The sequence below is a fragment of the Ascaphus truei genome, chromosome 2 (genome assembly GCF_040206685.1).
Source record: "Ascaphus truei isolate aAscTru1 chromosome 2, aAscTru1.hap1, whole genome shotgun sequence".
NCBI classification, from domain to species: Eukaryota; Metazoa; Chordata; class Amphibia; order Anura; family Ascaphidae; genus Ascaphus; species Ascaphus truei.
In genome coordinates, this window is record NC_134484.1 from 112,101,493 (window position 1) to 112,245,671 (window position 144,179).

Sequence of the window (144,179 nt, forward strand, 5' to 3'; positions counted from 1 at the left end):
ACCACCAACATACATGTAGCCAGCCCTCACTACACCCTAGATATGGCATCTGTGTCTGGGGGGGGGGAGGGGAACATGGGTTACATATAAATAAAAGGTCCATATTTCGGTATATGTAGATCAGTGTTTCCCAAATGGGGTTCCATGGAGCAGTCCCAGGGGTTCCACCATGGCTCTCCTCCACCCCCCTCTCCACCTACTCCCTCATAGTGGCTGTGAAGAGGGTGAGCAGCCACGAAGAGACAGGCTGTTTGCTTCACTGAGGCTCGTGCGGTAAGCCCCGGCTCTGCACGCTGCTCGTTCGGGGAAGATGCCGCTAGCGCAGCTGGCTGATCCGTGGCAAAAGCTGCCGGTGAAGAAAGTGTAGAGCGAGGTGCATGAGAAGGGAGCGCGGATGGGGAGGGTGGCGGTTACAGCTCGCGCCGGAGCAGAAGAGCAGTGACAGGAGAGAAGGGCACATGGGATATCTACTTATAAGGAAAGTGTATGGCAGTATAGAAAGTATAGAGTGAGGGAAAGTGTATGGGAGAGTATAGGAGGGAGTGAGGGGAAGTGTATGGGAGAGTATAGGAAGGAGTGAGGGGAAGTGTATGGGAGAGTATAGGAAGGAGTGAGGGGAAGTGTATGGGAGAGTATAGGAAGGAGTGAGGGGAAGTGTATAGGAAGGAGTGAGTGGAAGTGTATGGGAGAGTATAGGAAGGAGTGAGGGGAAGTCTATAGGGGGAAGTGTATAGGAAGGGTGAGGTGTGTGTGTGTATATGTGTATGTATATAGTATATATAGTATATATATTATATACTGTATGTATGTATATATAAATGTGTGTGTGGTGTATAGCAAAGGAGTAACACGTGTATTGTAGAGCAGCATTTCCCAAATGGGGTTCCGCGGAACCCTGAGGCTTTTTAAAAATGTATTGGGACAGTGGGGGACTTTAAAAAAAAAACCCTGGCGTTCCGTGAGGCAAAACAATTTTGCGAAAAAATAAAACATTTAAAAATTGCAGCCGGCAGGAGGGACGGAGACACCAACACCACTGCGGGCTCCCTTCCCCCCCTACACCATAATAATAAACAAAGAATCTGATGCTATAATTATCATATAAGTAAGAGTAAAACCATATCATTTTTTCCCCCTGACGGGCACGTATACAAGGCGGCTGCATTTATTTATGGGACATGAAAGAGGACAAAACATGTAGTTGCCTTCCCCCTGGAAAAATGTAACTTTCAATTTAAAGGTATTTGATCTTGAACCAAGAAAATTTTTCGCCTGTGGCGGATTTCTTTTTTTTTCCATATGCTACGCTAAAAATATTTAAGGGGTTCCATTTTGTTGTACAAAATAAAAAAGGGTTCCACGACTAAATTTAATTGGGACACAGTGATGTAGATTAAACAAGACTATAACCTTGACACCTGTCATACATGGGTGTGTGTGTGTCTGTGTGTGTGTGTCTGTGTGTGTGTGTGTCACTCACTTGGTATAAAAAAAAAGGGAATACATTTATTCCGTCATAATACAAAAATGGGCGACGTTTCGGAGGAACACGGCACTTTATCAGCTCCGTCCAAAACGTCACCCATTTTTACTCCTATTTATATAATGATGGAATAAATGTATTTCAATGGCTTTTCCTTTTCCTATATGGCATATTGTGGGCTGGAGTGGTAATCCTGGCTCATCTGCATACACCCTACTAAGATATCTTTAAGCTTAACAAGGGGGGGGGTCTTCTGGTAGTGCAGTATGTGTACTGTATATATATTTTATTTATTTATATATGTATAAATGTATGTCCCTCCCCTCTAACCTTGCACTTGTGTGCATGCCCCTCCCCTGTACCAGCGCAGTGTATATAGCAGCGGGCTGTGCAGCAGGTGCACCCCCGCATCATGCCTTCCCCTATCCCGGTAGAGCGCTTCCTGCCTCGGGACCTGTCCCCGTCCGTAGACCTGCGCCCGTGCAGCAGCCCCCTGGAGCTGAGCCGCTGCAAGCCCGGCGCCTTCTCCCGCGGGCCCGCGCCTCCCCGCACCCGCCTGCTCCCTCCCCGCCTGGCCTGGTGCAGCATCGACTGGGAGCAGGTCCGACTGCTGGAGCTGCTGGGCTCGGGGGGGTTCGGTTCCGTCTACCGGGCCACGTACCGGGGGGACGTCGTGGCGCTGAAGAAGGTGAAACGCTCCACCAAGAACCGCCTGGCCTCCCGGCAGAGCTTCTGGGCCGAGCTGAACGCCGCCCGCCTCCGGCACCGGCACGTGGTGCGGGTCCTGGCCGCCAGCGCCTCGTGCCCCGGGGAGCAGGACAGCCCCGGCACCATCATCATGGAGTACACCGGCACCACCACCCTGCACCGCCGCATCTACGGGCGCGGCCCGCCGCTGGGGAAGCGCCTCTGCCTGCGCTACGCCCGTCACGTGGCGGACGGGCTGCGCTTCCTGCACCGGGGCAAGGTGGTGCACCTGGACCTCAAGCCGGCCAACGTGCTGCTCGCCCCGGGCGACCTGTGCAAGATCGGGGACTTCGGCTGCTCGCAGAGGCTGGCGGAGGGGGAGGGCTGCACCCAGCTGCGGCACCTGGGGGGCACCTACACCCACCGGGCCCCCGAGCTGCTGAGGGGGGAGCCCGTCACCGCCAAGGCGGACATCTACTCGTTCGCCGTCACCCTGTGGCAGATGGTGACCCGGGAGGCGCCGTACAGCGGGGAGCGGCAGTGCGTGCTGTACGCGGTGGTGGCGTATGACCTGCGGCCGGAGGTGGGGCGGGCCTTCAGCAGCACGGAGGAGGGCAGGGCGGTGAGGGGCATGGTGGAGAGCTGCTGGGCGGCGCAACCCGAGGGGAGGCCCACTGCCGAGCAAGTGCTGGAGGAGCTGGACTCGGTGCAGGGGCCCTGCTGTATGGACTCGGTGCAGGGGCCCGGCGGCATGGACTCGGTGCAGGGGCCCTGCGGCATGGACTCGGTGCAGGGACCCGACTGCATGGACTCTCTCCAGGGACCCGACTGCATGGATGCCGTGGAAGGCGCTGCACCAGGTTGCATGGTTTTACTGCAAGGACCTGGCGGCGTGGATGAGCATCCTCTGCAGGGATTTGCACCAAGTTGCATGGACTTCACTGCGGGGATCTGCTCGGACTCGCCACAGGACATCTGAGAAGGTCACAGAGTGAGGAGGTCGGTTGTTGAGCCCCCTTTGTCTATTCGAACACTTCGGTTCCCAGCTCCATCTCCGCTCGTAGAGCGATGTCCTCCTGAGCGGACATCTCCTCCCAGTCCAGGGCATCTTTTCGGAACGGATGAGCAGCTCTGTACACCTGCCTGGCTAACGTGAATGGGAAGTCGCCTTTTAGCTAGAGCATCTACTGTACATTCACCATCTAGAGATGCAGCGAAGAGATAAAAAGAGGGTACCCACTGAGCTAGTGATACAAAATTACCATAGGAGATATCGATCTTAATCTCCTTATGAAATATTGTTTTGAGTGCACTTTATTTTCTGCTGCTATTTATTTAAATGTGTTTTTATGTTTGTATTACTGTCGTTTTTTGAGGCACTTACCTCGTACACTAATACCCAAGTTTTCTGTGTTATTTAGGGTTGTATGGTTCTCACCACCATAAAGCCACAATTACATGGTCCATTCTTGCTTTTCAATCTGTCTATACATATTTAGTACCAACTTTTGATGGAGTTGATAAATGGATGTTTTTCTTCAACTGTCAGTGATTTTTTTTTTTAATTCATGTAATTCACTGCCTTTTGAAAGCATACATGTCAAGTGCTACCATTGCTGCAAAGTTTTTACCTGTTAACTATACTTTTTTTTTTTTTTTGTTTGTTTTTTGGGGTCTCTACACATCAAATCCCAGCTACTTTTTGATGCAGTCCTACAGAAATAATTTGAAGAAGCAGCAAATCGCAGAAGATGAATGTAAAACTTCAAAGAGAGGTTTAATTGGTAAGTCTTAGGCTACACTTATAGTGCCGGCGACGGTCGCTGTAAAATCAAATAGAGATGACTTCCAGCGATCGCGACCAATCCATCGCGCTTACTATAAGCGCACGCGGCGGCAATGCATTTGTTTTGCCGCGATGTCACCGGCACTATAAGCGCAGCCTTAGGCCCCTGCTTAGTATGTGGTTAAGCTTTGTAGCACAGTGGGTCACTACAAGGGAGAATTTGGCTGTTCCACATTTGTCATGAACCTCTGCTTCCAGAGCGGCCTGCAGTGTGTTTCTGCCCCCAATGCCAGTGACCAGCATATAAGGAAATTATAAATGTCGCATTAACTGATTTACCATACATAAAAAAAAAAATTAAGCTGGTAGGATGGACTGCTGATTTTAAATAACTAATGGTACATGCAATGGTAGAGGACATGTTGGCTTTATGCTAAAAAGCCCCTTTGTGCTTTGAAATGGTAAAGAAAGTAACAGCGGGTAACATGAGTCAGTGAAGCAAGAAATTTGTGCGATAATCTTAAGGAATTCCAATAAAAATGTGTAAAATCAACCTGTCATATCTGTGGATTAGAAATGTACGTAGTGCATCTGTGGAATATAGATTAGCAATCGTGCAATATGTAGAGCGGTTAAGTAGTTTACCCAAATTTTCTCATGATGTAAAATGAAACTGACTCCGTAGTAGATCTTTAAAAATATATTACAATAAGCTGAAAACCTACAAATACTAAATAGTACAACATTTTAGTAACTTTATAGGTCACTCTTTAATAAATAGTGCAAAGAATAATGTACTTATTTTGTCTTGTATATCATTATTGAGATGCTGTAAAAAATAATTTAAATGTAAGACCATTTGATATATTTATTTGTATATCACTTTTTTGGTGTTGCACAGACTTGTAAGGCCATATTTACCAAGCGCTGCTAAGCCGTAAAGTGCCCATAAGGAACCAGATTCTCTAAAGACTGTGTAAAGGTTTGCTAATGCTTAACACCCTTTAGCTAATGTGGGCCAAAGTGCCTTATGGCTTGGCACCACTTAATAAATATAGCCTTTAATGCATTGCTTTGCAATACCCCTTTGACCCTTTAATTTTAAAAGGCCCAATAGAGTGTCTTATTTCTCCCCCCCCCCCCCATCTTTTATTTATATAGAAATGCCAGTCTTGTGTCTCACTTGTCTGTATACAACTGAAAATACCAGCAAGGGTTCAAATAATTTATTTTTAACGTGCAAAGTTGGATTGTTTTCTGAAAGTTTAAATTACACGTGCATATGTATATTCTTTTATATGAATAAATACATTGTTTTGTTACAGCAAGTATCTCACTTGTATATTTCCGTGATTAACACTAGCTCACTAAAACTAATTAGACTTGTTTGTATAGTACTGGGGAGCGCAAGTAATATTTTTTTTGGGGGGGGGGGTGAGCTCCGGGGGAGGGAAGGCAGGGGGGCGCAGTAACAAAAGTAGATGTGGTTGAAAAAAAGACTTCTGTCCATGTTTAACCTATGCTAAATGTAGATGATACTTATCCTATATTTGTATTTACAGTACCTTGATCCAGAGTAAGGCCTCGCTCAGACAGGCTGCTACACGGACGTACATTCGCGCGTCGCGTTTCCGAGCCCCTCTCTGCTGGGCGATGTGTGAACATCCCCAGCAGACAGAATGATGCGATTTGGGGGTGTAACTTAAGAATAAAAGTGTGTGTGTTTCTGATTGGCTGGAGAAGTGCACGTGATGCGGCTGTTGCTTGACATTTCAACTTCAGTTGAAAGCTTCAGCTACAGCCGCGTCAACGCTGCACTTCGCCGCCTGGGGTCGTTTTCTGTTTGAAAACTCCCACAGAACATGGCGAATGAGTGGCGCACGTCGCATCGCGTTCTGTCTGAGCTCAGCCTAAGGCAAACAAAACCCAGTGAAACATTCTCCGATGGTGTCTCCTAAGGAGAAAATATTACATTCCTGACTCCAAATAATGGGAATTGGATTTCTCCCTGGATCAACAGCCTGCCCATATTTACTTATTTGGTATATCCCTGTATATCCCTGTATATCCCTGTATATCCCTGTATACCTTTCCTTTCTTAAAAAAAAAAAAAAAAAAAATCTTTTTTTTTTTTTTTTTTTGTTATCTGCCATCAGTCTCCATATGTAATGAGTTCCACATTTTAACTGCCCTTGCTGTAAAGAACCCTTTTCCTCTTGTTGCTTGTGTCATCTCCTTTTCTCCAACCTTTAAGGGCTGACCCTGTGTTTATTGTACTGCCTTTGGGATGAATAGTTCTTTTGAAAGCTCCTTCTATGGACACTGCATACTGTATATTTGTATGTAATTAGCAGATGCCTCTTTTTCTAATGTAAACAGATCTAAATTAGCTAGCCTCTCATAAATCAGATTTTTCATCCCTCTTTATTTGGAGGCTCTTCTCTGCACTCTAGTTCTATAATGTCAGTGGGGTTTTTTTTTTTTTTGAGTGGTGCCCAAAACTGTACTGCATATTCAAGGTGTTGTCTCACTAATGCTTTATACAGTGACAATTATACTTCGATTCCATTCATTCCTAGTTTAATGCAAGGTAAGTTCTTCTTTGCCTTTGCAGCTACTGCAGGACATTGGGTACTATTATATGTATATCTTTATTTATATAGCGCCATTAATGTACATAGCGCTTCACAGCTGTAATACACGACATTATCCTATAAATAACACAATGGGAAGAAATGCTTAGGACATAAAAGGAGTCCTTGCCAGAAGAGCTTACAATCTAATTTGTCAGTAGGGGGAAAGTACAGAGACTGTAGGAAGGTGTTCTTGGCCCCTTGCAGACGCATTTACCAGGTCGATGTATGAGGTATAGTATCAGCTATGGAGCTACTTATGCTTCGTTAAGGAGGTGGGTTTTAAGATGGGTCTTAAAGGTGGATAGAGAGGGAGCTAGTCGGATATTGAGAAGGGTATTCCAGAGGTGTGAGACAGGTTTAAGGCTATGGCCACAATGTTAGCTGCGGCGGGAACAAGATCTGCCCCTCTATGGGGCCGGGCCCAGTAGCTGCCTGCACGCGCATGGAGATCGCGATGTGCTACCAAATTTTGTAAAGACGAGATTTTTTTTGTCTTTGCTAGTGGTGATGGAGCACTGGCCACGTGGCGGTTCAGCCAATGAGGGCGAACCAGCCGTGTGATGTTCTGGCCATGTCCCCTTCACCCCCCACCCCCGTTGCGATCTGCAGCTTGATCACAGACCGCAGATTGTGGCTTTCACACGTGCACTCGCTGCCAGGCGTGCATGCAGCCGCTGACACTGGGGCAATAGCCTAAGGTAGAAGAGGGCTTTTAGATACAAAAGGGATAGAGAGAAGACATCCTTGAGCATAATGGAAGAGTCGGGATGGTGCATAGCGAGAAATTAGGGTTGAGATGTAACAAGGGGAGAAGAGTATAAAGTGGAGAGACATTCAGAACCTTTGGTCTGTACAGCAGATGTAAGGTCGGGTTGAAAAGTAAATGTCTGTAATCAGCATAGAGGGGATTTTTTAACCCAAGAGATGTGATTAGATTACCTAGAGAGTGTGTATAAAAAGAAGAGGTCTCAGGACAGAGCCCTGGGGTACCCCCTCAGAGAGATCAATAGAAGGAGCTGTTGGCAAAAGAGGCACTGAAAGTATGATGGAGCGGTGAGAGGAGATCCAGGATAGAGCTTTGTTACAGATACAAAGAGTATGGCGAATGTGAAGGAGAAGAGGTTGGTTCACAGTATCCAATGCTGCAGAAGTTAAGTAATATGAGCAGAGTGTAGTGACCTTTGTCTTTGGCAGCATGGAGGTAATTCGATATTTTAGTGAGGGCTGTTTCAGTGGAGTGAGCAGTCCGGAAGCCGGATTGTAGAGGGTCTAAGAGAGAATAGGTAGTGAGAGAATACAAGACATTCAAGGAGTTTAGAGGCAAAAGGCAGGAGGGAGACAGGACGATAGTTAGACCAGGTAGGGTCAAGCTTGCTGTTTTTGAGTAATGGTATAACTGTTGCATGTTTTGAAGGAGGAGGGAAAGGTACCAGAGTAGAGGGAGGAGTTAAAATATATTAAAAATATATTGCTACGCCTGTTGTCTACATGCACTCCTAAATCCTTCTCCATCAAGGATTGACTTAATTCTGCCCCATTTAATTTAAGTCACCACCTGTTTTTGTTCTTGTTTCCCAAATGTATATTGTTACATATATCTGTATTACACCTCATTTGCCATTTACTTGCCTAACTTTCCAGTCTATCCAAGTCCTTCTGGAGAGAAATTACACCCTGCTCTGATTACACTAAATTGTGTAAGGTAGTAAAATCAGCAAAGATGGAGACTTTGCTCTCTATGCCAAGCTCAAGGTCATTAATAAACAAGTTAAAAAGCAGGGGTTCCATTACTGATCCTTGAAGTACTCCACTGGTTGCAATACTGTAACTTAAATTTCAAATACAATTATCAACTAGCATAGTACATTTTTAAAACCAAACCAAAATCCAGTCAAATATAAAACTCACTACAAATATTTAAGATTACGTTAAGAGTAAACTTACTATCTGGCTGTTCTACACTACTCTCCTTCCCTTTCAATACGTGCAGCAATACAATTCACAAAATGATGAGTAATTAACTAAGTTGCCGATCGATCCGTTCTCCTGTGATTGATCGGCGAAGATAGAGCCTGTTTCAAAAGAGGAAAGGGGATGTGACTTTGTAAATAGTAGCTATAGAACCAAAAAATGCTTGTTACATTAAAAATGTCATTTACAGTTGTTTAAAAAAATGCTACAAGAATCTTCATATAGTACAGAACTGATTTATATATAAAATAAATAAACGTAGGATGTTGTTTGATCTGCAGCTTTAACTGAGCTACGAAGTGCCACCAGCCCCAAAATGGGAGGAGAGACAAGATCCACCCACAGACAAGAAATGCAAATAAGGTCACAACCTTAGATTTTGTGATTTTAAGTAAGGGAATTTAATTTTGTATTAAAATATCGATCTGTGAACACATTCTTATAAGTCAATCTTACTGCATTTTCATACACAATAACTAGATTTGCCAATACACTTACTGTGCATACAGTTATCGAAAATGTTCCCATATAATATTGGTAAACCAGTAAGTGCTGCATCCATCCTGAATACAATCTCAAAATTTAGCATACTGAATTGCTGTGTAAGCTTTTGCTATGTCTGTGAATAATAGTTAATCTGGTCTCCTGGCCAGTCAGAACTTGCTAATGTAGAACTGGTGACATGTGGGATTGGTGATTTGTGGAACTTTCTTGATTCAGCCAGCTAGCACAGTCCGCACGGGACAAAGGCATGGCATCCACAATGGAGTAATCCTGTGGAACGTTCTGACTCCACCAGATCTGGACTTCTGGTGACTACATCAGTAGCCTGTCATGTAAATGTACTGGTACATTTGTGGTCTCTGACTGTCTAGCTATATATCGACACCTTTATCTACCTATCTGTGTATTTAACTATATACCAATATACTATATCTTTCTATTTTTTCCCTTCATCTATCTGACTATTAAATATCAATATGCCCATTCTTTCTTTTAATCTTATCTTATTTTTTTCTCAGTTTTTCTCTCGCTCTCGTACACTTTCTCATTTACCCTGTCTTTCCTATTATCAATCTGTGTATGTATATCTATCTCTAACAATATTTGGATTTATTACTTATCTAATTCCTTCTTCTCTTTATCTATATAAATACTGACCCCTCTTGTCTACTTTTTCCATTTAACTCTATGCATGTATGAGTACTTATGTAGCGCATGTTCCCCCTGGGAGAGATGGCTGCTACCGTGTGTGTGCACTGCGTTTCCTGTGGCTCACAGGAGGCCAGAGCCTCCGCTGCTGGGAGCCTCGGGTGTGCATGATCTGTCAGGTGCAAGTGCCTCCACCTGTAGCGGGCTCCTACTATGTGGGATGTCCACGTTACAGGACCCAAATAGCAATATACATGTGGTGATATATAACAGTTTTACTATAGGCAACCAACAGAGTAACAGTACCACACCAATGTATGCCTTGCACGGCCATTTCCTACAGTGCCCACCAACCCAACTCTCACACCACGATTGAATGTCCCCTCAAAGTACTGAGGTGCTCCTGGGCACCTAACCTCCCCAATGTCCACAAGAGCTAACCCACCCAAATGTGTGAGACAGCACTGCCCACTAGAACTGAAGGTGTACAGTTGGTGCACTTAGTGAGGTGAGGTACCAGCCGGGTGCTTCAACACCCGGTAGCGTTGATACGGTAAGGTAGGATCCACTGATCCAGTGATGTAATACGTGAAGCCTCCACCTCTATGTTGGTTGGTGTCCCACGTGGATGGTTCCACCATGAAGAGTGTCTCTGTACTTATGATGATGATGATGCGGTCCCAGATCACCAAGAGCCCAGGTCGCAGTCTCGTCCTGGCTTTTTCTCACACTAGTGCTACAGGACAGGGTCCCTATCTATGGGAGTCCCTGCAGCAGCCACAAGCTATCACAGTGAGTCAGGGCCTAGGAGGTCTGTGGCCTATTGCAGTGGTCATCGACGCCCTGCACCTACACAACCTACCCTAACCTTGACCCAGCTCCGACTGGCGTGCTCCTCTGCACGCGAAATGTATCCTTTCTCTGAGCAGGGGATCCGGCCAGCCCTATTGGCTGTGTAGCGTCACATGGCTCCTGCAGCCCCTGTGCATGATGGGGCTTGTAGCCTCCGCAGAGCCTTTCTGAATAATGATCGTCCTGCGCATGTACGACTGCACTGCGCATGCGCGACCATACTCGAAATAGCGGCACCCTGCATAGGGAGCCGCCGGGAGTCTCGGGCGATCCGATCGCTTCTGCTAGCTGACACCTGCCTCCGCTGCCTAGCGCACCCGCGCCGGGAGGTAAGGGGCTTACAGGGGACCAGGGGGACTCGGGCTATACTCTCCCCCTGGTGAAAATCCCAACTACTCCGCTTGGGCACAGAGTATAACATAACAATACTATAACCATACAAGGCGTTATATAATAAAAATGCAGTATCATGGTTACAACTTATCACATGAATCGGCTTTACATCAAGTTGTACATTTCGGTAAACATGACTATAACTGACTTGATCTTACTACGAGACCACTGCTGAGCCTCAAAGTGGGGTGCCCCAATTGTATCATAGGCCATCCGATTTGAAGGATGCCTAACACTTTGGTTTCGCCTAAGCCCTTCTTCAACTCCCTCTGGGGAGTAATGTTCATAGTCTTGAGGCTCAGCCTCTCCCATTGCGTGTACAAATGTCTCTGTAATGTATCTTTGTGGTATGAAACATGGACTTCTTGGGTCCAGAGGTTGGCTTATTGGAGCCACCGGAGTAGGCGCTTGTCATCTGGGCCCTTTACCAGTAGCTCCTTTGGGAGGTGTCCCTTGATTCCTGGGGGCCCTTTGGGAGGGCCCCTCCATAGGATCCTCTGCTGTTTCGTTGACTGTTTCTTCACTGTCCATAGGATCCTGGGTGGCCTCATTTATGGTTTCCTTGTGATCTTCTGATCTTTCCGACTCACCGTCCAGTGGTGTAGTCTGTATTTCTGGCTCGTCATCTCCCACTTGTGGGATAGGGAGGAGATAATTCCGGTGCCAGACCCTTACCCGGCCATCCGTGTCTTTTATACGGTAGACCGGGAGGCCCGGCATCTGCGACTCACCTTCGAACACTCCGTCTCGCCAACGGCCGGCCAATTTATGTTTCCCAGGGATTTCGAGGTTACGGAGGAGCACAGCGTCTCCAGGATGAATCTCCCGATGTCTGACCTTATGGTCATAGCACCTTTTATTGCTAGCATTCAACTGAGACGACAACTTTTTGGCTAGCTTGTAAGCCTGCTGCAGGCTTTCATGGAGCCGTTGCACATATTGTAAGTTGTGTCAAATTGTGTATCCCATCCGTCGTTACCCTTAGACGCACATCTACAGGCAGGCGGGCTTCTCCTCCAAACATGAGGAAGTACAGAGAGAATCCCGTGGACTCGTGGCGGGTACAGTTGTAAGCATGTACCAATGCTTCCCCATGCTTGTTCCACTCACTTTTCTGAGCGCCTTTCAGGGTACCGAGCATATCGAGGAGGGTCCTGTTAAACCACTCTGGCAGAGGGGTCGTTCAGGACTTGGTGATGTTGAGAAGCTTTAGTAGTTCTCTGATGAGTTTATTCTCAAAGTCTCGGCCTTGATCTGAATGTAGGCGGTTTGGTAGGCCATAGTGTACAAAGTATCTTTCTCACAGAATCTTCGCCACCGTGATGGCCTTCTGGTCTTTGATGGGGAAGGCTTGAGCATAGCGGTGTAATGGTTGGTAATAATTAACACGTTGCCGATGCCTCGAGCGTCTGGTTCTGTACACAGGAAATCCATGCATACCAGGTCCATGGGACCCGAGCATCGGCGGCAGTGTCGCTCTACTGACTTTTGCATCCGTGGCCAAAAGAATTAGTCTCGTATCAACCCAAAGGTTTTCTCTATGACGAGATGGCCATGTTCATCATGCAGTGATTTCAGGACCATATGTTGCAGGTTCCTGGGCAGGACCAGTTGCCTTCTATCCGGGTGGTTATGGTACTGTACCACCCAATAGAGTAGACTATGTTTCAGAAGCTCAGGCTTGTTTTTCTGGACAGCCTGGTGGATGATGCCGGCCACCAGATCCCGTATTTGATATTGTACAATATCCTTCCACACAATGATCTTGTCTGGGGTAATGGTCATTCTCTCTGGGTCACAGTTGGCGGCAGGAATGACCTTGGATTGGCATCCCAAGGAATCCGCGAACCTCAGTTTGGAGAAGGCCACTTTATTTTTCATGATTACCGCTGTTGAACACATAGCTCGCATCCCTTGTCCAGGGTTCTCCTACCAGAGAAAATCACAAAATAGGGGAGCACAGGGTGAAGAATAAAATATCAGATTCCTTCTCAGGAAATCTACATACAGTACAGTATAGTGAATAACACAGTGGAAACTTATCCAGAGTATTGCTGTTTTACCAAGATCAGTGCTCAAGGGGTAAAATACCCCAGTCAAAGCACTAATGCTGGTAGCTGAAACCGGACAATAATCTATAGATATACATAGGAAGTTTTATATATATATAAATATATTAATATAATATATATATTCATGTAGAGGTATTAGTACCGTGTTAGCCGAGCTTCAATAATCAAAAAATAAATAGATGATACCGTTCTGTGGCTAACGAAATGCTTTTATTTATTTTATTTTATTTATAATATATATATATATGTGTGTTACACAGCCCTGTGTGAGTTCTAGGTCTGTCAAAGGTATGTTTTCTTGGTCCCCTCTGTGTGGTGCCGTTGATGTGGTCAAGGTCCTCCCTCGGTGTCCACGTCTTAATCTGTGTTCTTCCTCTCGGTGTTGGTAGGTGCAGAGATAACCAATTTCAGTGAAAATTATTCAATTTATTACATGAAAAATACTAACTCTACACTTACATAAAGTAACAGCCGCATCGGCGCCAGCAGGATCCGTGTTGGCGTTCGAATCAAGTTTTAGTCCCCGCTTCCGCGTCCGGATCCAGGGTTGTGACATAAGCTGGACGGATACCTATGGTGACCGCTTGCGGTCAAACAAAGAGCAACGCATTTCACCTTTTACTAGGCTTCGTCAGGCTAATTACCTCAATACTATTGACCACAGATTAAGACGTGGACACTGAGGGGGCACTTTTTTGGACACTTTTTATTGGACTAACAATTTATGTCATAGGACAAGCTTTCGAGAGTTATCCTCTCTTCTTCAGGTCAGCAATACCTTTATTTATTCTGCACTATCGCAACTGGACTAACACGGCTATTTTCTGCTTTATTTATCTATATATACAGTGGTTGACAAATCACCAAAAAATCTACTCGCCACACAAAAAAAATCTACTCGCCACCTAGTACCAAACGTGTGCTGCTTGGGCCAATATTTACTCGCCCGGAGGTTAAATCCACTCGTCCGGGGCGAGCAAATGTATAGGTTTGTCGAACACTGTATATATATATATATATATATATATATATATATATATATATATATATACTGTCGTCCCCCTCCTGTCCACTGTCTCCCCCCTCCTGTCCACGGTCCCCCCTCCTGTCCACTGTCCCCCCCCTCCTGTCCACTGTCCCCCCTCCTGTCCACTGTGTCCCCCCCCTCCTGTTCACTGTCCCCCCCCCCTAGCGGAAAATTTAACTCACGGGCAACGCCGGGTCTCTCAGCTAGTATATATATAACGTGACAAAGAAAGCTGAACAAAAAAAAAAAATATCTTTTATTTATCTTTCAAGATATATAGTATTAATATTTATATAGAATCTAAGAATATATACTAGCTGAGAGACCCGCTAGGAGGATGGGGGGACAGTGAACAGGAGGGGGGGGACACAGTGGACGAGGGGGGGACAGTGGACAGGAGGGGGGGGACCATGGACAGGAGGGGGGGGGACAGTGGACAGGGGGGGGGACAGTGGACAGGGGGGGGGGGGACAGTGGACAGGAGGGGGGGCAGTGGACAGGAGGGGGGGGCAGTGGACAGGAGGGGGGGCAGTGGACAGGAGGGGGGGACAGTGGACAGGAGGGGGGGGCAGTTGACAGGTGGGGGGGGACAGTAGTGACAAAGTGAGAATATGACGTAAGGGGGAGGTCTGACATAACAGCACTGGGATCTATGCAACCATTTTAAGTCAGCATCCATCTTAGGTTTTGTCTGAGTGAACGGGTTATGAGATGGACGTTTTTGAATGAGGTTTTTGCTTTCAACTTTCAAGTGAGAATAAACCAAGCAGCTAACTGACAAAACCTTGAGAATGAGGGCTAAGAGCCAATGTTATGAAAATACGAGACAGATAGGCACTGTCCGAGGGGGGGGCAATGTGTTCTGTATGTAGAGTAAAAGTCACCGGCTTGTATAAGGAATATTAGCTGAATCATTTAATTTCTAATATGCATCCCATAATAATGCTTTAACTCGATGTGTTCGTGTGCATAAGTTTGTTTACCTTTTACGCTTACGTAGTGACGACACGCAACCTTGTAGAGGGGGCGTGGGTTTAGTATTTTGTGTATAAATAATGCCTGTATGCTACCATGTTTTTGGGAGGGTTTTATTTTGAAACTCTCCTCTGCGTGTGCACCGCACAAGCAATAAACTTATCTGTCATTCTGCAAAATATATCCTCAGACTTGTGTTTTTATTCACAAACTTTTAACAGTGGACAGGAGGGGGGGCAGTGGACAGGAGGGGGGGGACAGTGGACAGGGGGGGGGCAGTGGACAGGAGGGGGGGCAGTGGACAGGAGGGGGGGGACAGTGGACAGGGGGGGGGCAGTGGACAGGAGGGGGGGCAGTGGACAGGAGGGGGGGCAGTGGACAGAAGGGGGGTTGCTTAAAATATTCCGGGTCCCTCCTCTCCACTCCCCCTGTATGTTTCTCCGCTCCCCCCTCTCTCTCCGCTCCTCCACCCCCCATGCACAGCTCCGGTCCCACCCTAAAGTGTCTGAGACACACACAGTGTCCCCCACTCACACACACAGTGTCACACACACACAGTGACACACAAACACACACAGTGACACACACACACACACACACACAGTGTCACACACACACACAGTGACACACACACACACACACACACACACACACACACACACACACACACACACACACACACACACAGTGACACACACACACACAGTGTCACACACACAGTGACACACACACACACAGTGTCACACACACAGTGACACACACACACACACACACAGTGTCACACACACACACACAGTGTCACACACACACACACACACACACACACACACACAGTGTCCCACACACACTCACACACACACAGATATGTCACCTCTCCTTCCGGGCGCCGCCATCTTAGGCACTCGGCGCCATGAGGGAGGAAGGGGGTCCTTCCGGGTGCCACCATCTTAGGCACTTGGCGCCGCAAGGCAGCTGCAGGCTGCCTGCCCACTGCCTGTCCCCCTGCCGGGGAGGGAGGGAAGTGAGCGCCAGGGAGGGAGGTGAGTGAGCGCCGGGGAGGGAGGTGAGTGAGTGCCGGGGAGGGAGGTGACTGAGCGCCGGGGAGGGAGGTGAGTGAGCGCCGGGGAGGGAGGTGAGTGAGCACCGGGGAGGGAGGTGAGTGAGCACCGGGGAGGGAGGTGAGTGTGATGGGGGGAGAGGAGACACACAGAGAGTGTGTGTGTGTGTGTGTGTGTGTGTGTGTCCCCGAGGGGAAAGAGAGTGGCAGTTGGGTGATGTCAGAGCCACCAATCTGATTGGCCAGAGGCTGAGGACCAATCAGATTCACCGCAGCTAGTACCAACCTTTCGATTTTATATATTAAGATATATATATATCTATATGTGATTTTGTATTTGTCACTTTATAGGATTGGTGACTATTGTGCTAGTTCACCCTCCTTATACATTAGTTGACTGCAGTACCCGTGTCAGGGGTCCATGCCATATTTTAATCATTCTGTACTGTTTCTTTTTTATGTCTAAGTGTCAGCCTAATAAATTGTTATTCTTCATGTGTGTCCGGACACGCTGGTTTTTTTTACTATATGACATTGTCCTGACATTATGTGTTTAATTGGAAGGTATTGCACCTCATATATGCTTTCATTGAACATGATATATAAATATCGGGGCACGTTGATAGGAGTATATGTCATGTGTTGATTTTGTAAAGGTGTTTGCTGTTCACCCGCGGCGTCCGGGTGCGTGACACTCCCCCTCTAGAAGAGATCAGGTATGCATCAGCTGTTGTAGTAATGAGAGAGGGGGGAGGTGCTACGCACCTGCGCGCAGGGGAGAGGGGCTATATATAGCGAGTTCCGGCTACCATAGATCACTCTTTGATAAAGTCCCTCTGCGGACGAAACGCGTCAGAGGATCCTCCTCATGTAATTTTATCCTTGGCTTTTATGCCGTAATAAAGTTTTTTTTTTGAATAGCACTTTGCCTCCAGCCTGTTCCTGATTGCGGTGCTCATTTCCCACTGCTTTACCTATGATCTATCGATTGGGACGGATGCACGCCACGGAGCAGGGTCCACCCCCAATAAGAAACACACCAGAGGCTTAGCCGGTAGTGTAAGTATACACTTTTTACACAGGATGTTCTAAAGTGTGGAGGATACGTGGAGCCACGGGAGAATTTGGAAACCCGCCCAGAGAGGGACCGCCGGACAGAGTAGAAGCTCACCGGACAGGTTAGAAGGTTTTTTCCGCGATATGTTGGAGCTCGCTACCACACATCATCTTTATTTATAAGTGTTGGGACACCTGAATTGTTTAAGACTGTCTATTATACTCATTAGGGGACTGGAACCCTGCTCATATTATGAGGACATTGATTGCTCCATAGCACCACTAGTATTAGGAGCACCCAATAAGGGAGTTTCCCTTACCTACCTCCCCTATTTTTTGTTTTTATTTGCATGTATTGAGGATCCTGAATAGATCCTGTTGGGGTTGAGCCTCAGGACGAGACTCCGGTTTTAGGGGTATTCCACGAACCCCTAAGAAGGTAGTATCATTCAGAATCAATTTCATTTGTCTCCACATCTACAGTGAGGTAGCGCCCAGGTACTCTGCTTCTTGGTCTATAACATCTCCCAGAGGTCTTCATCCAGAGTAGTATCCAGTCCAGATCTTCTGGACAGAGCATCGGCCCCAATGTTCAGGGGGCCAGGTTTATACTTCAGTGTGAACCTGTAGTTTGAGAGGGCCGCCAGCCATCGTGGCCGGTAGAGTCCAGTTTGGCGGACGTTAGATGTACGTTAATAGATTGTTATCTGTCCACTCTTCGAAGGTGACACCATAAAAGTAATCATGGAGTTTGTCCATGATTGCCCATTTGAGAGCGAAGAATTCCAACTTATGGACTGGGTAATTCTGCTCACTGGAAGTCAGGCTGCGGCTGACGTAGGCCACTGGTCGGAGACCAGCTGGGTATTTCTGGTACAAGACTGCACCTAGGCAGCTGAGGCTCACATCTACACGAAGAACAATGTAGGACTGCTCAGGGTCAGTGTACGCCAAAACGGGCGCCTCTGTCAAGCTCTTCTTCAGGCCTTTGAAGGCTGTTTCACAAGCGGCCGTCCACTTGTCGCCAAATGGTGTTTATGCGGAGGTATCCTCTGGGTATATTTTGAGGAGGTTAAGGGCCTTTGCTTGGCTGGAATACACTTCCACAAAGCGGCGGTAGTAGCCTCAGAAGCCTAGGAACGAGCGTAGCTCCACAACATTCTCGGGCCTGGGCCACTTCACTACGGCTTCTATTTTGGCAGGATCAGTAGCTATACCATCCACGGACACTGTGTCCCACGTAGGTCACGGATGTGCGACAAAATCGGCATTTGTCTAAGAATGGCTTCAGGCCTTCCTGGCCCAGCCGATCCAGGACCTTCAGCAGGTGGGCCTCATGCTCCTCTAGAGCAGTGTTTCCCAACTCCAGTCCTCAGGGAACCCCAACAAGTCAGGTCTTAAGGATATCCCTGCTCCACCACAGGTGGCTCAGTCAAAATGACTGAGTCGCTGATTGACCCACCTGTGCTGGAGCAGGGATACCCTTAAGACCTGACCTGTTAGGGTTCCCTGAGGACTGGAGTTGGGAGTCACTGCTCTAGAGTCTGACCAAAGGCGATGATATCGTCCAGGTATACTAAGCATTCCCGTGGATTCATATCGCTGATTGTTTTCTCCATTAGGTGCTGAAACATTGCTGGAGCACCACAAATGCCTGGTGGCACACGGGTGAACTGATAAAAGCCCAGAGGACACATGAACGCTGTCTTTTCCTGGTCCTCAACACTCATCTGTACCTGGTAGTACCAAGATCTCAGGTCCAGTACGCTGAACCATTGGCTCCCTGTCAGCGCGTTAAGGAGTTCTTCGATCCGCGGATGGGTATATTGGTCAGGTACAGTGCGATTATTCAGCGTCCGATTATCCACACACAGGTGAATCGACCCATTCTTCTTTCTCGCCACCACGATTGGTGACAAGTATGGGCTGCGGGACTCTGTCACAATACCTGCCGTCTCCATTTCATGTAGGGCATCTCTCACGTCGTCCACATCTCGAGGGGCGATGCAACAGGACTGTTGCAGCGTATATGCAACTACACACGCAGGTTCTTTGGATAAGGCTTATTTATTTAGCCTTAAATTATACAGCACACAAAACAAAAATAGCTTTTCTTCAGCAGACAAAACAAAATTCCTTGTCTTCAAGATGACAAACAAAATAGCTTCGCTTCAGCATAGTAAACACAACAGTCCATAAAACATGTACTTTGCAAAACAGACTTTAAATCAATCTGTTCTCTCTCCAGAGTTTCGGGGGATTTCCCTGCTTCAGACAGCATACAAAAAGACAGACCTTTTATCAGTAATCTCCTCTCTCCTGAACAGCTACAGCCTGGGGTTTTTAACACACCTTGATTAGGCAGCTGGGATCCAACTAATTGTCCTGAGGTTCCCAGCTGAAGTTAACCTAGTCACTGCTGCACTGCAGACTAAACATATGTCTGCCAGGCATATAGCTGGTGGCTTTTATTTACCCTGTCACAAGGACCGTTCTCAGAAGGGAGTGGTATCACTTAACCGTATGGTGTGCTGGGCGTTTCGGCTGCAGCCCACATCCATTTCGTTAGTGGAGAATACTTCCCTTCATTCCTCTAACTTGGCCGTCAACTGCTTCCTCCACTCAGTGGGCAGGGTTGAGTCCCCGAAGTCGAAAGCCAGCCCGGCCGACGGGTCTTGTACAGCGGTGGTGATTGCTTGTGCAGCCATAGTTTTGATGGGAGCAACAGGATATATTTGCCCAAATTTCTGACCGTGATCAATGGCCGTGTGGTACGGGGAAAGGTTCTGAATGAAAACCTTGATCCTTCCCGGTAGCTTGGATGTCCATTCCCGCACTTCGGGCACCAGCTTGTAGCCTTTGTGTGCATCTTCCTTAGACATACTCTCAAGAGAGAAAAGGTGGTCATTCTCATCTCGGCCTGGATAACAGCACACTGCGGCCATGTGCTTCACTCCCCCTTGTGGAATCTGGGTTACCCCCGCTCGGAGGTTGTAGATAACCCCATGCCCATCTTGGGCCGATACCTTGCAGCACTCTTCTAGTAGCACTGGGTGGATCTGTAGGACAAACAGGGGTAGCTCACCGGCGTCTTATAAGTAGGCTCTGATTACTGCACGTATGACGTCGGTGTTGGTCCCCAATATGATCGGAGAACTTGGGTATTCCCGAGGCTCAGGGCATATTAGCGCCTCCACATCCATAGTGTTGGACTTGCCATTGTTCAACTGGGGTATTTCCAGCTAAACTTGCACCATGCCGTCGATGGGGTAATCCTTATTACTGAGGCCCCACTGCTTAATTTTGTCGGCTGATTGCAAGTGCAGATGATGTAGGTGTTGATCATAGAACGGCCGGTACACAATGGTCACCTGGGACCCAGTGTCCAGCAAGGCCGATGCGTATATGCCGTCCACGAGGACACGGATGATGGCAGCCAGTCCTATGCGCTGGTAAGCGTCTGATGATGAGGGTTCATCGGTTTTGGGCGCTAGTGCACTGTCTGAGGGCGGAGAGGTTGTTTTGGCGGTCTGAACCTTGCATATCATTGACTGTGAATGAAACGTTCGAGTTTTTTTTTTCCCTCAGGGCAGTACCGTGAGAAATGGTCCTTCTGGCCACAGCTGAAGCTGATGATGCCACTCGAGTCCGTGCAGGCCTTGTAAGTAGGGGATACTCTCCCAGACGTCTTGGACTTGGCTGTAGGCGACTTGGAAGGAGGATCCTCCTCAGTGCTGTATGCCTCCTTGACCTTCACGGCAGCCGGGCCCTTGGACTCGTCCTTGCAAGGGGAGTATGTAGACGAGTGTGAACTTTGTGTACCTTTACATGGTTTAAGAGTCCAATAAAGGTAGCGGGGTCACCCCCACAGGATAGCCAGAGAAAACACACAAACACACACAAAACAGTACAAGTACAAATACACACACACCAGGACAAAACAGAACAAATACACACAGGACACAGGCAGGACACATAGGAGACACGGGACACAGGACACAGCCTCACCTCTCTCTGCTCCATGCTTTTCCTCCGCTCTTTGGCCCCACCCCCAGGCTCCTGCCACCTCCTCCTGATTGGCTGCATTACATTTATCCTTTCTCAGGGCAAATCCAAAGATTCAAGCCACCATACCGTCAGGTTACTAAGTCTGGAGAGATAATACCGGTACATACACGTCCGGTATTATCTCTCATTTTTTACCGGACAGAGTAACCAAATACCGGACACCTGGCAACCCTACACACAGGCATGAGAGAGGCCTAGCGTGGGACAGTGTAGGAGGCAGGCCAGCAGCTGGGCAGCGGCAACCTGGATGGAGGAGAGCTGCATTTAAGTGTGGAAAGAGACACATGCAGGTTGCCGACCCCTGGCCTAGTGGGTAAAGTTCAACTCATTGGAGACATTAGCCCCCTTTCAGATATTTTTGAGTTACGAAATCGTGCTTCAAGTCCCCTTTAATCAATAATAAAACAAATCTATTGTATCTGCGATCACAGTCTCCATGGGTAATGAGTTCCAAATTTTTACTGCCCTTACTGTACAGAATACACTTGTTAGATACCCCCGCTACAGCTAGTGATGTAGGGAATGGTGCTTACAGGGGCAGGAATAATACTAACACTGAAGGTGGACAGAACCCCTATGTAGCACTCTGTTCCTATGTGAGATGGTGGGTTAAATTAAAACATATTTATTGATAAACTCGTTAAAACAATGGGGTTTAAAACATTTATTAAATAGTACCAAGTGTTCAGTAGACTCTTGGGGTAGTTTACTCCAAAAGAGTATTATATGGATGTTAAAGTCCAGTGTTAGTGAATTCACTGGCCCTAGTAATCCTCAATAGCAGTGATTATCTAGGGATTGGTTTGGAGTGGAAATGAAAGTAGTGACCATATATGTAGCGCCACAGTATTGAGTACTTGTTGGTGCACTTTTATCAGGGACCTTCTACTGTGCTGCTAAGGTGTGCAGCCAGTATTGTGATATGGTTGTGTGTTACAATCATAGGTAACTGTGCACCAAAACGTGATCACTCACGTCAATTAAAGAGTAATTGTACGTGAGCGCTGGAGAATAAAATATTATATCGTGTAAACCTGGGATCTGAAGTATGCAGATCTAGAGTTTGTACTAGTACTCAAAGGGTTAATACTGATATAACATAGGCACTGCAGAAACTCCTATATTTGTTAGATAAGGAGTGTCTGCTAAGTATTGCACCTTATAGGATCAAATGCAGGTTAATAAAATAGAGCCTTATCCTAGATGGTATTATACTGCTCCATATATGGTATGGAACTGTCACTCCAGATGTTAATAGCTGGAATGGACACTAGTTGCTTGCAAGGTTAGTATAATCCTATAATTTAATGTTGTGGTAGGATGTTAGCAATATACTAGTCCCTGGTAGTATAGATATTTGTAATGTGCCAGATAAATATAATCATTCCCTATTGAGATTGACTCATAAGACCGTCAGGTCTACTGTGAGCCCGTAGCTGTGCAGGCAGCCGAGCCACGCTGACTCTCCTAGTCGGATGGCGTCAGTGTAAATGAACGAGGACTCGGCACGTGCACGTGACTGCGTGAACCCTTTCCTTTGTTGCTGGTGAAATCTCCTATATCATGAATAAAATCATTGTTTACATTTTTTTTCAACACACAATACAACAGGCCGGCGGGTCTCCCTGGGTGTTGGCGTGAATAACTGTGTGGCCCCCGGGGTCCCCAGTTGTTGGCGTGAATAACTGTGTGGCCACCGGGTGTTGGCGTGAATAATTGTGTGACCCCCGGGGTCCCCAGGTGTTGGTGTGAATAACTGTGTGGCCCCCAGGGTCCCCAGGTGTTGGCGTGAATAATTGAGTGGCCCCCGGGGTCCCCAGGTGTTGGCGGGAAGAACTGTGTGGCCCCCGGGGTTTATGGAGCTGATTCACATTCATTGAATCTAAGGAGAACCCGTTATTGAATCCAAATTAATAACAATTGAATGACATCCATCTTCATAATTTGATAGTCTAACCGCAAACGTTAGGAGGGGGTAAATTTAAAGGGCAATACTCCTGTGATCAGAAAACAACCACCCTGACACCAATCAAACCTTCTGCCACACCTCTACTCTACACAAGTACTTCTTGTGATTTAACATCTTTATGACTCAACATGTTACATACAAATATCATGATTGTATGATTTTTAACAACAATTCTTCATATTGGGTCGCATCATTGCTTTGACTGTGGATTAATGAATGGAGTTTATTTCGGATTACATCATTTTATATTATGTGTGTAATACATCTCATTCAAACTATAATGACTGCTTGGATTTATACAATCCAAATGTTCTACATACTATATAACACATGTGCTATCGTTTACATTAATGTGACTTATTAGGCTGCCTATTTAAAGGATACACACAAACACTTACCTTCTAGGGTGAAATGGATGTCAATGCGAATTGTGGTTTGATGGAGAACTTTGTGAGGAGGATGTGGGAGATTCTATTACAATTAAGGATGAGGAGAGAGAGGAGAAAGAGGATAGAGAGAGAGAGGGGGGGAGAGAAAGGAGAGAGAGAGGAGGGTGAGGGCGTTACAATTCCCTGTAAGGCATGAATTGGAGCCATGGGCGTCCGCAGAAATTTTTTCAGGGGGGGGGGCATAATTTTAACGGTCAGTGCCCGGCATAAAAGTGGTGGTGAGTGCACTGTGACGAGCGAGCCCGACCAGCATAAGGGGGTTTCTCCCCCCAGAGAAAATTTTGAAAAAAAGAGAGGGCAAATGGTGCATTTTCAAGCAAATTTGAGAAAGCTTGAAAACTAATAAAGCAATTGTGAAAGTGTAGTAATGACATCAAAAAAGAGCAGCTACTCAGGGTTGCAGGATCTGGTGGGTGCCTGGAGAACTTGCAACTTGCCATGTCACTCATAAACGCCAAAAACAGTCCGGGACTGCGAGTGATCCAGGGGGAGGCAAGCACCACCCCTTGCCGCCTCCTGCGGACGCCCATGATTGGAGCCCTGACATTTCCGAGCAAGATGCTCCCTAGAGGGGTTGAGTGAGGCCGACATCATCAGGCTCTATCGATTGAGCTCAGTGGCTATCTTTGAACTCTATGAGGAGTTAAGAGAAGATTTAGAGCCATCAACAGACAGGAGTCATGCAGTGCCTGGCCTTGTTAAATTGCTGAGCTCATTACATTTTCTTGCTTCTGCGTCTTTTCAGACAGCTGTAGGCATAGTAGGCATTCTCGCAGGTCCTTAGCCAGTTTCTAGGTGCACTGACTAGACACGCTAGGAATTATATACATTTTCTAAGGGAGCAGACAGAGTGGCAGGCACTGAAAACTGCATTTTATAATATAGAAGGGCTACCCAATGTGATGGGTGCTACAGATTGCACACATGTTGCACTGACCCCGCTACGTGAAGGCGAGAGGCGTTTCCGTAACAGGAAACATTACCACTCGCTTAATGTACAGGTCGTATGTGACACACACATGAAAATTCTGAGTGTGGTAGGCCTATTCCCAGGTGCCTGCCACGATTCCGATATCCTGCAGAACTCATCAGTCTTCCGTGCATTTGAGCGGGGGAATTCGAGGATGGTTGGTTATTGGGTCAGTCAATGTTATACAAACTGCACTTATATCTAAATTTCATGTACAGGTTAATGTTTAATTTTGTTTTGCTAATATATAATGTAACCACAAATTATTTGTTACATTTGCAATTTGTTATGTTACATTTAAAAAATATAATCCATTTTATGCATGTTTAAATAGTCTTCAATTATTAATCACACAACAATAGGGAATTAGTGGCCAATACACACAGTCATTGCTTCTACATTGCAGGATTATACTATAGCCATCAGAAGTGTCATTTTATGTATTTAATGTTCAATGGAAGTCATGATTACAGTATGCCTACGCTAATTATTCAAGAATATTGTATTGTAATGACATATGTGTAGTATATTCTTCACTCTGTTTTATGTACTAGGACATGGCAATAGGCAATGTTTGGAATATATGTTACATATTAGCTTAACATTCATGTGTTTTAACTCTCTTATAGGTGACTCAGGATATGGAAGCCGGCCATGGCTTCTGACCCCACTGGGTAATACTCAAACCCCTGCAGAGGAACAATATAATGCGGCCCACGTATCCACCCATTCGGTGATTGAGAGGACATTTGGACTGTTGTAAATTCGTTTCAGATGTCTTGATAGATCTGGTGGGGCCCTACAGTATTCGCCACAGAAGTTTGCTGACATAGTGATTTCTTGTTGCATTCTGCACAACATTGCACTAAATCACAATCTTCAAGGCAACATATGGGAGGATATAGAGGATATCCTCCTGTGCGTCCTGCAGGGGTTAGGGAGCATACAGCCAGTGAGGTGGAGACCCACCGAACTTTAATGGACAATTATTTCACATGTAAGATTTTCATTTACATATAAGATAATCTAGACTCATCTCATGATGTGTCACATTTCATTGTGTGTATCTAATCATAGGATCCTGCTCTCTTGAAATTCGAGTGCACATTTTGTACTGAATTAGCACAAGTTCACCTGACAACGGTATGTTAGTGTTTAACACATTTGTCTTTCTCTAAAGCATGTTTCCCCCCCCCCCTCTACAATGTGTGCATCATACAATGCTGAATGTTGTGCATTAAGCAAAGAGATATTGGTGTATTGATGAATATTCATAGAATGCGTTATATTTATACTTACCAACTACTGTACATTAAAACATATGTAATGGTTTTTTTTTACATTTACACTTCATTATAACAATTATATACGTCATTACAATTATTTATGAGGAGTTGTGCTAGCAAATAGTTCAACAAATGTGATTGTTCACATTCATTACTTAATTGTATAATTGACACTTAATTAACAATTACAATATACATTATTTTACTATGCCTGCAGGAAGTATGAGCTGCTGATATGTGGATATCTTGTATCAGTAACCTGGTATGTGTCCCTAACAACAGTTACATTAGTTGTATGGAAACATGACACACTGCAATAGTCATATTTCATGTCAATGCTTCATACTCATGTTGAAGTTTGATGAATACATAACATTTCTACAAGAACACAATTTTACTGTTTCTTCACACAACGTAGTAAAACCTTATTCGTCGGATTTATATGACTCATGTAAAGGGTCATGAATATGATCTATCAGAAATGGCGCACCAATACAATGTATATATTGTATATTGTCAAATTTAATTGTCATGTTCCCAACCGTATTTTTTTCTTTTAGAATTATTTTTAAATCACGTTAATACATTTAATCTATATAACATTTAGAACATTGTGAATATAAGAATTGCTTTGACATATAACATAAATTTATCATGTACAGTATACTGTGTCAAGCCACAAGTGACAACGTTCTGTAGCAAAGTGTCAAAACCATGTTGACAGCATGTGTTGAGTATGTAAAAGGTGTAACTTGTTGTGTGTTTGGATACTTCTATTCACATGATCTTCTGTCTGTGGAATGGAGATGTCAACAGCTTTGAAAGAAGTAGATATGTAATGTTACTTATAAATGTACACGTTTTTATATTGTAATAGTTGGCTAGTACACGTTAACGTTTGCGTATTGAAATATTTTGTGACATCTTAAAAATATTTGATTTCCAAGTGATTTTTTATTATGCATGAATACATTATCTAACAACTATATATGAATTGGCAACGAGTGAAAATGCACAAACTGACTGTACTGCAGACATTTCTTGTGCTACACATGCTATCATTGCAGCAATGTTATCTACCCCATGCTACATAACATGAAATACCCATCAGAATGTTACATATTAGCTGTAAATCTGCAGCATTCCCTGCCATTTATCTAAGTGACTAACACAGAATGAGCGTATCAAACACATCATAATGTATCCATAGGCAAAGTACAGAAATAATTATGAACATATGTACTGCATGGCTGCACATATTACATATTTGTTAAACTCCAAAAACACAAAATGGAGAGCTTGTTTCAAACCGAGTGGTGTAAACGTTGTGGAATGACATTTAAGGGATGCGCAGGAAGTGGTCTGATTTACAGCGGCATTGTACAGAACATTGAACAATATTGCCACGATCTTGTTAACTGGCTCTTACCTTCTTTCAGGCGTCTGTTCCGGCATCTGGTGCTATTCACACCGTGATCTCTGTAATATTAACCGATAACGGCGTAGGGGTAAAAGGGGCATGGAAAAGTTTATAAACTGAACTTTTTTCCTATGGTACGCGCATGCGTAATGAATTGTACACATAAGAGTGTCATTTGGGAATAAGCGATTCACAGATTGTATAAAGTACATTTGTTGTAGTTACCTACAATATGTTGCATTCATATTCTGTGCAGTCTTGCAAGGGGTGTTGCGGAGGTAGCTGCTGTAGTCAATCAATTGGTTGTTCTGTGTGTTGAGCTCGTTCGGGTTGTAGCTTGCTCCATAATAGTTTGGATATTGTGTCATGTACTTAGGTGAATCCAGATAGTTACTTTGTGCCATTTCATCTGCTGAAGCCAGGTCGTTATTATGCCTGTTCTCGTAATTGTAGGTCCATCATGGTTCTGGTATAGGTTGAAGCACTACGGTTGAAAAGAATAATAATTCTGCTGAACATTTAAGGCACTGCTGCGGGCACCTATATAATGGTAGTTGTGGCCGAAAATTCACTCTCTTCTTAAATTTCCATGAGCAAACATACACATCCATGATTCATGCACTGACCAACAGCCAACCCTCTTTTCGGGAGACGGTGGGTTTCGAATAAAACAATCATTGCTTGATAAAGTCCATCGGATCGAATTTTGCCATACATCAGGCTTTGGATTATTTTGATAAAATGGGTATTTGTCAGTGATATATTCATATATCTCTGATACAGTAGCTCTTTTCTCAGTTTGGTATTGAATAGCGCTATATATTAGATATGCATAACAGAACGGAGGTTTCTTGTTTGAAGACATTTCTAACAGCATCTGTTCTCATGAAATGGAGGAAAGTTACATATTCAACATCATTCATTAACCAAACTACAAAACACACATTAATTGAACACATTATTGTGTCTAAAGAACATTTGAAAATGTTCACAAGAATTAATTCGTATGTTTCTCTGTGTACTAAATAACTAGATCTTTCTCAGGTCAACATGATAATGATCTTTCAACAGACATGATAATTGCAGTGCTGTTTAGTTCACATATGTATGCACATTAAATATTTTCTCATACATACTTACTAATTTCACATTTTTCAGGATGTGGCTATAGCATTACTGAAGTATAGTACGTTTATATGAAATGTGTAAAATATGTATTCTCATGTCACATTTCACTGTGTATACCATTATAATAAAGATATCCCTCATACTGTCTCTGTACGTTCTCCCTACCTACCAATTAGACTGTAAGCTCCTCGGAGCAGGGACTCCTCTTCCTTAATGTCTAAAGCACTTATTCCCATGATCTGTTATTTATATTATCTGTTATTTATTGGATTACCACATGTATTACTGCTGTGAAGCGCTATGTACATTAATGTACATTAATGGCACTATATAAATAAAAACATACAATACAATACATGTACTATATAGAATTCAATGCAGCACATATATTTGTACATACACTAAACATGAACAGGACATGTTCAAATCATGAAAGATGAATTGCTGATTGTTATCAGAACATGCACTCCCTTATCCATAATTTTTGACTACTTTGAACTAACTACAAACCCAGGTAAGCAGACTTATTTTGTATATGCTTAGTGTATAATTTATGGGTCCAACATGGAGATGTATATACTATGGTCCAAATAAATAGTTAGTTTCACTTTTTTAAAGATGTTATGTGATGGGCTAATGTTTTTTTTTTACTTAAGCTTTTCTTTGAAGACCGGGTGGTAGGTCTTGAGCTGGTAGATGTCGAAGATACTGTTATTGAAGTGCTAGGTGGTGCACAAATAGGTGGTACATATTCTGGTATTGCTGGGGTATTGCTGGGGCCACAACAGGACTGTGAGTTTGGTTTGTACTTTCCAGTGCCAGTGCTTGTGCCAGTGGCTGGGCCTGTGCTTGTGCCAGTGGCTGGGCCTGTGCTTGTACCATTGGCTGAGCCTGTGCCATTGACTGGGCCTGTGCCAGTGCTTGTACTATTAGCTGGGCCTGTGCCTGTGACATATTTTGTGCAATAATAGTTAGACTATTACAAATCGCCTTTAGAGTCTCCAGTTGTTCCTTTAAAAGGACTTGCATGTTCTTCAGTTCTTGACAAATGGTGTCATTGGTTTGCTGCTGATTGGCTGCCACAGCCAAATGCTTGAAAAACATTTCCTCTGCTGTTTTTAATGAAGACAATGCAGATGCACATGTATTATCCCCTTGGCCTGGTTATACAGGGTCACTGTCCTCTAACTCTTTTGTTACACGATCTTCAATATCCTGTTCTTCCCGATTGTCACATCAAAGTAACTCTTGTTCTGTGTAGAATCATCGGGGTCAGGGACATCAAGTTCTCTGAGTGCCTTAGCATATTAATGTTCTACGGTCTCTTCTCCAGATTCTCTATCTTGGCTCTCATCAACAAATTCCTCCTCACTTACTAATGCTTCCAGATTGGGGGTGGCAGACATATCTGACTCGGTTTCCTCATCCCTAATTATATAATTAAATATTATAATTTGTTATGAATATAATGACAAAGTAATTATGTGCTACTGTTATGATTTTACATGTACATTTAGATTGTTATGCATTGTATTATCTGCTTATCAATAAATACATATGATTTTTTAACATCCATGTTATTTTTTTATGTGCCTATGCCATTCACATCACCTAATCCATAAATAATATATTTGCGTAGAAATCTATGATAATTAAATAGAGTTATAAAAATACACTTTAAATTCACACATGAAGCTTACATACAAAGTTGTGGTGGTATCCAATTTCTTGAAAACACAAGAGTAAAACGTCAACTGGCCTATTGAGACTACATTATAGTGGACACAAATCTACTTACAATTCCGAGGTCAGTTGGTTTCTTTTCATATCAAGGAATATTAGGGTTAACAATCTGAGTTTTCTCCAGAACATTACCCACCTGATAGATAATTTACAATATAGAAGAATTGGGTATTATTAAAATAGATATAAAATGTGTAGATAAAATATAATAATAATGGCATGTTCTTGTATAGCGCTGCTAATTGTACGCAGCGCTTTACAGAGACATTTTGCAGGCACAGGTCCCTGCCCCGTAGAGCTTACAATCTATGTTTTTGTTGCCTGAGGCACAGGGAGATAAAGTGACTTGCCCAAGGTCACAAGGAGCTGGGCCTGAAATGACGCTGCGGGTCATGTGACGTCACATCATGTGACCTCGCGGCATAATTGGACGCTGCGTTGCCATGGCACCGCACCGCCCAAAGCCGGCTGAATCAAGGCAAGTGAGTTACAGAGGCCTCACGCTGTCCACGGCATTTAATTTAAATGCCTTGGGGAAGAGCGTGGGGTCTCTGTAACTGCCGCAACCCCCCTAAACAATCTCATGCCCCCCAGTTTGCGCACCTCTGCTCTAAGGGATATAAAAGTTGCACATTTTCAGCAGATCTTAGAGCAGTCTTTTTCAACAGGGGTTCCTAGTAAGCCTTTGGTTGCCCGGGCATTCCTAGAGGGGTCCTTGCAATATTTAGGTAATTTGACAATTGTACCTAATACAGAAGAATTTACAATGCTTCTGATCTCAGACACACTATTAGAGAGGGTTGGGGTTCCTTACAATGCATCTGATCTCAGATACATTATTAGAGAGGGTTGGGGTTCTTTACAATGCATCTGATCTCAGATGAGCTATTAGAGAGGGTTGGGGTTCTTTACAATGCATCTGATCTCAGATACATTATTAGAGAGGTTGGGGTTCTTTACAATGCATCTGATCTCAGATGAGCTATTAGAGAGAGTTGGTGTGCCTTACAATGCATCTAATCTCTGACACACTATTAGAGAGGGTTGGGGTTCTGCAGAATTTCACAATTTAATTATAGGGTTCCTTAACCCCAAAAAAGGTTGAAAACCACTGTCATGTATGGTACAGCAAAGTGCTTGGTAGGGCTGAAGGGCTGGCTCAGTGAGTAACGGTAACAGTGAGTAACAGCACTGACTCTGAGAACAATGGCACTGAGTTTGAAGCACAGTGTTAGCTCCTTGTGACCTTGAGCAAGTCACTTTATTGCCCTGTTTTTCAGGCACCAAAAAATAGATTATCTCCCTTTCTTTCCTCTGACGAGGGCAGGATGGCCAAAGGGGGAACAAACACTTCCACATTCAGAGGTCCCAAAGAAATTCAATTTGTAATTATATTCCAGAGAAGCAAAAGCATTTAAAGCATCTTTGCTTTTTGGCATGGCTACATTTGTTTAACCCTTTTGATGACAGAGGGACCAGCAGTGCATTGCAAAGTGAAAGGTGTGTAAGGAAGCCGTTCTGGAGTGAGGGGTGGCATTGCAGGTTCCGATTGGCCAATGGAACCTGCAAGATTTGGTGACCATAGTGAGCTCCCTTCAGGGAGCTTTAACACCAATAACTAACATGGTAAGTATCTCAGGAACTGATCCCTCAGAGCTGGAAATAACATGGTCCAGTTCTGAAGGATCCCCGCTTCCAATCCTATAAAATAATCGACATAAAAAGACATCTGATCAGGTGGGATTGCTACTTTAACTCTATCAGATTGGCATATACTGTAGTACATTGCTGATATTGTATTTAGTCTGATGAAGCAGTCTGGAGTGAAAGATGTTCCCAGAACATTTGCTTGTACCGTACCCTTGTAATCCTGGATGCTGATTATAATCAGTATGTACAGTATGTAACTTCATTGTCAGTTCACATCATATTGATGTTGTTCTGTTGGCACTTGGGGTTGCTGCCTCCCTTGATACTCACCATAAAGGGGGCAGCCTATACCACAACAAACCAGCACTCTAATCAGATTGTAGTAAGTGGAAGCCCCATGGTTTCGAATGGCATGGATACACACAACTAACACGTCCAGAGCTGACCCCCTGAGGTTTTCCTATAAGATGTACAACTCACCCCAACAAAATATACAGCATACAGTTCCCTGCAGGATGCTGCATGGGACAATAACTGAGTCTCTCAAATCTTTTGTCAAGGAATGGTGTTTCTCCCTATATTAAGTCCTCAGCTGTTTTGCACTTGTGGTGTAAAATACTGCTTCTAATCTTCTCTAATCAAACCAATCACGCACAGACTATACTATACCTACTGTATCTTGCAGGGCTGATGCATAGGTATTGGCAGCATATATGCCATTTATGGACATTTAAGTCCATATTACTAAACCGAAGGCACCTTACAGGCCTTTCACTCGAATAGGCCGCAAATTGCCTTATGGCTCCTACTCCTACCACTGAGTAACAAATGGTCATTACCTTCCCATTTATATTGTGTATTTAATTAAAAATAAGACACTACTTGGTTTCTGGAGATAAATGTTCATTATTTGTAATCATGCGTTTCAATCTCCAGGATTCTTTTATGTCTACAAGTTCACATTTATTTTTTACGATGATGACGTGAGATTCTAAACATTTTTGTCCAACAAAGGTGGCATAGGGGAGGCTGATGATTAACATCTGGCAGTTTCATATAGGCAGTCAGTCATATGTACTGGCTTACAAACTTGTAATGTATCTCTCATCATCCATTCATTTTTACATCATGGTAGAACCATTTCATTTTCAATACATGCTAATTGTTTACTTTGGTAGATTCCTGTTTTCTTCACATCTTTGTTTTCCATGAGGGGATACAACATATTTAGCTGCATTCTTATCATCTATTATTAATTAATCATCACCTTTACCGACAGGGCATTCCATGCATGCACAAATCTGTCATTCCTCCCCATGTCTATCTATCCTCCTAAAGTTTTATAGCTGATCTCCTGTGATGGCTTTTACACATTTTATGTTTATAAGCCTCTTTAATGTACCTGATAATTTATTTATGGCTGCATTTTGTAGAGTTGTACTATATGTTCTCAAAAGCTTTCTGATTCAAACTGCGCATTATTTTAGTTTCTTGGGTTTTTGTCCCCCTCTGTTTTAGCCTTAGTGGACATGTGTCCTCCAGAACTGCATGCTATGCTGTAGTATACGTGAGATGATACTAAATATAGGGGGGTAAGGGAGGTGGTTGCCAATGATGTGTGGGAGATTTTTCTGGGGGGGCGCTGTGGTGGCAGAGGCCCTGCGCTCTTCCCCAAGATATTTAAATTAAATGTGGTACAAGGTGAAAGGAAGTGCGCAACTACATTCAATCACACAAGGTGAAGTGTTAAAGTGATGTTTAAATAAATCAATACGTGACTTGTGGACACTGATATAGGAGCGTCTGCAGCCGTGAGACCAGGGATGGCTCAAAACACCCCCTACACGTTTAGACAAAATACACAAAAACACAGCGCACAACGCTCATAGTGCATTAAAAGATCTGTACAAAGCAAAATGTAAAAAGTAAAAGCAAATGGAAAGAATTGTTAAAAAACATTGGGCAATCTTGGCTAACGACCCGATTTTGGGGGCTCACATTTCAAAATTTCCAAAGTTTATATACACGAAAGCCAAAAATCTTAAAAGTACTTTAGCCCCTAGTGATATTAAGATCAGAGATGATGTGGGGGGGGGGGGGGGGAAAGATGGCTTAATAATAAACCGGTTGGAAATTTTCAGTGTGGAAAGTGCTCAGTGTGCAAATACCTCCATCCAAATAGAAAATCATTCACGTGTAATTCCACTGGAGAGGTTTTTGAGGTCTTGGACTTCATTTACTGTAACTCAGACCGTATTGTTTATGTAATAGTGTGCCCTTGCGGCCTACAGTATGTGGGGCGTACTAAGCGTCCCCTAAAGGTGCGCATTCAAGAACACATTCGCAATATAAAAATTGGCTTTGTTAAACATAGTCTTTCCAAACATTATGCCATGCATCATAATGGGGATCCATCCTCTTTGCTCTTTAGGGGTATTAAGTATGTCCCGAGGAATAGGGGGGGCGGCGATAGGATAAAAGAATTGTCTATACAGGAAACCTTCTGGATACATAAGTAAAAAACTTTATATCCAGGTGGTTTAAATGAGGACATTGACATTTGGTCCCTTTACTAGGGATTGGTTTGTAATTTTCTGTCCAAAGGAGGGATTTCAGTCCCTCTGTACTCCATTTGTGTCTATTCCAATATTCTAAGACTGTCCTGTCTGTTTTTTATACAATTGTATTTTACTAAGATTAGTGATTTATGCTTTTTTCTCAGGATTTAACTATTCCCTATCTTTCTTTTAATATTGGTTTTTCGTAAGCAGTCTAGTTCTGTTTATTGTATTTTATATGTTGCATATTTTAATCTCTTTTTCTTTTCCATTCTAGAGCCGTTTTTGTGCTTTTATTATATTAATATGTTGTTTGTTTTTGAATAAAGTTGCGTTTGTTTGTTTTTGAATAAAGTTGCATTTGTTGTCAATGTTGCCGCGAGCAACAGTATACTGTTTACATGGGGTAATTGACTCCTCCCCGCTCCCGTTGTATTGGCTGGAGGACCCGAGTAGCGGGCCAATCGGACGAGAGCGTGGGGTATTTCAATGCATATGATTCAATCATTTATTATCCCTGATGAAGAAACCGTGAGGTTTCGAAACGCGTTGGAAAGGTTTTTAGGTACTACATTAATTGTAAATAAAAAAGAAAATAGTGCGCTCAGGACCGTGACAATAGTGATAGATATTATAAACACCAGTGAAAAAATCAAACCACACGTGCTAAATGAAACAAAAAAGAAAAGAAACAGCGCAAAACCTAATAGTTTAGTATTAAAAATATAGTATATATTATTGAGCAGCAGGTGAGTATCTCACGTACATCAATTCAAGGATATATAAGCATGGCATGTTATGGACATGTTACCAAACTGCTACCGCAACCGCACACGGTCATCCAATCGATCGAGGGAGTGGATCCTTCTCTCTCACACGATTTCGTCTCAGATCCTGAGACAGTGGAAAGGGGAAATAGGGAGTTGTCCTTTTCAAGTGATTTTTTTCTGCATCAGCACCTCACATTCTTGGTATTGTCCTGATTCCGACCATCCATGGAAATGGCCATTGCTAATCATAGGGACTATATTAATTGAACTGTTCATCTCACTACGACGGACCCGGTTTCCTCTATTGGAGAGGAGATCGTAGCGCGAGTTGCAGTGTCGCTGTCCAGTGACGTCAGAGGTCCGGAAGTCAAGGATCGGAGGGCTGCGAGTGTGTATCCAACTACCGCAGGAGATCAACCCCTACAGCGGTTCTTTCCCTCGCTCACCATTAGTTCGCTCGACTTTCTATCTCAAGGAGTGGGACTATCCAGGATTTGTCTATCTTGACTCGTGACTGAGAGATCCAGAGACGGGAAGCTGCACTTACCTAGATGACATCCTATCTGGAGATCTGTCTGGCGCATGGGTAACATTAACCCCTGACATGCTGATTTTTTTCTACCCTGATGTACGCATAAAACGTACCTGTACTGTTTGATTTGAATAATATTTCTTTTAATACACCATGAGCGTTGTGCGCTGTGTTTTTGTGTATTTTATTTAAATTAAATGCCTGGGGATAGCGTGAGGCCTCTGCAACACTCAACTTACCGTGATTCAGATGGCTGTGTGACACGTCGCCATGGCAACGTGGCATCAAATGACATCACATGACCCCGCAGTGTCATTTGACGCAGCTGCAAGATAATGCATGGTTCCCAATACTGTGCACCCAGCAGGGCTGAACTTTGACCTTCTGAGGCCCTAAGCTATATCAAGTTTAAGATGCCTGAAAATTAGAAATACATTTATTATTCTGGCTGAAGGGACCATTGAAAATATAAAAAGGAAACTGAAATGAATGAAAGCATTATAATAGCATTGTTATATACAAAGGTGATGGTGTAAAGCTAAAATGAACAGTGTTTGCACATCATTCATTTTAATGTTAAAATATTGTCTTTCATGATTTTTAGAGAGCAAAGTCATTGATGATTTCTTCAAATGATAAGCTGTGAAGTTTGTCACTTTTGGTGCACATGATGCTTAGGGTCATATTTGAATGAAAATGTCCATATTTATAGAGAATCTTCTTTTTCCCATATCTTCTTTATTTATCATCCGATGTTAAAACTTGAAATGTATTCAAAAAATAATCAATTTTTGTGGCCCCCCCTAAGCTGTAGCTTAGTTATCTTATGCGTACGTCCGGCTTTGGCACATAGGATCGTCAATGCCCGCTGTTTATTCTTTAAATATGGATTCATGGTGTATTCTACCAAAAGTGAGCCACGTCAGAAACTGCTATCGACAATCACAGAAAAAATCCCTCAAAACAAGATTTATGTGATGATGCATGGCAAAACAAAACAAAAATAGAGAGAGATGTGTTATTAGTTTATAGGATAAAAATCCATATTTTTATCCACTTCATTTTGAGTGGTAATTATATATTCTGCCCCTGGGTTTACTGTGCGTTGACCAAATGTATGCTTTTTAACTTTATACCATTACATTGTAGTATTCACACTCGAGCTCTTTCTGTCAATTAGTTTCTAGCTGGAAATTACGTGTACTTGAACTCTGTATTTTCCCCATACTGTAAGGAACTTTCTTGCGCTTCTTTAATTAACCCGCCATTGTATTCCTTAATAATACATCCCTGAATAAATGAGTCTACTTGTATACTAAGTACAGCTCAACCCCGTTATAACACGATCCGTTACAACGCGAATCCGCTTATAACGCGATGCAAGCGCGGCTCCCAATTTTCATATTTATGAATACTTTACAACACGACTATAGGTATTTTAAATACTTTATTGCAAAATGCACACAATTGTACATTATTTCTAACGCGATCCGCTTATAATGTGATGTGATTCTTTGGACCCCAGGCATAGCGTTATAAGGGGGTTGAGCTTATTTGTTAGTTTCATCCCAGCTTTCTTCAACAAGTTTGAGCTAGAACTTTATTTAAACATATGCCTGTGTGTCATGCCTATTTTAACTTGTTATTAAATAAAACTGCTCTATATACAGTGTATACTGTAGTTGCCTAAATTACTGAGGCCACAGCATATGAAACATTTTCAAACATAGAAGTGGATATTTTCATGAAAAAGGATATAATTCCTCATTGGAGCATTTGTTTCATGGTGACAATGAGGAATGCGACACAGGATAGGGGTTCACATGAAGGTTACAGACAGTTGACAAATTATAAGGATAAATTCATAAAGAAACGCAAGAAGGCCAAGAAAAAATGGAATGTCAAAATAGTTCAGAAGTGATCAAAGTGTGCAGAGTAGAAAAGAAAGGACTCACGGTGACTGAAGTTCACTCACTCAAATCAAGAAAGGAAAATACATATTATCACTGAAGTGACCCTGACAGAGTCAGAGACCGCACTATTGTGCAGGAATGGGCCTTTTCCGGCATTGAAGGGTTATTAATCAAAGTATACCATTGGTTTTAAAAAATAACAAATACGTACGGTATGTGAAGAGAACACTGAACAATTCATAACATATTCATTGATACTTTGGGGGGGGGGATTTTTCTTTTCTTCAATATAGTCTAGCTTTAAATGATTTCCTTGCATAAAAAATAGTCTTAGAATAGTTGGATTCATTACTGCACACCATTACTAAGATGCCTTTTGGGCACTTTCAATTTAACCGCCCCTTACGAATATGGTATCAATTACATATTCAGAAAGATCAGAGGGCAATGGGAAGTCAGATCATGAGAACATTTCTGCTTTTTTGGATGGTTTACAATGTGCTTTGCAATACAATAGTCACAAGTAGAGAACCACAGACTTTTTACAAGGCTGTAAAGTGCTGTTATTCTTGGATACAGCTATCTTAAGCCCCAATTGTGGATCTGCATGCAATATCTTATTTGCAGTGTTACATTTTGAACGCCTAACTATATTCCTTTGCCCCTTTAGCTGTTTGTTTTTTTTGTTGCAAAGGTTTGGCATCATCTGGAGTGAACCATAGGATGTATCGGTTCCAGAAACTGACATTCCTAATTTATGCACAGGCCACTACACACTTCCTCATGGTACCCTTCCACTGACCTTAGCCCTGACCTATTGAAACATTATCCCCTCTTGGGAAACAAATCATTTACAAACCCCTCTTACCTTAAGTTATGTCCTTTCCTGAGTTAAAATGCTCAACTTCAGTTAACGTTTGCTTAGTTATTGAAGTTACATATATTTATGGAATCTGGACAGTGCCGTTTTTCTCAACAACAAAGGGATTAGAGCAGCATTGGGTATGGGATTGCACTGAACATAATAATACTGTAGCAAAAAGTATGCCTGGGTATGGTTATATGCTTCGAACCATCTAGAGGTCGTACTATTTAGTAATGTGAGACCCCCATGGTTGTATCTAATTCCTACTCTCCAATAAACAAACTACTTCCATGAGGAAGAACTATCCTATTTTGTTATTATTGCTTGTTAGAGGCCAGCGGTAACAATCACCAGGCAAGATCAACACAACAGACTTCGACAAATGTTTGACTTTTAAAGCTATTTCATCCCCTGCTCTAATAAACGTGACTGTGTTCCTTCTGGCAGTGGAGGGCTTAAATACACAGACAAGCCATTTATTGTATAGGCACTTTCACTGATATTCTGGTTTGGGCTCCAACATTTTTCAGAGTGTTTGGAATGTGATTTTGGCTCTAAATATTTTTAGGTGTTTTGATTTGACACGATTTTGGTTCTACCAAATATATTTTGGTATTGCTCTCGATTGGGTTTTCGTTTAGAATTGTTTTTTTTTAATATGGAAAATGCTAAAATAACAAACCAAGGCACATGCTTAAAATATTTATTTATTTATCAAATAGGTCTGATTCCTGAATACATCTAGGCACATGTCCCGGCAATATCTCCCCTTGAAAACGCTTTCGCGACTCACCATTAGGGGTTCCCTGCATGAGCACAGACCAGAAGGGTAAAAGGGGCATAGCGATGTGAGGTGTCCCTGAAACAGTCAACGGGCCCATAGGTTAATGGGGATACCCAGTAAATGCCCAGGTCACCCAGAACCGGTATAGGGGTTCTGAGTTGCCCCAACCATACATACAAGGTTGTGAGGGGATTCTAAGAATCCATACTAAGTCAATGCAATATTGTGTGGGGAATATGGCTAGTGAAAAGTAAAGTGCAGCTTTTTATTCTATTTCCCATACCAGAAAGACTTAGGTTTTTAAAGTGTATATTTTATTAACAAAGTGTGTTAAGTACATATATGTTTTGTGCACAGTAAAATGAGGCACAGGGATAAACAGGTATGGTATAGCCCTGTAGCCTTGTAGCTGATGGAATCCCTAGGTTAAGGGTGTACCCCAGTTAGTGCCAAGGTGTCCCAGAACCTGTATTGTGTTTGTGGGTGCCCCAACCGAATATGAGGTACCCCAAAATGTATGCTGCAATAAAGTATGACTTATGGTGTTTTTTTACATTTACCATAAGGCTCTATGCAGTCAGCGTGGGCATATGATTAAGGTGCCAGCTAGTCTGCATAGAAGCCATAGATGAAAGAGCAGACGGCATGTTGAGAGGTGTCCGGGTGCTAAGTGGGCAGGGCAGAGTACTGGGTCCGGAGAAGAGAGGCCCCCTGTGGGGGGGACCCTCTCGTCTACTAGATTCAGTGGCGCCTGCCCAGCGGGAGGGAATGGGCTGGCTAAGGAAAAGATGGCGATCGTAGGACTTTTTCATATTGGCCAGAACATATGTCCTGCCCACAGGGCGCCCCGAGCTGGCTCAACACGCCCCCTGACTCTGATATGATCAGCCAGATGAGCCCCGCTCTGATTGGCTGGTGGGACATGTTCCCACGCCCGGATTGGCTGCAGGGTTCTGTGAATGAAACTCAGAAGTATTATAAACCCCTGACCCAATCAGACATGTAGATTCTAAGCAAGATTCAAAGCAAGATTCTGAACAAGATTCTAAGCACCAAAATCCAGACCTCTGAAGAGAGGGGAGGGGTGGCATCTGGAACTGCAGGCTGATTTCAGTTCCAAGACATGGCAGGCTAAGTCTCAGTCAGGGGAAAATCCTTATGTATGATTCCCTGCACCTACAGAGTATAGTTTTGTACACAGTTCCCAAGTAATTGTGTCTTTTCTTATGTAGTTTGTGTAACATTGTGTGTTTGGCTTTTCCTGTGAACAAATTTACAATTTATTTAATTTACCTGTTTTGCTCAATGTATGATCCTAGTAAAAAAGGTGTAAATGCCTGGTCTCCTATGACACCCCCCCTCGCTGTCTTGCCTACCTATATTCCCCTTCCCCTCTCACTCCCCCTGTCTCCCTGTCTTACCCTCTTCCTCTCACTCCCTCACCTCCCTTCTCTCTTCTCTCACTCCCTCTCTCTCTTCCTCCCTTCTTTCTTTCACTCCCTACCTTCTCTCTCTCTATCTCTCTCTCACTCCTCTCTTTCTCTCTCACTCCCTTCTCTGTCTCACTCCCTTCTTTCTCTGTCTCACTCCCTTCTTTCTCTCTTTCACACTCCCTTTTTTCTCTCTCTCACTCCCTTCTTTTTCTCTCTCACTGACCCTTCTTCTCTCTCACTGCCCCCACTACACTGGCTACACACACACACACACACACACACACACACACACACACACACACATACACACAGAATTTCACACACACAATTCCACCCCCACCACAACACCCACCACACCACCCCCCCCCCCACACCATAATATCCACACAATACCCCACACCACAATGCTCCCCCCCCACACCACAATACCCACACGATAGATACCCCCCTCCCCCACAACCACAATACATACCCAATATACATATACACACCAAAATGTACTTTTGGACTGGGAGGCCTCTGCTAGCATGCCAACCTTGCACGCAGATGTGGCCCGACTTCCGTATGGGTCCAAAGTTTGGCGAGGGATGGGGGACCAGATATGTGGCAGGGGAGGCAAGTCCATCGCACCTGGGGAGCACTGGTTCCCGGCAGCCAGACGCAGAAGTTGGGCACAAACTCTGGCCGGGTGCAACTTCCAGCACTGGCCAGCCGGGCCACCCCAGTCACCAGACCCGGGACAGCTGTCCTGGCTTTCCCCACCTGTTGGCAGCCCTTGTGGTATTAGTATGGTCGTTCCCTTTGTCCCATTGTGGTGTGCATGCCTCAGAAGACTCCTGCTCTACCATTTAACCAATCGTAGAGGAACAGGGATTGATTGGGTGGTTCTTCCACCTCCACTAACCTAACATATTGGAAGCAGCTTTGTTTAAGAGGGAGCAGATCAATTTGAAGATCAGCCTTCTTTCCTTATACTGGAGACCGACTATGCTGGGTCACCAGTGGTAGCAGCACGCTCTAGATCTCGCAAGTTGTGGAACCCTATGATAGGCTTTGAATCAGTGTCCCTGTCTCTTGCATCACATGTACCACCCAGCACCACTATTGCCACTGCTGCTTCTGCTCTGTCTGAGCGTGACGAAACAACAGGAGATTTAGAAAGTTTAGGAGGGGAGGGGGATTGTGTGGGACAGGCACTCACAGCAGTGACGTGACAACTGGAAGCCAAACTAGGCTATGTGCTCCAAACAGTGAGCCTACCAAGGTGCATTCTGGAGAAAGGGATATGGAGGAGTGTAGCTGTGTCATGACAGACGTGGTGGTTGTAGGCCTCCGGCTGGTATCAAAGCCTTCACCTCAAGCATGTTAGCATAACATGGGGATGGCCATTCACCTAGAGGAATCACCTCCTTGGTGTGGCAATTTTTTGAATTATCCTCCAATGGCACAGTGGGGGAGTCTGTGTTGGTCTACTCAATCCTATGTGATGCAGCAGTGTAAGCAGGAATTAATGCTGCCTGGGTACAACTGTACTGCAGCATGCACAGCAATCACTGTGATGGTGCCATCAGCAGCCCACTGCATCACCTTCTTCCTCAAGGTGTTAGGAAACCTGTCCATGTCACTGGAGCATACCCACCATCTCTACTACCCCTGACTTAGAAGGGTGGATCACACTAACATTAATGCCAAAGCAGCACAATAGGCTCCATTGTCCAACCCTCCTAGGAGTTTATCTCTTAGGAGTCTTCCTGTGGCAGGAAGACCTATTTCCCCCCCCCCCCCCCCTGTGGAATCTCCTCCTCCTGAACCACACGTACCACAACCCCAGAGACAACGGGGCCTAGGAGTGGGACCAAAGACCGAGCAGGCAGCAGAGTGGGGCAGGGCCAGGTGCCCCTGAGCAGAATATGTTTCCCTTTGTGTGACATGATGCAGGGGTGTATTGCACTTAGATTGTAACATCTCTGGGGCAGGGAATCCTTTTCCCATTGTTGCTTTCATGTCTGAAGCAATTATTTCAATTATGTGTTATAATCAGGGCCAGCTTGGTCTTTTTCGCGGCTCTGTGCAGGGTCTTTCGCGGGGCCTCTTTCCTGGTCAGGCGCGGCATTTCCTCCTCACATGACGCGGCGTGATGGCCTTGCGGTGTCACATGAAGTCATGGCGCCATGCAACGTCACGTTGTCATGGCAAAGCAGCACCATGCGGTGTCATGTTGTCATGTTCGCCGACAGCTTACAGTTGGAATATCCCCCTCAGAGCAAACAGATATATAAACAAATATATTAGGGAAAATACATGTGGTAGTGATAAGTCTCAGACTGTGATAAATAAATAAAAAGCAGCAAAAACTGCAGTCACTCACACGGGCAAGTGTGAGTGCAATCCTGGGGAAAGGTGTCTTTTCTTACATATATGGTCTCAATGTTTTGTGTCCTTGAGACATGGAGAGATGGTAGGGGTGGAAATGAAAAAGAAGGTTTTAGGGTAATACTCACACGGCCTCGTGTGAGCAAGCACACATAAAATATCTTTGTATTCTTCTTAGGACTTCAGTGCTAGCTTCCAAGTATAAGAAGAATAGCAGGTAGCCCCTCTTTGATGGTGGTGCAAAACAAGGTAAAGTCTTAGATGAAATAGACTGCAAGTAGCTTTATTATGCCTTTAAAAACACTTAAAAACACTAAAATACACTTATTAAAGGTGTAAAAACGAAGAAAGATACAGCCATTCCTTAGGATATTAAACGTAGGGCGCATGGTGCGCAGCTAACTGAGTCCGCGTCCGGGTATAGTGCTGCGCTCCTGTAGACCTACTCCTCGACGGTGGCTGTGTTAGTCCAAACTTGCTTAAAGGTAAGAGCAACGCATTTCGCCCATTTTGGGCTTCCGCAGGCTCCGCAAAAAAAATTCCTCAACCTGTGCTCCCCCTTTCTTTCTGTATCCCTGTACCAACAAGGATTCTGGATAGATCCTATTGGGGTCACAGGAAGGGACGACGAAACAGAGGGGACCCTTGTCCATGTTTTCAAGGTTGTAAACATCTTGTGATATTTCCCCTGTTATACATTTTGGAGGGAGCACCCGAGTTTTTCCTTGTTCCTTAGTGTCGGGAACCGGGCACTGCTTCTACAGAGAGCATAGAATCAGTATGAGGACAATGACAAAGATGTGTAGCTACTGTCAATGGTTACATCATGGCCTTTTTAGTGTTTTGGTTTGTTGTCAGTCTTTTATTTATTTCTTTAAAGTGGATGATGGTGTTCGGATGGTTCACAGTCTCATCCTCAAGTCTCCATCATACCAATCCCTGTGTGATTTGCTTCTGCTGACTTCTCCATAGCCTCTTTTTCTGATATTGACTGCTACTTTTTGCTATTGTGCAGTGTCACTAACTCCACCCGCCTCATTTTGTTTGAGTAGTTTGAAGAGAGATTATTGGGTGCTGCACTCAGTATACACTGCAAAAACAACATTTAGAAGAAAAAAATGTTATTACTAGCCAGGGTTTAACTTTTACACTTACAGTACAACAAGTGACATAACAGTATGTGCTATTATAGTAGTATTCAGCACTAGTTTTGTTTTCATCACAATTAAAGCAACTCAGGGCTCTGATATTCCTTTTTATTATTTAATAAGCCATTACAAGTAAAGCTTAGCATGATAATGCTGGCACGTGTGTGAAACAGCACTCATTAGGGAAGAAGCATTGATGTACAAATCCTGTAATGTCACCAGTTTATTTGTGATTTTTTTAAAAAGGATTGAACCCATTTTGTCCCATTTAATTTGTAAATCGCCTGTTTATTCCTGTACCCCATATGCATAACCTTCCATGTATCTGTATTACTCCTCATCTGCCATTTACCTGCCCAAGTTTACCGTCTATCCAAGTCTTTCTGATGAAAAATTACATCCTGCTCTGATTTAAACTACCTTACACAATTTAGTATCATCACTATCCCAACCTCAAGGTCATTAATAAACAAGTTAAAAGCAGTGGTCCCAGTACCGATACTTGAGGTACTCCACTCACGACTTTAGCCCAAGCTGAAAAGGTTCCATTTATGCCAACTCTCTGTTGTCTCTTCTTCAACCAGTTTTCAATCCAATTTCCTTTATTTTGGCATGCTCCATCCGTGCACAAGTTTTGCTGGAAGTCCTATATCAATATTCTAGGATATAACTACCTATATAAAGACTTTTTAGGATAACAGCCTTTATATCTAGGTGATGATAAAAGTAGACCACTGAAACTCTAAGGTTTCGGACAGGGGTACCATTATTGACAGAAGATTTTCTTGGTATTTATATACAGGCATACCCCGCATTAACGTACGCAATGGGTCCAGAGCATTTATGTAAAGTGAAAATGTACTTAAAGTGAAGCACTCCCTTTTTCCCACTTATCGATGCATGTACTGTACTGCAATTATCATATACGTATAACTGATGTAAATAACACATTTGTAACAGGCTCTATAGTCTCCCCGCTTGCGCACAACTTCAGTACAGGTAGGGAGCCGGTATTGCTGTTCAGGACGTGCTGACACGCGCATGCGTGAGTGTGCCGTTTGCCTATTGGGCGATATGTCCTTACTCGCGAGTGTACTTAAAGTGAGTGTCCTTATGCTGGGGTATGCCTGTATGTTGATTTATGCTCCCTGATTCTCCCCCTCTTGCCCCTTTTCACCCTTCCCATGCTATGTTAAACTGGATATGCGCTCTTTGGAAAACCTTAAAATGTTATATAGTTTGCTAAAATTGATAGTTTAAAGTCCTCTCCCTGGGCAAATTGAATCCAACTTAATTTAATCAATGAATGTAAAGATGATTAGTGACTCGATCGTTTTGTATGATATTAATGTACTAAGATGTGTAATTATTCTCTATCTTAAACTAATGGAAAAGGCGGTGTGGACGAAACCATGGCCTGGAGGTTTTGGATGCGCTTCCTCCTATTTTATGCAGTATTACGAATCGGCAGGTACGAATTAAACATGTCCAACTAGAAGATACAGAGAAGGCTGTGAAATAGCCAAAGCAGATGTATTATAATAAGGGTAATAATGCGAACCAAATCTTGGTAAGCAAATTTAAGAGTGATACAAATCTCAGGTCTCGGCCATCAGACTAAGAGATTACGTACAACTCTTATTTCATTGGTGGGGAAATTCACCATTTTTACTGCAAATTGTGCAACCTAAGTCAAGAAACATCACATCCTACTCCCATTCAACCTGTAACTAAAGAATACTTAGAGAAATGTAACCTACTCAAGCTATCAAGAGAGGATTTACTTATACTGAACCCCAAATAACAAAAGTAGAACTAGATGCAGTAATCAAGGCTCTGAAATCCAATAAGGACCAGATGGGTTTTCAAAGAGCTTTTATTAAAAAAAATCTCTCTCTCTTTTTTTTTTTTATGGCTACTTGGGCCATCTGTGTGCAACTGTGCACATGCACCACACCTTACCATGCAAACACTAGTATATGCATATGGAATACACTAGCATACATTTTGCCTAGAGGCTCCTAAAATTTAAAAAAACACTTCAACAGTATTATGTCAAATTAAAAAATTGGGCACTTACATTGGGGAGGGCCCTTTTTTAATTTGCAGTGTTTGGGAAACAAAATTACAATTGTAATCCCTTTTTTATTTTTTGCTTCAATGTAAAAAAAAGTAACCTTTAGTACATAAGTTTAATTTAATTCGCATGTCAAAAAGTTTGACCAGTTTATTAAAAATAAATAAAGAGAGGATGATTTATTTTGCATTTTGGCTCGTACTTTGATCGGATTCAAAAATGCATTTCAAAGCTCCACCAAACTCTTGCCTAGTAGTTCAATTAGAAAAGCTCATTCTCAAACTGCTACAGTATACAGTACCTGGAGTTTGAAAGGAGCTCTAATCTTAGACCTGCGGACGTGCCCACCTTTATTTAATAATGCAGCATCTTATTTCCTATGTAGGCGACTTCCAACTATAGCCCTGGTAGGTTTGGGCTATTATTCTGTCCTCCTTCTGCCTTCTGTGCAATAATCCCTGGTAAGGGCAGGTTTGCCAGGAGTTAAGATGTGTTCTCCCCACTCACTGCAGATCAGTGAGGCAGAGAAAGCAGTGCAGTCAGGCCTGTGTCCAATAAGGGACAAGGGCGGGCTCTTGTTGTATCTGTCTTAATGATCTGCATTTCCTGTATTGAGTCAGTTGCTCCTACCCTGAGAGGAGCTGAATCTTACCTAACTGAGCTGTCAGGGACCTGGCAGGCTTGAGGCCCTCCCCCTGGGAGAGGCTGGTAGACTTTTCCCACTACTCTGATAGGGGGTAGTGGAAGAGCTAGGCCTGCTTCCAGGGCCCTGACTGGGAGTGTAAGGTCAGGGTCATCCTGAGGGAGAAATCCTGAGAAGTACTTCTGTGACTGTGTATGCTGTACAGTGTGCTGCAGAGGAAATAAAGTGTTCCTGATTATAAAGAAGCGGTTGTGAGACTGGAATCTCTCATCCCTGAGTGGGACGTTCTATTCCAGGGATTCCACCCCATATCCTGGGGCCTGCAATAGATGGAGGCACTGTCACCGTGAGTACGTACTGGGTATGTCCCCAAAAGCCTGTCCTGACCTTCCCCATAATACCATCAAGCGGGAGACTCATGAGTCCTGTAAGCCAGCAGGTGCGCCACACTATTATGCCTTGTAACCAGAGTAGCATTTCCCCTAGGAGACCCTATTTGCGATTGGGTGGGGGAATACCCGTTACACAATGAAATAACTTGCAATGTAACATGACTGAGCAAAGAAATCGCTCACATAAAGTGCTGGTACTATACAAGATGTACGCTCTCTTTTACATGAATTGAAAGATTGAAGGATTTTTCCCATGCAACACAGGCCCCCCAGTGGCAATATCTAATACTGCAGATTTATATCTGTTGGCATAATGAGTTGCCATACTTCCTACTGTTAAAAAGATTCTCTTACAACAAAATTAGTGTACACACATCTATACTTACTATAACAACACATAGATTAAACAAATCTCGTAGATTCTGTCCACCAAGACACGTAGAAACAGTTGCTCTTGTGAATTAGTCAATCAGCCATTGGTCTGCCCATTAATAACATTACAATCTTGCTCATACATAATTTAACCATTAAAAAGGAATGGTAAATTACTTGTAACAGGGTATGTCTTTTCTACCTGTCTTTACACTCCCTGTTATGTAACTCCTGCTAGCTGCAGGCTCTAAGAGATTAATTCTGTGGGCTTGTGACCTCCCTTCATGCTCCTCTCTGATGGACAGAAGTAAGGTGGTAACTCATGGCCTATGTAAGCCTATCAGGGATACGTATAGACCATGAGCCCGACCCTTCTGCTTCCTGATTAAGGGAGTGCCAAATTTACTCAGTCCTGCTCTGGATGCCTGGAGCCTCTGAGACCCTGCACCGCTGTATGAAGAAGATCTGCAGTGATTGCCAATAAAGACACTTGTTCATCATACTCCTGTCTAAGGCCTCGGACATGGTCAGCGCTTATGCGCTGACCCGTGCTGAGGCGCGCTGCTGCTCGGCACTGAGCCCCTGCAGCCGCAATGAGAGCGGCTTTAGCAGGGGCTCGCGCACGCGTCCGCACGCTTGGGGAAGCGTGTGTCTCACGGAGGTTTCAAATTTGGGCCGGTCACGTGAGCGGTTCGCCCAATCAGGGAGAACCAGCTCCGTGATGTCACTGGCCCGCCCCCAGACCCGCCCCCAACACGCCCACGGACGGCGTGCTGTGTAAGGCCAGGGAAAGGCACTGCTTTCCCTGAGCCTCAGCGCGCCTCCGCACTGATTAAACCACTATGTCCCAGGCCTAAGTGTCAGTCCCTGGGCAGGAGGGAAGCATGCATGGTGGGGGCTGATCTCTGGACCCCACTACTGCTGGAGGCGCTAAGCACCCTGAGAAGAAAGTCAGAGAATGGAACCTACGCCTGTCATGATCTCCACTACACAGCAGATCAGCTCAGCTCTCCTGACCCTAACAGGTACTCGCACCAGCACAAGGTAGCAGAAGCTGTGTATCTCCCACTGGGGGTGGGGAGGAAACTGTGCTACATACTGTATTTCACTCATATAAAATCAAAACATATACTCATGTTACTACTTTATTTAAAAGTATGTTATGTATGATAGACATAATATAGACAAAAGGGATCTATTTATCAAGAAACACAGTAATATTTTGTCGTTAACCTGACAGTAAGAGTGGGATTTGGCACATGTATCCCAAATGTTAGTCTGAAAAAAAGGATGGTGTGTTTTAGCGCTAAAAAATAAAAATAAATAAAAAAGTGTGTACAATTGCAATACAAATAATTACAGTACGAATAATAACAACAACGTGGTAGAGAATATTAAAGTGAACAATGTGAACAGGCTGCCAGGAAAAACTAACCCAAACACAGTTAGTGAAAACAAAGAAAACAATACAGACCGGCGCCTTAAAGTCCAAATGGGAGATATAAAGTTCAATTGATGATTGGAATGATCAATGGATGTAGATCTGGTCAAGTGGACAGCTGGTTCCTCGGTATCAGAGGTGTTAGGACATGCAGGGGAGACAAGAAGATATGATCATAGTGTAACACTGTATATAACAGACATGTAACACATACACTTAAACAAACAGACACACACAACACTGAACAACACTAAACAATAGGCTGACTAATATAACGATAGTTTAATAATCACAATAAAATAGCAGGTGACTGGTGACGAGCAGGTCAGGGATCCAGTGTGTAAAAACTGGAATCCTACTTACAGCAGGTCCCTAGGATTTGCGCAGGTAAGGATAGTCTGAGTGTCCGACAACGATGTTGGTGGTCGCGTGCCACGTGCAGGTGCCTGCAGGGGCTGCCTTGGCTGGCTGCCAAAGATGGCGCCGTTCCCTTCTCCTCGTGGCGTCCTTCGTTTGCGCCCGGAAGTATGTCACAGCGGGCGGGACGGGACACCAGGTAACACTTGCCGATACCAGCTCCTGAACACTGCGGGCGGGACGGGACACCAGGTGCCACTTGCCGGTAACTCCTGAACACTGCGGCTCCAGGGACTGATAGAATGGTCTGCTCCTCTACCAGTGCTGCTAATAAATGATTTCTCAATGGCCCAACGCGTTTCGTGCGCATGCGCACTTCAGGGGATTGAAGAAGTGCGCATGCGCACGAAACGCGTTGGGCCATTGAGAAATCATTTATTAGCAGCACTGGTAGAGGAGCAGACCATTCTATCAGTCCCTGGAGCCGCAGTGTTCAGGAGTTACCGGCAAGTGGCACCTGGTGTCCCGTCCCGCCCGCAGTGTTCAGGAGCTGGTATCGGCAAGTGTTACCTGGTGTCCCGTCCCGCCCGCTGTGACGTACTTCCGGGCGCAAATGAAGGACGCCACGAGGAGGAGAAGGGAACGGCGCCATCTTTGGCAGCCAGCCAAGGCAGCCCCTGCAGGCACCTGCACGTGGCACGCGACCACCAACATCGTTGTCGGACACTCAGACTATCCTTACCTGCGCAAATCCTAGGGACCTGCTGTAAGTAGGATTCCAGTTTTTACACACTGGATCCCTGATCTGCTCGTCACCAGTCATCTGCTATTTTATTGTGATTATTAAACTATCGTTATATTAGTCAGCCTATTGTTTAGTGTTGTTCAGTGTTGTGTGTGTCTGTTTGTTTAAGTGTATGTGTTACATGTCTGTTATATACAGTGTTACACTATGATCATATCTTCTTGTCTCCCCTGCATGTCCTAACACCTCTGATACCGAGGAACCAGCTGTCCACTTGACCAGATCTACATCCATTGATCATTCCAATCATCAATTGAACTTTATATCTCCCATTTGGACTTTAAGGCGCCGGTCTGTATTGTTTTCCAAATGTTAGTCTGTCATCTTTTACCTATCTCTTTGCTTAAAAAGAATTACCATACGAATGCACATTTTTCTTTACTACATCATTGTTATACTAGACCCCAAGGTCCCCGTCACTACTGTCTTTGAATTGTAATATACTATTACAATAATGGGATTAACTTTCTGTTTTGGCACATATGTATGGCCAATCCTTTCACCAGCAGCATGCTCCTTACATGGAGAAGCGCAGTGAATATATATTTGTTTTACATTTTCTGTTGGGTCAAATGAAATCCTTAGCAGCACGCTCCTAGAGGGCACCACTATTAGGGCGTGAATAATGTATTTAGCCAATCCACCTGTAACTGCTTATTGAGCAGCTTGTGGGAGGCCAGTCCCTTCTTTTTCAAGGTATATAATCTCCCAGTAAGGACCCTGTAAATTCACTTTACTTACATACATGTAAGTATCTTCACTGGTATATACCCGTTTTTAACTGCACATAGCTTGAAAAGTCTCCTTTGTCTTATAGATTTAGTTTTCACTATGTATATTTATTTCCCCATTTATTGCTATCCCTATGGGAGACGCGCAGGGATTAACTTTCTATTTTTGCACATATGTATGGCCAATCCTTTCACCAGCAGCCTGCTCCTTACATGTAGAAGCGCGGTGAACATATATATTTGTTTTACATACTATTACATATGTAGATCACAGGAACATCCATAATTGAAGTCAGTTTCGGACAATATTAAGTCTCATTGCTGGTGGATATTTCTGATGAGAGATCTGCAAAACATTGCTTTGAAGGCCACGTGTATTTTGCCAATGTTTGTCTTCTGTGATGTCACTGGGTCAAGGATCACCTAGAGCAAAGAATCAAGTATGACCCTAACTTAAATTAAGGGTACAAAATAAAAAAAATACCTTCTCATCGAAATGATTTTTAAAATCTCAGATAAGACTGCTCAAATTCTTGTGTGTCCTCCATAAACCAAGTATTGATTGCTGCCAACCAAAAAAATCATTTCATTCAAGCAAAAATATATATTTATTACTAAGGGGAATAACATTTAGTTACATAAATAAGATTTTCAATGTATGTCTTTTTAACCTAAGGAAAAAAAATAAAACTTCAAATATCAAAGAAAAAAAAATGAAAAACAGACCTCTGACATTTGAGAAGTTAGGATCCAGAGCACCTTGTGACATGTACATTTATCAAATGTACTGTGTGTATACATCTCATGTACACACATAATACGTATTTCACTAACTGTATAAGTCATATATCAATAATCCCTGCTCTAATTAGCTGAAGGCTCTGACCTTCTACCCATATGATTCTGAACATATTAAAGGAGAGAAAACTCCTCTCACACAGCAGCAGAATTTGGTACAATTAGGCAGCTGTTCTTTAAGTTGTAGCCTCATGCAGCAGCACAGAGACCTTTCACACAGTTTCACTATGGAGACTGGTAAACAAGCTAAGCAGTCAGGGAGTAGGTCCTAAAGTAGTCAGGTGGATGACAAACAAAAGTGTAGGCAACACAGAGTTGTAGTAAATATAGTTCACTCCAAGGAAGGGAAGGTAACCATTGGACGGACTGTGCTTTCGCCGGTCCTATTCAATGCTTTATAACAGCAATATGGTTTATATTATAGACAGGACCGCCAACAGGGGGGAGAGCTGGGACTTGTGTCCCGGGCCCGGTAGCTACAGGGGGGCCGGGTGTCCCAGCTCTCCCCTCCTGCAACGGGCCTCTCTCTCCCCCTGCAGCAGGCCTGGCCTTCTGTGCAGGCCCCATCCCCACATGCCAGAAGTCGAGCCCAACTGTTCACCTCTTTGGAGAAGGAAGGTGTGTGTGTATTGATGGGTGGGGGAGGGGGGTTTATGTGTATTGGGGAAGGGGTTAGATGTATTGGAGGAGAGAGAAGTGGGGCATCTCTCCCAATCTCTCAGAGTATGAGAGAGGAGTGGGAGAGATGTCGGGGAGAGTGGGGGCATGGGGAAGAAAGAGGTGGAGGCATGTGTGAGAGAGAGGTGGGGGCATGGGAGAGAGCTGGAGGGAGAGAGAGGTGGGGTGTGGGAAAGAGAGAGGTGGGAGAGGATGAGAGTGAGGGGATAGATGAGGGTATGAGAGATAGAGGACTGGTCTTGCAAGGCCACCGACACTGGGAGTGGGGGAGAGCCGGGACTAATGTCCTGGTGCTTATGGGGGGACCTGGCGCCCAGCTCTCCCCTCCTGCAGTGGGCCTCTCACTCCCCCTGTAGCAGGCACGGCATTCTATGCATGCCCCAACCCCACGTGCCGGAAGTCGTGCCCAACTTTTTGGCACGGCACCGCAGGCCTCCCTCTAAGGTGAAGGAAGGTGTGTGCATGTGTGTGTATATTGGTGGGAGGGGGGTTATGTGTATTGGGGGAGGGGTTATGTGTGTAGCGCAGTTTCCCCCACCCTATAGGAGATATGGTGGCAACTGTGTGTGTGGTGCTTTACCTGTGGCTCAAAGGAGGCCAGAACCTCCGCTGCTGGGAGCCTGGGGTGTACCTGGATCGTATGGTGACAGGCTCCCTCGGGGGTGGAGGCACTATCAGTGTTGGATAACCCCGTCACAGGACACAATGTAAGAAATACACACTGGTATGGTTAAACAAGTTTACTGAACACATAAGAATAACAATAACAGAACCACTCAGGCCTCACAGGGCCGTACCTCCACACAGTGCCCCCAATCACTGTGTCCACACTCTGGTGGGGTTTACCCCAAATTATTGAGGTGCCCTGGGCACCTAACCATCCGGTGTCCACAGAAGCCAACCCACCCAATGTATGTGTGACAGCGCTGTCCACAAGAAGTGTTACTTTTGGTGCACTTGTTGATGGGGATACCTGCCAGGTGCTCCAGCACCTGGTATCACCGACAGAAGAAAACAGTCTGTCCCACGCCATCTCCATCAGGGAAGGCGTCTGCCTCCACATGGGGTGGTATCCGGCTGGAGTGTCCCACCGCGATGATTCTCTAGCCTTGCGGTGGTGGTCCAGACCCAGACCACAGGCCGCAACTGTTGCGCTGCGTTCTGCTGTGTCCCTTACACTAATGATGCTAAGTGGGGCAGTGTTCCTGTCTAAGGGGCCTGCCCCTATAGCAGCCACAAGCTAATTGGGGCTAAGGGCCTACCTTGGGCCTATGAGCATAAGCTAGGCCTAGTCCAGAGAAGCACAGCTCTGTTTTATTCGTAAATATTCTTCTCCAGCCAGTACAGGTTTCTTCTTTGTGAAGAAAAAGGATGGATCACTACAACCCTGTAATGACTACAGAGGTCTTAACAAGATCACCATTAAAAACTGCTATCCCTTACCATTGATTTCAGAACAATTCGATCGCCTCCAAGGAGCCAATATCTTTACTAAATTGGATCTTCTTGGGGCCTACAATTTGGTAAGCATTCGCTAAGGCGATGAATGGAAAATGGCTTTCAACACCCGTGACGGCCACTATGAATACCTCGTCATGCCCTTCAGTCTCTGTAACGCCCCTGCCGTCTTCCAAGACTTTGTGAATGAGATTTTCAGAGATCTGCTCAATCAATTTGTGGTCATTTATCTGGACGACATAATGATCTTTTCTAAATCCCCAAAGGAACATGTCAGTCATGTTAAAAAAAACGAAAAAAAGGGGATGACCGGCACCAAAAAAGGTTAAATACCAAACCAATAAAGGTGTGACAGTCCAAATGCAGTCCTTGAGATGATGAAATTTGATGATTATCACCTCAGCAGGATATATGTGGAATAAAAAAGAAAAGAAAAACAGATAATGGTGCAGTAAATCAACACTAGGGGGGTGGACAAGGGCTGAACAATATGAGACATACAAGACATACAAACGTAAAACACTAGCACAGCCTATATATTAATAAAAAGCAAATTTATTATGGTGTGGAAGGTGCATAAACCGCATCCGGAGGGGTAAAATTACAACCCTACTCACAAGATGCTGGAAAGGTTAAGGCAACGAACTGGATGCATGCAGCTTGGCTCTCAAGATGGCGACCGGAGCACTTTGCCTGGCGTCCACACGTGACCGGGATGGAAGACAGATGACTCAGATGACGGGGCCTCTGGGCGGACGTGACGTCTCCTCCGCTGTAGTCCCACCACAGGCTCACTTCCTCCAGTCCTCCAGTCCTCCTCAGCAACCGCGATGTCGCCGCAAATCGGTTATAGCACTTTGAAGACTGCAGATTTCTCCTTTTGGGACTGCAGACTTCACCACGACCTGGAAACACTCTAAAAACTCGAAACTTCCCGACGCGTTTCGTACGCATGCGCGTACTTCTTCAAGGGATGTGCTTGCCTTTTAGTCTCTATGGTATATATACCATCAGTCCAAAGTTCTTATTGGTTAATTGGATAGTTAATATTAACCCCATGTAGGGCTGATAAACGGCAGCACATAAAGAACGGCCTATGCTAATCAACATACAGAACAACATAAAACATTAAATGGGATAACAAAAAAGAAAAAACATTAAGAAAAAACATTAAAAACATTTAAAAGAACATTGAAAATGCATTAAAAATGATTACAAATGTACAAATGTACAGAGGCAGAACAATGAATTAATGACTTAAAAAAGATGATTATAAAAAGGCTTTGAGTTCAAAGTCGATATTCATTCCTTTCGGGGAGAGAGTTTTTAGTTCATATATCCAGTAAGCTTCACGTATACTGGCCTGCTGGAGTCTACTCCCCCCTCTGGGACTAACATCAACCTGCTCAATTGCCTGACAGATAAGACCCTTGGGATTTTTATCATGGTACAGAGAAAAGTGATGCGAGACACTATGTGTCACTAAGCCCCTCTTAATGTTGTAGATATGCTCATAGACACGTCTCTGGAACGTTCTCCCTGTTCTGCCCACATATTGTAAGCCACAAGGGCATTGCAATAAATATATAACATATATGGAGTGGCAGTTAATGAAATTATGTATAGGGTAACTCCTATTTGTGACCTTAGATGTAAATTGTTTAGAATTTTTACTAAAGGAGCATGCTGCGCACTTTGCACAGGTGAAGAAACCTTTTAGACTCCCTCCTAGTTTCTGTGTTTTTTGGTTCACCGGACAACTGGGAACTAGTTTGGATTTCAAGTTATTAGCCTTTGAAAATATAATATTAGCTTTTTTTGGAAGGATATCTGCCAATACTTCATCTTGTAATAAAATAGGCCAATATTTATTTATAATTTGTTTAATTTTTGGCGCCATCTCATTGTATTGAGTGATGAACGCTACCTGATTGTGACATCTATTTAATGTTTCCTTCTTTTTAGTATCGTACTGAAGTAAAGTGTCCCTATTGATCTCATTAACCTGATTAAAAGCCTCATTTAATTCAAACTCTTGATATTTTCTATTAATGAATTTTTGTTTTAAATCTTCTGCTTGTTTCTTAAAAATCTCATCTTCGGAACAGTTACGTTTAAGACGTACCAGTTGTCCCTTTGGGATATTTCGCAGCCACTGCGGATTATGGTGACTATCCGCGCGCACATAGTTATTAGCCTGCACAGGCTTAAAGAAGGTCTTAGTGTGCAATATATCATCTTTGACATATATGTGAAGGTCCAAAAAATCAATGTGTTCAGTACTAAAACTACAAGTGAACTTAAGATTAAGGTGATTCTGATTTAAATATGTGCAAAAATCATTTAAGGAATCCTGAGTGCCTGACCAAATAAAGATCACATCATCAATGTAGCGCCGCCAGAGCACCAGGCTTGCTCCTAGAGGACAGTTGTTCCAGATGAACTCCTCCTCCCAACTGTCCATAAATAAGTTGGCATAACTAGGAGCAAACCTCGTGCCCATAGCGGTACCACATTTCTGAATGTAATAGTGGGAATTAAAAGTGAAATAATTATGTGTCAAAATAAACCAAATACTCTCCATCAAAAAATTCCTCTTAGTGCGTGAATAGCCACTGGAGTGTTCCAGTTTGCGAGACACGGCCTGGCATCCTTGATGATGGTCGATAACTGTGTATAAGGATGTTACATCAGCTGTGGCAAGAATGTAACCGTGCTGCCATTTTAGATCTTTTAAAATTTGTAGCGTATGTGTCGTGTCTCGCAAATAGGATCTACCACCAGTGACTAAGGGTTGAAGATGGTGATCTATAAATTGTGAAAGATTTGAAGTGAGGGAAGAGATACCAGAAATAATAGGTCTCCCCGGAGGTGCAGTTAAATTTTTGTGAATCTTAGGTATAAAGTAAAATAACGGTGTACGTGGAAACTGAACAGACAAAAACTTGAACTCATCCTCACATATTGCCCCACTATCTACACCAGAAGTCAACAATTCTCCCAGTTCGGCTTTGAAATGCACCAAAGGGTCACTGTTAAGGGGGAGGTATGTGGTCTCATCTCCCAGTAATCTCATGGACTCTTTTAAATAATATTCTTTGTCCATGACCACAATACCCCCACCCTTATCAGCCGATTTGATGACAATCGAGTCATTATTCTCTAGATTTTTGACTGCCTCTTTTTCTTTAATATTAAAATTATCTTTTTTAATTTTGTATGTTCTACATGAGATCTCTAAATCTATGCTGACCATCTCTACAAAGGAGCTCACTAGATGTCCTTGTGCGAACTTTGGATAGAACGTGGATGTTTTTTTAAAAATCTTTTCTTGAGGATCAGTAGTGCTGCGTACCTCTTGAATGGGATTAATTTGATTAGTGATTTTATCCCTAGCAAAATATTTTTTCAGGGCGAGTTTGCGGGCAAATTTGTGAACATCTATAAAGAGATTAAAACTATTCGGTCCACAGACTGGAGCAAACTTAAGCCCTTTGTTAAGTACTTTTTTCTCAATATCAGTGAGCTGATACTGACTGATATTGAAGATATTCGGATGCTCTTTTTTAGTTTTTACCCGATTTCTACTAGTACCTCCTCTTCTCCCTCGGGTCCTGTCTTTCTTTTTTTGTGGTTTAATGGAGGTTGGATTTCTGATATATGTTTGATTATTTCCACCTCTGGGAAGATGTGATCTCTTTCCTTCGTCCATTCTAAAAAAGAAAAATTTGATTTAATGGCTGGTGTGGGAAGTGGTGTATACGAGATGCTTTCCACATCACTCTCTGATCCTATGTCGGACAGCAATGTGTATCTATTGCTGACCGGAATGGGCATTGATTGAGGTAATGTAAGTGCATCATAACGTTCCTTAGCTCTTTTTTGTTGCAGATATAGATTTTTATCATGCAGAGGTTGCTTAACCGGAACGAACGGTGTAGGAACTAGTACATTAGTAGAGGGTTTTTTTGGGCCATTATTGGCTCCCTTGTGTGTAAATTTGCTCCTATTAACATTGGATTCTTTGGATCCTATCGCTAAATTAGGTTTCTTATTGTCTACCTTCGTGACATTAATCTCTTTGGATTTCTTTGCCCAATCTCTCTGACAACCAGTGTCATAATCTTGTTTGTCCCTGAAAAAGCTTCAGCGGAGAAAAACCCTAGCTGAATTGGACGATCATATATTAGATATGAAGATCCAATTAGATCCTTATAAAGACAACAAAGAGTTGCTCGCTTTAGAACCGACAATTAAGAAAAGGCTAGATCAGGCAGAATTAGAGATAGTTCAAATCAAACAACAAAAAATTTTCAGGGACAAACAAGATTATGACACTGGTTGTCAGAGAGATTGGGCAAAGAAATCCAAAGAGATTAATGTCACGAAGGTAGACAATAAGAAACCTAAATTAGCGATAGGATCCAAAGAATCCAATGTTAATAGGAGCAAATTTACACACAAGGGAGCCAATAATGGCCCAAAAAAACCCTCTACTAATGTACTAGTTCCTACACCGTTCGTTCCGGTTAAGCAACCTCTGCATGATAAAAATCTATATCTGCAACAAAAAAGAGCTAAGGAACGTTATGATGCACTTACATTACCTCAATCAATGCCCATTCCGGTCAGCAATAGATACACATTGCTGTCCGACATAGGATCAGAGAGTGATGTGGAAAGCATCTCGTATACACCACTTCCCACACCAGCCATTAAATCAAATTTTTCTTTTTTAGAATGGACGAAGGAAAGAGATCACATCTTCCCAGAGGTGGAAATAATCAAACATATATCAGAAATCCAACCTCCATTAAACCACAAAAAAAGAAAGACAGGACCCGAGGGAGAAGAGGAGGTACTAGTAGAAATCGGGTAAAAACTAAAAAAGAGCATCCGAATATCTTCAATATCAGTCAGTATCAGCTCACTGATATTGAGAAAAAAGTACTTAACAAAGGGCTTAAGTTTGCTCCAGTCTGTGGACCGAATAGTTTTAATCTCTTTATAGATGTTCACAAATTTGCCCGCAAACTCGCCCTGAAAAAATATTTTGCTAGGGATAAAATCACTAATCAAATTAATCCCATTCAAGAGGTACGCAGCACTACTGATCCTCAAGAAAAGATTTTTAAAAAAACATCCACGTTCTATCCAAAGTTCGCACAAGGACATCTAGTGAGCTCCTTTGTAGAGATGGTCAGCATAGATTTAGAGATCTCATGTAGAACATACAAAATTAAAAAAGATAATTTTAATATTAAAGAAAAAGAGGCAGTCAAAAATCTAGAGAATAATGACTCGATTGTCATCAAATCGGCTGATAAGGGTGGGGGTATTGTGGTCATGGACAAAGAATATTATTTAAAAGAGTCCATGAGATTACTGGGAGATGAGACCACATACCTCCCCCTTAACAGTGACCCTTTGGTGCATTTCAAAGTCGAACTGGGAGAATTGTTGACTTCTGGTGTAGATAGTGGGGCAATATGTGAGGATGAGTTCAAGTTTTTGTCTGTTCAGTTTCCACGTACACCGTTATTTTACTTTATACCTAAGATTCACAAAAATTTAACTGCACCTCCGGGGAGACCTATTATTTCTGGTATCTCTTCCCTCACTTCAAATCTTTCACAATTTATAGATCACCATCTTCAACCCTTAGTCACTGGTGGTAGATCCTATTTGCGAGACACGACACATACGCTACAAATTTTAAAAGATCTAAAATGGCAGCACGGTTACATTCTTGCCACAGCTGATGTAACATCCTTATACACAGTTATCGACCATCATCAAGGATGCCAGGCCGTGTCTCGCAAACTGGAACACTCCAGTGGCTATTCACGCACTAAGAGGGATTTTTTGATGGAGAGTATTTGGTTTATTTTGACACATAATTATTTCACTTTTAATTCCCACTATTACATTCAGAAATGTGGTACCGCTATGGGCACGAGGTTTGCTCCTAGTTATGCCAACTTATTTATGGACAGTTGGGAGGAGGAGTTCATCTGGAACAACTGTCCTCTAGGAGCAAGCCTGGTGCTCTGGCGGCGCTACATTGATGATGTGATCTTTATTTGGTCAGACACTCAGGATTCCTTAAATGATTTTTGCACATATTTAAATCAGAATCACCTTAATCTTAAGTTCACTTGTAGTTTTAGTACTGAACACATTGATTTTTTGGACCTTCACATATATGTCAAAGATGATATATTGCACACTAAGACCTTCTTTAAGCCTGTGCAGGCTAATAACTATGTGCGCGCGGATAGTCACCATAATCCGCAGTGGCTGCGAAATATCCCAAAGGGACAACTGGTACGTCTTAAACGTAACTGTTCCGAAGATGAGATTTTTAAGAAACAAGCAGAAGATTTAAAACAAAAATTAATTAATAGAAAATATCAAGAGTTTGAATTAAATGAGGCTTTTAATCAGGTTAATGAGATCAATAGGGACACTTTACTTCAGTACGATACTAAAAAGAAGGAAACATTAAATAGATGTCACAATCAGGTAGCGTTCATCACTCAATACAATGAGATGGCGCCAAAAATTAAACAAATTATAAATAAATATTGGCCTATTTTATTACAAGATGAAGTATTGGCAGATATCGTTCCAAAAAAAGCTAATATTATATTTTCAAAGGCTAATAACTTGAAATCCAAACTAGCTCCCAGTTGTCCAGTGAACCAAAAAAAACAGTAACTAGGAGGGAGTCTAAAAGGTTTCTTCACCTGTGCAAAGTGCCTAGCATGCTCCTTTAGTAAAAATTCTAAACAATTTACATCTAACGTCACTAATAGGAGTTACCCTATACATAATTTCATTAACTGCCACTCCATATATGTTATATATTTATTGCAATGCCCTTGTGGCTTACAATATGTGGGCAGAACAGGGAGAACGTTCCAGAGACGTGTCTATGAGCATATCTACAACATTAAGAGGGGCTTAGTGACACTTAGTGTCTCGCATCACTTTTCTCTGTACCATGATAAAAATCCCAAGGGTCTTATCTGTCAGGCAATTGAGCAGGTTGATGTTAATCCCAGAGGGGGGAGTAGACTCCAGCAGGCCAGTATACGTGACGCTTACTGGATATATGAACTAAAAACTCTCTCCCCGAAAGGAATGAATATCGACTTTGAACTCAAAGCCTTTTTATAATCATCTTTTTTAAGTCATTAATTCATTGTTCTGCCTCTGTACATTTGTACATTTGTAATCATTTTTAATGCATTTTCAATGTTCTTTTAAATGTTTTTAATGTTTTTTCTTAATGTTTTTTCTTTTTTGTTATCCCATTTAATGTTTTATGTTGTTCTGTATGTTGATTAGCATAGGCCGTTCTTTATGTGCTGCCGTTTATCAGCCCTACATGGGGTTAATATTAACTATCCAATTAACCAATAAGAACTTTGGACTGATGGTATATATACCATAGAGACTAAAAGGCAAGCACATCCCTTGAAGAAGTACGCGCATGCGTACGAAACGCGTCGGGAAGTTTCGAGTTTTTAAAGTGTTTCCAGGTCGTGGTGAAGTCTGCAGTCCCAAAAGGAGAAATCTGCAGTTTTCAAAGTGCTATAACCGATTTGCGGCGACATCGCGGTTGCTGAGGAGGACTGGAGGACTGGAGGAAGTGAGCCTGTGGTGGGACTACAGCGGAGGAGACGTCACGTCCGCCCAGAGACCCCGTCATCTGAGTCATCTGTCTTCCATCCCGGTCACGTGTGGACGCCAGGCAAAGTGCTCCGGTCGCCATCTTGAGAGCCAAGCTGCATTCATCCAGTTCGTTGCCTTAACCTTTCCAGCATCTTGTGAGTAGGGTTGTAATTTTACCCCTCCGGATGCGGTTTATGCACCTTCCACACCATAATAAATTTGCTTTTTATTAATATATAGGCCGTGCTAGTGTTTTACGTTTGTATGTCTTGTATGTCTCATATTGTTCAGCCCTTGTCCACCCCCCTAGTGTTGATTTACTGCACCATTATCTGTTTTTCTTTTCTTTTTTATTCCACATATATCCTGCTGAGGTGAGAATCATCAAATTTCATCATCTCAAGGACTGCATTTGGACTGTCACACCTTTATTGGTTTGGTATTTAACCTTTTTTGGCGCCGGTCATCCCCTTTTTTTCGTTCTGTCACTCTGACTGGTTGTACCACCAGTCATTTACCTGGCTGCCTATACACTTTGTAATTTCATTTGATATACTATTAGCGCTGTTCTGCACCTATCTTTTTTCTGAGTCATGTTAAACAGGTACTTCTACGCCTACGGGAAAATCATTTGTTTGCCAAGCTGAAAAAATGCCACTTCCATCAAACTTCCACAGCCTTCCTGGGATATATCATTTCTAACATGGGTCTCACCATGGATCCAGGAAAGGTAAAGGCGGTTCTAGATTGGCCTCGTCCCATTACCCTCAAGGCTGTACAGCGCTTCCTGGGGTTTGTGAACTATTACCGCAGGTTTATTCAAAATTTCTCCTCAGCAGTAGCTCCCATCACAGCTTTAAATAAGAAAGGTGGGAACCCGCCTTATGGTCGCCGGCAGCTAATCAAGCTTTTGGTCACCTGAAGAACGCCTTTGTTTCTGCACCAATTCTTATCCATCAGGATCCCAAGCTACCATTCACCTTGGAGGTAGATGCGTCGGACATCAGAGCCAGTGCTATTCTCTCTCAGAGGAAGAACCCTCAAGCCAGACTCCATCCATGTGCCTTTTTTTCGTAAAAAAAATTCTCCAGCAGATAAAAATTATGACGTCCATAACCGGGAACTCTGGAGGAATGGAGACATCTGTTGGAAGGTACGGAGAACCCTATCACTATTCTCACTGGCTACAAGAATTTGCTCTATATCGAGGGTGCTCGACGCAAGCCAGGTGGTCACTTTTCTTTTCACGATTCAATTTTATTATCTCTTTTCTTCCGGATTCAAAGAATACCAAAGCCGATGCTCTCTCCCGCCAGTTCCTGGTAGACGACAAAACCAAGGATCAACAGAAACCTATTCTTCTTTCCAAATATAGTCTTTCTGCCAACACATTTGATGCTTTGAAAGTCATCTTACAAAAGCAACCTCACATTCCGGAGGATCTCGTAATTCCTGATGGTCGATTGTTTACCCCACCACCTCATCAGAAGAAGGTTCTTGAATGGGGTAATTCTTCTAAACTTTCTGGACATCCAGGTACTAGAAGGACTACGAATCTCGTGGAGCGGACCTTTTGGTGGCCCAGTATGCAAAAGGACATCAAGGAGTGCGTTGCTGCGTGCCCGACGTGCTCGAAATAAGACTCCCCGGAATAAGCTACCAGGACTCCTTCAACCACTTCCCATCCCAAACCGTCCATGGACACATTTATCCATGGACTTCATAGTCGAACTGCCAGCATCTAAAGGGATAAATACTATCTTAGTTGTGGTAGATCGCTTTTCTAAGTAGTCTCATTTTATTCCATTAAAAGGTCTTCCCAACTCTCCCAAATTGGCAGACATCTTTATCAAAGAAATTGTTCGCCTCCACGGTGTACCATTGGTCGTAGTCTCCGATAGACGGCTGTGGCTGTGTAACATCAAAAGCGTCACATCAAAAGTGTCTACAAGAGTTAATTTTGGAGTTCATATCTCTGGATGTTTTATTTCTATCTTTAATCATGGATGCATTCTGAATATCTGGATTAACATTCTGATTTATCTCTTCAAACAGGTATGTGTCATTGAGCTGCATTCTACCAACCAGAGAAATTAAGATTTAATTGGCTTTTGGGGTATGTGTCATTGAGCTGCATTCTACCAACCAGAGAAATTAAGATTTAATTGGCTTTTGGGGTATGTGTCATTGAGCTGCATTCTACCAACCAGAGAAATTAAGATTTAATTGGCTTTTGGGGTATGTGTCATTGAGCTGCATTCTACCAACCAGAGAAATTAAGATTTAATTGGCTTTTGGGGTATGTTTGTGAGCTGATTCCTATCAATTGAGAGAGAAATGATAATCTAATTAACTATTTTGTAAGTCTGAGTTGATAAGACAAACCCCTCACTTAAGTGTTAGTCAAATGCATGTGAATGGGGTACTTAAGTAACTGTAGCATGGCTGTTAGCCATATGGCTGTGTAACATCAAAAGCATCACATTATAAGTGTACATCAAAAGTGTCTACAAGAGTTAATTTTGGAGTTGAATTTGGAGGTGAAGATTGGAGGAAGATCTGGACTCTGCATTACAACTTTGCCACTGTGAGACATTAACATTTAACCTCTGTGATTTATTTGTACACTTTTATCCTCCAGTACTTTGGATCTCTCTCCTCCTGCATCTCACTATGCCCTCCCTATTTCTTTTTCTGTTTACCTTTTACTCACTCCTTTGTGAGCATTTCTGTTCTCTACAACATCCCCACTCCCCACTGCACCATTATTTATACACCTCTCTCCCAACTACAGGCATACCCCGGTTTAAGTACACTCACTTTAAGTACACTCGCGAGTAAGTACATCTTGCTCAATAGGCAAAGGGCAGCTCACGCATGCGCCAGTCAGCACGTCCTGAACAGCAATACCGGCTCCCTACCTGTACCGAAGGTGTGCGCAAGCGGGGAGACTATAGAGCCTGGTACAAATGCCTTATTTACATCAGTTATGCATGTATATGACGATTGCAGTACAGTACATGCATCGATAAGTGGAAAAAAGGTAGTGCTTCACTTTAAGTACATTTTCGCTTTACATACATGCTCCGGTCCCACTGCGTACGTTAATGTGGGGTATGCCTGTACTTCTGTACCCCTCAATAAAAAACACCCACACAAATCCTCTATTCACACCCTCTATCTACTCCTTCCTGCTGCTGGGGATCTTCCCTAAGCCTGAAGCCAGACATACACACCTGATCTCACTCATGCCTCCCTCCCACCTCTTCCCCTGTAAATGGTGTTAACCTTTTCATATAACACTGACCTGCCTTAAAGTTTATCCCACAAATCAAGCATCCCAATAGCCTGCCTTCATGGCTAGTGTCCCACTTTCAGTCACTCCTACCACCCATTGTGACCAAGCACTGCCATCTACAGCACTTACTCCCTCCCCTGCTGTCTCTGTAAGTTTCCCATTAAACCTCTTAGATTGTAAGCTCTTCGGGGCAGGGATTTCCTTTCCTATTGTCTGATTTTGCTGCACTTATTGTATAATTATAATTCCCTGTACTGTATTCTTTGTGAAGCGCTGGGTACACTTTTGGCGTTATATAAATAAAGACATACAATACAATACAATACAATACAATAGAGGGTCACAGTTTATCCAGTTCTGGTGCTCCTTCTGCCAGCAACTTGGAACTACATTTTTCTTCAAAGTATCATCCCCAAACCAACGGCCAGACTGAGCAAACCAACCAGTCCCTGGAGCAATATTTCCGGTGTTTCGTTTCTGATACTCAGGATGACTGGCCTGAGATCCTTCCTTGGGCCGAGTTCGCACGTAACAATTATGGCCTCTATTTTGCAATGATACTTCAGTATCACTCGACCATTGGTGGACCCCTCTGACGGTGATAGACGCTCCTTGTGCTCTCTGGCACAGATCTGCTGGGCCTTGCTGCACCAGGTACTGCTCTCCCTCCAGTGAATCTCCGCTCTCTCTCAGCGGCACTCAGCCTGGCCCCGGGTAACACTTCAGCAAGCCTGAAGGCCTTCAGGCTTGTGCAGATCTGCTTCACACATGTTATGGCCGCCCCCTCTGAAAGGCTCCTCTCAGTTTTAGTCCCACCTCTTCCACAGCCTTTGTCATTGGCTGTTATCATGTCCATCACAGTCAGCTGTCCATAGCACACTAGAGAAGATCCTGTCAGGGGGGCAGTGGGACTGTGCTGCTTCACACAGGGTGTTACAAACCATTAGTGCCTGGAGTACTGTTATAACCTCTAAAAGGACATACATAGAGTGGAGATGACCCAAAAGGTGCAAAACAGGCATGAAAATGTCAAAAAATGAGGAGTACTGGTAAGCAAGCCAGGAAACAAACAAAAAAAGAAGGGGAGAGGGCAGAATCAAAAACACATAGGAGAAGGAAGAGGGGATGACAAAATGAAATAAATGGGGCAACGTTTCAAGGAAAACCCAGTCCACAGGCCCCTTCCCATCGGTTCCAGCCACCGCAGTACTTTCCTTTAATGGGCTGCCTGTGTAAATACCCCACAAAAAAAGTTACCAGATGGCAGTACACCTGGAACCAACATGCAATGAATTCTGCAAGAGGAAGCAACGAAGAAAACATCCGACTCTGGGAGACGTCTGTCAGAAGTGCAGCCCCTCTTCCTTGTTTGTTTGGTTTTTTTTTTATTCTTCCCTTTCCCCCTTCTTTTTTTCTTGGCTTGCCTACCCCAGTGTGACACACTTTTTTTTTTTTACTTACCAGTACCCCACATTTTTTTTGCCATTTTCATGCCTGTTTCACAGTTATTGTTGTGAGCTGAGCTAAGTATTTTCTTGCATATGGCTTATCTTTATTCTGACTCCTGTTGGGTTTTTGAGCTCACAATATTTACCTGTGTGTGTTTGTATTCACTGTGTATGGTTGTTTTAGTGATTAAAAAAACATTTTGGGGTGTACATGCTTCTCCTGTTGCTTGTTTCTGTGTGTGGGCTCCCTTCCTCAGTTTCATTCTGTATGTAGCCTAGTGCCCCAGGCTATACCATTCTTTGGCCCTACCATTATAAGTCCTGATAGGAACAGGCAGTGTTGTGGTTAAACTCCTGCACAGAGACCTAGCATGTGAGTTGCAGACGGGATAGGATACAATATAACCATATCCAGGTGCAGGCCTAACGGCAGTTTGGAGTGTTGCATGCAGTTGGTGTGATGCCTGTGTAGCCGGGACCCCCATTCACCCTTTTTTGATGTTACGGGAGGGGGGTGTTGCACCTAGGGAACGCTCCAATAATGGAGGTTCCGCGTTAGGGAGCTGCCATGTTAAAGGTGGCGCTGGCGCATACCTGGTCCGGCTGGAGGTTGCACATTCGCAGGGCAGGGTGTCAGAAACCCGCGAAGGAGGAGAGCTCAGGGAGGAGGGGAGTTAGGGGACGTCGGGTCCCAGCAGTCCCCGCGGCCCCCCGTGACACGGCAGGACCAATGAGGTATGAGTTTAGGGAGGATAGGAAGTGGTGGCGCGCACGAGGAGTCAGAGCTAGTTGGTGGAGGAAGGAGGAGCTCCGGAGTAGGGAGGCTGCCGCCCCCTACCTAGGCCGCATGCCCCAGGCCCAGATAGGCCCTGAGCCCAAGTAGAGTGCAGCGGAGCTAGGGACTGGCCATAGTCAGGCTCCTGATCCCCTTACTGTGCAACGATAGTTACGGGACAGTGCTAATCAGCGGGAGGCTTGGGACCAGGCCCCGCTGCCAAGTAGCCGCGTGTCTGGGTGGGATCGCACCGGGTACAGGAGTGCCCGGCAGGTAACCTTGAAGTGCACCAACGGTACCATTATTCACTCCGGGACATGGTGGCTGCGCAGTCACACACTCATACATTCATTGACTCACGTGGGGGTGGGGGAATGTATCTCAGGAGGGAACTGGACACGGGGTGGGATCACCCGGTGAAGGGAGAGGTAGAGTGAGCGTTCACAGGACGCTGTTAGTAGTGCCTCCTTTAGGAAGGGGGCACCTGTTGATTACGCTGACGGTTGCTATAAGTAAAGCTTATTGGTTAAGGTATTGTTGTGGGTGTGTATTTCATGTAAATAAGTTCCTGCAAAGACCCACTTCCCCTAGGGCGGAGGCGCTGCACCAATTTAACACGTATTGTGAATACCCCAGGCTCTCCGTGGCAGAGGCTTAGGCCCTGTGAGCCTACAGGTTATACAGCACATGGTAGTGATCTGTGTTCGATAGGAACCAGGGCTACACCTGTTAGTACCTGGATCTGCCCTGTTATGACGCAGGGTTACAAACCTGTCCCCAGGTATAAAAGTTGGACTCCACTAAAGTGTGTGTGTCTTTTCACTCCCTCTGTGGAGTGGGAGCAATTCTACCTTACCCCATCAGGGAGTAAGGGGGTTAAGGATGGGCTATTGGGGCCTAAAGCCCCTGGGGTCTGATCTAAGGAAGATGGAGGAATTGGAATATGCTGTATCTACCTCAAAAAATACCAGTTATACCATCACTAGCCTGAGTGAGTCTATGAAGGAGGAGTGCTTGTGGGGAGAACTTCTGTCCCTGGCGGGAGCCCTACAAGATGGAGGCGCTGCACTATGAGACCTAATGCTGAGGATCTGCCCTGTTGATACTCCCTAATACCATCTCTGGAGCACTAAGCCTTCTGTTAGCCTACAGGTATGCACAACTACTCCAGTAACATAAGGCACTTATCCAGGAAGAGCAGATCTCCCTGGGGCGGCGGGGGGGGATGATAAGGGTGTTACGTGTATATAGATCAAATGAAATAAAACACTACAATGGCTGATCTAATGTACTGTAGTCCCAAAAATCTATTAAGTTGTAATCAACTTAATCACTTGCAATTCATAGGATCAGCTAGCGCTCATGCCCTTAGTAGCAGTAATACTTACTGTCTCCAAATAAACACATAAGGAAAAATACACATATTGAAAAATAATAAATATACCATACAATATGGTTACATTTCCAGTCCATTCACATGTGGGAAATGCAGCTCCTTCAGGATGGATCCAACCCTCGGGTCCAAGAAAACTATAAAGATAAAAAAGGAAAAAAGGGCGCAAGACCCATAGTGGAGTCTTGCGCCCTTTTTTCCTTTTTTATGTATATAGATCAACAAGTGGGGAACACTAAGATTTCTTTAACAGAAAGGCGATAGCATGTGTTGAAAACTAGTTGCCACCATAAGAATTGGATGTCCAATATTCCATATGTTCAATTAAGAAAAATCAGGAGAAATTGTACCAACTTTTTTGGAACAATCTTCTACTGTGGAGAAAATGTTCCTGGAGCGAAAGAATCCCAATGAGGAAGTCAAATCTGCACTAATGAAGGCCAGTGCTCCAGTGCTCTAGATAGATCAGAAACTTTTGAAACCTAACACTAAAACAAACAACAACAAAAAATATGGCCACATTTATTCCCTTTATCACACAATACAGTAAAGAGGCCATGCAAATATATAAAATTGTTCGTAAACATTGGCACATTCTAAAACAGGATTCTATTCTTTGCAATTTGCTGCCTGACAAACAACAGATGGTGTTTTCTAAGGCATGGAATCTTAAAGATAGATCGGCACCTAGTATTTTAAGAAGAAGCGAGAATTTAAGCACAAATAATTGGTTAACTACCAAGCCCAAAGGCTTTTACAGTACAACTGTAATGAATTTCTGAACTTACATTTCAGTTAACAGCAGACTGTCAACATGAGCATCTGTCCATACAGATCTGTTCTTATTTTTAACAAAGTTCATTGCCGAAAACGTCTGCTAACAAAACAAATATGGGAAATAACTTAAATGTAAATGTAGCGGGGTACCCCCTGGCTACTATTCAACCCAATGGGCTGGCAGTAAACCCTGGTATTCACAGGCCAGTAGTTGGTATGGGATTTTCCCCTTCACCTTTGGTACTGCACTTGAGTGACAGTAAGGGGTGGTACATCCTGTTGTAGCTGGGACAACGGGGTGCCCGCCTTTTGGACGGTTGTTCCTTCCCCCTGAGGAAGGCAGGTCACACGTCTGGGAGCCTGAGTTTGGGGCCTACCCATGTGCTCCCCTGCGAGGAGCAGTGAGTGTGATCATACCTCTGCCTCCGCTAGGGAGGTGGTGAAGAGTTAAGATGGCTGCGGGTGCCCTTGGCCTGTAGTGACGGTCCAGGGACCATCTCCAGATAGCTGAGAGTAAAGAGACTGTATCCGGCAGAAGACTGCTGAGTAGCTGTGTGTTACTGCAAAGACTGTAGTAATAAACTGTTCCTGTTTGCAATATACCTCCGGCCTGGTGTGTGATCTAACTGGGGGGAGAGGAACAAGTTCTACCGTGTGAGATCATATCCATACATTCCTGGAGCTTACGGCAGATGGAGGCGCTGTACTGCTAAGTATTATGTGGGGCATGGACCCCAGAAGCCTGATCCTGTGTCCCAAAGTCATCGCGGACGACTCAGCCCTCTTGTTACCAGCAGGTATGCACCACACACACCCTGTAATGGCCCCTATCTGCGATTGGTGAGGGTAGCGGGGGGGGGCTGTTTATTTTGAACATCTTCGTAAATTATAAAGGTGAATGAGAAGGGATACAAAAAATAATAATAGGGATGAGGAAAGGGAGGATGAGGGGAACATGGTACATTGTATTGTATTGTATGTCTTTATTTATATAGCGCCATAAATGTACATAGCGCTTCACAGTAGTAATACATATCATATAAATAACAAATAATATAAATAACAGATCATGGGAATAAGTGCTTCAGACATAAAAGTAACATTAAGGAAGAGAAGTCCCTGCTCCGAGGAGCTTACAATCTAATTGGTAGGTAGGAAGAACATACAGAGACAGTAGGAGGGAATTCTAGTAAGTGCATCTGCAGGGGGCCAAGCTTTATGTATCATGTTTCCATGATTATCCAGTGCTATTCATATGCTTCTTTAAGCAGATGTGTCTTAAGGGGAGTCTTAAAGGTGGATAGCGAGGGTGCTAGTCGGGTATTGAGGGGAAGGGCATTCCAGAGGTGTGGGGCAGAAAGTGAGAAAGGTTTAAGGCGGGAGAGAGCTTTAGATACAAAGGGGGTAGAAAGAAGACATCCTTGAGAAGAACACAAGAGTCGGGATGGTGCATAGCGAGAAATTAGGGCTGAGATGTAAGGAGAGGCAGAAGAATGTAAAGCTTTAAAAGTGAGCAGGAGAATTGAGTGTGAGATACAGGATTTGATCGGAAGCCAGGAGAGGGATTTCAGGAGGGGAGATGCGGAGACAGATTTAGGAAAGAGTAGAGTGATTCTGGCAGCAGCGTTTAGGATAGATTGTAGGGGAGACAGGTGAGAGGTAGGAAGGCCGGACAGCAGGAGGTTGTAGTAATCGAGACGTGAGAGAATGAGGGCCTGAGTCAGAGTTTTAGCAGTTGAGTAACAGAGGAAAGGGCGTATCTTTGTGATATTGCGGAGGAAAAAGCGACAAGTTTTAGAAACGTTTTGAATATGAGAGGAGAATGAGAGAGAGGAATCAAGTGTAACCCCTAGGCAGCATGCTTGGGCTACTGGGTGAATGATCGTATTTCCAATAGCAATGTGGAAGGAGGTAGTAAGGCCAGGTTTGGGAGGAAGTATAAGGAGCTCTGTTTTTGCCATGTTAAGTTTCAGTTGGCGGATGGCCATCCAGGATGATATTCCAGAGAGGCATTCAGAAACTTTGGTCTGTATAGCAGGTGTAAGGTCAGGGGTTGAAAGGTAAATGTGTGTGTCGTCAGCATAGAGGTGATATTTAAACCCAAAAGATGTGATTAGGTCACCTAGAGAGAGTGTGTAAAGAGAAAAAGAAGGGGTCCCAGGACAGAGCCCTGGGGTACCCCCACAGAGAGATCAATAGAGGAGGAGGAGGTTTTAGCAAAAGAGACACTGAAAGTACGATGGGAGAGGTAAGAGGAGATCCAGGATAAAGCTTTATTCCGAATACCAAGAGTAGGGAGAATGTGAAGGAGAAGAGGGTGGTCCATGGTGTAGCCTGAGAGAAGGCAGAGTTGAAACAGGATAGGAAAATTTGTAGTGAATGAAGTCTGCGAGCGTATGAGATTTCCTCCAGAGGCGTTCAGAGGAACGAGTGGAGGAACGCAGAATGCGTGTGTGGGAGTTTAGCCAGGGTCTGGGGTTAGAAGGGCGAGGACGGCAGAGAGAAAGCGGGGCATGAAGATCAAGAGAGGAAGATAAGGCAGAGTTGTAGTTCCTGACCAGGTTGTCAGGGTCTGAAGCAGAACTGAGAGAGGAGAGGGAGGAGCGTAAAGTGGAATCAAAGCTGGTAGGTTAATATAGCGCAGGTTTCTGCAAAAACGAGGGCGAGATGGAGAGAAGCGAGAGAGAGAAAATGAGATGAGGTGATGGTCAGAGAGAGGAAAAGGGGAAATGTAGAAATCGGAGAGAGAGAGATGTTTTAGTGAAAACCAGGTCTAGGTAGTGTCCATCCTTGTGGGTGCTGGCTTCAGTCCACTGTTGAAGGCCAAAAGAAGAGGTTAGAGAAAGAAAGCGGGAAGCCCAAGGGAGAGAGGGGTCATCAATGTGGCAAATGAAGTCCCCAAGGAGAAGAACAGGGGCGTCTGAGGAGAGAAAGAAAGAGAGCCAGGATTCAAAGTGAGAGAGAAAGTCAGAAGGGGGATGAGTAGAGGAAGGTGTGCGATAGATGGCCGCCACATGGACAGGGAGAGGAAAGAAGATCTGGACTGTGTGAACCTCAAAGGAGGGAAAAGCAAGAGAGGGAGGAATTGGAATGGTTCGGTAGCGGCAGAGAGAGGAGAGCAGGTGCCCCACGCCTCCACCCCTGCCATCAGGGCGCGGAGTGTGGGAGAAGGAAAGGCCACCATAAGAGAGGGCAGCTTCAAGAGCAGAGTCAGACTGAGTGAGCCAGGTCTCAGTTATGGCAAATAGGAGCAGAGAGTGAGAGAGAAAGAAGTCATGCACAGAGAGGAACTTGTTAGAGAGGGAGCGAGCATTCCAAAGGGCACAGGAGAAAGAGAGGAGGGAGGGTGGCAGGGGATGGGTATGAGGTTGGAGGGGTTTACACCAGAAGAAGTAGAAGTTGCATGTGGAAGGCGAGGACGAGAGCAAGTAGAAATAAGGCAGGGACCAGGATTGGGAGAGATATCCCCAGAAGCGAGGAGGAGAAGCATGGACAGAAAGAGAATGTGTGAGGATGATTTGTAGGGGTGTGTTTTAGTGCAGGAGGTATAGCTGTGTGGTGACAGAGGGCGCAGGTAAGAGAGGAGTTCATGTGAACTGAGAAGTGGTGAAGTAAGGAGAGATGGCGAAATATGAATAGAGTTTGAGACATGATGAGGCTGGTGGAAGGAAGTGCATAATTTGAAAATAAGTGAGGTTAAAGCAAATATAAAAAGTAAAGGTGGCATCACAGCAATAGTAATGTGTTGAGATGTGCAGTCTGGGAAGATATGCTCCTTTCCAGCGTAGTTCAAATGCAGGAATCAGAAGCAGTAGATGGTGTCCACTTTTTCCACTTCTTTTTGAACTTCCACACTACTTTAAAGATTTATACTTAAAAGCATTTCTGCTTAGGAGCAAAGGCTGCAGGCAGCAATGGCTGTTGTGAGTTTACTTATATACTCTTACAAAGTCACCTGGCTGGACTAAACAACTTAATTAGCACATGTGAGGGACGTTAAAGCAAATGGTTTGAAAGACTAATTAAATTAAGACACACCAGGGTATGATGATTGCAGGACAGACAGACACTTTGAGATATGTTTTTACCTAAATTGACCTAAATAGACAGCAGGGTATGATGATTGCAGGACAGACAGACACTTTGAGATATGTTTTTACATTGAACTACATTGTACATTGTACATTTCACATACATTTCACTTTGAACGCATAGTTACAATTCAAATCAAATAAATGCATAACATTTTTAATTCAAATTTAAATTTAATGTTTTTTTTAATTTTTATTTTAAGGATTGTATTGTTCCTTAATCGATTTTTCAGTCTTGTTTTTTCTTTTTTGCTCCTTCATCAGGAGTCGTTCCGAATGGAACACGAGCCACAGCTTGGCCACCCCTGGTCTAAATGCTTCTTACAGCTGCATCAAAATGATATACTGTATATATTTTTTATATTGCTAAATTTATTTCCCAGAGAGGCTTGGTAGTGCCACAAGTAAAAAGTAAACATTGACCTTTTCACATGAAGAGTTTGATACATCCCATTAAAATGTATGCACCCTTTAACTTCTCGCTAACTTCCTAAAGCTGGCGTAAGGTCTGAGTAAAGAGGAAACACAGCTTGATACATTTACATCAAGAAACAAATATCCATTTTTTAAATTCCATTTGTTTCCTCAATGAATGGCCTATTTATCTACATGTAGTGGTACCTTTTATTGGACTAAAAAGTAGTTGATATGTTGCAAGCTTTCATACCTCTCAGGGTCCTAATGCGGTATGGCTAAAATAGAGAAACAAAAATATTATTTACCGTGTTGTGTAAAAGGGATATCTGGTTGCAATGGGATTATATGGAATATCTACCCACAGTGTGTGTGTGTGTGTGTGTGTGTGTGTGTGTGTGTGTGTGTGTGTGTGTGTGTGTGTGTGTGTGTGTGTGTGTGTGTGTGTGTGTGTGTGTGTGTGTGTGTGTGTGTGTGTAAGAGCAAATTCTCTGCGGCTGTTGATCCATATAGCTAAATATATTTGAATCACAATTAGTGGCAGCTCTCAACTCACCTTCGCTATCATCTTAACATGTTTGTTTCAGCATTGAAGGATGTAGAAAAGCATTGCAAATTTGTCCAACATGCTCAACAATAAATATCAAAATCAAACCATACACTAAATACTGCTTTTCTGGTTAACCACTCACATACAGATGTAGCGAGACTTACTGTCTCGGGACACGCAGATGAACAAACTAAACGCTGCGTGTCCGGTCATAGAGCTGCTGCGGGAGGCAGGAGGGTTGGGAGGGGGTCCATGTGTCCAGATCGGACCACCCCACAGTGACAATCCTCCGGCACCGAGGCAATCACGGTCACAGCCCCGCGGCTTGCGCCGGTACCGAAAACTGTAAGTCTGGCTACATCTGTATAAAAATGTTTGTTCATACAACATCCAAACTCAGGTCACCAATAAATAATTTTATTAAAACAAAAAAAAAAAAGCTATTCATTGCCACTGGGAATAAAATTGAGTTAAAGTATTAAGTGCAAAAAAAATCTAAATAATAGGCAACATTTTCAATGTATGTCTTTTTAACTTAAAGAAACAAAATATGTTTTAAATTGCATAAGACAAAAATGAACAAACAGACGTTCTACATGTGATGGGTTAGGATCCACATCACCCTTTAAAGAGGCAACCAAGCAACATCCCACATCTGTGTTTTTTGTTTTATTTTTAAACAAATCAGTTCTATAGTATTAGATATTTACTGCGTTTGTTTTATTTTTATTATTCAACTCGTGATGCAATTTTTAATGCGTTTTACTACACTGAGCATCTTTTGATTTCTGCAGCAGGGCTGAGCCCACTTCCCCAGCAGGGCAAGATCTTTGTAACACTTTCCTGTTTGTGATAATTTGTTGCCAATAGTTCCCAGAAGTTTGAGCTGCAAACTGTTACAATAGATATTACCTTAAAACAGGGGTGCGCAGACTTTCCCCGATGCGCCCCCTGCCTGATTTCCCTCCCTGCTCGCGCCCTCCTCCTTAACTTGTCTTTGGCGTCAAATGATGCCGCAATGCCATAGCAACATGTCACCAAACTATGGTGCTCCTCCAGAAAGAGAAAAGGTCGACGCACCGCCGGAATGACTCGTGCAGAGGCTGAAGGATGTGACTACAAAAAACTTTATTGCGGCATAGAAGTGGAGCTCTGGCGGATCCTCTGACGCGTTTCAGCCACGGGGGCCTTTGTCAAAGAGAAGGTAAGGGACGTTGTAGACAGAGGCCTCACGCGATCCGCTGGCATTAATTTAAATGCCTAGGGGGAAGAGCGTGGGGCCTCTGCAACCGGCGCGCCCCCCAGTTTGCGCACCCCTGCCTTAAAATAATTTTAAGTATACCTTAGTATAAGAATACATTGTAGCTGCTGAGTTACACTGAATGAAGGATTGATTGAAATTAAAGGCAGCCATTTACTGGACCCTGGGAAGCAGGATCTTTGCTGATCGATCACGGGAGAACAAATCGATCGGCAGCTTTGGTAGTTCGTTTTCAATAAAGGTAATCAAAGGCCGCTTGTATTGCCTCTTTAAAGAAGCACAAAAAAACAGAATAATATTTGAATGTAAAGTGGAAATTCACTGACAGCAGACAGATCATCTTAACATTTTACATTACTATATAAAAGGACAGACATTACTGGTAACACAAATACATGCTGACAACCACTCATAGGCAAATAAAACATCCTGTGTGTCCTGTAGGCTGAGATGACAGTGCAAAAGATATTTTGTAATGGAAGAGTCAGTAAACATGGACAGTGGTTTGGTAGGTGACCTTCATGGAGGAGATTTAAGACTTTCCAGCCAAAAATACAAAACTGGCAGTCGAAATTTACTTTATTTTTCTTAAATACATCACAAATTAAATCCCAGCTGAAGAAGATCACTTAAATATATTGTCATCTCCTCATTTAATCTTGGACTTCAGTTAAATGTTAGGCAACTGAAATGATGACTATATTGCTTCCTTGTTGATGTTTTCCTCATCCCTCAGTCTTAACCCGTTTGTTTTTTTAACTCAAAACTTCTTTTTTGTTTCTTTAGAAACCAAAGTCATTGTCAAAGATTTTAATTTATTTCAGAACTGACATAACAAGTCTATAATATAATTTTTTTTATTGTTGCTGGTGTGAAACACCGGTCTTGGTTAGAATGTGTTGGTTTTTAGCATATCATATTGCAGGGACTTGCAACCCACACCTGATTTTTCGGTAAATTTCATGGATTGGTTTATATAAACCAAGTCCTTATCTGCAGTTAAATCCTCCTCATCGGATAATGACATGCAGATGTAGCCAATGTTATTACGCCCCTTACTGTAATGTGATGCGTTACCGCTACTTCAATATTTATCACAGGAAATACCGCAGCTCTGTTGACAACAATGGTAATGCGTGCGTTATGTTTCTAACATCTTATTTATTGCGTTAACAGGGGTCATAACACCTGCTACATCTGTAAAATAGATAAATGATTAGCTATGCCGCCACATACCGAATCCTCACCTAAACGTTGGGGTTCATTCTTGGGTGGGGGTATTAACTCCATAAATGCTCCATGTAGTAGCCACCACATCATAGCGTCTGGCACTCCGGTGACCCCATTATATATTAGCTACGTCAATGGCGTTTTTCAACTGAAACAACTACTTTTAATTTTCGCGAAGCGCCACGACTGTCCGTATTTACTGCCTTACAATGCGCACAAAGGCCGGATCCACAAAAGGGTGCTAAGCTTTATCCGCCTTTACTCCCATTCTCATGAATACGATTCTATGCGTGCTGAAGCTTAGCAGCACCCTTTTGTGGCTAAGGGCCTAAAAGAGTAGAACAAATGCTGCAAATTGAAAGTAAGCGAAACAGATCCACTTCAATTCTGAATAACCAACTTTTGTTGACGGGGAAAATTGTGACCTTTCCTAAGGGGGTATTTCTATGTTGTGCGTAGCTGGCGTTGGGGACGTTTCCGGATAAAAATTCCCAATGAAGTCACTCCTGCCTACAAAAAGTTATCCCGTGCTACCCTCTCATCTATGGAAATCCTTGTCAAGTAAACATCAGACTCCTCTTTACAAATAAACAATAATAATACATAGAGGACAATTAGCTGACACATTATTTTTACTTTAGAATATTATAGGATATTATGATAGGACCTAGAATGTGTAAGTGCAGGGTATCTGTAGTAACCCCCAAATGTTTGCTTATGGTACACAGGAAGTGTGAGGGACAAGGTCATATTGGTTTGATGCCTACAAAAGACAGTTTGGTCACTGGCTAGGGCGGGTTTCTTTTTCTTTAACCAAAGGGTATCCTCTTAGCGTAATTCCGCTTTCTTGCCACTAAGTGGCGGGCTAACAAACTGTCACATTTATGTTCTCACTCTCTCCCTATATTTTCAATAGGAGGTAGTAAAGGGAAATTGCCCAAAACAAAGATGGCCACGACGGGACGTCTAATTCAATCACGTGACCAAGTGACTTCCTCGTGACGTTGTTTCCGCAGCCCCTTCCACAATATAAATAGGATGAGGCCGCGCAATTTCTCTCTCTTCGCGTATAGCTAGTGAGGCGGATACACGCGGCTGTTCCTGACTCACCGCTGTTCGCTCGACAAGGCACCGGATCGCTCCGTCGGACGAATAAGTCGGTCAGGAAAGTGATTAGCCATGGTGAGTATCTGCTGGGGCGGCGGAGGTGAGGGACTGGGGGCTACAGGACCGCGCGCCTCCCAGCTGCTATCCTAACGTCACCTCCCCCGAGGCCTGCCGCGCGCCTCCCAGCTGCTAGGCCTGTCCTCGTGACACGGTGCAAAGGGGTCTTTGCAACGCGCTGACCGCAGGAATTATTCCAGCGCAATCTTGCACCTTTTGGGAGTTACGTAATGCTTTGTAATTTGGGCTGTGAGTCCTATGTGCCGAATTGGGTGCAGCAGAAAAAACATCTAAACTTCTCAACAACAAAAAAAACAGTCGTGGTAATTGCTATAATATGAAGGGTTTTCAATTGGCAGTGAGGATATTATTTTTAATGAATCACAGTGATTGATTTATACGCTATTCTGAGCCAATTTATAAACCCTTAATGATGGATTTTATTGTTTTTGCTTTGTGAAAATGTTACTAGTTAAATACAATACTTCTGGTATTGCTAACTCAGGTGATCCCCTGTGAAGGTGTCTTATTATTGAGGACTTGGTATGTGTCAGGATCCCTCTTTCTGTCACATCTGTCTTCTTGCCACATGTAAACTACTGCTGTGGGTTAGTGAATATCTCCATTAAAAAATGTATATCAACTTCTAATTTGTAATGCAATATTGCTATCAAATTAATGCATTGACAGTACCTAAGCATTTTACTGCTGTGGGATGGGTGTTTGTGTATTTTAAAATTGAATAGTTCTTCTATAAATTACAGTAAACCAATATTTTAGGCTTTGGGGTATAATAAAGGCAAAGTATTGAGTTTTGAAATACTACTTTATTTGTAGATAAAAAAAAATACTTAACATTCTGAATAATTCTCTTTAAATAGGCATTTAAAGATACTGGCAAAGCCCCTGTTGACCAGGAAGTGGCCATCCATCGTATCAGGATCACGCTCACAAGTCGTAATGTGAAATCTCTAGAGAAAGGTATGTTTTAGCTGTCTTGTGGCCTATCAGATTGTGGTGTGTTTTTGTTTTTTAGTATTTCTTGTTTAGAAAAATACTTTGTAATCCAAATAATGGATGTCTTGGCTATCTTTTTCTAAGTGTGACAGCAGCTGTATTAAATTCCTAGATTTGTAAAAAATAAAAAATAATTATGATCAGAAATGGTACTAAATGTGTTGTAAACCAACTAAATACAGGCATCAACCTAAACAAATACTTTGGTCTAAACATGACAAATGATCACCATTGTAAATTGGCAATGAGGATATCATTTTTAATGAATTGCAGTGATTGATTTATACGCTATTCTGAGCCAATTTATAGATCATTAATCTCCTTGATGAGGTCTGTTTAGAAAAGTCACAATTGGTGCAAGTTTAAGGTGTTCATGGCAAGTTAAATCTTCTTTAGTAATAGTATTCTCCTGTATGAGTCACTTTACATTCACATTTTAATTGTATTTCGTTGTGCTTGCTAGTGTGTGCTGATTTGATCCGTGGAGCCAAGGAGAAGAACCTGAAAGTGAAGGGACCTGTGCGCATGCCCACCAAGGTACTGATGTGTGAATTGCCTTTTTGAAACTTGAGGGGGGAGAAGCGTGTTTTAACTAGGTGCCTTAAATGACATCTATTTTCCTTGGCCTTTATCAAACTTGTAATGTCACCTTGTAATAGCAGTCTAGTGACCCATCAAAAGTTCTTCATAGGTGAAATTGGTTTAGGGTTCTTCAGGAACATTGCATATCTTTCATGTATAATGAATTTTTTTATTGTTTTTTTTACCTGGAAGTAATAGTTGCATCTTGTGTTCACGTATGCCGTGGGCACAGTTATGATGATACATGGTTGCATTAAATGAACCATGGTAACACATTCAATTTACAGACATTTCATAGATTATTATAGATATGATTATGGGCCTATGTAACAGTTACAAACAAGGTTCAAATTGCAGTTTCATGTATTCCTTCCATGTTGAAATGGATAAGTAAAGGGACACTACCCATTAGCATGTAGTTACTCAGACTGCCTGGCACAGGGTAAGCATTGTATGCTAGGCAACACGGTTGCAGACCTGTCTGGGATGTGAATGTGTTAAAGTGGTATTTTTATTTACTGTATTCTGTTTCAACACAGGTTATGTACACTTCTCTAGGACAAATATGAACCTCATTTTGTAAATGCCAATTTACCAAGGCAATTGAGAAGCTTTAATGTCTCAGCATTGTTATTAGTCATTAGCCATTTATTAACCTATGCTTTTTTCCCCTTCTGATTACTAGACTCTGCGCATCACAACAAGAAAAACCCCTTGCGGTGAGGGTTCCAAAACATGGGATCGTTTCCAGATGCGTATCCACAAGCGCCTGATTGACCTGCACAGTCCTTCTGAGATTGTTAAGCAAATCACTTCCATCAGTATTGAACCCGGTGTAGAAGTTGAAGTTACTATTGCTGATGCGTAAATGCCACTTCTGTTTAATAAACAACTTTAACCAGTATTGTCTGCTTTGCTTAGTTTTGATGCTAGTTGGGTTAGGATTTGATGCTTTACACTTCATGTCGCTGAAATTGTACTTTGTGTATTGTATAGCACTGACAGTGTATGCAGCGCTGTGCATGCAGGAATTGTCACTGACCCGTAGCGCTTACATTCTATTTATGCCTAAATGCACAGATAGTGCGTGACTTGCTCAAGGAAAGACACCGGGATTTGCACCAGGCTCCCCTGTGTCAAACTCATTTTCGGAGTCTTGTCTTTACTCCCCGAGCCAACCCTTCAGCCCAAATGCAATGTTCTTTAATGTTTCATGTTAATTGGAACCGAACACTCGTGCAAGAATGTCAGTTTGTGTGAAATGCAACATGTGCCCACTTATGCTGCATGTAATGTGGGCTAAGGGGAGGAATGAGTGGCAAACATACAGATAAGTGACAATGAAGTTGAAGAAACTGGTAGGGGAAAGGACTGGAGACATGATATACCAAAAGGTTAGGTGGGGAGCTGTGTTTTAGTTATTGGAGTTATGTTTTCCTGAGACTTCAGTACATTGACATTGGTTACATAGGTCCCCAGAACAGTTTTGCCCTGTTGGCAGTGTAAGGAACATGTTAACTGGTTTTATTACTAAAATGGAAATTATTTAGCATCTAAAGTGTAACTTTGACATTACTTCTACTGTATGCATGCAACTTGATTAATCCAATGTGATCTAGAGCCTCCTGCTGACCTTTTCTGTTTACTGGTTTGACCACTGTTTTTGTTACTAGTTCTATTTCCCCCTACTGGGCTCTCCAGGGAAGGAAGAACAACCCGGAGTGACTGAACCATGAAGTCCATACACCATTTAAGCAAAACAAATCTATTTTTCCCTTCCAAACCATTTGGTCGAAAGCCTTTAATCTGAGCTTAGACGATAATTGTTTTTTCAATGAATTTGTATTGTTAAGGAATTGGTTTCCCCTCTTACGGCTAATCATCTAGAAAACAAATTGGGAAATATTCAGTTAAGGCAGGCTAAAGTCAATATACTTGTGCTGATCCTCACCTTGGTGAAAGGTAAGTTCCTGGAAAAGCATATGGAGATTCAGACTGAACAGTCCAGTGCTCCAAAAAAATATTAGGTGTGTAGCTGGGGATACGCTGTAAATAAATGGCTTTAAATGTAATAGACACTGTGTCTGCCAGTGAGCAATCACCAGTTGTGACGGTACACAGGAAAGTTATAAATGAGAAAGGTAATAAATAAGCTAATTACCGACTGGCTGCCACATGCAGCACGATTCTGTCGTTGTAATATTACTCACAGGTAAGTGGAGTGGTTGTGGAGTAGATAGTTGAATATCTTAGTTAACTCCGAGAACCAGGAACTCCTCACCAGCAACCTCTGATGACGGGCGACGCGGTGTCAGAAGAAGGGGAATCCCCGCGATGGAACACAGCAGCCAGGGCGATCCTCTCTGTATAGTGAAAGGAAGTAAACGGGCCCCCGGAACGAAGACTGTCACTGAACAGACGCAGCCTCAGTGCGGCACGTCTATGGTAAGTAACCGCTTGCCTCTGCTACCGGATAGGTAGCTGGGTGTGATGAGGTCTCAAAACAGGTAAGAGCTTACAGCAGCGTATCCACAGTGACGTGCATCCAGGTGAGGTGATAATCTGGAGATACAATGGAGAGAACTGGAGCACAGCCCACCAGTGCATCACAGGACACGAAGGTCTTCTTTAGAAAGTTTTATTGATTTAAAAGAACGGCAGAGTTCCTAAAGTTCTTTGATAAAGCGCCCTGTGCGCGAAACATGTCAGAGAGTCTTTAGGAACTCTGCCCTATGTTCTTTTAAATCAATAAAACTTTCTAAAGAAGACCTTCGTGTCCTGTGATGCACTGGTGGGCTGTGCTCCGGTTCTCTCCATTGTTCCTGGAAAAGCAGACTATGGGGCCTATGCAGCAAGTTGCGAGATGTGTGTGTCGCCAGCGCGATTACATCTCCTTTGTTTGCCGGGTATTTGCTGCTAAATGCAGTAAATGGCGATTGTGAGGGAAAATGGTGAGTTGCACATGTTGCGCGTACAAGGCGCAGCGCTCCGCGTTCCTGCAGTCAGTGGCGGGTGACTGCATGTATCTGTATTTCACGTGAATGTGGCGTCAACCTCTGCACATAAATAAAAAAAAACTCTTTCTTGCTTAAAGCATTCAGTTACTCACGGTAGTGACTGTCTTGCTGTTACTGACATTAGCAAACCTTTTACTGCGCTGTCCCTAATTAGATACTTTTAGTACTATGAGGCACACATGAACTTTAGATATCTGAACACCTTGCACCTCAGACTGCACACTTTGTACATAGCCACTATTCATAGGAACAGACGGTTAATGTTGCAGTGCGAGGGCAATTAATTCTTCACATAAATTAATAATTATATATGTACACATTGTGACGTGTCTCTGTGCCCATATTTATGTTAGGGAACATACCTTGCGCTGCACATGCGTGTGAGTTACAACTATTGTTTTTACATGTAGGATTTCTGAAGTGCTACAGTTATTCACGGCGCAATGAAACCGCAGTGACACTGCTAATTACTCTTCTCTGCACATGTTGCACTATAGAAGTAGACGTGCAACACATTTCACAAGTACAAAAAATAGACATTCATTCACAAGACAGACACCTTTGGCTAACATTAATAATGTATTTTATTATAAACAACACATGTAACAGGTTCTGAATGACATGTAATACAATTGAAGCTGCGCTGGCAGCAGCAACACTAGAATGACACAACAATGTCACTAGCAGCTGAAATGTTCGGCTCTCGGCTGGTTGTTGGTGCCTGATTGGTTTGGCGCAGCTTTTTGGCGCTTTTCTCGGTAACGGTTTCTCCCACGCACCGCCGAGATCTTACTCGGCATCTACTGAATTCAGAGTGGTGCTTAATATGGCGAAATAGCCATTCTCGCCACCCGCTCGGCGCATGATTTCCGGCAACAATTGTATATGCCGTATTTCAGTTAACTCGCATACATACCGCCATCAACTGCATACTATATGGCAATCTCGGAATAAAAAAGCCGAATTCAGCCTTCTCGCAAGTTACTGCATTGGCCCCTATAAGGCAAAATGCTATAATGTGAGGGCAGCATGTGGGTTTTTCAATTTATTTTTTTCATAGGATTTGAAGCGGTGCGTCTCCATGGCAGAACTCCATTAATTTCACCTCTGTCTAAGTACCCCTGTTTTCTGAGATACGGACCGGACCTTGCAAGGGTGTGCTGGCATCTCTGTAAAAGTTTAAAGCTTGCCCACCACTTAGGCCTCGTTCAGGGTGCTGGCTTCGGAGGGAGGGCGTGCTGCCGTGCGTGCTGCCGTGAGAAACAAAGTATTCAATTTGAATACTGGTTTTCAGGGTAGCAACCGCCCTTTCTCTGAAGCCAGGAGTTGAAGCTGACTACAGTTTCAATAAACGAAAATTTCGTTTTTTGGAGCTGCAGCAGCGTCACAGGGACCAAGGCAGCCAATGAAATGCTTCAGAATGATTTCATGACTGCAACTTGGATACTTACCCTGCCGTGTGTAACCCCGCCCCCTCCCCAACGCTGAAAAGTCTGCTGGGGGATAAACACAGATCGCCCAGCAAACTCCCGCACTGCCTGCCTCCCGCCCTCCCTCCGAGTCCTGCAGCTGACACCCTGAACGAGGCCTTAGACCGATGTCACGGCTTCTTATTGGCCCACAGGGTGTGGGAGCTTTGAAACTGCAATTTTTGAACTCTGCTAGCAGAGCAGCTACAGGCAACCCCTACAGAGGTAAGTATCTCCTGAAGCACGGGGTATCCACAGCTGAAAGATAAAGCAGCTATCCAAGCATGCAATTTTTGTTTAACTGGTTAGGTTAATTGTGCAAAGCTAAGATTAAAAAAAACCTCAGTTTAAAATGGAGCCTTATGTTTGAAGAATGACTGACTGCCTTTTAGCAGGGGTGCTCAACTCCAGTCCTCAAGCCCCCAGCTCCCCCCCCCCCCAACAGATCAGGTTTTATGATATCCCTACTTAAGTACAGGAGGCACAATCTTTGATTTGAGCCACCTGTGCTGAAACTATCCTGAAAACCTGACCTGTTGGGGAGCTCGAGGACTGGAGTCTAGCACCACTGCCTTATAGGAATTATTTCAGAAGGGCAAATCACTGTCATATGCACCAAACAGATTGTAAGCTTGTCTGGGCAGACGCTGTGTCTGTAAAAGTATGGACAGCACTTTGTACTGTTTTGTGTCTAGTTTGGTGAAAAGCACTATATAAAGTAAAATGTATATTAAAGCTGCAGTTCAGTCTTTTTTTTTTTTTTTTTTTTTACATTTATTTTTTTACTTCAATAGTTTCATGTGTGCAATCTCTAATTAGCTAAAGAACAGTATAGCTGCAGGTCAATTCGTTCTCCATGTATTGATGGGTCGAAATTTGGTGACATATTAAAATCTGGCATTTGTTTATAATCTGCTTGACTGGCAGTGGAAGCTCATGAATATTCATGAGCACTACTGCACTGACAAGTGCTAGAGGGAGGGCAGGGCTAACAAAGGGGTGTGCCAGAGCTTGTGACAGGACATGAAGGGGCAGTGCCTTAGCAAATGGCTGTTAAAATAGAATACAAGAAAATTGGTCTTTCAAAGTTGTTTTTTTAAAAACAGAAAATGCTAAAAGTATGTTTTCTAACTACAGAACTGATTTATTAAAAAAAACAAACATGCAGGATATTGACTGAACTGCAGCTTTAAGGTCTAAATTACATTGGGGTGAGGTATGGGAAGAACTGGTCGCCCCTAATAATTATGGTCCAATTACTGTCAAATTAAAAACTTTTTTCACTGGTTGTAATTTCTTAATATGTACAAACAGATGTGTGTGTTATAAAGCTGAGATGATGCATGTTCCATTTAAAGCAGCAGTTCAAGCTGCCATTTACATTTATTTTATTCCTTCCATTCAATATGTGCATCAATACAATATGCACACTGACAAGTGATTAGCTAAATTGCCGATCGATCAGCAGAGATTCGGCTCGGGGGTTCACTAAATCCCTGCAGAAGAGGACCCAAGATGCAAAGTTCTGTGGGGAAGATCATGTTACCAGGCAGTCACTAGATACAATTAGTGCACTGCTAGAGAGAGGGCAAAAGGGGTGTGGCAGAGCCGGTTTCAGAAGAGGAAGGGGTGTGACTATGTAAATGGTTGCTATAGAAACAAAAAAGCTTGTTACATTAGAATACATTAAAAATGTCTTAAAAAATTGTTTGGGGTTTTTAAAAAAAAAAAAATGCTACAAGTAATTTCTAGTACAGAACTGATTTTTTTTTATTTTATATATAAACACAGGATATTGCTTGAACTTCAGCCTGGTCTACAAATGGTTATGTCCTTGTATATTGAAACCTGGGAGCTGTTTCAGATTTATTCACATGCATCTTTATGTTGATTGGTGTGTATTTTTTTTTGTTTTTTTTTAAATGTTACCCTGTTCTCTAATAACATGGGAAGCTTCAAGAAATCGAATGAAATCATTATTCCACCCTTCTTCCAAATCTATATCCCAGGACAGCTGTAAAAAAAATGTAAATAAATTAAAAAAAACAATACTTGTGATTTGTTTTTCAGACAAGACACTTTTAAACCTAATTGGGTCACTTGGGTCTCACTGCGCCGTTCACTGAAATCATATTATATTCTCCCAAGAACACCATGCATTTGGATACTAGCCCAGTGCTTCTATCGCCTCTGCGTTGCGCTACCAGCCAATAAGCTTCAGGATAGAGAAGTAGGCGGGTTCTCTGCATCCCGCCTACCAATGGAATGCTAGACAGGAGGCGCGGCGCAGAATTCCAGAGCCAATAGAATCCCTGGCAGGGGCGGGCGTTTAACGCGCGGCGCATTTGTAGAAGGTGTGAATGAAAGTGGCTGTGTCAGGTCACGAAGTTTGTCAGTGCGCGAGGTGCGGGGTACAGGTGCGCTGGGGGCAGGGTTCTAATCGCAGAGCGTTTGCAGGTGGCGCCAGTGATGCGGGCTCACTCCCCGGTAATGCATTGGCCTGGTTTTGAATGAGTTGCTGCTGCAGCAGCAGCCTCGGGGTGTTTCATTATGCGCCACTTCATGAAAATATGCTTCAATGTTGCATTGCCTGTTGTAAAGATTGGCGGTAGCAGTGAGCAGCATATTCATGGCGCAACATTAATACCAGCGCGCACTTACATTATTTCGTTTTGGGACTGACTTGCTATAATAGTTGCAGGAACTTCACAGACGTGTCATTGGGAAACGGAAAGCGTGGGGACATACTCGTACTGAGCTGGCAGGTGCGCTCATGCTGGCTGCGATGAAACACATTGCAGTGTGTGGCCAGTGTAAGGGCTCGTTCAGGGAGGCAGCTGAGGACTCGGAGGGGGGGGCGTGCGGGAGGCAGTGCTGGGAGTTTGCTGGGCGACATGTGATTATCCCCCAGCAGACTTTTCAGCGTTGGGGAGGGGGCGGGGCTACAGACGGCAGGGTAAAGTATCCAAGCTGCAGTCATGAAATCATTCTGAAGAATGATTTCATTGGCTGCCTTGGTCCCTGTGACGCTGCTTCAGCTCCAAGAAACGAAATTTTCGTTTACTGAAGCTGTCGTCAGCGGCAACGCCTGGCTTCGGAGGCAGGGCAGTTGCTACCCTGACAACAAGTATTCAAATTGAATACTTTGTTGCTCACGGCAGCACACACGTCAGCATGCCCGCCCTCCGAAGCCAGCACCTTGAACGAGGCCTGAGCAAGCGCTGGAGCATGTGCGATGCTAGCCAAGCAATCAAATTTGAATTTGCCGCTCGTGCGTCATGTGAGCGGTTCGCCCAATGAGGGCGCTCCAAGCATGAGCACCAGGTATCCTGCTGGTACGTGGGGGGCATTGTGGGTAGTTGAGCGAGTGGGTAAGTATAGGTTTTTTATTTACCTGTGCACAAGCACCACTTGAGCGGGGGCTTGCATATATCTATATATGTAAGTTCCCACCACAAGCGCCGCCCGCTCAGCGCTAGCGGGGACTTGGCCTAAGGCCTGGGACATAGTTATTGGAAGCTCGCTGAGACGCGCTCCTGCTCTGCCTCGTCTGCTGAAAATGGGGCTTTTTTTCTGTCCTTGCAGGCGAGGCAGTGAGCGCGCTCAGGGGGCGGGGTGGAGGCGTGCCGGGAGGCGGGGCTAGTCCCCTGCTCCCATTGGATGGGAGCGGTCACGTGACCGCTCCTCCGCTTCCCCGAGCGGCAAATTTCAAACCTGCCTGTCCCAAGTTTCTCAGCCTCCGCACGCATCCGCGCGCACGTGGAGGGGGAAACTATAGCCACGCTGATGACAGATGCAGGGGCTTTGTGCATCTGCTCAGCGCGGCTCAGCCTGCCTCAGCAACGCTTAAACTCACTATGTCCCAGGCCTTAGACTAAACTTTAATACATAATAAATACACCAACTTTTTTCAAATCAATTAAAATTAACACATGAAGGTAACTGAGTATGCGGCTGACACCGACACTGCTAATGAGGATGTATATAATTCTGTTTAGCTACAAAGCAATAGACCAGACTAATGTCACTGTAATATCTTAGTGAGCTATGTATGGTCAATATAATCAATGAGGTATAAGTCGGCCTTATTTAGCTAACCATATCAAATGTCAAGTTTGTACAGGGGTGATAATCAGATCGCCTGTATGCAAAATACTGAGCAGGTGAGTCTAAATCTCTTGGCAATATGAGACTTTTGTAGAGATATTAAGGGTGTCTGGTGGAAGCTTTTCACAGTAGATTTTATTAATTGGAGAACCTGCCTATAGCTTAATGCTCCACTAGTATCTCAAAAATAATTAATAGCAGTCTGGCTGCTACTTTCTTTCTGTTAGTATAGTGCACTTTTTTGGAAACGCTTACAAGAGTTTTCTAAGCAGAGCTTAAATTGCCAATTAGTATCTGTCTTAATTGAAGTAAATACTTGACAATTGTTTTCTCTCAATTCTCTGATTGAAAGCTCACAAAGACTGATTAGAATTTGTAGTCTTGGTTGCCCCAGAGATCTCTAACTTGGGTATGAATATAATATTGTAGATAACTGATCCCATAGATCTATGATTGTAGAAGACCATATTAGAGATAAATAGTTGATGCAAGGGTAGGAATCGGACCACCTGTATGGTACAATAATAGGCAGTTGATTAAAAACTTCTTTAATCTGGGGAATTAGAAACAGCAGAGCTAAGATTGGTGCCCTGCTGCCCTGCTTTTCAGCATTATCTCCTAGCATACAATACTACCACTGCAGTCAGGGATTCTGGGAAATGACATGCAAATAAGCACTCGATGTGTAACTTTGCTTCTTGTCCATTTTTAAGATGGACCCCTATAAGCGTATGCTTGCCATATTAATTTTTCCAGCACAGCCTGGGTTAAAGGGCATAGCCAGTAAACCTACTCAGACAGCTGTTTTGACCTTTTTTGGGTCACTTCAGGTGTGGATGGTTATTGTGTAAACAGGAAAAACCATATGTACCTGAAGATTAGAATTGCACACCCCAAAAAAATAGAAACCTGTTTAATTGTGAGGGGAAAATATTGCTTTTAGGGTCACTTAGTCTATGTAAGGAAACCTGTTGAGATTATTAATGTGAATTTGTGTTGCCACCTGTCACTGGCCATTTATAATGGTTCTTTTGTTTTACTACTCCAGCCTTTGTAGCAATGGATACTAGAGAGGAAAGCGCTGGATATTGTACAGAGCTGGTCACTGTCCTTGATTCCACACCCTGTGCTTCTGGGGCTGATGCTCTTGATTCAGAGTTATCCGGATCGGTGAGTCATGCACAAATATACAGGTCTGCTGCTCTGATGTGTGTATCCAGGCACCCCTGACTGACCGTTCTGTTCTGACTGACAGATTAAATCTGTCAGTGGTGATATTGGATACCGAGGCTTGAGCCTCATTACTCCAAGTTCTCTTGTTGAGTGTATTGTCGCACTCTTTAGGAAGCTTCTTGATCTGTGTTACTTGCCACAGTTGAGTTGGTTTCACAGGTTCAGCGCTGTGATGGGTGCCAGGCACCCCTGTTTACATGTAATCCTTTTATAGTACTTCCCCCCCCCCCCCCTTCTAATTCCCAGTTCAGAGGAGATTCAACTCTTCCAAAATGAAGTGTTTCTGATGCGATAGCTTTAACGTTTCCTCTGGTGTAGATTTCACAATAGCCGCTAAGAATTTGTAGTTGATGTCATGCTCTCTGGTAAAATCGGAAGCTGGTGGTCAACAAGATTCCTAGAACCAGCTCTGTACACCATGGTGTCAGGTGGTCATTTCTACCCGAATAAGAAAGGAAAATTAGTCCGGATGTTGTCTTGAAGCAACAATACCGCAAATGGACACAGTTTTAGGAACTTGGTGGTGAAAATCGCACATCTAAACTGTTGCCGTTTTACAGGGATACAGCCAATGCTATGAGAACATCTGCCTGCAGGTGTCTCACTGGCCCAATCTACGCTCCTATAATTTTTATAGAGCAATGTAAGCCCTGCAATATAATCTTCTGAGCTGTATCATCTGATACTGCAGTTTTGTTTTGTTTTTTTTACCTTATTCCATAAGTTCTGAAATCCTCTTAAAAAAAAAAAAAAAAATTTCAAACTATGTAGGTATAAAGATTACTTATCGCTGGATACTCTGCAGGTTTCAGAGATGTTTGTTAATTTGCTTAGTTGTGAGCACTCTCCCTTTAACTTCTCATGATGTACGTCTAAGCTTGAAGGTGCTGTCCCACCCATCCTTCCACTTTTCTTTTTCTCTCCCAAGGACAATCAAGCCTGCCAACCGCTGAAAGTATATTTAAGGGTGAGGCCATTTTCAAAGGCAGAACTTGCAGGCTATGAATCTCAGGTTGGTGTGCGACTCGTTGCACAATGTCTTATTCCATATACTGACTGTTGTGTAGTACCATTTATGTTTTGTGCAGGCTGTTTCACATGGCACTAAATGATGATTTGAGGGATCTTGAGATCATTCACAAGGTAGATACTGCAGGTGCCTGTCTATCTACTTAACACCTTTTCCCAAATCAAACTTTTTGCTCTGGTAAAGACAAGTTGTCGGTCTCCTTTATGCAGGCTATGTAGCCTGTATTACACTTAATCATAGAATGAAGCAGGGTTACAAGAGCTGAGGTTTAATTGAAGTGGTCACTGTATAAAAGTTATCAGCAGAAACCATACATCTATATGAAATTTCTCCGTAAATTAATGTAAAATATGTTCTATAGAGCTATAGACGTTAAAGGTGCTGCAGAAGGGAGGGCATATGAGATCAAAAATATATGGAACAATTCAATTAAAACATACCGTATAATTCCATAAAACAGCCAGCGCGGGTTAAACCAGAGCGGCGGTATGTACCCAGCGCAGCAAGGCACTAACAGAATGAAGTAAACGCCTTCAACTACAATGAGATCTCATCATTTGAAATTTCATACAATAATCTATATTCCGACAATGATACATTTATAATATAATGTACATAGAAATCATCATAATGAGTACACCTACAAATGACCAAGGAAAAAATTAAATACCCACAGGTAGACATAAAAGCCTTAAGAATAAATGACCGTATAATATAAATCCTATAAAATATTACATCTATAATGCATATTGGAAAAAATGAAAAATAATAAATACATTCATAATCTCATGCAATAATCTAAAATTAATTGAATCCACTATAAAAAGTGTGTATCCTATTGAAAATGTATATTTTATTTAAATAAGTCACTTAGTTACTTGCTTTATATATTTCTAGATACAGTAACTGCACTGTGACATACCAAATAAAATGCACAAATGACATGTACAACAGAATAATTGATAAGAAAATGTATTTCTTAAAGTGCTATGGTGGTACCATAATTCTTCTGAGGAATAATCTCTGCTGGTTCATTGAAACCTTTTTTGAAATATTTAGGAGTCTTGTTTTGGAGAGGAAACTCACAATCTCACACTTGGAGGAGAAATAGAGCATTTCTGCATACAAACACCCCCACCCCCCTCCCTCCCCCAACTGATTTAGGAGCCATTTTGAAACATCAAAAATTATCCCTTGAAGAGATCACCTACATGTTCCCCTACAAATGTTTGTTAAAAAGTGGAATCAGTTTTGCCAAAAAAAAATTGTAAGCATTCTTAAAATCGTAAGTTCTTTCGCCCTCAATTTTAAGGAACTGAATAGGGTTTCCCACATACTCAACTCCTTATGGACAATTTATTACATGCACCACATTTAAAATAGCCATTTCTAATTGGTACAATGGGAATGAACAACTTTATCCTTCTCCCAACAGTGTCACAATTCATTTACCACAAGTCACCCATGGGCTTTTTATTTATTAAAAAAAAAAATGATTAGTTTTACTTTTTAATAAGCTTAGGTGCCTGTTTTTGTGTTGGCCTTTAAAAACAAAACTGATATATCCTTGGATGTCCAATACTGTATTATCTTTCAAAACACCAGTAGGAACAAATCCATCTCGAATGGATTGCATATTTGTGATTGAACAAATGTGCTATTATGCATTGCATAGGTCATAAAGGCATGTAATAATTTTCTTGTATGCATACGTTTGATATGTGGGCGTCAGAACTTTTCTAATAGTGCGTGTATATTCTCTTTAGGGCTGTGTAACTATTGAAAATTCTGAGATGGTGACTCTGCAGGCTCCTAAAGACTCCTCTGCATTGAAGAATAGTGAAAGGGGGGTTGGACAGTCTGTTCACAAGTTTACCTTCACTCGGGCAAGTACATAGGACAAAAAACACAAAGCTGTAAAATAATGTACTTTTCCTTTCAAAAACTCAATGCAGTGCATCATTTTGGACACACACATTGTGTTGGATTCTCTTTTGTTTGAATATTTGTTTACATTTGTCAGTCTTGGTTCCATACGTTTCTCACGTTTCTCACGTTATGTTGGCTGCCAATCCCACAGATCTTTGGACCTGAAACCATGCAAGCAGAGTTTTTTGAAAGCACGATGAAGGACTTGGTACATTCTTTTGCCGGGGGGCAGAACGGACTCGTGTTCACTTACGGTGTCACTAATGCTGGTAAAACATTTACTATTCAAGGTATGACTTGTTCAGCTATGTTCCACTGCTGCGTTATCACCCCACTGGCAAAGATGAGCCTCGTTGGACAAATTAATGTTTTTCATCTAACAGGTTCTCCAAAAGATGGAGGTATATTACCTCGATCACTGGATGTGATTTTCAACCACATCAAAGGCAGGCAGTACCCAAAGATGAACCTGAAGCCCCATCTTGGCAGCGATGTCATGAAACTAGATGCTGCTCAAGTAAAACAAGAGGAAGCCATGAAAGCATCTCTTCTTGCCACCCTTAAAGAGGTTGGTGCTGTAAACTAAAGTTTGTTTCTGTACACTGAAGTAATCAGAACTACTGTATTTGCAAGACACGTTAAATGTGTTCATTGAATAAAAATGACAATTTTAGAGGGTCGTTATGTTTTTAAGGGTTTGTCTTGCAATATTACTGCTACACACCCTCTATCTTCCCCCCCCCCCCCACCCCCCCCTGGAGGCCTTACCAGCTTCCCCGGGGCAACAACCCCATCACCAACCTCTACCCCAACAAAACACCACACACCATAATGTGCTATGGCCCTATTATCCAAATCTGGCAAATGGTGCTTTTGACCATTGAGAAGCATACAAAATATACATTACAATAAAGTCAAACACTAACCATTAAAGCCATTGATTGTCACTGGCTACCTATGCTCTCAATGGGGGCACAGATGCACACCATGGCAATCAATGGGTACTTGATAGTAAATAAAAGTAGCACTTATCCCTGACTGTGGAACATATTCAACTTTGTTCGCTCTAGAAGAAAAAATAATATCCAAACTGCAATTGAGCATTATAGAACGTGGTTTATGGCTTCTTGTCACTGAATGGTCACCCCCAACATAAGATTGCTCAAATTTGACAAAACAATGACTTTATTTTCAGACTTTATTTTGATAGTGTCAGCAGTGGTATGCTTCTTCTTTTTTTTTTTTCTTCTTTTTTTTTAATTTAAAATGTGTTTGATTTTTAGTTTTGATGAAGGAATGGGGTTTATTTGTTGGAAGTTATGACTAGCATATATGAGGGCACTTTGTGGTGTCTGACTCCTGACTGTTTTCAGAAAGTATTGCTCTTTCTAAGGCTTCTGTAACAGATGGAACTCAATTAAATGGCCAAAGAATTCAATAAAATTAGTTAAAATGTCCAACTAGTTTGTTAAATGCGGGACTAAGGTGGCAAAGTACATTCTAACTTTGTTACTGTATATTTCTACAGGATGAACGCGGCATGAAGATTGTTCCTTGTGAGAGTATTTCTATTGATTCAGGTAAAGCAACGATTGAATGCAATATACAGTGATAGTTGTTCAGTTACTGACTGTATTACCTGATTGCAAGTAATTTTGACATCTGTAAAACAGTTACCCATCATACCAACTCAAATTGCAAAGCCAGTATAACCGCCTCACACGGAGACCCTAACAGCTGTCGGTGAGTAGGTTTATTGGCTGTGCACTTCTTAAACCCTGGCAGTGCTGAAAATCTCTAATACCGCAGGAATACGTTTATTGGGTCCATGTTAGAATGGATTTGAAGCAAAAGGTGATACTGTGCTCATTTGCATGTCATTTCCCAGAACCCCTAGCTGCAGTAGAAGCCTTGTATGCTAAGAGATAATAGGGAGAAATGGGGTTGTAGACCTGTCTGAGATGTGAATTTGCTCAAAAGTGGTATTTTCTATTTGCAATACACTGTACAGTAGAGGATCTTTGTCAATTTTTTTTGCCCACCATAACTTATTTAATGTGTGGGTACGTTTTCTTAACTTGGTTTCACTTTGTTTTAAAACAAGTCGTTTTGCTATTAAATGGCGTTCTATACCCCGCAGTACCATCACAAAATAATCACTGGTAGCAAACACATGAGGACCTTTAACTGCATTCACACCATAATGCCACTAGGTGTCTATGTCAGAGGAGTTGGTAGAAAACTGTAGTCTGGTTGTAAACTGTTCGGATATTTCTAAAAGCTGTTGTGCTAAAGCAGGATTCCTTTCTAATGAACAGCGTGCAGATATCTTGCTGCTGGTGACAGAAACTCTCATCAGTTCTCTGCCTGGGTGTCTTTCTTTGAAATTTATAATGAGTATGTTTACGACTTGTTGGACCAGTTTACTTCATCGAAGAATCAGAAGCGGCCACCGTTAAAAATCTGTGATGACCAGGCAGGCAATTCTTATGTTAAAGGTAAGTCTTTACACCTGTACTAAACATGGCTGACACATCCTTGGCATATTGTGGCTTCTTGGCAGAGGTAGAAATGTGTTACTACAGTAGACAATTACTTGAAATATTAATGGGGTTTTTTGGCGGGGGGGGGGGGGGTTATTTTTGTATTTAATTTTGTCTCCTTGGTAGTTTCATTTCCCAGTATGCCACATGTACTGTACCAGTGGGAATTCATACTTCCTCATCTGTAGTTGTCAATGGTTGTTTCTCAAATATGACTGTTCTTTTTCTACTCCTAATGTACCTTTTGGTGACTAGGGAAAGGGGCAAAGAATCCAGTTGTTTAGAGTTAAAGGATTCTAAGAATTGTCAGGAGCATCCCAAAGATTTCTATATCTTGTTTTTTTAAGAATCACAAGTTTAGGCTAGGAATCTGCTGGAAGACCTTGAAACGAAGTAAAGTCGGCAGTAAATGCTAAAGCCGCAAGTGTACTTAAGCATGCGGTGGGATGCTTTAGTTCATACAGGGTATGAATTTTTGTGCTCCCCTTTTAATTATATGGTGCCAACATGTTCTGCATTTTGGTATAATGTGCGGGTAAGAACAAAACAAAATATATACAAGCAAACATAATGACCATAAGCTTCTCAGAGCAGGGACCTCATTGCTTATCAGTCATGGGCTATGACAGAAAGGTGATTCTAAACTCCATATATTGTCAGTGGGATGAATACACTACATGCAGGAATCCATATCCATAGCACTGCATTTCAGTACAGCTTGAATGCTTTGTCTTACTACAGTGAGGCTTGTATAGAAGATCCACTATCACAGTTCATAACCAGCATACTTGGTTACTAAATCTAAAAAAGGATTAGTAAGGAAACTGCATGGTAGGTGCATAGCACTTATTAAAAACAACTTTGTAACAGCCTGCATCACTCCAAGAAATCTTATTTTATTGACTCATCGCCGGCGTTTCGCTCCTCCATGGCACCTTTTTCCATGTACAGAAAGATCTTTGTACTGTGGAAAAAGCTCCATGGAGGACCAAAACATTGGTGATACTTCAATAAAAGAAGATTTCTTGGAGTGATGCCTGTTGCAACTAATCTCTTTAAACTCATAAGTAGTGTTGTACCAAGTCTGTAGGATTGCCGGATACCAGTTATATGGGCCAGTTTGGAGGCTGGGTACCCGGCCGGGTAGCATTGGCTTACCTGCAGGCGGTGGAGGGTGAGGAAGACTGCTCCGACATCGTTGGAGTAGCAGCAGACTTCCTGGTGGCGGTAACGGCAGCAGAAATCCTTGTTCAGCCGGCGGGAGCAACGGAACACAGCACACAGCTGAGGCTGGTGGTAGCCGGGGAACCATGTGACCGGAGCAGGAGCGTTCCAATTGGACAGCCGGGGAGGAGCTGGCTGTCCAATAGGAACGATTCTGCTCCGGTCACATGACTCTCACCAGCATCAGCTGTGTGCTGTTCCGCTGCTCCCGACGGCTGAACAAGGACTTCTGCTGCTGCTGTCACCGATACCAGGACGTCTGCTGCTCCAATGATGTCGCCGCAGTCCTCATCACCCTCCGCAGCGGTCTTTCTCGCCCTCGGCTGCAGATGTGTTGAAGTCTTTTTCAGCTGCTCTGAAATTACACGGCGCTGGCCCCAGTCCCCTGCTGCTGGGTCCGGGTAAGTTCCGGGTAGCTGAAAGCACCAGGTAATTTCCGGGTACTCAGTACATCACTAATCCATTAGGGATTCATATGGCGTTCCCTGCACAGAGCACCTTCAGCACTGGAGTAAATGTTTCTGATTTTTATCTGATTAGAGTGGCACTTCTTGCATATATTGGACTTTTTTTAAAAACAAACCATTGCCATCTTTATTGGTTTTTTTTTTTTTTTTTTTAAAGAATTAAAAGTAGAGTAGCTGCCAACTTGACAGACACCTGCTCTCTTCCCCAACCCCCCCCCCTCTCCCCCCCAAAAAAACCTACCAAATTTGTAGTGCAGAATCAAGTCAAGATTAGCGATGTACCGTTACCCGGCGGCTTTTCAGCAACCCAGAAATTACCCGGACCCGGCAGCTGGAAAGGGGACCCGGCGCCGGGTATCTGGGTAATGTCAGGGTAGTTGAAAAGTATCTCTTACTTACCTGCTGGAAGCCCGCGCGGACATCTGAACAGGTAAGCAGAGGTGCGGGGGCGGTGGGGCAGCATCAGCAGTCAGTGTGGAGCCCGCGCGGGAGCTGCAGGACGCCATACAGCTGGCTGTCCAATAGGAAAGCTTCTTCTCCTGCTCCGGTCACATGGTCCCCGCTCACAGTGCAGTGTGGAGTCCTGCAGCTGCCGCGCGGGCTCCACACTGACTGCTGATGCTGCCCCACCGCCCCCGCACCTCTGCTTACCTGTTCAGATGTCGCCGTGGGCTTCCTCCACCCAAGGTAAGTTTCCTCCACCCGCAGGTAAGTGAAAAACCAGGTAGCCGGGTACCCGGCCGGGTACAAGGTGCCAAATCCTCCGGGTACCCATTACATGGTTTAAAAAAAATGTAGGGCCCGGTCCAACACTAGTCAAGATGCAGCCAAAGGAGAATCTTCTCGCATTAGAAGATAACAAATGCAAAAATCATACCAGACACGTGGATATAATGGTCACATTATCATTTGATAGACCATGTGAATGATAAGACTACGGCATGTCTGTAGAAGAATGGGTTCATAAGATGTAGCTATTGCAATGTATTGTAAAGTTTGTGGGCTTGAATTTCATAATCTAATTTTAAAACTATTCATTGAAAAGCAAATAAATTGACGAGTGGCACCTGTATTTTACTACCTTGATATGGGGACAGTGGAAATACCATAGTGAATGATACGATTTTCTTTATTTTTTTTTTTATTTGTTATTGACAATCAGCTGAACCCTTAATAGTTGCAATAGATTAAGGAAGTCAAAGGTGGATCGAAAGTTGAGGTAAATGAGTTGGAATATTAACCGTATTTAGCATGTATGTTATCATACAGTCAAATCTCTAGTGTCTTCCATGAAATGTAATGCAGTGTTAACATTACAAATCGCATGTTTCATACACCCAAAAATAATGAATTCGCCCAGTAAGTTTATTTTTTTTTATTTTTATTTTGCCTGATCGATTTTACCAGTTTTGCCAGTGAAAGTGGTTCACTTGATTGTGTGATTCCTTTTTGTACTAAGCATTAAAGCTGCAGTTAAAACTCCCAATTTTTTTTTGTTGCTTTTTTTAACTTCAATATTTTTATGTGGGCAATCTCTACTTACCTAAAGAACTGCATAGCTGGCGGTCACTTCGTTCTCCGTCTATTGATCGGCGAAGTTTGTCGACATCTTTAGATCTGGGGAATGTAAATGGTTGCTATAGTAACAAGCATGCTTGTTAAAATAGAATACAAGAAAATTGGTCTTTCAAAGTTGTTGTTTTTTTTTTGTTTTTTTTTTTTTTTTAAACAGAAAATGCTTAAAGTGTTTTTTCTTACTACAGAACTGATTTCTTAAAAAAAAAACCACACATGCAGGATATTGCTTGAACTGCAGCTTTAAAGCAAGGTTTAATTTTTTTTTTTAATTTTTTTTTTAAATAGACTTGAAGTGGCTAAACATAACGAGCACTGAGGAAGCCTGCAAAATATTGCAAATTGGCAATAAAAATAGGAGTTTGGCATCTACTCGGATGAACCAACAGTCCAGTAGAAGGTTTGCTTAATTTACTGAATTGTTATGGAAATACTTTCTTTTAGGTTTGCTTAATTTACTGAATTGTTATGGAAATACTTTCTTTTGTTATGGAAATACTTTCAACTGTTGAACGCACTTTTCTATATCACAGATTTAAACAAAGTATGCCAACATTCATTATAATCCCTGGCCTTTACGGTGTGGTTCTTGAATACATAATTCTTGATATGTTAAGCAGGATAGGAGGGGTAGGGCAGGAAAAGGTAAGTACTCCCGCATCGGCTTAAAAGAATTAATAGAGATAAAGGTGCGATAAGGATATGCGACATGTGAATCAACAAAAGAAGAAAGAATCCCTCTAGAATGCACTCATGATCTAATGTAGATGTAATAATTGGAACAATAACTACAAATTGGCTTTTAATTTAATGATAAAAATTGAAAGGAATTGTCAAAATTGTAATCCATGACTTGACCAAACGATTGGCTAACCAGGTATTAGTGGTAGGACAGACAAAGTCACTGTGAACCAGTCTGTCTTTTACATTCATCGCCCTCCTACTCACTAAAGTTGGTTTCTGGCGGAGTACTTTGCTAAGGTCTTCATCCTCTAGGAGGATGTGCCAATGTCGATTTTTAAAATGGTTGTAATATGAGGCCACTGGTTATTGTAGGTTCCTATAAATCTCACCAGACGTTGTTCAGGTTCTGGATTAATCTTATTTGCAAGGCGTTCAACACGCTCAGTGTACCTGGCCCTATTATACGCTTTCTTCACTGAGCGCTTGCTGTACCCCTTGCTAGAAGCCTCTGCCTCATTACATTGGCCTGTGTTTCAAATTCCGATTTGAACGAGCAATTTCCCAGTACCCTTAAGAATGGACCAACTGGAATCCTGGCTATTTGATGCTGAGGATGGTGACTATCAGCATACAATAAGATGTTGGTAGCTGTATCTTGCCGGTGCATGGTGGCTTCAATTCTGCCAGGTTGGGTAATCGAGATGGTTAAATCTAAGGTTGTACTTGATTTTACTAATATCATTAAATTAAACATAGATTGAAAACACGTGTGTGTGTGTGTGTGTGTGTGTTCTAAGGTCACAAATGGTGCCAATTTATTCGAGAACTCAACACTAGTGTTTTCAATCTTCATGGGTATTGCTAAGCAGAGCTAATCTTGGTAGTAGCGCATGCATGCATACATACGCTACTACTAAGATGAGCTCTGCATATCAATATCCATGAAGAGCCTAATAGTTATTCAATAGAGATAATTGACTAACAGTTCCAATACTGCTTGAATTTGTTGAGTTTGAATATTAAGTGTGTTGTCAGTCTCTTTAGAATTGGTCATGGATTCCCAGATGATTTTTACAATACATGGGACCCTTGGTTGGTCCAACGTCTAGACAACCAACATGACCATATTTAGATTGTCACCAGAGAGAAAACAGAAAAATAGGTATGGCAAAAATAGAAAGTCATGTTTCTGGATAACCGGCTGAATCAAGTAGAGAATATAACAAAGAGAACCCTGTCAACCGGGGAAGAGCAAGGATCCGTACCCCATCCACCTTCCCCCACCTCCCTCTCCCCTCTTACCCCTCTCCCCCTCTTTTAAGATCTATCGTAGATCTTATTCTCTTTTCCTATTCTTTTCTTCTCTTCTGACTTGACCGACAGCAGCGAAACCCACTGGTTGGGAGTAGGTCAATTCTGATCCCAACAATATAAGGTTAATCTGGAAGTATAAAACGTGATTAGAGACCAGCAAAAAAAAAACCTGTCGCTCTGTACTTCAATAATATTGTTATTATGTACTGTTTATTTCTATCTATCCAATAAAAAATATTAAAAAAAAAAAAGAATTGGTCACGGATTTAAATTTTGCCAATTCCTTTCTCTTTTTTTTTTTTTGTTATTAAATTAAAAGCTAATTTTTAGTTAAAATTACATCTACATTATATCATGAGAGAATCCCTCTAGAATGCATTCTTTTGTCGAGATACATAATTCTTGACTAAGTGAAACTGAATAATTTTGACTTCTGGTAATCTCTTCAATCTGAGACAGTTTTGACGACCCCTTTTTATTTCCCTCTCCTAACACTGTTTCATAGTGCCAACCTGTGACCTTCATGTGCCTCTAACTGTAGTTTTACTAAATTGGACTGTTTCTACTCAATTTCTTCTGTGTAGTTACATACTGCTAATCAAATGCCATACCACTGTTTATACTGTACTTTATTGGATGTTGCAATGGTCTATAGTCATTAGTTAAGAATCCATTTCAATATCCAGTCCAAGGTTCCAAAATGCAGTGTTTGCAACACTAACCATGTATTGTATTCCATTTTTTTCTGAATATCCCCAAGTAACATTTCTTTGTAGTAATGTACTTCCTTACATATATTGTGTGCTCTTAGTACTGTGCGTTACAGCCCCAGGGTTTTGTTCATAGCGTGCCAACTGAATCCTCGTAAGGCAGTTCTGTGAGAAACCCGAGAAGTCTTAGTACAGTAATGTTCTAACAGTGAAGAAACATCCGTCACATACAATTTTTATGTAGAACCGGATCAGACGGGGTTGCCGGAGAACTGGGGAAATCCCAGATGGGCCCACTGCATGCTGTGACAGATTCCAAGTCCTAGCGCTCAAAACACCTCTCAGCCTTGTCACCGCCTTAACACGGCTGCAGGTGCACTATGCACTGGAAAGAGTAAGCAGGGTTTTTTCCCATTTTGACCCTTAATGTCCGTTCAACACTGAAGACAAGTACAAAAGCTGATGCAAAATGTCGTTATTGAATCCATAGAAATATAGCATGCAAATAGCTCTAGCGCCAGGTGTTGATTCTGACAGTGAGGGTAACTGGAGCAGAGTACTTTACACCCCCACATACTCCTGAGATGTCATTTGTTTTTGTACATAGCCTATCAGGTCTATACACTGGGCACATAGTGTCAGGGATGCAAATGTTGTGGAAGCATTGATTTGCAACATCACATTGGCTCCCCTATGGTATTCAGATATATAATTATGTACTCTATCTTTATTTCCGTGTAACCAACAGCCTCCCCCTCCCCCACCCCCCCCCCCCCCCATTCTGTATTACAGGCTGAGATGCAATTCTGCTCTGTCTTACAGAAAGCACAGAATGACAGGTGTCCTACTCTAGCATCACAACACTGAGGATGAGCAAATATGAATGAGTTGTATGTCTTAGTTGAGCCTTAAAGCAGCAAAACGTGAAATCTTGTACAGTTTTAAATAAATCAGTTCTGTAGTATTGAAGTGATTTTAATTTTTACATTTTTTATTATTCAACTCAATGCCATTTTAATGAGGTTTTTTTTCAAGCATCCTTTGATTTCTATAGCAGGTTTTAACCCACCTCCCAAGCGAAGCAAGATTTTTGCTGCACTTTCCTGTTTGATATTTGTTGCCAATATTCCCAGCAGTTTGAGCTGTAAACTGTAACAATAGATAATGTTACCTTAGTGATGTACTGTAAGGATACACTGCAGCTGCTGAGTTACACTGACTGTAAAAATCCTTAGTGTGTGCATAACATAATGGCTGCTTCAAACTTAGAACAGGAGCACCAAACAATTGTCACTTGGGTAAAAATGTAGAATTAATTTATACATGGTTACATGCACAAATTCTAGTTGTTAAAGCAGCAACACTACTTTCCATATTTTCTATTCTTTCAGTGGGGGGAAATATTACTCAAACCCTGAGTTGTTGGGTTGCCAGAAACCATTCTGCAGGGGGTAGGTAAATACGAGCATTATATAACGGGTCTCGTATCTGGGTTTAGGGAAGGTACTGATATCTGTTTTCATGATCTACATGTTACGATTTTTGTGATCTCTGAATTCTTTTTCTTTTCAGCCACAGTATATTTACAATCAGACTTCTAAAACTAAGTGCTGATAATGATCCTAGTGTTCTTGGTGTGTCAGAGTGAGTCTCCTATTTTTGTTCCTTGAGCACTTTGATTCTTGACAGTCTTAATGCACGTTCGGGGCCTTGCAACCTCTGAAATAACCGTTTTACCATTCATAAATGTCCTGCTGGTTTTCAAGCTGCTGATTAAAAAAAAAAAACTTTTGTTTGGTTTGCTTTAGTGTGCATGGCCTTTGTATCTTGGCAACACAAATTGCAATACACGACAAACCTAGTAAAATATATATACTGTACATGGTAAAAATACAATACTCAGCAAACATAGTAAAAAAAATACACTGCTGTGCAAATTACAGTATTTGCACTAAGCTGTAAAGTTGCAGGGATCTTTATATGCCGCAAATATTCCTTTATGACCATTGCATATGTCCTACATGTTTGTTTTTTGTTTTAATACCCGTCATGCAGGATGTCTCTCTGTGATTTGGCTGGTTCTGAACGTTGCAATAAAACGCAAACCATTGGTGACAGATTGAGAGAAGCTGGAAATATCAATAATTCTCTCCTCATTCTTGGCAAGTGCATTGCAGCGCTGAAGCAAAGTCAGAACCCCAAGTAAGTTTGATCTCTAGCACAGACATCTGATTCATCTGCTTAACATTGCAGCCACCACCTGTCTGTCAAGCATCGGATCATGCATATTTGCTATTGGTAACTTAAAAATAATAATTACTTGTTTGACCGCTAAATATATGTACGTAGTAGGTTTAATGCAATGTATAACGTGTTATGCAGTTTAGAAGTATTGCTTTGTCAGACAATCTAACAATTTACCTGGGACTTGAACTGTTGAGCTCATTACCAAAACACATTAAGTAAAGATGTGGAAAAAGCTCCAAATCCATCTTGTTTACAATGGAAATGTTACAAGCTTAAATTGCTCTAGTAGAGGCTGGCTGCTTATTTGCAGACAGACTCTTAGCATGTGGAGCATGATCTATTTTCATTGTACTGAACTTGGAATAGGTTAACCCATTCACTGCCCAAATCTATTTTAATTGGTGTTCACCAAGTTCTTCATTGAATTTGTTACTTGCTGGCACCCTAGTTAGGGGTATCCCAGAGGATCTGCCATGCCTCTGCTGTAATGTACACTTCTTCTTGCAGATACAGTATGTACTGTACGTAATAAAGTTGGGGTTCCTTTTTCTCATTGATATCCGCTGACTATTTTACAATCCGTCTGTAGTTGGGCAATATTCCATCATTGCATAGTGTATATTGCGTATTGGCAGAGCGAGTTGGGTGGTTTTTGTTGCAGTGTCTTTGTAGCAACCGTTTTTCTACAGAAAGCCCAGCAATGTGCCGTTCAGAGAGAGTAAGCTGACTCGCCTTTTCCAGCCATTCTTTTGTGGCAAAGGCAGAGCTTGCATGATAGTGAATATTAATCAGTGCGCTTCTACATATGATGAAACCCTGCACGTCATGAAATTTTCAGCGGTCGCTAAACAAGTAAGTGAAGACAAGTTGAACTTGCCGCATGCCTTTTTTATTTTTTTCTTCTCGGGTAACTGTAGAATAGTAGATTTGTGCTGTCTTTAAAGCATGGCTGGGATCCCACTGCTGCCACAATGTAGTACTGGGAAAAGTCTTCTAATGCCGCACTATTCAAAAGCATTTTAACGTTCTGCTAATAAAGCAAATATTATGTCTTGTGATTTGAGCTTTACTTTTGAATAGTGCGGCATTAGGCCCCGTTCATACTGCGTACTTTGCGACGTGCGCGTGCGTTCGTCACCAACCCCTGGTGGCCAATGGTAGTCCACTCTTGAAATTACCATTTGGCTGCAAAGCACGGCGTCTACGCTGCTGCAGTTGTGGGAGTCTCTTGAAAGTGTGATTCCTGGCTGCAGCAGCGTGACATCAGTTTCAGCAGCCAGAGACTCAGCAGCTCTCTGACACGTGCGTGTGTGTGTACGCACACTTTTCTGTTTGTTTACACAGCCCCCCCACTCTCCGCAGTATAATAATTAAAAAAAAGGGGGAGGGGGGACGGCACCCGCAACTGTCGGCCAGAAACTCCTCTTGCATCATTCCGTCTGCTGGGGATGATCACACATTGTCCAGCAGACAGAGGCGCGCGCATACAGAGTCGCAAAGTGCGCGGTGTGAACGGGGCCTTAGAAAACAAGTGATGGGAAGTGTCAGCCATGCTGTTTAGGGAGGTTTAGGGAGTGGTTGGGTCGTAAGTAAGAACTTCTAGTTTGCGGTTACTTGTTCCCAAATAAGCTTCCATTTTGAGAAAAGGAGAGCGTATATAATGTGTTCACATTATAGCATTCCTTGTAACTGTATCTATTAGAACATTTAGTGTGCAAGAAAGATCTGACCTTTTTAGCGTCTCTTAAAATACTCTAGATTCAATTCTCAACTTTAGAAAATGTGGTGGTCATTGCATCCCTACACTGCTTTACAAAGCACTGGGTTATATTGCAATGTGTTGCAATCCATGCCACAAAAAGGTGGTTGCAGTAGCCTTTGAATCCAATGCCTTTTCCACTCTCCCCAGCCCTGCTAACTGTTTATGAAAACCGTTATCGGCTGGTTATTCAACTAAGTGAATAGTGTCTGCTGCAATGTCGCAGTTCCCCTCTCTCCCCCTCTCTCCCATTTATTTTGCATTGCTGTTGTAGGTCTTTAAAGCTGGACTGTATTTAATATTCTTAAGGTTGTTCAGTCAATTCAACCCAGAAACTTTGATTTCATGATCCCAAGACTAGTGGGAAAAGATGGAAAGGCTGTCATCAATCTCGATGACAATCTGTCTTTTGATGAACTTCTCTCTGATGATGAAGAAGACGACATAGACATCACTATCTTGAGCGCAGAGGTAAGGAGTATAGTGTGACCACCCCAACCCTCCCCCCCCCCCGATTGGCTTTAACCCTGTACATTCTGATTACCTGTACAGTCTGTTACTATCTCTTGCGTTGTGCCCTATATAACCCTCTAACACTCTACAGCTTTTCCCTTTTACTCTTCCAACTAAAAGGGCTGGGGAACATTAGTGGCCTGTAGCCTACATAGCCACTTGCCCAACACCATAGTTTGCACCATGCAAGAGGGGATCCCTGTCGCTGTCCACCATTTCTCTAGCTACTTGCCTTTAGATCCTCATGTGGCAACTCATTTGATCTGTTTTTCACTCTACATTCTCTCTCTAGTTTGAGTGAAGCATTCCCTCCTCCACCTTCCCTCTTCAGCTACATTTCAGGATACAGATTTTACTTTTTGGGAGAAGGAGGCAGGGCTAGCGGAATAATGGATCACACTTCTATTTTACATAATTGTTTGCCTCTTGTTTCAGTGAGTCCTTTTGTACTACGGGGCATCCATACTGTCTGTTGGCACATTTCTGCTTCTGTTGCAGGCAAGTGACTGCTTGTAAATTCTTTTCAGGATCTACTAAAAAAAATAGAAGACTTAAGAGCCAAGCTAATTGCCGAAAGACAAAGCAAACTGATTCTTGAATTGCAGATCCGGAAGGAGATGGGTGAAGCAATGTACCAGCAGATGGTAGATCTTGATGAAACTTGGAGGTATGTCGGGGGCTTTGCATCGAAACTTTAGGCTCTGCGGGGCACGTGCATAAAGTTCCTTTCTGATGACTCACATGGAAGTCAATGGAATCCTGTTGATGACCCCCACAGACACTCTGAGCACATTTCTTGTCTATTCAACGGTTCTTGTACATTTTTTAATGGTAAACCATATTTCCCCACTGAAAATATCCTGGCTTGAAACTATAGTGTACCTACTAATCATGCATCTTGGAGGTTTTTTATTTATTTTTAAATCTGTATAACTATACATTAACCTTTTTTATATAACTAACTTTATTTCATATAGCACTTTTTTTTCCCAACGGGGCCTCAAAGCGCTTTACAATTACAGTATAGTGGGCAGTATGCAGCACACAACTTTTTACAGGCCGTCCCTGCCCCGGAGAGCTTAATCTGTTTTTAGTGCCTGAGGCACAAGGCCATAAAGTGACTTGCCCAATGTCACAAGTTGCTGACACCGGGAATTGAACCAGGCTCCACTGATTCAGTGTTTACAGAGTCTTGGTTCGCTGAGCCACTCCTTTTTGTATGAAACAAGACTTGTCTTGTCTTTCAATACCTCTTTCCCTTATATTGGACACAAAGGGGAAACAAATTAATACTTGCACATGCGCTTAGGCAAGAACTGAAACTGTGGAAAGAAATATGACGGGAAATCAAATATGCAACGCAACAGCTAAATGTCTAACTTATACTTGGACACACATTGAGCCTTGAGTTTCTCCTGCATGTGTCAATTTTTGTTAGACCAGTTGTTGTAACTAACCAGTAGTTGTAACTAACCAGTGGTTTAATCAAAGATCTTAATCTACAGTCTGTGGGCCCATCCTACTTTCCATGAAATGTAAAGTAATCATTTCTTGGATTGGAGTTTTTGTTTTGTTTTTTAGCAAGCGCTTTGAAGATCTAAAAGAAACTTATGATGAACAATTGGAGACCAGACTAGAATTGTACAAGCAGGCAATAAAGAACCATGCATATCATCACGCAATGGAAGAAATTGAAGAGCATTATGTACCATTCGAAGAATTTGAAGAAGAACAGGGAAAGGTTGAGGTAAACTAGAATTATTCTGCTTGCACTAGAAGAGGCGTCTCTAAGGGATAACCATGTTCAAATGTGTTTGGGGTCAAAGCAAGGAAGTTTCAAGGGAAGTATTCATCCCAAGGACAGTACAAATGACTGGGTCATCCATTGAAATTGGAGGAAAGGAAATTTCACCAGCAAAGGAAATGTTTATTTTATAGTAAGGGCTGTTAAAATGTGGAATTTACCATTTCATGAGCCTGCGATTGCAGATGTATTGGTTATCTAAAGCAGGGGTGCGCAAACTGGGGGGCGTGCCTTTATGTGGGGGGGGGGGCGCAGGCTGCGTGCAGTGAAACCTGGGGGCAGGCAGAGCTGTGCACGGGCGGCCAGAAGCTCCGTGCAGAGGCTGCTTCCAGTTCTGTTGTGTCTACCTGCAGAGGGGGCGGGGCCTTGCTGCGGCGCCTTCCCTGCACACAGACAAGCCCTCCTCCTCCTGTCTGTTACCCCCATGGGGGGACCTGAGCAGGCTTAATTACTCGTGTGTGTGTGTGTACACACTGAGGGGGGGGCGCCCCGGGCACAAGATTATTTAGGCGGAGGGCTTGCATCAACCTGGGTGCGCAGCCAAAAAAGATGTGCGCGCGCGGCCAAACAGAATAGTGCAGGTGGCGGCCACGTAATTTGGAGGTACGGGGGAGGAGCACGCCCCAGCGCTGTGATGTCAAACGCCCCTCCCTCCGGTGTCTGCCCTACAATAGCGCTGTGTTCCTGCTCTCCTCCGCTGGCAACCTGCTTCGCTGCGATCCTCTGCAAGTGGAAGGGTAGGCTGCCACTATGTCAATCATACTATGAATGTACAGAAATAATAATAAAAAAAAAGTGTAAACACTTCCCGCTCATGCTAGCAAAATTATGCAGGACACCCTGTGCTCATGCTTGGAGAGTTGGTGATGTCACCGCTCTCCGCGGCAACGTGGATGCAGCCTAATTTTGCAAGAGCGAGCTGTTGAAGTATGTAAGTATTTAGGCTGCGCTTATAGTGCCGGCGACGCGACGTCGCCCGAAAACAAATGCATTGTCGCCGCCGCCGCGTTCGCTTCTAGTAAGCGTGACGTGGCACGCGATTTTTTTAAGCCGGCAATATTTGATTTTTCAGGGGCTGTCGCCTCGAGACAGCCCCTGAACCAATCAATGGCCTGGTCGCCGCCGCCGCAAAGCGAAATACAACTTTCGCTAGCGTCGCCGTCGCGGGCACTATACGCGCGGCCTTATACATATTTGTATTTACATTGTATACCGTTTAATAAAGGTTTTTTTTTTCATGTGATTTTGATTACATCAGGCAGGGGGGGCCCGAGAAATTTCATGGATAAAAAGGGGGGCTCGGCATAAAAAGTTTGCTCACCCCTGATCTAAAAGTTAGACCACTTTTTTTGTTTTGTTTTTTTAAGCAAGGGATACAGGGTGGTTATACAGGGATATACCATGACGTACAGTAAACATAGGAAGGATGTTGATCCAGGAAGGAATGATTATTTTTTTTCCCCCCTTTTAAAACCTAATTGGATAATGTTTCACTGGGTTTTCTGTTTGTCTTCCCCCCCCCCCCCCTTTTTCAGCTAAGTTTAACATGGTTTAAACTTTTTTTTTTATTATTTATAGATTTTTCAACCATATCTAACTAGGCGTATTTTTTTTTTTTTAAGAAGGGCAGGATTTAAAGGTGTACCTTTTTAATAGTGAAAGATCTTTGTCATATTTATAGAAGCGGGTTGGGGGAAAAAAATATGAAGTGCCAATTTTTCAATGTATACTCATTCTGAAATGTGCTTACAGGTCAGAGATAACAGAATACTCGAGTTGGAGATTGCCCTTGGTCTTGGAAAAGATCCAGGTGGAGATGGAACAAGCGCAGGTATATGGCATAGTAGCTTTCCCCATTACTGCTTTTAAAACGAAAATGCCCATGCACTTAGTATCGGTGTACATTTAATAGAATCAAGAGAAATACCAGGCAGCACTCTGGGTAAAGAATCTTATTTTTATTTATTCGAGACCACGAGTCTCTGTGAGCAAAGTGTACGTTAAACCTTTTTTTTAATTAATTTTTTTGCACAGCCTTGCTGTTTCTTGTTCTTGGGCTCTTATTCTATACTATTTGTGAGATTTCTTTGTTCTGAGACCATGTGTCTCTTAACAGTAGTCTTATTTTACTAGTGTTGCCTGGTATTTTATCTTTTTATCCTATTACATGTATCAAAGGGACCAAGTTGTAGCCCCTGCAAGATCACATCACCGTGGCAAGGTAGCATGCTTAATCTCTTGGAAATTGTTTTTTTTTTACGTCTGTTTTTTTGTTTACAATGAACTTTCAGTGTGTGTGTTCTTGATAGACAGGTGTATGATTTGTCTTCCATGATAACTTAAACAGAGCACGTCAGTGTAAAATAACTGCTCCCCCCCCCTACCCCCTTGCCACCAAAAAAAGGGTGGCAAGGGGAATCTCTACATATTAGACTAATAGAAAGTTCTCCTTGATGTCATCTATAGCCAATTTTCCAACACATTTAGCAACTCTCTCCTACCAGTAAAATGATGGTGTCACAATGACACTGCCACTTAAGAAATTGGTAGCCCTAAAGGAAAAAATGCATATAAATCTTCTATAAACTAATCAAGGATAACATTAAAGACTGTCAAAAGACATAGGCGAGGCCCTTGGTTGAAGCCTGGTCAGGTCCATGTATGCTTGTCACTTATCTTTCTATATACCACCTAATGTTATCTATAAATGTGTACACTGCATTCAGCCATTTTTTCTTATTGTAATTAATGTTTTTATTTGCAAAACAAGAACACCATACTTCATGTGAATGTCTTTCTATGGTTTACCTGTTGCTCAGTTGGGCGGGAGGCCTAGTCTAATGCGATTCACATGTAAACATCTAGAAGACGTTTTTAGAACTGTAAAAACAAAACTTAAAACATGGATTTTTTAGGACCTTTGATTAACAAGTTTTAAGGACTTAGTCCTGTTTTTTTGTTTTTGTTTTTTTTTTGTTTTTTTTTTTGTTTTTTTAATAATATATATATTTGTGGCTTTTATATACATTTTACAGATTAGTACCTTGCACAAAGTATGGTCAAGTGTGCCTGATTAAAATTAATTAATTTTTTTTTAAAAATAACACTTTCAGACACATTACAAATACATCATTTTCCTGCATTTGTTTTATATTTAGTGGGAAAGCTAATGAGTTGGTCACTTGATCTGTCAAATATGCATCATCATACTATCTTGATCTTCTCTTCAGGACTTCATACAATGTCAAGTGCCCTGGATGTGAGAAGGCAATGTCAAGAAAAAGGAAAGGTAAACCGTGCATGCCCCGCAAACCTAGGTGGCCATTTTGTCTGACTTGAACGTCCTAATTGGCATTCTCTCTACAAACGCTCTTGGTCCATGTACGTAGAGGGAGGGGGGACAGACACGATTTTAAAGGCATTTTTAACAAATACCATAAGAGTAGTTTGGTCACTTCTAAATGTCTCATTTGATAGGTGATAGCCTCATTGAAGATTCAGATACAGACTATTAAAGATGAAGCTGCACTAGCTGCCAAACAACTGACCGAAGAAAATAATCTGTTGCAGCAGCAGCTAAAGATAAAGGTACTGTATGTTGTGTCCTCTTTATCCTTGAACTGAAACATCTTTCGTTCTCTCACAGCTACCTGTATAGTATGCAAAAAAAAGCTACTTTGTTTATTTTTTGGGGACTAGCATTATACTTGCATATATTTCCAGGACAGAATTCAACTTTGCACGTTTTCTTTTCACTTAAAATCATTCTCTGTTCATTAGTGTCCATCTTCAAACTGACTATTTTGGCTTCAGTGATGTAATTGAGAAAATATTATACATATATTCACTCACTTTAGTATTGTGACCAATTTTGTTGGTGTAGTGGTGGCCAGCTTTGTGTCTAGAAGATGGAGGGCGAAAGAGTAATTGTCATTGTGGCATACACTACTTTGGACACTCTCTGTTCTACAGTAGTTCATGGGTGGCCAACTCCAGTCCTCAAGGGCCACCAACAGGTCAGGTTTTAAAGCTATTCCTGCTTCAGCACACGTGGCTGTCATTGACTGAGCCACCTGTGCTGAAGTTTGATCTTTTATCTAGAGGTGTGTTTCTGTTTGTTCTGTGGATGTTCTTATATTAACACTTATGTCTTACAGGAGCAGGAACTTGAAGGTCTGCAGAGTCTGGCAGAGCGGGCTCCTCAACTTGAGACGGCAGTAACAGAACTCCAAGCAGAACTTGATGAAATACGAAAGATCTCGTCTTCCATGGATCTTGGTCAACCAAAAACAAAAAAAGGCTTGTTTTCTAATATTAAATCCACATTGACAGGCACTCCTAAAAAGAGTAGTGGCAAATCCCTTGAGAAATTGGAGGAGACCCCAACTACATCTAGAAAAAGACCAATACTAGCTCGTAAATAAGCGTGTGGTGGTTTTTTTGGGTTTTTTTGTTATATAGTTTGTATTTATTGCTTTTCATATTTAATGTTTTTGCAAAACAAAAATAAAGGTATTTTTAGAATGTTTATTTTCACTAACATTTCTCAAGCCAGAGCAAATTCTTTCATTTTCTCTACTCTTGGAAGTGTAATATTCTGCACAATGTTATAATTTACAGAATTTTACTTGGTCACAGGACTCTTTAAATCTGCGTACCTTTAAGAATATTATGCTGGTGTTGGTTGTGTGAAGGCAAACACGTACTTTGGCATTTTTCTTGCAATGGATTTCACTTACAGCTGGGTAGGTTATTCCTTATTCCTTGATTAGAAAAAAGTGGATAGATGCTAAAATCTGTATCGGTTGCAAGGATTTAATACAGACATAAGAATATTTTGCACTAATCATGCCACAATATTTCTGTCCAGATACCCTAGTGTTCTTGCATAACTTTGTCAGCTTGGCAAATTGAAGTCACGCCTACTATAAGCGCACGCGACGGCGTCAATACATTTGTTTTGACGCGACGTTGTGTAGCCGGCACTAGCACGGCCTTAAGATCGTTTGACGCTTCTGGATGTCAATGCTGAGGGTGACTTTAAATTGAAGCCCTTACTGGTGTACCATTCTGAAAATCCGTGGGCTATTGAGGGCTACTCCAAGCATAATCTACCTGTGATTTGGCGATCAAACAAGAACGTTTGGGAGCCTATGATCATTGTTGAGGAAGTATTCACTATTTCATTTATTGGGAGACAGAGGCACCAGAGACGCGCACACACAAACAGTTAGTATAACTATAGAAGTGCAAATAGCTCAAACAGGCGTGGGTCGAGCACGCGCATTCTAAGTCAAACTTCTTTGCGTTTTGTCACCGACATTGGGCCTCATGCAGTTAGCGCCGATAGAAAAAAAAATCGGGAAGGTTTTTAAATCTCCATTTGACAGCGTTGCTATCACGGTATGCAGAAAGCCCCAAATACCAGTGATGGCAACAGTTGGAAACATGGCGAGTTGCTGACGAAGAGATGATCGGCCCTCTGAAAAGGGCTCATCCGACGAGTTGATTTTGCTGCAGAGAGATAGCCGCCTCTGCCTGCACAAATCTCGCCCGAAATAAAAATATTTAAATTGAATTACTAGTGTAGATGTGCAGGGGGTCTCCGGAGCAGAACCGTGTTGATTCCAGGTCCGGGGACACCCTGCTTCCTGAGATACCAGCACCCCATAGTGGGGCCTGTATCTCCTATGCATTGAAATGTCCTGGTCACGTGATGTGAGACATTTGCATGCATAGGATAGGAGATACCGGCACCCCATAAGGGTGGCAGGTGTCCCCGGACCTCAAATCAACGAGGTTCTGCTTCAGAGACACCCTACTCATCTACACGAGTAATTAAAATATGTAATAACCGCCAATACACAACCCACCCCCTGTGCCTCCACATAAAACCATTATTTATTTATTTTAAACACAGAATTAATACCACAGGCTGGGGTGGGGGGGTTCCCACGGATGTCTGGGGGCCCTCGTGTGGTCCCCAATAGGCTCCGTGGGTGTCTGGGTCCCAACGGGGTACATGGGTGGTCCCCGCGGGTGTCTGGGGGCCCTCGGGTCATCCCCACAGGTGTCTGGGGGCCCTCGGGTGGTTCCCACGGGTGTCTTCGGGTGGTCTCTGTGGGTGTCAATGGGTCCTCAGGTGGTGTCCGGGAGTCCTCGGGTGGGTCCCCGCTGGCCTGTGGTACCTTTCCTCTATTAAAAAAAAAAAATGGCCTACATTTCAATAAATACACGTCCCCCCCACCAAACACATATAGTACAGTAATGTGCAAAATAACTATTATCCAGACATGTAATAATAAATTATTTGCCCATTATTAAACACATTAGCCAGCATAAATAAATTAAATAAAAACCATTCTACGTACCCTTGCCAACATGAAGGGCATCCTCGTCAGCATACTGCAAGGCCATGTCCTCCGATGTCATCAACAATACATAAAAACAATACAATTTAATGGCCCCTAACCCTTTAATCACCTTAGCGGTTAATAACCGCTATAGTAATTAAGGGGTTAACCCACCCTGCCCCACCACCCACCTGGGAGGCCTAACCACCCACCCTGTACCCATTGAGTGGCATAGTAGTACATCATACCCATATAATATGGGCATGATAATTTACTATAGCAGTCAATGGTCACACTAATACAAAAGCATGAATGTCAAAAATACACAAGAATAAAACAGATACAACAAGCACCAAAACACCCAGAAACAAAAATTAAAAGCACTAGCCAACCAAGCAATAAACGACTAGCCAATCATAACTCATACCATTAGCCAAAAAATAAATGTAATACCTAAAAGCAGTAACCAACACAACAATTCATACAACCACTAGACAACACATTAATTAAAACCAGTAGACACCAAAATACAGCATTAAATAAAATCGTTAACCAATCTGTAAAAAGACAAAAACAAGCCATGACAATTTAAATTAATTTAATCAAAACAATAAAGACATAGAAAATAAAACAGTCAATAGAAGAAATGCATTTGCCAAAAAATGCATTGGCTATTACTGTATTCATCTGTACCTGTAAACAGGTCCAATCAAAAAACCTATAAAAGTACATAAATTCAATATTTATCTTACCTTTAGAAGCGTTGGACCTCCGAATCCTGGGGAATTAGCAAGCTCTCGTACCGTGACATCATGAAACTCAATCCAACGCCTTCCACCGTGAAGATCCAGGACAGGTTACAAAATTCTTCTTTCTGTAATCTTCCATTATTGTCTTTCTTAATCTGTGGGTTTTCCTTGTTTTTCTTTATCTTCTGTATTTATCTTCATCTGTTAATCCAATAACCCCATGTTAAATTCACGAAGTTGACCCGACGACTTCTTGAGCCCAAATGAGACGTCACTGTCTTAAATATGGCCTGTGACATCACATTTGGGCGGGAAATGGTTGCCACGCCATCTGATTGGCTGTGAAAACCATGTGCCCCCTTTTTTGTTTTTATGTGATGTCATGAAAGGGACTGAAGCCAGCCAATCAGAATGGCTGTGCTTAATTTCCCTTTAACATGTCACCAAATCAAACATGGCTGCCATCACATGGTCTACTACAACCAATCAGATTGGGGATATAATTATCACAATCTGATTGGCTGTAGTACCATGTGACTGTGACCATGTGGGTTTGGTGACGTCATGTTAAAGGGAAATGCATTCTGATTGGCTGGCTTCAGTCCCTTTCATGACATCACCTTAAAAAAAATAAGGGCACTTTCCCCTCTGTGTTGGGGTGAAGTGGGGAATGTATTACATATATTCTGGTCATGTCCGAAAATCCAATAAACATGGACGGAAGTGTTCGCCTTAATACACAAGATTCTAGAAATCACTGTCCAACACGACCCAGTATATATATTGCTAGGAAAACCAATGGCCAATCATTCCAGAAAAAAGGCTAGAGTAATATCCCAAATGTTAAACGCTACAAGATGTACAATTGCCAAAAATTGGAAACAACCTGGCCCCCATCCTAAACCAAATAATAAAATTTGGCATATAGTCTATATGGAAAAACTCTCAGCCTACCTGAACGGTTCTACCTCACAATTCTCTGAGATTTGGGCTCATGCAGGTTCCGTCATGCAGGTATATCCCCATACATAGACTAGAATGCTTGGAACAGAGTGATACATGTGGTATTGAAATTGTTGTTTACAGTGTTATATTGTTACAAATGCTGTCCCTCCCCTTTATTGTTTCATAACCAGTTTATTTGTATTATTGCATTCCCCCCACCCTTTTTTGTTTTCTGTTCTGTATACCCTATTGTTTATAATAAAATGATCAATAAAAAATTTAAGTAACAAAAAAAAAAAAATAAGGGCACATGGTTTTCACAGCCAATCAGAAGGCGTGGCAACCATTTGTGGCGATTTTTGCATTTTGGGGGGCTGACTCCTTGATAAAGCACAAACGCTGCACGGAACGGTTTTTTTTCCCCTTGCAGTTTTTATGTGCCAACAATAAACAAATATTTTTGTACCAGTAGAGAGCAGTCCAGCCGCATTTTTTCCCCCTTAGCTGGTGCACCGCCTCACAAACCTCTGAGCCACGTTACCACAAAGTGAGTACAAGTTTTATCTTCAGTACTCATTAGTACCACGGATAACTCCCTATGCTATGATATTGCAGGGTACCTGCAGGCTATGTGAAAAGATTTTTGAACACTTTGAAATTGCTTCAATGAGATTCAGTGTATTACATTGACACCGTGGGATACATCTTCTGAACTTTAATTATACTGCCTAGGATATTATTGTATGTGAATTCTTTCTCTGCATATATGAACTTACCTCAGGGAAGCATTGCTTGGGGGTCTTCACTCCCATTTTCTGCTTACTGAATAGCAGTAGGCTTTTTTGGCAATAAGCTGGCGATAAGGGACTTATCGCTGGTTATAGCACGAGGCCCATTGTGTTTTGAATTTTAATGAAAAATATCACCATTACATATAGGCATACCCCGGTTTAAGGACACTTGCTTTAAGTACACTCGCGAGTAAGTACATATCGCTCAATAGGCAAACGGCAGCTCGCGCATGCGCTTGTCAGCACGTCCTGAATAGCAATACCGGCTCCCTACCTGTACCGAAGCTGTGTGCAAGCGGGGAGACTATAGAGCCTGTTACAAATGTGTTATTTACATCAGTTATGCCCGTATATGAAGATTGCAGTACAGTACATGCATCAATAAAGTGAAGCACTACCTTTTCCCCACTTAAGTACATTTTCGCTTTACATACATGCTCCGGTCCCATTGCGTATGTTAATGCGGGGTATGCCTGTATACAATATCTGAGACAAAACAGTGGCCAAAGACAAAACGTTTCACTGAAAATGCGCGTGCTCAGCACACACAACTATTTTTTTAAATGATGTCGAATTTTATTATTGTTACAGTATAGAATCGTACAATTATATTTTTCAAACTAAATATGCTTTAAAAGGGTTTACTGCATTAAGTGTGATTACATTTTAGTATGACTTGGGGACAACTATTTCCGTAGGAACACATCTCAAATTATATAATGAAAGTAAATAGGGTTCGATATATGGCATTTCGGTGTACGGACAATGTTTCCGGAACGTCTCTCCATATATCGAGTGATTCCTGTATTAGATAATACCACCTACGGCAAGAGGCAGTCCAAGTGGCACTTCAAAAAAAAAGCAAAAACAAAAGAAAACACATTTGGCTTTAATATATGCAGCCTTTGATTACCTTTTTATTGAAAACTACCTACGATGCCGATCGATTTTTATTTTCCCTTGATCGAACAGCAAATATCCTGGTTTCATGCAATGGCTGTTTTTCCGTTTCAATACAACCTTAAATCAGTGAAACTCAGCAGGTAGAATATGTTCTTATATTACTACGGTAGCATTGCCTATTGTTACAGTTTGCAGCTCAAAGTGCTGGGAACATTTGAAACATATCACAAACCTGAAAGTGTTGCAAATATCCTCAACTGCTGGGGAGATATGCTAAAACCTGCTATAGAAATCAAAGGATTATCAGTATATGAAAACATTAAAAATAGCAATAACGTCCCTCTATGCACCCTATCTGGTATGAGACATCTGGGGTCATCTTGAGACGTGATCTCGAACGAATGCGAGTTCAATGTCACTTACTGATCGAGGCAATTCATTATGATAATGCTGATGTTTTAAGGTTGGGATGTTGCTTCACGATGAGTAAATATTGATAAAGGGAAACAAAGCATTAAATTAAAACAAATACCTGTCACGTACTGTTCAATATATTGTAATGATATGTACATGAATGCATTTCCCCTCCTTTTTCCTTTCTCTTCCCTCCCAACAAAACATGTTTAATAAAAATGAAGTATATAAAAAAAAAATAGCATACAGTTGAAATAAGAAAGGAAATTAAAAAAATATGCAAAGTATTCTCATACTACAGAACTGATTTATTAAAAAAAAAAAAATCATGTAGGACATTACTTGTATTGCTCCTTTAATGCAACTTTTAATGAGCTTTAATATACCATTAAATGAACTCGGTGAAGCAAGATCTTTGCTGATCGATTACAGGAGAATAAATCGAGCGTCCAGTTAGGTAATTAGTTTTCTTAAAAAGTAATCAAAGGCGGCATCTATTAAATAACAATAATTCTTTTTTTTTTTTTAAGTGCCGCATGACTGCCTCTAAAGTATCAAAATAATTGTGAACTTTTCTTAACCTTTTCCTAATTTTGAAAGAGGTAGAACCAGAATCCTAAGGATTCTTTCTAACATTATATATGGAGACTTCTGAATTCTTCAGTCGTCCCTCTATTCCTTTAATACTAGGACAGGTTTCTTTGTTGCAAAAATAAGTATTCTTCTCAGTTATGTCCAGGGTACGTTTGAACTCCAACTATTACATGTATATTATAAAAATGACATGCAAGGACGGCAGTCCTACAGAACTAAAAGCACTTAAACAAATGATGTAATGTAATTACATAAAAAAAAATGTGTAATGTACATGTAATGTAATGACATAAAAAAAAAATATCTCCCCATTTTACAGAATCTAGATTTTTCCTTTCCTATCCTTTCATCTGTTTAGAGCTATTCTTTGGTCCTAAAACCTATATTAATCACAAGAGATTAGAAAACAATTGTAAAAACATGCAGCGCATTCGGTTACCATGAAAATAGCAGTTTAGAAATGTATTGGGGGAAAAAAATCTCACGTCAATCGCCTACATTTAATGCATTAATGCCTTTGCCAGAAGCGCTTGAAACATACTACGTCCACTGCTGTCCAATAGGACCCTAGGTTAGGATTACCACATTTAAGTTTTTATAATACAGGACACCAAAATCCAGTATGAAAGTGTGATCTCATAATGAGAGGAACGATTTGCAAATGCTTCAAGCTGAATGATCTTTTTTTTTTCTTTTTTTTTAAATCATCACTGCTTTTGGCGGGCGGGAAAGACTCGCACTGAACTAACAAGTAGCAGTGGGAGAAATAGTAATGCCTACAAGAGGAGGTGTCATGATACAGTATTATGAGATGACCAGGCAGTGTCCTACATTTATTATCTTAATCATTTAGAAAGGCAAAATCTGTCAGGAAAAAAGTAACTATTACACTCAAATACAAATTTATTACGTTTTTTTATGACTGATTTAATTGCAGTAATCTTAAATTCGGACATTTCACATCAAGGCACTAAAATAGGAGACAATTATGCATCCCGGCAGACCTCTATGGGACAACGGACGAGTCAATGAAATTAGGGACAATCCCGTATATAAGGGATGCCTGACTACCCTATCCTAGGTAGGATTGCCACCGTAAAAATAAAGATGATGTGCTTTGAAACCCAAAAATCTGAAATAACTCAAATATTTTTTAGATAGTTTTGTACATTACAATGACGTCACCATCTTATCTACTTACTCGTTTAAAACCGGTCTACATCCTTACCAGTTGGATAATGTGAACACAAACAGAAAAGAATCAAGTGAAAATATCATGTAAAAGTGATACATGTGAACACACGTGTGTAATATAACTTATAATGCATTTATACAATAACTGAAAGTAGTGCTGATCCCGAAAAGTCCATAAACGAATGGCAAAAAAACAGAGATTCAGGAGCGCAAATAGATCCAGGTGTATATGAAAAATAAACAAATATAATGCAGTACAGTATTGTGAATTGATGAAATAATAGATGAATAACTCACTCACATGGTCCATTAGTGGTATAGGCAGTGCGTTTGTTCAGAGTAACCAACTCGTATATATGCATCTAAGCACTCTCATTATGGTGTCCATCAGAGCCAGATGAAGAAAGTAAGGGGCAAAAGGAGGGGGATCCCACATAGAAAAATAGAGAAGGCACTGATGGAACAGATTGCTTTATAAATTAAAAACGATAAAAAGTATTGCATTCACAAGAAAAATGCATAAGCAGGCGTTGAGACCACCCAGGCTCAGAATCTGGAAGAGACGCAACACTCCATCTCCCAACGGTGTTCCAGCTTGCAACGGCCGTTCACAGGGAAAGTTGTTAACCAGGATGAAGAAAAATGGTGGTGCACTGCTACAAAGATAGGGCTGGAGGCTGATTACAAAAATAAAAATGCTTTATTGCAAGTGCATAGTAGCAGATGCTACAAAGGAGGGTGAGTAGACTACTCACCTGGTGTTTGCACTGGGAGTTCTTTTATGGGCTTCCCCCCTGCATTCATTTTGAGTGCTGTCTCTTATATACTTGTCCTTTTTAGGCTTTTATTGTGAGCCATATACCCTGTCACTGGTTCCATACTGCTCATGAAGTCATGATATGATGAAGTCATCATAGATGACGAAACGCGTAGGGCGTGGCTAAGGCAGAAGAGACGCTACCCCACTGAGACCTTCGTTACGGGCTGAGACGAATGCACGCTGAGAGAGGCAAAGCCAAACAGAAGTGAGGATCCTTCTCCGTTTCCCCTGGAGGCGCAGCAGCCAGAAGCAGGCAGCTGAAGGTCCTGGTTCCCGGAGGGACTTCCTTCTACGGGGCACCTGACCGGGTGGACGTCACTTCCGGTAGAAGTAGACCGCGCAACTTGTGTGCAGGAGAGGACACCATTGTTGATCCGGACGCTATCATTGGCTTATGAGGGCCTATCTCATAACTGCTCGAAATACCGTTACACTTGTGAGTGGGCATTTGTCTGTTTTTATTGTTCCATAAACTTATTGTTATACTTTAATGCACTAGGTGTGCGCCTGTTTTTTCTTTTCTTCTATATATATATATATATATATATATATATATATATATATATATATATATATATATATATATATATTACTGCAATATGCACTTACAGAATCATTCAAATGAAATTCATAGGAGAGAAACCGTGTAGTCACCATCCAGGACCTGGATACCATCAGCGGGTAGTTCGAAGATAAAGTCCAAGGCTCTGGTAAAATGCGTCCGCATGGGCCAAACTGCCAAACAAATTGTATCTCCAATGATGTATAGAAAGATAGAATAATCTATAGCCAGATCAGAGGAGCAGTGCTTGCCCGGGATAAAATAACCTCCCGATATACACAAAGTGAAAGTAAGCTCCGCGCAACTCCGTCCACTGCTAATGACATCACCGCGTCACAACAGGTTCAAGACCTACCTGTTTACCGAGGCATTTCATTTATGAACATCAACCTGTCCGGCATTTAATAGCTACAGTACCGTCCCATCCTGTATTGCATCTTTCCTTGTGTTTGGTCTCTTTTATAACCTTAACGGTTTACTTTTTTCCTTTTTCTAACTGGGAAGCGCTTTGAGTCCCATTGGGAAAAGAATAATAACTGAAGTTATATAGCTCTACTAAGCGGTGGAGGGTCTGCTTTTTGCCGATTAGCATTCTAAACAAAGTTGCTCCTTACAGCACAGTTGGACTGATTAACTTCTACTAGACATTTCTGATGCATAATGAACCAAGTAACAGATGAACAAAATACCATCACCCATCTTGTAACTAAATAAACCCTAAATGTATTAAATGATGAAAGGGTTATTTTAAAATGTAGTCTAAAAATACCAGTACACATCTTGACCCTAATGTTTTATCAGTTTCCATGTTTTTACTTAGCGACACCCATAGCTTTTAAATGCACCAAACCCTTTACACACACATTTTATATTCTTTAAACCATGGAAGATTGTGACAGAGTCTGCCATAATATGTATTGTAGGTAATCAAGTGTTTTAGGGAAGCATGTATTGCCGTTTCATAGCGCAAAGCCGTCCCAGTTCCATCAGTCCTTGTGGTACTGTAATTAGACACACTGCACGAACCCAGCAATAAAAGCATCTTGGAATTTTTCTTTTTCAGTATTTATTTTAATGAATACATTTTTTTTTTAAACTATAGACAAGAATATGTTTTCTTTTGACCCAAATATAGTAGGACCTGAAAACGATGTAGCCATTTTTATAAAAATAGAACCTGGTACATCTAAAAACCCACACGATTACAACTGAATGCACACTCCATTCACCATTTAAATATTTTTATTTTATTTATTAAACATTTTGTTTACTAGAATACATGGTTACGTATAGCCTGATCAAAATGTAGAAGGAGAAACTGCCCTCACACGAGCTCAATGTGACATATTCTGAAGAGTACGACTAAACAAAGAAAACCACACAATTATTTACATTAGTTTGTGAATACAAAAAAATAAAATAAAAAATGTATGTCACTGCCAAGACTGTTGCAACTATTGCTTTATTAAAAAGCTTACAACTCAAGTAAAAGTAAGCTTAGTACATGCATACTTTTGAAGATCATAAAAAGAATGCCGGTACCGAATGTGAAATGTAATTGAGACATTTTTGTAGCTGGTTATGTTCCTGGTAACACAGCCTTGTTCATTTGCCTACGTGGGCTATTTTACAAGAGAATGTTCCAATCTTACAATTGAATTATAGTTTTGTTGTAGGTAAAATCTCTGTACAGAGGGACACTTGAAGAAACCTTTGAGGTTTGCAAAGCTCTTTGCACTAGAATTCATCTAAGTGCCTTAATGTTGGCCCCCTATAGGCATCACAGCCTACAAGAAAACAACATTTCTCCAGGTCCAATACAGCTCTTAGAAAATTAAACAAACAATTAAATGACAACGGTTTTTATGGTTGTTTTCTTTTACATTGACACACTCAAAATATATCCAAATATGTGCATAAAAACCATCTGGTTTCCTAGGACTTTTCCCTTCTGGTTTATTCTTGTCCGAGGAAATACTAAATGCTTTACGAATACCTCCCAAATGAACCATAGGAAAAAAACAATGGCTACTTCATTTTATACTAGTAATGGATGGGAAACAGTTATAATCTTAAAGGTGCATTAAAAATAATAATAATCAAAAAAGTAATTCCACACTGCTTCAAGTTACCTCCCAAGGATTTCTCCACAATTATGAATGGTGGTCTAATGTTTCTCTGATGAACGCAAGGTAAAGCTCAACCCCCTTATAACGCTGCGCTTGGGGTCCAAAGAATCACATCGCGCTATAAGCGGATCGCATTAGAAATAAGGTACAATTGTATGCACTGTATAACAAAGTAATTAAGATACCAATAATCGTGTTGTAAAGTATTCATAAATACGAAAATTGGGAGCCACGCTTGCATCGCGTTATAAGCGGATTCGCGTTGTAACGGATCGTGTTATAACGGGGTTGAGCTGTACTTTGCAAGACAAACCACTTTATTGCAATTTATTTCTTTAATAGGTTTGAAACAGTCATTGCTGTCTCGGAGTTCTACATTTCTACTTCTTTAGGGCCCTGCAATATATTTGAACCCGCACTGAAAAAGTGCACTACAGTAACTCGACAAAAACTAAAATATAGTATATAATTATAATCACTGCTGCCCTAAATAATGCAAGCATAATGGTCCCAAAGCATGTTTCATGTTATAGAGCAGAGGTGGCCAACTCCAGTCCACAAGGGCCCCAACATGCCAGATTTTAAGGATATCCCTGCTTCAGCACAGGTGGCCAATCAGTGGCTCAGTTGTTGACTGAGCCACCTATGCTGAAGCAGGGATATCTTAAAAACCTGAACTGTTGGTGGCCTTTGCGGCAGGAGATGGCCACCCCTCTTTCAGAGAATAGGAATAATGACGACAAGGCACGCCTCAAGCAGGCGTGTTTTAACATACAGTACAGTACACTTGAAACAGATCAAAACAGACCTTATTTCTCCTTCACTAAAACCCCTTTTTGCAGATCTACCATTTTTTTTATTATATATATTTGAACCAGTTTAGAACATTGTATTGGTGTCAATCCTCATTTAACTCCTTGTGACACTGGAGGAAATGCTGCTTAGTTTCCTAAGGCAGGCAGCTGTTTATTAACGTACAAACATAACTGCCTCATAGTAACACACCGCACTGTTTATTTACATGTACATGACATTTACAGATCAAATGAAAGGCTTTTTCAACTTTCATGTATAAAATATATATTCATACACATCTCATGGGCAGCCAGTCTAAAAGAGACACTCTTATACTGGGATCAGCCCATTTTACCACCAAAACAGTACTTCAGCTACAGTACATCCTGTCACCCTGTGTGCTGAAAAAGGATGACACGTCTGCACGCTGCATGAAATATTTGTCTATTCGATTAACTATAATGCTATTTTCTTGTATTTGTTAGGTCGCAAAGATGATTATACACAAAATATGCTCTACATAGAAAATCTGTAGGTTGGTTTGTGTATTCAGAATCAGACAATATCGTCTCAGGGTTCCAGTAAATGTAAAAGACGATATTATTTAAAGCATCTCTTTAATTTCAACAGTACCTTATTGTTTTCTTGGCTTCATGTGACACATCACAAGCTTAGAATATCAGCGCTGTGATCACAATTACAGCCCAAAACCTCATCACAAGTACTGCATGTTTTTGGAGTGCATGGAGTAATACGTTTGGATACTTAACCAGTGATGTGTCAGAGGCATTTTTGTGTTTTTTTAGTTCGGTCAATGTCTACAATGACCAAAGGCGCATTTTGAACACCCCAAAATGCATATTGAAATCAATATAAGTGTACAGAGAGATGGCTCTTATGTACATATGTTTTATTGATTTCAGAAATGTGACTAACAACTGTACATCACCCGTATACTTAAAGTGGCACAAATCAAATAACCATGGTAAAGAAAGATATATATTACTGAACTTAATTATTCCATGATGGGCTTTTCTATTTTTACAGTATTTGCAGACTTTCCATGTGCTTGAAAGAGGAAACGGAGTTGGTTAATCCATTCTTCTTTTGCATCATACAATAGCAAGAAAGTGGTGTGTCTATGGTTGCTGTTGATATTGTGCTTCTGTTGCGGTGTAGAAATCATCCAGCACACTCTGTAAATAATCAAATGTTGGTCTCTCCTCTGCTTTCTCCTTCCAGCACTGTTTCATTATGTCATATAGCTCTTCAGGGCAGGCCTCCATGCGCGGCATCCGATAGCCCTTTTGAAGGGCTGACATCACATCAGCATTACTCATCCCTGGAGAGGCAAAAGGAAGGCATGAGGGAATCTTCCTGAACACTTTGCATGCTGCAGCCGGTGAATAGACAACTGTCTACTGCATGGGTGGGCAACTCCAGTCCTCAAGTCCACCAACGGGTCATGTTTTAAGCAGATCCCTGCTTCAGCACAGGTGGTTGAGTCAATGACTGAGCCACTGATTGAGTCACCTGTGATGAAGGAAGGATATCCTTAAAATCTCACCCGTTGGCGGCCCTTAAAGACTGCAGGTACCCACCCGTGGTCTACAGCCCAAGGCTTCGTCCCCGGTGGCTGCGACTGTTTGCACCCTGCACACAAAGTACAGCCCTCTATGGGGCAGACCCCAGTCGGCGTGTGTGCATGCGCGTACAAAGCATGATGTGCCACCGCCTTTGCAAAAGACAAGATTTTTGTCTATTGGCACTGGGCGGCCGAGCATTGGCCATGTCACGGCGGTGGGTCAGCCAATGAGGGCGAACCAGCCACGTGACATCATGGCCACGCCCCCACCACCTCATCGACTGGAGTCGATCAGGTGGTGCTGATGCAGGGAACGAGCGCCGCCAGGCACCCCCACACGTGCACCGAGGCAGTCGCCTTAAAGAAAAAAACAAACGTCTCTGAAATGGAAGTGTTCTCTAACAAATGTAGGAGCGGTTTTGCACTAATGCTGCAAGGGTTATGCAGTATGGAGACTTGAATAGTTTATTTGGTCTTGAATACACAAGTGTGTTGGTTTCATTCCAGCACATCATTGAAATCTACCTTTGCCTCAGATTATACACTTGTAATCAAGTAATGATGATCCTCTTTCCCTTTGCAGGCTGCTGTGCAGGTCACAGCACAGAAATGTGTTGCCAGGATACTACCCTAAGAAATTGCTATTAAAGTAGCAAAATGTGAAATCTTATGTTTTACTCTTTTCTAAACATAATCAGCGTTCTAGTATTTGATAATACATACTGCATTAAAAAAAAATATACATATATATTTATTCAATATAAGGATACATTGTAGCTGCTGCGTTATGCTGACTGACGCAACCATTATGTTAGGAACACATAAGGATTTTGACAGACTTGTACCAAACGATAGCCAGCTTAGTAAGAATGTAGAATTATACATTTACAGAATGTAGAATGCTTTATAAATACAAATAAAAAATAAATTAAAATAGGAGGGGGGGGGGGGGGAGGTTGGTGGGGAATGTAGAATTGCTATTTTAAAGCACACAGGCATTGTCGCCAGGATTTCAATGTGAGCATGTCCCCTCCCCCCTCAGCAAACATTCAATAAAAAGGAAGCAGAGGGAATATGTGGCTAAACAGGCCATGTCCTGAGAGCTCCTAAACCCGTGTCTCTAAAAGAATGAGACATGGCATACATGGCAGGGCTGTGATCTAGAACAACCTCTACAAGTTCTGCCAATAGCACAACCAGCCCTTCTAATGGTTGGTTTTCTTTACCTGGATAGGGGATTTTTCCATATGTAATTATTTCATATTGTAGAACCCCAAAGGACCACACATCCGACTTTATTGTAAAGGAGCCAAAGTTGATTGCTTCTGGAGCAGTCCACTTGATGGGGAATTTTGCACCTAAAAAAATGAAAATATTACATTTCAAAACATCTCACATTTACATGGAAGCATACAAGATAATACTATGTAGCAATCGAGAAAAGGTTGTCCCAGCTGGCTTTATGCCTGGCATAATACAATAAGTTTATCAGGTCTAAGTGAACTGCCACCACCACAATCATGGAACACAAGACAACCACGATCATGGAACACAAGACAACCACGATCATGGAACACAAGACAACCACGATCATGGAACACAAGACAACCACGATCATGGAACACAAGACCGCAACCACGATCATGGAACACAAGACAACCACGATCATGGAACACAAGACAACCACGATCATGGAACACAAGACAACCACGATCATGGAACACAAGACAACCACGATCATGGAACACAAGACCGCAACCACGATCATGGAACACAAGACAACCACGATCATGGAACACAAGACAACCACGATCATGGAACACAAGACAACCACGATCATGGAACACAAGACAACCACGATCATGGAACACAAGACAACCACGATCATGGAACACAAGACAACCACGATCATGGAACACAAGACAACCACGATCATGGAACACAAGACAACCACGATCATGGAACACAAGACAACCACGATCATGGAACACAAGACCGCAACCACGATCATGGAACACAAGACAACCACGATCATGGAACACAAGACAACCACGATCATGGAACACAAGACAACCACGATCATGGAACACAAGACAACCACGATCATGGAACACAAGACAACCACGATCATGGAACACAAGACAACCACGAACATGGAACACAAGACAACCACGATCATGGAACACAAGACAACCACGATCATGGAACACAAGACAACCACGATCATGGAACACAAGACAACCACGATCATGGAACACAAGACAACCACGATCATGGAACACAAGACAACCACGATCATGGAACACAAGACAACCACGATCATGGAACACAAGACAACCACGATCATGGAACACAAGACATACAATTTTACACACAAATTAAATTGACTTGGTCACTGAAGATAGGATATCTATCTATATGCTAGAGCTTAAATAGTTAACAGAAAAAGCAGAGAAAATACACAGAAATGCAATGTTTATTTATCTAGAAGTAGCAAAGTCATTAATACAAAGGGATCTTAGTGAAATACAGCGAGAAAATTTAGGGAGTAGAAAGAATGAGGTATGCGTCCTTGGTATGTTTAAAGAGGCAGAAAGTTGGTAGAGAACATATGAAAGGGAATGAGACAAGGAGTGTTATGCGGTGAAATATAACATATTTGAAAGAACAGTTGCAATTGGAAAAAACACGTACATAAACCATATTTTAGAAATCCGGACAAGAGCATATTAAGTAGGTGTGTGATCCTGTGTATTGAATTTAGAATTACTTGGCACTTGTGCTGTCTAATTCTCCATTAATAACTTGCTGGATACCTGTGCTGTAATCCCTATAAAGAAGGATGCTGTGATGCTGTATATCGGTCTCTGAATAAATAATGGAACAAAAGAATTCGATCCATAGATTTATTGACTAAGGTGACATCTTAACTTCAAGATAGAGAAGGACCTATCTTATCGTCCCATAAAATTGTCAGCAGGTTCCTCCAGCTCAGGGGTGCGCAAACTGGGGGGCACAAGATTTTTCAAGGGGGTGCGCTGGTTGCAGAGGCTCCGCGCTCTTCCCCCAAGGGATTTAAATTAATGCCGGGGGGATTGCGTGAGGCCTCTGCAACTTCACTTACCTTGTCTTCGGTGACGTGTCACCATGGCAACGCAGCATCAAATGATGCCGCGGGGTCACGTGACCCCGCAGCGTCATTTGACGGACCCCGCAGCGTCATTTGACGCCGAAGCTAAGGGAGGGGGTAGGGAGGGGTGTGTGTGTGAGCAGGGAGGGAAGCAGGCAGGGGTGCGCAACAGGGAAAGATTGAGCACCCCTGCTCCAGCTAATGAAAGCACACCAAAAAAAAATAAAATCAGAGTAACGACATTACAAGACACCAGTGCATTAGTCAACAAAATGAAATATGAAATATGGGTCATTACTGCAATGCAGTGTGTACAGTAACTAATGACCACTTTAACACGTCCACATTCCTTCCTACTTTAAAAAAAATTATTATTATATGATCACATTTGTCTGCATCCATTGACGTCTCCAGAGTTTAAATAAACAAAAACGAACTGTTTCGTCAAACTAACAGGACTATTTGAAGAAGTCTTAATTCAGGGCTCAGCATCACAGTCTTGTGAGTTTAGACACAAGACCACTACGTCTTCCATCATCTAATTTGCAAATACTGGCGTTTGTTTGCAATCGTACACCGTGCACAGTAACAAGCAGCAGCATTGCTGGAACAAACTGTGTGTTTTGGAACTTTGACCATAACATGATGCATTTCATTGTAGAGAACACTATGAAACTATGGATATTATGTGACAATGAATTTTAGAGAACATTGAACTAAAAAATAAGGATTTTTTTTGGTATGTTGTATGGTTCAAAGTAAAGCCTGCTGTATCCCCATGCTGTATACTAAAGCCTGCTGTATCCCCATGCTGTATACTAAAGCCTGCTGTATCCCCATGCTGTATACTAAAGCCTGCTGTATCCCCATGCTGTATACTAAAGCCTGCTGTATCCCCATGCTGTATACTAAAGCCTGCTGTATCCCCATGCTGTATACTAAAGCCTGCTGTATCCCCATGCTGTATACTAAAGCCTGCTGTATCCCCATGCTGTATACTAAAGCCTGCTGTATCCCCATGCTGTATACTAAACAAATGCTTATGCTGTGCTGGAAAAAAAAATGGTGTGTACAACTTCCATAAGAGAGGGGATACTCTCTGACACTATCCACTGCTTGCTAATATCTTCTGTCTAGTAAGTAGGGTGTTCACCGTGTGCTGCAGAGTATTACTGGATTTGTGTATGGAATTAGTTTCCATTTGTTTTTTTATATTTTTAATAAATGTATTCATCACCTGCTTTGTTTTTGAGGCTTCTACTTAGTTTGATTTAATTTAATTTATTTTTGTTAGGTTGTTATTTGTTATACAGGCTGTCCTCGGTTATCCAACGGAATCCGTTCTGGAAGTAGCGTTGGATAGTGAAACCGTTGTAAAGTGAGTCCTATGTTAATCGGTGACGGTCAGCGTCGGATAACGCATTCCGGCATCGAAAAACTGCCCACAGGGTTGCATTGTAAAGCGTTGGATATGCCATTCGTTGTAAAGTGAAACGTTGGATAACGAGGACTACCTGTATCTCTTTACAGTATTATGATGTGTATTTTTTTCTTTCATTACATGTATTTGATTTAATACTACATCCATCATCATGGGAATCCACAAGGACATTCACCGTGTGGTACTGTACATCACTGAATAGTATTGAATTTTCAGTACAGGCAGTCCTCGGTTATCCAACGGAATCCGTTCTGGAAGTAGCGTTGGATAGTGAAACCGTTGTAAAGTGAATCCCATGTTAATCAGTGGCGATGAGCGTTGGATGACGCATTCAAGCGTCGAAAAATGGCCCTTCGGGTTGCATTGTAAAGCGTTGGATATGCCATTCGTTGTAAAGTGAAACGTTGGATAACGAGGACTACCTGTACTAATTTAAGGCGCCAAATTTATCTTTATTCCCAATTGTTTGCGTCTGACCAGGTGGCCTTGTTTTAGTAATTTGGCAGCTGCCCAGCATTTATTTATATATGTGATTATTTAGGGTTTTTTCTCTTATCAAACAATTTAGTGCTATATAAATTAACATTGTCTGTTAGTGTTAGCGCTATCATAATGAAACTGCAAGAAAAAGGAAATGAAGTAATAATTCATGAAGAACTGGGCATTACTTGGCTGTTCAGGCCCCGGAGTTAAAGCCCAACTAACGTATCATTGGCCAAGTAATCTCATGTTTGTAGAGGATTACTACTAAAAAGGCCTAAATTAGTTTTATCTGCTTATTATATTCCTAATTTAGCGGTTACTGGGTCTTGTCCGTCTGTCAGTAATGCCCAGAATTCAGACAGAACATTTTGGTTTCTGAATACGCTAAAATGTATCCCACAGCTGTTTACCACAATAAACTTTCATTTTATGGAAATGTTTGTCTAAATATCAATGTATCCCCTGTATTTAAAATGATTTTAATCTTTTTTTGCGCCTGCCAGTTATTTATTTAGAAAATATTTTACCAGGAAGTAATACATTGCGAGTTACCTCTTGTTTTCAAGTACGTCCTGGGCACAGAGTTATGATGACAAATCCATGGTTATATAGAACGTATAACACATTTCATTTAATGTAAAGACACTGCATGAACAGTTAAAGATAATATATATTATAGGCGTATGTAACAGTTACAGACCAGGTTAAAATATGAGACAGCTTTAATTTTGAAAGACCGTAGACTGGTGGCAGTTTTGAGAGTCTCCGGTAGATTGTACCAGTTGAGGGGTGCACAGTAAGGGAAGGAGGAGCGGCCGGATACTTTATTGAACCTTGGTAGTGTGACCAGTCTTTTGGAGTCAGATCTCAGGTGATAAGTGCTGTATGTGGTAGGGGTGAGGAGCTTGTTTAGATTCCTCTGGAATGCTGCTGCATGGATCTAAATCTTTTTTCCCTAAAAATTTCTACTGAACATTTAGAGCTTCAATGGATGCCCACCTTTCCGCTCTCTTTCTGTGAAATTTGTATCCTGTACCTCGAATATTGCAAAGACTTGTTTTCCCCTTTCTGTCATCTCTTCCAGTCTGTATTTGTGGGAAGGGATGGGCTTTATCAACCTTCAAATATAAACATTGGCCCATCTTTCCTGCCATTTTTAGAACCATTTTAATTCTGCGCCTTCTGCATCAAATGTAGGGCATTGATTAATGTTTAATACTTGTTGGCACAGAGGCAAGCAAAATAAATAAATGATAATTATGTTGGGTGAAAAGAGAACACAACAGATACATTTGTTTTGCCTTTGCATTTGCAAATAGTGTACCAAGGGCAAGAGATTACAAATATATATATTTGCAATATTACTTTATTTTTTTCTCTAAAGATAGTAGATTTAGAGGATATTTGGAAATCTCTCTTGGATTATAATTGTATTTTCACACTTGTATAGCTGTGCAGTGGACAGGTTTTACAGAACAGAAAGCAGAGTACAACATACCTTCTCTTGCAGTATACTCATTATCTTCTATTACTCGAGCAAGACCAAAGTCAGCTATTTTGCACATCAGAGACTCAGAGACCAGCACATTAGCTGCTCGAAGATCTCGGTGGATGTAGTTTTTTTTCTCGATGTAAGCCATCCCTTCTGCGATCTGTAATAGAGATTAGTGGGTTCATTAAGAGCAGTCAAAGGATTAAAGCAAATGCCAAGTGTTTTTCTCCTTTGGGTAGAAACACAAACTCTGAAGTCTGCATAAATCTTTAGGAATTGAAGATGCCTGCAAATCACTGAACTGCAAGCGCTTCCAACAAGGAGCAAGTTAAAGATTGTTGCACAAAGCAGCTCTAAACTGCAGAGTGGGAATGAAAGCATCTGGCAATCACCTTTCCCCCAGCTTGGCCCCACGTGTATTACTGCTGTGAAGTGCCATGTTCATGGATGGTGCTGTATAAATAAAATACATCATTTGTACGGATGAAATAGTTAACACCATTACTGCTAATATTTATTATTTTATTTCTAAAATGTTTTACCAGGAAGTAATACATTGAGAGTTACCTCTCGTTTTCAAGTACTGTATGTCCTGGGCATAGTTATGATGACAAATAGTACATGGTACAAATACAGTTACATAAGTGAACAGGGTATGCATTATATAACAAGACATTGCATGCACAGTTAAAGATACTATATATTATTGGTGTATGCAACAGTTGCAGACCAAATTAAAATGTGAGACAGCCTTAGATTTGAAAGAACTGAAACTGGTGCCGGCGGCTGTGAGAGTCTCCGGTAGGTTGTTACAGTTTTGTGGTGCACGGTAAGAGGAGGAGCGGCCGGATACTTTGTTGAACCTTGGGACCATGAACAGGTCTTTTTGGAGTCAGATCTCAGATGATAAGTGCTGCATATGGTAGGGGTGAGGAGCTTGTTCAGATAGATGGGTAGCTTGCCCAGAAAGTATTTGAAGGCAAGACAGGAAAGATGAACTTTGCGCCTAGACTCAAGTGATGATCAATCTAGTTCCTTGAGTATGTCGCTGCTATGTGTGTTGCCGTTGCATTGGAGAACAAAACGGCATATTGAATTGCAGAGGGTATCAAGTTTTCTACGGTGGGTTTGGGGTGCTGAGCCGTATACTATGTCCCCGTAGTCGATAATTGGCATTAGCATCTGTTGTGCAATACACTTTCTGACCAGCAGACTTAGGGATTTGTTCCTATAAAGTACACCTAGTTTAGCATAGGATTTGGATGTCAGGTTATAAACTTGCATCCAAAATGTTAAATGGGAGTCAAACTATATGCCCAAGTATTTAAAACTAGTAACAGGGGCTAGGGGGGGTATTAGTGTTAGCTCTGATCTGGAGCTCAGTCATTGAAAGCTTTAAAAATGTAGCCTTGGTCCCAAATACCATTGCTACAGTCTTGTCAGTGTTTAAAAACAGTTTGTTTTGGGAAATCCAATTTTCAAGTCTCAAAAAGTCAGATTGAAGTAAGTGTTCAAGGTCGGAGAGGCTAGGGCTGTGTGCATATAGGATTGTGTCATCTGCATACATGTGTATTGGAGCTCTCTTGCAAGCTGTAGGAAGATTATTGATGAACACTGAGAAGAGTAGGGGCCCCAAAACAGAGCCTTGTGGGATACCACAGGTGATATCCAAGGGGTTGGAGTTAGAGCCTGAGATAGACACGTTGGGATGTACCTGATAGGTAGAAATGAATGATTCCACTGAGAAGTGACCCACCGCTCAACCGAATTACAGTAGAATTTTATATATATATAAAATAGAAAACAGGGGATCCTGCTCCTACGCGTTTCGGCCTTAGCCTTCTACTCCCAGTATGCGTAGGAGCAGGTCCAGTAGGCAGGATCCCCTGTTTTGTCCCCTCTCTAGGACATACTTATGTGCTGTGAGCCTTGCTCCTTGACTCCTCCACAGACTGTGCTGAGTACCTGACATGAGGTGAAGTATCATTCATTTGCTGCTACAGACTAAGGTGTGCTTTTTTTTTTTTTTTTTTTTTTTTTTTTTTGACTATTCATGTGTTTTTCACAGTGAGTCTGCTGATATTGCAATGTTTTACATTTGTCCCCAGATCTAGGGAGACTGCAGCATTTTGCTATTCAGTGTATCAGCCACCTTATTTAGCCACCGTGTTGTGTCTGTTAGTAGCTTTATTATATACACCCTGTCAGGTACTTTCCAGCATTTATTTGTCTATTTAGACTCTTGTACTGTCTTTCAGGGTAACTCCCTGATCAGAGGTTAAATCAAGTCTGCACTATTCAGGGGATCCATGCCTTGTTTTAATTTTCTGTGCTTTAATTTTCATTTTATGTTCTGTGACATTTTTCAATAAACATTGCGGTTTTGTATTGTCAGGCATACTAGAGTGCTTTTATTGGGGCTCTTTTTTTTCTCTTTTGCAATATATATATATATATATATATATATATATATATATATATATATATATATATACATACACACATACATATACACTGGCGCATAGGGATAATTATAACCTATAAAACAGAAAGTGCAAAGCAGTATGCTTACACTAGATCCCTCTAACAATTGCACTCGGTGTAGCAAAAAATATACTATGACTTACTGTAGTAAGTCATGGAATCTCAATATTCCCGATTAGTTATGCTTCAAAGGGAATGATTGATATAAAGAGTAGCTTATCACATGAAAAATAATAAAACTTTATTAGTATTGTAATTAACCATGACGCAAGTGAACATATATACAGTGATCAAATTATATTAAAATCCCCAAGTAAGGCGACTTAAGATATCCTAAATATTGGGTAACCATCAATTGGTCAGTATATCCCAATATAGGTTTATGTATGTCATTTTAGTTAATACAATATACAATGCATAAGATGGAGGCAAGATAGTATTGTGCCAAGTGTGACTATGGGTGGTATCCACAGCCTATATAACTTGGCTATAGAGGACACAGTCTATTAACAGTCTTGTTTCTGCTTATAAGAGATGCAATGCAATGTCTACATAGATGGAACTAATCTGTGAAAATCAAAGTAACTGACTAATCTTTCTCTTGACAGGTGGACAATTATTCAGAACCACTAATGATACGATCCCTTAAACGGGAGGTTCATGTAATAATTATCCCTCTTGCACACAGTCAGAAGGGGGCAGATATAGAATATGCAAAGTTCGCAGTTAGAACTAACAAGCACCACTCAGACATACAAAATCGAGTATACTTAATTACTCATGCTTAACGACAGACAATATAATATGCTTCAATCCCTCTCTGAGCTGTAATCCATCAATGTCTCCTAGTCTGTTCTGAATGTGATACAAATTAACCTCCAAATAGAAACACTGTCAGATATCCCATGAAATTAGATAGATACACAGTAATGGTAACAATTATTCCTGTATGGTCTTGTATCAAATCAACACCATACAGCCATGTCTCATGGGATCTTGCAGTCTGCTTCCTGGTGCTATCCACCTCCTACCAAGACGCCACCGTCATGGCACCACGTTAAAAACCTACGCACATTTCATGAGCTACATGCATATTAAGATTCCATGACTTGCTAAGTTATAGTATATTTTTTGCTACACTTCCAGTGCAATTTTTAGAGGGATCTAGTGTAAGGATACAGCGTTACACTTTCTGTTTTATAGGTAGCAATGAAACCAGTTTAAAGCATGCATCCCTATTCCAGAGCACTGGAGTTTGTTAAGCAGGATAACATGATCAAGTGTGTCAAAAGCCTTTGCAAAATCTAGGAATATTGCACAAGTGAGTGGTCCCCGTTCCATTCCACACTGGATCTCATTGCAAACTTTTAGCAGGGTAGTTACCGTGGAGGGTTTGGGGCGAAAGCCAGATTGGAATTGGCTAGGGAAATTTGTCTTGTTATAGTAATCGCTTAATTGGGAGTGAACACATTTTTCCATTACTTTGGATAGTATTACGAGAAAAGAGATTGGCCTGTAGTTTGAGACAGTGTTTTTGTCCCCATTTTTGAAGATTGGGACAAATCTGGCAGTTTTGCAGGTCTTAGGGATATCGCCTGCAGACAGAAGAGTCAACTATGGAAGCAATTGGTTTGTCAATGGCTGGAGCACCAAGTCTTAGGAACTTAGATTGCAGTAAGTCAGGTACACATTGGCTGCTTAGTTTTAATTTGAGGAGCACTTGAGTAATCTCCTCTTCAGATACTGGGACAAATTGAAAATTGTGGGCAGTGTTGGGAGAGGGTGGGGCTATAGGGGTACTTTCAGAATGAGGTTCATGTTTGTGGTTTGGGTAGCGTTTCGCTAGTAAGTTAACACACCCCACACAGTAATCATTGAATGCATTTGCGGGGTCGGTAATTAAGTCGATTCTGTACCAAGGGCAGTTGATAAGGTCAGCCAAAAACTGTTGTGGGTTAAAGTTTCTAAATGTTCTAGTGAGGAGAATTTTAGGGCTTGATTGGGTTGGTTTTATTTTCCTTACACAGTACACTATTGCATGGTCACTGAAAATGTCAGGAAGGATGCCAGAGGATTGGATTCTGCTGGGATTAGCGGAGAGTGTCCAGTTTAGCAAGGAATGACTGTGCGATTTCAGGGTTATCCGTATGGGTTGGGAAATGAGTTGTGTTAGGTTAAGTGACTTGAGTTGTATCTGGATTTTGTGGTTTTTAGGGTCGAGCCAATTGTAGTTGAAATCCCCAAGAACTAGCAGCTCACTTCTCATTGAGAGAGGAAATGGAGCCAAGAAACTGGGTGATATTAGTCAGGGACTGTAGATGGGATTTAGGGGGGTGGTAGATGCCAGTAATCAGGACGGGCTTAGAAAAGTTCCTAAGCAAACATTGTGTTGCTCTTGTAATTGTGTCTATTTGCAAGTTTTGGCTTTGTTTATATCCACACAAAAGAAGTAAAATTAAAGGAGCAATCCAAGCAATATCCTACATGTTTTTTTTTAAATATAAATCAGTTCTGTAGTATTAAATAGTTACTACCTTTTTTTATTTTAAAATCCAACTCTTAATAAGTTTTAAATTCTGAGCATCCTTTGATTTCTATAGCAGATTTTAGCCCACCTCCCCAGCAGTGCAAGATATTTGCAACACTTTTTTGTTTGTGATAATTTGTTGCCAATATTCTCAGCAGTTTCAGCTGCAAACTGTAACAATAGATAATGTTACTTTGGTAATATAAGGATACATTGTAGCTGCTGAGTTACAGTGACTGAAGAATTGATTAAAACGCTAAGGCAGCAGTTTTACGAACCCTGGGAAGCAGAATTTTGCTGATCGATCACAGAAACAACAACCAACCAGCAGTTTAGGCAATTTGTTTTCAATAAAAGGTAATCAAAGGCTGCATATATTTAAAAAAAAAATGATTTTGTATTTTTTTGAAGATGCTTGTTGGATTGCCTCTTTAAACACTTGTCTAAGTTATAAAACAGAGCTGCCCATAGTAGTATCTTTTCATTCGGTTACATTAGTATTGGCTAAACCAATTGGGAAATTGTAAGCGACTCTCACATTCTGACAGCAGCTCAGTGTTGGGTAGTTGAGGCCTGGAAAAAAATCCAACCTCCTTCGAAAAGAGAGGTTAAACAGAATAAATTAGGGTCAATTAATGGAGAACCTTACCTCATGTAATAATAATAATAATAATAATTAATAATAATAATAATGACAGACCACTAAGAGATCTAACCAGATATGGGAACCCTGGGATGCTGGATAGGCGATGTTAACCTACCACACCTATAGGAAGAGTGTCAGTGTGGAAGGGACTAAAAGAGGCAGGTCAAGTAAATGTGGTAGAGGGACATTTTGGAGACGCACCACCAAATCAAAAAAATATGAATGAGAGGGTAACTTGAAAAATGAATTCTTTATTCGATCATTGGATCAGGTAAAACGGGCAACATAGGAGCCGACATGTTTCGTGCGTCCGCACTTTATAAAGGCTTTATCAATGAGGCACGGTAAAGTGCGGACCCACGAAACATGTCGGCGCCAATGTTGACCGTTTTACCTGATCCAATGATCAAAAGAAATCTTGTTTTTATAGTTACCCTCTCTCATTCATCACTTCTCTCATTCATCACTTTTTTGTTCCAGCAGTGCATCTCAAAAATGTTACTTTTTAGCAAATCAGGCTGACAGCACACCGACGGATCCCAATCACAGCCAGGTGATTAGAATTTGGAGTCACTGTGAGTTATTTGGAATTTGGAGCACTGTGAGCTATTCCAGTTGCTATTAAGATTGCAGCCTTTCGCTGGAGGACAGAAGAATCTTCTCTTGAACTAATAGAAAATTGTGCGCCATACCTATATGGTCTCCTGGAGGTTGCGGGATCTCCCTAGACTGCTCAACAGGGACAACAATTTATATGGACTGGACAACCCGATTTATGTTATACACAACTGTGGGACATTACCAAGACCGCTTTGTGACATTATAAAATGGTTGTGTTGGAGCACTTTTGAGCCCCAGGTTAGGTCTTTTGACTTTTTGCATACCAGGTCAAGCAAAAGGCAGGAGTGGCTAAAGCCTCCCTCTTCTTGGGCCTAGAGGATCTTTGAACTATGGTTGTTAGCCAGGTTACAGAGACTACTGATGTGATAAATAGTAAAAAAAAAAAAAGTCCAATGAGGCAAGTTGCCTATATAACCAAACGTTAAAAAAAACCCCTGTGTAGCCCCCTTTCAATATGACAATGGGAACTACGCGTGTTGAATTACCTATGATTTACAGAAAGCCTAAGCCTCTGCTGCTGGGAGCCTGGGGTGTGCTCTCACCCTTCTCGGTACAGCGCCTCCACCTGGTGAGGGATCCCAGTGTAGCGGGATACCCCCTCACAGGAACCAATTACAGTGAAGAATACACACACAAGTATATATAACTGGTTTACTAACACACTCACATACCAATACAATACAATGTACCTCAACGCAATACCCACACAGTAATTACCACCACGGTGGAGTTCCCCCAAACTACTGAGGGTGCCCGTGGCACCTAACCACCTTGGTGTACACTAAACAACGTCCACCCCAATGTGTGTGGAGTAGCGCCACCCCTGTGTAAGGTCGTTGGTGCACGGTGGTGCCTTCCTGGTCTCTGGCCAGACCAGGGTATATGGGAGATCCTGGATCAGCAGGACCACAACATGATCCCACGATGCGGGGTCTGCCAATTCCCCTCTCTCCTTACCGGTGATGTCTGCCTCTCTTGAGGGAGCTCCAGCAGCTATGTTAATAGTGTGAGCTGTGGTCTGGTCTCAGACCGCAGATCACAAAGTGACGTCCGTCAGTCGGTGAATTCCTCTGTCACTATAGTACTGTTGTGGCTAATGGGAAGCGTCCCTATCTGGGGCCTTCCCTGCAGCACCCACAACCTGTCAGGGGCTCAGGGGCCTAGGGAAAGATCTTGCCTAGTCCGTGAGCCATAGGCACCAGGACAGTACTTTCCTCCTAGCCGTCCTCCTTCCGACTAAGCGCGCGGTCCGTTTTATGCCAAACTACTTTCCCTGCCTCTCCGTCTGGCTCATGGGGGCTTCTGGGATATTTAGTCTCTTGCGTAGCATCCCCTAAGATGGCCACTACAACCTTGTTCTAGTGCACACGTGTGAAAATCAAGATGGCGCCACGACCCGGCGCGGAGTTCCAGTGGATCCCGGTAGTCCGACAACTCCCCCCCACCCCCCGTAGCGGAGGTAAGCGTGGAGCCCCGCTACCCCTGTATAAAGTGGTATGTCCTCCCCCCCCCATTTGTCTTTTAGTACCCCACTCTTATCCCTTTGAAAACACAAATAAAAACGAAGTTTAAAAATATAAAAAATAAAATAGTGCTGCCACCAATATGTATTTTTTTTCCTGCTCTGGCCTTCTAAAAATTCTTATAAAGCCCTAATTTTTTTTTTTTTTAAATACCACAATCTACGTTTCTGCAAAAAAAATGCGGAAGCACAAAGCTAAAGTGTTTTTCCACTCTGTGCATGATGTCTTCACAAGTAAATGAAGTATATTCATAGCCAACTTACCCCTGAAACTCACACCGACCCACCAACGCATACCCACACAGAGCCCCCCAACCCCAAATAATTAGGACCCCTGTCACTGAGGGTAAAAAATTCCTGAAGGGAAAGAAGCAGCCCCTCTTCCTTCCTCTCTCACATCTGTATCCTTGCAAGGCATTGTGGGGGACAAGAAGAGGACATGTTGGTGAGTGACAGGCACGCTACCTTCACTCCACCTGCAGTTCTGCGCCTTTAAGCAGCACAGTAAAAGGAAGAGGAGACGGCTTCTTCACTCGTCTGCCCTTCCAGGTCTGCAAATATCCATGAAATTTGACAAATATCCTGCAATCCGTTTTGTGGCCATGAAAACAGCAGCCCTGATATAAAAATAAAAATAATTTATTTAATCAGGTTACAATATTATCACGTATACTGCTATTATTAGACATGTACTATCCCAAAGTTGACTCTATACCTTATAGTGTATACTCAAACAGCTTCCTTCTACCTGTCCATATTCTCCACACAGACAGGGCAGTATAAAATAATGGTCTTAAACAGGTTCACAATATTAGATACTCAGTAGGTTATTTTTTGTTCTGATTTATAGCAGTTTACAGTAGTATTGCTCAGGAGGATACATTGGCCCATATTTGGTAAGTGGTGCTATGGCCATATAAGTGAACAGGTTCCTCCCAACCCACCCACCAATATAATCGGGGCACATTAAAAAGATCCCACCTCTCTATGTAGGGTATCTAAACAGGTAGCTGTACTTATTGAACAAATTCAGCATCAACAACAACGTGCTTTGAACTGAATAACACAAAGACACTATTAGTGACTGGAGCATTACAGAGTTCGTTTATGGAATATCCTTTATTTGATCAATAAGAAGCAGCACCAACAGAACATTTATTTTCCATGAGATTAGGACAATAAGGGTCTCTGTCAACATGCTGCAGATCTGTAGCAGCAGTGTTGCAAATTGTAAGCACTGCTGTTTCTCTCTCTCTCTCCTCCTTCTCCCCCCCCCCCCCCCTCAAGTCTCTGTCCTGTAACCAGTCGTGTGAAATCCGGTGGATTTCGCCCTGTATCTGAACATTTGCTTTCTTCCTCTTTTCGCTAGACTGCGAATGGTAAATATGAGACAACTACTGCAAGTGTTTTTTTTATGAAAGGGAAGCATCTTAAGGGGGCAGTCCCAGTGCAGAGGCCACTTATGGTAGCAATCTGTTTAAAGCCAACATGCTCGGGACTGGTGCCTTGAAAAAATAGACAAGCAGAAGTATTTTTAAATCAAACTTTTAATGTTTGCATGGAAACGGCAAACAGTTGTTTTAATGATCTTTGTCTGTATTTAGAGGGTTTTTTTTTTGTTTTGTTTTTTTTCCCAGAAACAAAAAAAGTGTTAGGTAAATTGCAAATATTGTTCTGCCCTATTATTTATCCCTTGGTTCTGTCTGTAAAGTAATTATAATTCAAATCTTGAGCTAAAAGCTAAAAGTGGAAGAAAATTATGATCTCAAGATACGAATTTCACATCAGTTAAAGTAAAAAAAAACTCATTACTTTGCGTTTCTAAATATTATTATCCCCATAAGAGCCTGTCAAAGGAAGTCAATAGCATCGATATACAAAAATAAATAAATTTAAAAAAATGTATATGTGACTATCTCTTTAAGGAGACTTGTATGCTCGTTGTCGTTTAATCGCGTCCCCTCTTTCTCCGTCTCTCCCCTTGTGTTAAACTGTGATGATCCTTCTTTATATTTGGAATTCCGCAGGGCTGCTTTATGTTGCTCAGAGCCTGGAGAAGCTGCAGGCCACGCCCACTGCTACTGCCCACATACCAGCACTGCTTGCTCTACAAGTACACTGTAATAGGCAATGAATAGACAGACTGATCTGCTGCTTCTCCATGCTATACAGTAGCAGACATGAGAAACTGAGAAAAGAGTTCCAGTTGCTATGTTAGCTGAGCACACTTATTTATCTTGCGCACTGCTGTCCTGTTGCACTTCTTGTATTATAATTCTCTGTACAATACCATGTAAAGCGCAGAGTACACTGTTGGTGATATATCATACATTTGACAAATATAATATATATATATATATATATATATATATATGCTCATTTGCATGTCTTAGACAGGTCTGCAATCCCGCCTTTCACCATTATCACCCAGCACACAGCACTTCCACTGCAGCAAGGGATTCTGGGAAATTACATGCAAACGAGCACACAGTGCCACCTTTTGCTTCAAAACCATAAACATGGTTCCCTATAGGCTTAAGCTTGCTGCATGGTCACATCTTTGAGCACAGCCAGGGTTAAGATCCATAGCCAGTAAACCCACCCACAGACAGACTGTTTCAACCTTAATGGGTCTCCTCAGTGTGGGGTTGGTTATACTGGCTATGCAAAAATGAAGCAAGGGATAGGTTTTACCATACTTATTTAAGTTATGGTGGGTAAAAAAGTGACCAAAACCCTCCACAGCAAATGGAAATATTACTGTATGCTCATTTGCATGTCTTAGACAGGTCTGCAACCCCACCTTTCACCATTATCCCCAAGCACATAGCGCTGAGGCATAATGGTGAAAGGTGGGGTTGCAGACCTGTCTAAGACATGCAAATGAGCACACAGTCATATTTCCATTTGCTATATGCTTTGCTGTTGAGGGTTTTGGTCACTTTTTTTAACTTTTTAACTTTTTTTTTAACTTTTTTTAACCCACCATAACATACACACACACACACACACACACACACACACACACACACACACACACACACACACACACACACACACACACACACACACACACACACACACACACACACACACACACACACACACACACACACACACACACACACCCCCACCCCCCCCTAATCTGTGTAACCTGTGTCGCAATATCCTACCATCATGCCTCCCCATCTTCTCAGTTCCTTTTTCTCTTTAAAATACTAGAAATAGCAACACATTTAACTCAAAAAGTGTGAAAATAAATGACATCTGACTCCTTATGTGATAGATTTTGATAAGAGAACTGCAGCTCCATCAACACTTAGGGGCAGATTCACTATGGTCCGATCAGGGCCACCGACAGGGAGATGGGGTGAGGGGAGAGAGCCGGGACAAGTGTCCCGGCCCGGTGGCTGCGGGGGGCCCAGCGGCCAAGTTGCGTCCGACATCTGGCCAGGCCCAACTTCTTTGCCTGGCTGCTGGTCCTCTCGTTGCTGCCGGGCCCAGCTCTCCCCAGCTGTGGGCCATCCTCACGGACTGTCCCACACAGAGCTTCTGATGCGGATGCTTAGCTTCCAGCACGCACTGGCATGAGAGGCCTGGCACACAACGGTGTCCAAGGCTCGGCGTGGAACAGTGTCAGTGAGGGAAGCCCACAGTTGGGGAGAGCTGGGCCCAGCGGCAACAAGAGGACCGGCAGCCAGGCAAAGAAGTTGGGCCTGGCCAGATGGCAGCCAGGCAAAAAAATTGGAGGAGAGCCAGGGCAGCAGAGGCCTAAGACCACACCCAAGGTAGGCCGGTTTGTATTTATTTGGTGTTGGTGGGGGAGGGGAGGGGGTTAATGTATTTAGGTCAGGGGTTGTATGTATTTGGGGGGTTGGGTTATTTTTTTGTATGTATTTGCGGGGCGGGGGGAGTTTTTGTTGTATGTATTTGGGGGGATGAGGGGGGGTTAAATATATTGGGGATGGGGAAGGTTGTATATATTTGGGGGGGGGGGGGATTTTTTTCCATGTGCATAACAGTTTTTACCAGACAAATGTGATATTCGTCAAGAAAACAGTTACCACGTGGATAGTTCGCTGGATTACAGAGAAAAAAAAAAAAAAAAAGGGAATATGGAATCACACTCGCATGAAATGAGGAAAAGGATCTCTAAAAAAAAAAAAGACAAATTTATGAAAAAGGATTTTACAACTGACTAATCATCCAAATCCTTCCATTTATAATCTTCCTAATCAAATATCAACTTTCCCTATGCACCCTGGAGTGGTCTACAAAATGATATCTGAGAAAGTTCCCTATTTGGGCGAGGAATGTGTCAGGTGCTTGTTCCTTCTGCTCTTGTTTGCTGTGCTGGATTTTAATGAAGAAAATACAATGTAGAAAATGTCATTGCACACTCTGTGCGTCACACCATTCAGGAAGGGATTATAGAACTGGACACCAAACAGTTCAGATGTTGGTGAACAGTGGAGCAAATAGTCTTACTGCACTTTTTATCATGCTAGATCTGCGGGAGTATCCAAGTGATAACAGTGCTGTTGAAGTGGGTGAACCTGTTTCAAATCAACGGTCAGCTCTGCTTGTGACCTGGGCAAGTCACTTCACCAATTAGAGAATAAGCTCTGTGGGGTAGTTATTGTGCCGGAAAAAAATGCAATCAACAGATCTGTATACATAGTCTCTGATACATCTGGGGGAAAAAATATGCATTACTGTGTCTTTCAGGTTTGGGC

At 42.4% G+C, this 144,179-nt stretch overlaps 4 protein-coding genes, 1 long non-coding RNA gene and 2 other non-coding genes across 8 annotated transcripts in view; 5 read left to right on the forward strand and 2 right to left on the reverse strand.

Moving 5' to 3' along the window:
• The first annotated feature begins 1,829 nt into the window (after positions 1-1,829).
• On the forward strand, positions 1,830-5,280 carry MOS (MOS proto-oncogene, serine/threonine kinase). Its single transcript, XM_075584220.1, has one exon. It carries the CDS (start codon positions 1,896-1,898, stop codon positions 3,147-3,149), a length of 1,254 nt encoding a protein of 417 aa, XP_075440335.1. The 5' UTR covers positions 1,830-1,895; the 3' UTR covers positions 3,150-5,280.
• Positions 5,281-43,325: 38,045 nt separating this feature from the next.
• On the reverse strand, positions 43,326-74,113 carry LOC142488556 (uncharacterized). The gene is made up of 2 exons (XR_012799492.1): positions 74,042-74,113; positions 43,326-44,148 (listed from the first exon to the last, which is right to left on the reverse strand). It is a non-coding gene; the product is annotated as an uncharacterized LOC142488556 (long non-coding RNA).
• A 3,785-nt stretch (positions 74,114-77,898) lies between these two features.
• On the forward strand, positions 77,899-80,542 carry RPS20 (ribosomal protein S20). The gene is made up of 4 exons (XM_075584308.1): positions 77,899-78,057; positions 78,921-79,020; positions 79,520-79,593; positions 80,324-80,542. The coding sequence occupies exons 1-4, from the start codon at positions 78,055-78,057 to the stop codon at positions 80,504-80,506; spliced, it is 360 nt and encodes a 119-aa protein (XP_075440423.1). The 5' UTR covers positions 77,899-78,054; the 3' UTR covers positions 80,507-80,542.
• Positions 78,393-78,457, forward strand: LOC142488950 (small nucleolar RNA U54). Its single transcript, XR_012799746.1, has one exon. It is a non-coding gene; the product is annotated as a small nucleolar RNA U54 (small nucleolar RNA).
• Positions 79,296-79,360, forward strand: LOC142488949 (small nucleolar RNA U54). The gene has a single exon (XR_012799745.1). It is a non-coding gene; the product is annotated as a small nucleolar RNA U54 (small nucleolar RNA).
• Positions 80,543-86,455: 5,913 nt separating the features above from the next.
• Positions 86,456-111,770, forward strand: LOC142484989 (kinesin-like protein KIF20A). 2 transcript variants are annotated; one of them, XM_075584227.1, is made up of 19 exons: positions 86,456-86,611; positions 89,280-89,401; positions 90,393-90,476; positions 92,261-92,380; positions 92,575-92,713; positions 92,807-92,991; positions 93,952-94,003; positions 94,742-94,921; positions 98,521-98,632; positions 102,513-102,584; positions 102,996-103,142; positions 103,877-104,039; positions 105,256-105,417; positions 105,987-106,126; positions 107,041-107,206; positions 109,016-109,094; positions 110,494-110,552; positions 110,741-110,851; positions 111,421-111,770. In XM_075584227.1, exons 1-19 carry the CDS (start codon positions 86,485-86,487, stop codon positions 111,685-111,687), a joined length of 2,487 nt encoding a protein of 828 aa, XP_075440342.1. In that variant the 5' UTR covers positions 86,456-86,484; the 3' UTR covers positions 111,688-111,770. The 2 variants fall into 2 exon arrangements, with proteins under 2 accessions (XP_075440342.1, XP_075440349.1); XM_075584234.1 differs by lacking the exon at positions 102,513-102,584.
• Positions 111,771-123,714: 11,944 nt separating this feature from the next.
• LYN (LYN proto-oncogene, Src family tyrosine kinase) overlaps positions 123,715-144,179 on the reverse strand; it is a 103,133-nt gene continuing 82,668 nt past the window's right edge. The window contains exons 11-13 of the mRNA XM_075584238.1: positions 131,650-131,803; positions 126,324-126,455; positions 123,715-124,854 (exon numbers count right to left, since the gene is read on the reverse strand). Of these exons, the coding sequence (XP_075440353.1) occupies positions 124,652-124,854; positions 126,324-126,455; positions 131,650-131,803 (489 nt within the window). The 3' untranslated portion in view covers positions 123,715-124,651. The remainder of the gene's footprint in view (positions 124,855-126,323; positions 126,456-131,649; positions 131,804-144,179) is intronic.

Coding starts and splice junctions, on each gene's coding strand:
- MOS (XM_075584220.1), top strand. CDS start 1,896: ATGCCTTCCCCTATCCCGGTAGAGCGCTTCCTGCCTCGGGACCTGTCC.
- RPS20 (XM_075584308.1), top strand. Junction 79,021..79,519: donor TGTGAAATCTCTAGAGAAAG/GTATGTTTTAGC, acceptor TGTGCTTGCTAG/TGTGTGCTGATTTGATCCGT. Junction 79,594..80,323: donor CTGTGCGCATGCCCACCAAG/GTACTGATGTGT, acceptor TCTGATTACTAG/ACTCTGCGCATCACAACAAG.
- LOC142484989 (XM_075584227.1), top strand. CDS start 86,485: ATGAAAGTGGCTGTGTCAGGTCACGAAGTTTGTCAGTGCGCGAGGTGC. Junction 90,477..92,260: donor TTGCAGGCTATGAATCTCAG/GTTGGTGTGCGA, acceptor TATTCTCTTTAG/GGCTGTGTAACTATTGAAAA. Junction 102,585..102,995: donor AGTGTTCTTGGTGTGTCAGA/GTGAGTCTCCTA, acceptor CCCGTCATGCAG/GATGTCTCTCTGTGATTTGG.